Raw genomic sequence first — 110,085 nt, 5'->3', positions numbered from 1 at the left:
AAGAGTTTTGACCGGTTTTATTATGTAACGAGGCCTGATGCCGAGGTAACAAAATGAAAATTTGACAATTGTCAACTTAGTTGTCTGTTCTCCTTCAACATCGTCTAGAACATCTAAAGCATTGATTGATATACAGAGGTGCTATTGCACCTCAGTAGATTAAAGAACTATGTAAGGTGCTCTTGCACCTTACATAGTTCTTTTCATATTTTATCTCATGAAAAAATTACAGTGTGATTGAAAATTCTCTACCTTTAAAAAACAAGGGGAACACTTTATATTTTAAGGCGTTTATCTAAGGTTGCCATGACCTGGACAAAAAATCTAAAAGTGTTACTTAAGCTAATACCTCAAAGCTACTAAAAAGTGTTGGAATTTAACTCGTAATTGGGTATTTGCAACCCGCTAAGAAGAAAACGTGTTTAAGATCAACCATGTGATTTAAATCACGTGATTGGGCCAAATCACGTGGTTGCGATTAGCGGGTTAACGTTGCAGCACGATGATGTTGCGTTCAAGTATCCAACCGAGCCGTACAAAAACCTTCCTGAGCTTTTTTTTTTTTTTTTTTTTTTTTTTTTTTGCATTCATGTACAGATACCTTCACTTAAAAAAATTTCTAGATTATTGCAACCTTGAACTATGAGAAATTTTTCATAGTGATTACAGAAAATTTTCTCTTCGGGCAAAATCATTGCATTGTAACCATTAAATATCGTCAGAAAACTTAAAGAATTTTTTAATAGTTATCTTTGATGCTTTGCACGGGAGACAAAATTTTCCTTCAACATTCGCCAGAGATACCAACTTTGCTCTACTTTCACACAATAATCAATTTTCGATCACAATAATTATCTAAAGAGGTGTATTACGTAGAGAGAAAGTACGCGCATGATGAAAATTATGTAAATTTAAGTGGTTGCTAAATTATGAAAATTTGAACTTGCTTTGATGGCAACTTTACTACAACTTGAATATTTTAGGCTGACCTTTAGGATTTCTGTAAATTGTTTCTCAATTATTTCTACAATTATTGATTTGTTTCGGAAGGCTGTTCTTTATTAGTCCTGATTTTTTTTATACATAACATTATTTACTTTTGTGAGATTTCTAACAAACAATATAACTAATATAAATATAACAGCTCAGGCCGGGATACCCTGATTGGTAGGGCGTTGGGCCCATGTTATAGAGAAAGAGATGTCGATCTCCGCCGGCTCAAGACTCTCCGTGTAGAAAATGGTGACAGGTGCAAGCTAAATCTGTTGGAGTAACAAAGACCTCCCAGGTCCCATCAATGTCTCTGGGGGTGCCGGATCGGAGACTTATCATGCTCTGTTTCAGGTTAAAATTACGATCTGTAGATGTGTGGATGGTGTGTGAATGTGTCCTTCCTGTAAAACGGGCTATGTCGTATGTGAAAGGCAGAAGTCGAGTTTTGGCGATAGATGGCGCCACTGGAAAACAAGAAGAAAAGCTCCTCTTTGCTTTAAAATAGACTTATTAGTATTGACATTTGCATAAGACAACAGCAACAACCAATATAACTGCTTATAACTCGAGGTCAAAAATATTTCACTACTTCTTAATTTAAAGTAGAAATGAAATTGTTCGATCTTAAAAAGATTATTTGCTTTTCTATCTTACAAAAGCGCCGCTTAGATAATCGACCCTTATTTGATGTTTTAACGTGTAGCGCGAGGAACAAATCTCCCTTTTTTATTAAAAATGTATATAGAAAACAACACAAAATTTATTAGTTCAAAATAAAACTCAACAAATAACAGCTTTTATTCATATATTTACAATTTCTTTTCACAACACTTTTAAATATCACTTTTCTAGAAAGTGTTAACAATCATATGCCGGATATAAGCATAAATACACATCTTAGTTGTTCAGTGTAGTACAGTAAAGTAATTTCAAACATAATGTTTTTGCTTAACCTTTTTGGGATGGACGAGTCATAGATGCATTCGTGTAGAACCAGATTGAAAATAAATAAATAAAAAGCGGTAGCTTAAATGTAGGGAAAATTAATTTGACAGACTTCTTTTTGCTTCTATTTTAATTCTAAAATATCTAATCAACGTCAGTTTGAAATCTAACTTAATAATTTTTGTTTTGAACTAAATAGTGGTGATTTTAATCGGTTATCAAGCTGTTAATTTCTCCCTCACAAATAATCTGTTTAAGAAATAGTTTGGACTATACATTTTTTACTTTGATGGTCGCCACCCTGAGAATGCATATATAATTCGCTACTCCCGAAGAGGCAAAATGCTTCAAAAATATTTGCAGCTCGGATGTGAATGAGAAAACTTTCACAATGATACAAAAAATAAAATTTTCGTCGTGAAATGAATTAGCAATAATATTTTTTCCCCTTCATATTTTGGCTTTTCTTTTTCAATACAAAAACGCTCTTGTAGAACTGCTTGCACAAACATCAGTGATTATCATGTTTTCAAAGAAGTAGACTCGTACCAAAACTCACTGAATAACATTACTGCTTCTAAACAAACAGCATTCACAATAAAATTATTATTATTATTATTATATGAACAATATTTTTTACTGTTCAAACTCCACATAAAACTACCGATTGCTAAAACATATGGAAGCAACAAAATTTACCAACTTATATATTTATAATAGGTGCCCTAGTACGACAAAATTGGAGAGATTTTACGCCACGCTTTTGTTTCTGATTTAAACTTCTTTGTTTATTTTGCTTTCAGTTTTCAAAATCGGTGAATCCGTCGGAAGTACGACTCCAGCTGGAGCTGAAACTTGTCTGAGTAATCTTTTAGCCGTCATGCAGTGCTTTAGAGCATCTTTGAAATTGGGGGGATTCGCAATCTGAAAAAGAAAAACAAAGTTCAATCAACTTTAAATTTCAAATAAGTTAATTGGGCACTTGCAGCGTGAGAAGAAATAGCATGATAATGACTAACCATGTGATTTAGATCATATTTAAGTGGATACCTGTAAGTGACGTCACGCGCGTGTGTGGAATCTGATTGGCTTCTGAATGGACAAATGCCCCGATTTACCTACGAAACGTCACTTTCAGGTATAAAATTGCTCGAAAAGGAGATATTCAAATTCATTTTATTTAAAAATCACTTAAAAAAGTGGCTGGATAAAACCAACCTTAGATTAAAATAAAATTTATTAAAATATAATACTTTTAAACATCTAACTTCCATAATTTACTTTTAGTGCTACATAATATAAAATTAAATAATATTCGTTATTCAACTGACGAATTGTATTATTGAATTATTCAAGTTGTAAAGTTTGATGACGCGTCTCAAAAAACATGCGTTCTAATTTCTTAACCGAAAGATATTTTCAAGTGATAGCAAAATGTATAATTTTTTTTCGTTTTAGTCAAATAAATGTAATTTTGAAAGAAAAGTCATAAAATATAATTCTAACGCATATATACATAAAATGACTTTATTTCTGAACCATGATTCGAGGAAAAATTTGCTGTGAGTCCTTGACAAACTTTATGATTTAAGGACGTACCTATACTTAAGGAAAATATTAATTTATATATTCAAAAAAGATTTATTTTTAATTGAAAACTAATATCAAATGCAGAATAATCTTCATCAAATTAACTTCACAACTAATTAAAAATTTTTACAGTTTTGACACTTAACACATGTTTGACAAAAATAAAATAAAGAGTACATGATTATTAGTTTATTTTTTGAGGAAATTATTTTCAGAAGAGTATGGAGTTTCCATTCGTTAATTTTAGCGTAGTAATTACCCATTGGATGTCCTCACACTTTTCCACTGTGTTCAAAAGTAATAGTAAACAATGCGCATGCGTCGTCCTTACATGCGTTGCTATGGTGACCACTGCCGTTTGATAATTTTTTTAGAATTCTTTTTTTCACTTTTAATTTTGTTATGCATTAAGTTAGTAAGTTTTTTCTTTTTATTTTCACCAGTAAGCATTTTTAATGCAATTACATAATAATATAATTTAAATAATCTTTATATATTTTTTATTATTAACTTATAATTACTGTCTTGACGGTGATTTTAATATAAATACGAATACTGAAGGAGGAAGGTGACGTCTTGAAACGTGGATATAGGCAGGATTTCAAAACCTATCCGACTACAAACATCAATTGAGACAGCTTTTGCAACCCATGATTTGAAATGTTGTGGCGTTTATCGGAGTCAAACCAGAAAAAAAAAAAATTCATTTGACCAATTGGTAGCCAGTGATCGTAATAAAGTGTTCACAATTTTTTCCTTTTTTTATTATTTTTATTTTCCGTTTTACTTAAAGCGTTGATGGGCATCCTAATTTATTGAATAATACTGCAGAACTATATGCGATAAATAAGGAATCTAATTCTATGCATAAATTTAACAGAATTTATCATCAATTGGTACAAAAAACAAACAATGATAAGCTATAGTCATATTAATAGGTAACATAAAAAAAGAAGAACTAAAAATCGTGAATAAAAATTAAAAAAAAAACGTATACAATTCGATAAACAGAAGTAATAAAATCATAGTTGATACCAATAAAACTGAAAAAGCAAAGAACAGTGCGCAAAATAAAAATCGGACACACGAGCATAACTTTTGATCTAATGATAGGATTTCTACGATTTGGGGGGGGGTCTCAAATATGCTAATTAGTTAGTGCAAGACGATATTTTAAGTTATGAAACCAAACACAAAAAAAAACTATAATTAAACTATATATATATATATATATATATATATATATAGTATGTTTATATATATGTTATATATACATGTTATGTATACATAACATGTTTATATATATATATATATATATATATATATATATAACCTCTTTAATTATTGTAGAAAATATGTTCCGACAGATTCGAAACAGTTGGGGATTACGAAAAATCTGATATTTTACAATGCATTCTGCGAAAGAAGCATATTTTATCATGAATAATTTTGTATATTAATTAAATTAATTATAGTAGAAATTACTTAATTCAATTAATTATTGTAGATTCTTTAATTATTGTAAAAAATATGTTCCGAAAATATCGGAGATTGCAAAATTTGAGATTTTGGAATGCATTTTGCGAAAGAAACATAATTTATAATGAACCTTGTCCAAATAACAAATTCGAAGAGTATTTTTGTGTAACTTTATACATGATTCCTTACAAAATAGTGCAAGATTATTTTCGTTTATTGTTTTACAATGACACCGTTTTTATTGTGAAACTGATAAACTCACTTTATTTTCTTCTTCTTCCTTAACAAGAATATCATCGTAAGAGGGTGGTTTGTCAGATGTAAGATCTATTGAAAATCTTGTAGGGAAATCAAAATCTGCTTGCGTTATTGATCTTCTTTGACCATCCAAATTTTGATCTTGACAAGATCTGAAAAATATACTATTAAATGGTTGAGATATTTTTTGTTCATGGTTCAAGTATTACTTTTAACGCATTGCAAGCGGGTTACGTGAAAACGCGTTTTTGAAATTCTTACTATCCAGACAAAAGTTTAAAAAGTGGTGGCAAAACTATTTCGTTTACACTCTATTCTCAAAGAAATTATCCATTCATGATAAGACACATAACATAAATTATTTAGTATAGATGTAGTCAGTACTCTATCTTTCTTTAAAATTGAATTTGTAGTTATAGAAACAAGTTTGCTCTAACTTTTATGAAATCTTGCCTACCACTTTTTTAAAATTTTAATCTATAACAGCTGTATTACATTTTTTTTAGAAACGTTGCCAGCATGCAATGTGTTAAAAATGCAAGTAAAGTAAGTTCTTGAGAGAAAAAAATTAGAAAAAAATCAATTCTTCTTTTATTAATTTGAATCCCAGTGGAATTGAAATAACTATTGAAGTGATATTGTTGGCAAATACTTAGTTCGTCTTTTTCCAGAACTTAAAACTCATTAACAGAGATGCCAACTTGCTTCGCTTTGTGAAAAAATATATTTTATAGTGGTAAGGAAGTTATTTTTAATTTAGTATTTTTCATTGTAATTAATTTTTCCACGAATACATATCAAAAATACAAATTATTACATTAAATGAATGCAATTTTAATGCTAATTTTCATGGTGACACTTATAAAAAGTGGGCGTAATTATCTTTATTCTGCAAGCTTCACTACTTAATTCGCTACCTATTAATAAAAACTTTGGCGAAAAGCGGAATTTCCTTATGGTTGCTCAACCTATTTAAAGTTAGTGGTAGTTTAAAGTACCTTCAATTAAATTTGTTAAAACAGAAATCGAGCTTGAATGCATGAATTTTACTACCATCTTAAATAAAAAAATAAAATCTTCCAGAGAATTCAAAAGAGTTGGCTGGTATTGAATAGATTATGATAAAAAGGTTTGATAAAGGTCATAAAATAAATTTTCTGATTGTTTTATAAAATTTCTGCTTTAGCTTGCTATCACTATATTTCGCATGAAACTCAAATGTTAAAAGGTATGTTAATGAGTTAAAAAAGGAACACAGTTCGCATAGCTGCCAATTCTTCTGGAGTTTCCGGAAGATTTCATTTTCATATTTAAAGTAGCAGCAAAATTTCATTTTTCTATTTCATTCCTAAATATGTAAATTTAATTTAGAATTATCTTATTTACCACTGCATAAAAATAAATAGCATATGCATATATAAACGCCTAAAGATTTTGCAGCCCACTTTTTCAGCGATATAACATCATTAAGTCGACAAATTTATTTATTAAATTCATCCATTATTACACCAAGCTTTAGAAAATAAGCAAAAAGAACAAGTATATGCTCTCCCCTCCTATATGAATCTTTTTTCTTTTTACGTAATTTATCTACCTCACTGACTATTAACCCCTTGGGGACGGGTGATTCATAAAAGCATTCGTACGAAATCACAATCAGGATATAAATAAATAAAAAACAGTAACTTAAATGTTGGCGTTGCTAATTTGACAGACTTACTTTGCCTTTACTTTAATTACTGTTAGTTTAATCATATATATAATCAATGTTAGTTCAAAGTGTAACTAAATAATTTTATTTTGAACTAAGTAATGGTGAGTTAAATAAAGCAAACAATTATAACCCCTCCCACAAATAAATTGCTAAAGAACTGCTTTGGTTACCAGTTTTATCTTTTTATCCTGATTGATACGGTTTTATGCTGGCACTTATTTGTGATAGTCGGTGCGAAAGGGTTATGGTTAAGGACTCGATGAATAGGCAAAGGCCATGATTGGCTCAGGCACCCAGCTCCTTTTGATGAGTGAAGTGAAATGCATGAAGGTGTGATTAAGCTTTAGCTAAATATTTTTGTCTAAAATTGAGTTTTCATTTCACTACCACTTCGAAAGATTGATTTTGGAAAGTACAAAAGTTGGCAAGCATGAACAGGAGCAAAAAAGAATCCACACAGACTCATTATTTTTGAAGTTTATGAATATATAAATTTCGACTTACTTTCTGAGTGTCACCCACAGTGAAACTGCAACAATTAGAATAATTATGCACGTCACGGCAATTAATCCAACTCTGTACATCTCTTGACTTCGATTGTACGCAATTTCACCTGAAAGAAACACAAGAAATGTCTTTAACACAAAAAAGTTCTCGGAATTATATGTAGATACATTGTGAATCTATTATATTTCATAAGTATCGAAATATAAATGTGTCTCAAAACAGAATCGAGCACTTTTCCATTAATAATAATTTTAAAATTTTATGGTAATGTATTGTTTTTTACATTCTATTTCAAGTAAGCCAATGCCGTTAAGTATTGATTTTAAGTGACACATTCTATATTCTTTTACAATGATTTCAATTCCTTCACAATATATTTCGCACTTAATACAAAGACAGGCACAAAGCCATATGGAATATAAAACCAACTAATTACGCATCAAAGTTGTCAGGTACACAAAACAAAAATATATTACGGTCTCAATAAAATACCTAAACAAATAATAAATCTAAGTTAAGTAAAAGATGTAGACAATAAAGAATTCTATTTCAAGAAATTCGATAGGTGATACTGTACTGTTTAAACTAACTTCTCGTTAATTAACATTCTAACTTGTATGGAGACTTAGGTTAACTTTAATAAGTCATTTTGCTAATAAATGATCAGCTGACATCATAGGTCATATGTGGGGGGTATCCGTTATCTTCTTCTTCTTCTTGAAATACAAGTACCTAATTAAACTCGTTTGTTTTTAATATCTGTATTTCAAATTAAGAAAATATTATACGTTAAAAAAACATTTTTTCAAATACACAATTTTTTTTTAGCTGAATTCACATCAATATTTTTTAACACACATTTTATGAGTTTAGAGCAACTAAAAGTTTCCTATGTTATAAATGGTGACGTTATCGTTCACCAAATTTGTATTTAAAAAAAGACAGCTACAGCTTTATGCAGAACTGCCAACTTTCTACGCCTGGTAGGAAACATCTATGATTCTCTGTTAAGTCCATTTGATTTAAAACTATTTTCTACACCACTACATGCTGAATGATTCGAAAGTTCAATAACAGCGGCACTTTGTTCCAATTCTCTCTCGATGAGGCTTTTATTTTAATTGTTTACTCTATTAAATATTTCGCAAAGAGCGTAGTAGATTGCAACGCTGTCTTTATGTAATGTGTACAATTTTTTAAGATTCTTACAGACCTTTAAAAGTAAAAACGCATTATTAAAAAATTTGGCAGTCGACAATGTTCTCATAATTTCGCGCAATTATTGCATGCTTACATTTAATTTTAGGTATTAACCCTTTAATGGGCCATTTATTTCTACTAAAGGTAAATTAAAGTATTTTTGGAATTGAAATCGATATAAAAATAGTAATTGATATAAGAAAACAAAAACTTATTTAGTTTATAAAAAAAAAATCTACATTTTAATGCCATTTTTTTTGGTGGTAAGTATATTTACCACGGCATATTAGGATTTTATTGACTTTTATTTTTAGTTATTTATAAAATAAATTCTATAAATGCTACAGACTTCTACTTTTACGCGTTTTCTTAAGCTACCAATTTTATTCAAACTAAACAAAGCTGAAGTTATTAGCAAATGGAAACCTAAATTGAAAGTGGTAAAAAAATTCACCGTGGGCTTTAAAAATTGGTGGTAAGTATACTTACCACGGCCTTCGAAAGGGTTAAATGGTAGGGAAAAAATTAAGAAAACCCTGACCAGATATATTAAAAATCGATACACAGGGTTTGTACAGTATTTGAAATAATAAAAATATTTATCGAAATTTCTTTGCTTTCAATCAACTTTAGGAACAAATAAAACGATGGAACTTTCGTTATTACCACGGCATTTAAATAATAAAAAAATGTATATTGATTTACACTTTATTTTTCTTTCTCTTATGCGAAGCTCGTGGGTAATACCTCGGTAGGAGGCGAGGTAGTCTGCCGCATAAACCTCTTCCCTCTCTTAAATTTGTTTGTTTAATCTCGCTACTTTATTATAATTTTCTCTCAGTAAATGTTACTGAACCCCAACTTTCACCATTCAATTGCGCTTCGACGATTTATTATACATTCCCACTCAGATTAATTAGTTAGAGCCCATCGCGGAGCTGATGCTAAGATAACCACCACATATGAGTGAGTTCGTTCCCTTATAACTGAAATAGTAGAAAAACGAAAACATATTCCATATTATAACCAATTTAGAACTTTTCCAAACTAAGGTCACTGTTGGACTGATAAATCATGACGTTGTTATTTTCAAATTATAATAAAAAGTGGTGACATGGGGCAAATCAGTTAATATGATTTTTCTTCTTCTGTTTTTTATACTCTCGGCTACTGAGGTTTTTCTAGTTTTGTTTCTCATCTTAATTTTCACATTTTTAATTGGTCAACTTTGAGTTTTATTTGTTTCTTCTCATCCACGCATGGTAAGTCTTGAAGATGGGTAAACTTTTTAGAGTGCTTGAAACATATCGGCAGTTATTTTCATTCTGCATATTTTTGAAGTGAATGAAGTTTTTTAATCAAATAATATTAGTAAGTATTAAATTAAATAAATGCAACTAATTGTAAGAGAAAGTTTTATTTAATAGCTTTTGTTTAAATAACCTTAGATCAATCTTTAATAAAATGGTAAGGGAATTCAAAATGAATATTTTGTACGTTAATATACATTAGTACAAGCATTTTTTTAAAATGTAAATAAATAAATAACAATGCTTACTAATAAGGACACATCGCCCTCTTATGTCACGTGCCCAGGGTGCACATACGCACACAGATTTACAGACAGATCTGGAATCCACCAAATGAGCACACTGTTCATCATACTCGCAAGGATCGTAGAGACTGTAAACTGATATAAGTATGTGTATGAGAGATAGACAAATAACGTTAAAATTAAAATTATTGGTCATTTTAAGGCTATAAAATGTAAGTTTATTTGAGGAAGGAAATGAAATATGAATAACAGTTTATAGTTTGTCTAAAGAAAGAACTCCCCTCTCCCCAAAGTCTAAAGGCCTGTTTACACGGTCCAAGTTCTTGAATCCGAGACATTGGAGGAATTTCTCTGTCCAAGAAATTGAATGATTCGTCGACACTATCCAAGTTTTTGTATGGCACTGATTCGTCGAAAGAAAAACTTGCGCATGCGCATTGTTCATATTCAACATTATAAAATAATACTTACATAAGTTTAAAATTACTAAATAAATTCAAATAAAATCATAATAACACAAATAAACCGCAACAGATAAATTTTTTTGAACTAAAATATATTAAAACAGAGAACAAAATGACATAATTTGCTGCCTGCTTGTTGACGTCACGAAGTCTAAGACGCTGATTGGTTAAGGGAGAAAAAACTTGAATGGAAAGTAGAACATGCTCTACTATCGTCCAAGAAGTTGGGCCAAGTTCGTGGATGATTGTTTACACGATCCAAGCTCAAAGCAAAACAAGATTCCATCAATATCAATCAATCTCTGTCCAAGATATTGGATCGTCTAAACAGGCCTTAAGATCATCAGCTGCAAAAGAAACAAGAAATATCTAATTTCAAACAAGGAAGCTTCTCTCTTCCCTGATTCTCTCACTGACAGGAGCGTATACCTGTCTTAAATATTGATCCAACATCCCTACTTGTACTACTTGACCCAACACCCCTACTATAGTTAAAGCTCGTAACCCTAGTCAATGCCATTACTCATGACAAATGGTGAGGGGATTTATTTTCATAGACAGACAATACATTCCACTTAAATGTCTGTTTTTGAGAAACTTCATTACATTCAACAAAGTAACTTTTCCACTTATGATTAAGTTATTGACATAAATAGGAGTTTACGACGATACTGCCTAATTTATTTAATTATTCTCCAAAAACAGAAAAGTATTTATTAATTATTATTGAGATACAAATAAGAACACTTCAACAACAATGGAATTTCCGCAGTTTCAGAAGATAACTTTTCTAGTGGTATCAAGTTTAATAAATGTTAATAGTTTAACAAATTAGACTTTAATAATTTTATCCCAACATTACATTTAAGTACATATATAAAAGGTCAGCAAATGGTCATGATCTTAAATTATAACAAACATTCTTTTTTTGATTTTCCTTTGTTCGAATTTGGTTCCCTAACACTTGAAAAAATAATTTCCACAGATCTCATACATTGGAAGATATGCACAAACATCAAGTTTTTATTGAATCAAAGTTTTATTAAAAGTTTTTCAGTGCAAATCAGCCAATTTCAGTAGTATACAGGAAGCTAAACAGGGGTTGCAGCGTCCTGTTAAAAATAAAATATTAACAGCAGTCTTAAGATATTTTTATGCTTATTTTTCGATAAAACGAGAGATTTTCACTCGTATTATAGCATTTCAAAAATGTAAGTTATAAAGTACTGGCTCTTACTTTTTTCAAATATTTCGAAACATTATATAAATTAAAACAAAATGCTTAAGACTTAATAATTTTAATAGATTATGAAATAGTAAAAGAAATAATACTCTTACTCATTTCCCTGCATATATCATAGCCTCTGTCTTTCACATGCAGGCGTACATGGTTGAGGGGACATTCACAAAGTCCATTCTGGCAAACGGATTTGTCCGTCACACAATCAGATGATGTTTGACAGGAACCTCCATTTCTAACACCTTCAAACAAGAAAGAAAAATTAAATAAAAAGATTTCAAAACCACATTTTGTGAGCCATTATCCAAATTAAGAAAAAGTGTTCTTATTATTAGAAGAAGACACACATTTAAAAAAAAAGGACACACATTAAGAGTTAGTGCAATTGAAATGTGATAATAATATCCAAACTCCTAAATATTTCCAAATTTTGAGAGAAAAAAATTCTCAATGGTACTGAATTAAAATTGTAACCGCGTTCGTACAGTCCTTAAAAATGTTAATAGCGATAGTAAAAGTAAGAAAATAAGATGCATTTTAATAAGCTCGCATTTACCACCACGCTAAATGCGTCGAAATAAATACACATATACGTACAGTTCTGAAGATAACAGTTTCGAATTTTTAATTTTAAAGTGAAAGCTAATAAATTACTACGAATAAATTTCGAATGTCTTTATCATAATATCGTCACCACTTTTTCGGAATATCTCTGCATATTTAACAGTTTAAATCCGTTTTGTTGGCAAAACCAGGGATCTGTTAAGAAGAAATTTGGGTCCGTTAACGGACCCTTCACAAAATATCTTTTCATAAAAACGGACCCTTCACAAAATAATTTATTTATTAATCGGACCCTTCACAAATTTGTTTATTTTCATTATTGTTTTGTTAATCGAATAAACCCTTCCGGGGGGAAAAAAAGAAAAGAAAAAGAAAGACAGTTCGAAACGAATTAAGTTTTCCAAGTTTCCGTAAGTTTAAATTCGAAATGTAGTGTTATAAGAAAAAATTTTTACTTTTGCAAACATCGTGCCCACATTTTTATTGATATTAAATGATAATTTTTTTTATTTATTTCCTTGTAAATAAATAATTGATCAATTTATATTTATTCATAAAATTAATTAATAGAATATTATGTTGATAAAATTTAATTTCTGGCAATTTTTTAAACATTATATTAAAAATTTAAGAATTGTTCAAGTTTACTTAACACTAGATTGGCCATGGAAGTCATTTTGACTGCTTTTTAATTTCAATTAGAAGAATAATGATGTATATAATGACAAAATTTCTTAGAATTTTGTGACTTTTTGTACAAAATATAATTTTTTTATTGTTAATATTTACTAATAACTTGTTATATAAATGTAAATATTATAAAAAATATTAAAAATTAATTTTAAACAAATTTCTTTACACATTAGTTATTCTTTCACAATGCAGTCATTTTGACTGCTTTTGGGAAATATAGGTATATACTAAATTTCAGTCTTAGTGTTATTGCTTAACACATTAAAAGTGATACATAACTAAGTTGTGTTATTTAAAATACGCCAATTGAAATTATTAAAAATGTGAGTGATTTTGTTTCCATTATTCGTCCGAAATTAATATTCTGCGTTGAACAGTATAGGCTAAAGACCAAATATTTGTATGTTGCATATCTAATTTAGTAGCAGCAATTGTTGAGCATGATCTTGTATCGATTTACAATGTAAAAACTTCTTGAAAAGAATTTTTGCAATTTTCGCAATAACAGGACCCTAGTTGCACAAATTCCCAAAAACAGGACCCTGGTTGAAAGAATGTGACTTAACGTTTATTTTTTGTTCACAAATTATGAGTAGTTATTTCACAATTTTACAAAAACAGGAGCTTTCACAAAATGTCTGGACAGACCCCTGAAAACGGTTTTTCTCCGTTTTTCACCCTAATCACGAACTGATTCAAACTGTCCCGTCAGTTGAAATTTCAGTTTTTTGTCATGCAGTTTTGTGTTCCGCAATCATTTCACGATTATTTTCTATGCTTACCTTTATTTTTAGCAATTATTTTATGGTTTTGAACACCGTATAAATGAAACTGAGATTCGACTTTATCGTCGTATTGATATAGTATTGAAGTGAAATTCTCACTTTCACTAATTCTTCTTAATAAAATACATTAGCAGCAAAGGTCTCAATGATTGAGCGCTTGCCTCCCATTGAAGTGATCCAGGCTGGAATTCAAGCAGTGACTGGTCGATACAAATTCTGGTGACGTCAAATATTCACATCGCGAGTGCAGATTCATTTCGTCACTTTCACAAAGAAAACTTCTTCCCTTATGGTAAAAGTCTGTTGAGACAGCAGGTTAATTTTTATTTGTAATTTTTATAGTGAAAGCTTTCTTTTTTACCGTAACAAGCCAGTTTGATAACGGATTTTCTTCGCAATTTTTACGGAAAAACTTGCTCTTGTGTGGTAAAAAACCATTGAGGTTGTGGCAACTCAAGCCACGAAATAGGTTAAATCCCCACAAAAGGGATTTCTATTAGGCGTCTTCCCTAACCAAGGGAGAGTTCAATCAGAATGAATCTGAAAATGGCGAGATAAACATCTCGTCAAATCCAAAAAATCCGATTTGAATCTACAGGCTTGTTAAAATAAATATTTCACTATTGCATCAAATGAGTGAGTAACAAATTACAAGTTGATTATGGATAAGTGACTGTTTTTATTCTAATTCGAATTTATGTTTTTTTGCTGATATTGTTTTCATAAATTTTTGTATGATTCATTATTTATGTCGTGAATTATTAATTTGGTAGTTTAATGTGGAATTAGTATTAGTAGAGGTAACCGGATTTATTTCGTAAATTTTACGATTTCGCACAACCAACCCAGCTGCCGGTTTAAAACTGTAAATTTTACGGGTATTTTTTAACAGTGTAAGCACCGTATGAACCCTGCAGTTATTTTTAAAAGAAACTGGTTTCCTTTTTTAAAGAAATATTTGCCAGTTTTTTGATTTTTCATCCTCTCTCCTGAGATTGACGTAAGTATTGTAGTTTTACCACGTTAGAAAGTGGGAGGGGATTAAGAAATATCCCCATAAGAAAGCGTGTTAAAGTTTTTATCTCCAACTTTTAAAATCTTTTTTCAGAAAGTGGAATAGTTGACTTTCTGATAATATGTAGTTGATAATAACTTAAATTTCTATCTGAAATCATATTAATTAATTTAAAAAACTTAAGTGTCAACTAGCATTAGAAAATCTACACTTAGTTTAAAGGAAGTATTATTTTAATGCAATGATACTTTTCACACCAGTACAAAGAGGTGAATTTGTACCTTCTCGGCTGGAAGGATTAATCTGATTAATTCACTAATTAATTCACTAGGAGGCTCCTCTATGAATAGGCGCAGAAAGTAGAGAGAGGTTTTATTAGCATTGGCATTAAAAATAAGGTATATTGTGTACAATAATATGTATTAAAATAAATTATTTTAAAAGACAAAATTTGTAATATTCAAGATCATAATCTAACCAGGCTGAAGGGATAATGCGTTCACCTTCCAGGGAGGTGACGGTAGACGGATCGTAGCTTAGAATCGCTTTGCTGTCGGGCTAACCATGGGAGATTTTCGTGGTTTTCCTCTGCGTGTAATGTGAATGCGGGTTAGTTCTATCAAAAAGTCCTCCACGAAAACTAGTTCATCCCTTAAAGTTTGATCCACGAGCTCCCCTGCCTTCTGGGTTGGGTTCAAAATTACAAGACTATGGAGTTGGACATTGACTGTCGAAAATAAAGTAATCTAACCGAAGTTTAAACATTTTTGTTGTCCTCGTCTTTTTGCATTTTGAGAATATACTTAGGGTATTAGTTAATTCGAACTTACCGTTTACTATTAAAAAGGCTACTGCTTTCGCTTTGTCTTCGGCAATCGAGCACGTGATTTCACCAGACATAAGACGAGTCGTTGAGTAAATGTTGAGTTTACTGTAGTACAGAACATGGTCTTTTGATGAAAGATAAGCGCCCTCGACGAAGTTATAATTCTGAATCATAGACGTGAAATCCCAAATGAAAGTTAAATTTGAATGATAGGTGCAAGTGAAAGTTATGTTACGTCCTGGATAGACAATTGCTTCTTCGGGTTCCATGACTAAATTTCCTCCTTGGTTCACATCTGAAAGAAAAAGCAGACTTTGATCAACACATATCAAGGCACACGGACTTGAGATGTAAGATGTAAGAGGCCTTTTTGTAATTTTTGATTTGCGTTTTCTTGATATTTCTTTTATTTACTTTATTTTTTGTACTCTGGAAATTTTTGATATTAGAGTGTTGTTGGGCCTTCGAAAAAAAATTGAAAAAAAAGGGGGTTACTTTAATAAATGGGGAGATTAAGTCTAAATAAATCAAAGCCTTAATGATACGCCACTTTGTTGCAGTTGCAAAGACTAGTGACGTTATGTTATATAACAAATTTAATTAATCGTTCACTAATATGATCAATTATAGCTATGCGAAGATAGCCCCCGAAAATGAGGAAAATCAAAAATTCAAACTGCATTCGTTTGACCATTTTTTGACCACAAATGACCACCCTTTAAATTTTTTTGACTACCCTTATTTTGGACATAATCCTGAAAATTAAATTCGGGGGCTAACTTCGCATTTTCACGCCAAATGAATAAAAATCAAATTTTTATATTGTATTCGTTTGACCACAAATGACCACCCTTTAATTTATTTTGACCACCCTTATTTTGAACACAATCCCAAAAATTAAATTCGGAGGCTAACTTCGCATTTTTTCGAAAAATATATAAAAATCCAATTTTTATATTGTATTCGTTTGACCACTTTTTGACCACAAATGACCACCCTTTAATTTTTTTTGACCACCCTTATTTTGGACATAATCCTGAAAATTAAATTCGGGGGCTAACTTCGCATTTTCACGCCAAATGAATAAAAATCAAATTTTTATATTGTATTCGTTTGACAACTTTTTGACCACAAATGATCACCCTTTAATTTTTTTTGACCACCCTTATTTTGGACACAATCCCAAAAATTAAATTCGGAGGCTTACTTCGCATTTTTTCGAAAAATATATAAAAATCCAATTTTTATATTGTATTCGTTTGACCACTTTTTGACCACAAATGACCACCCTTTAATTTTTTTTGACCACCCTTATTTTGGACACAATCCCAAAAATTAAATTCGGAGGCTAACTTCGCATTTTTTCAAAAAATAGATAAAAATCCAATTTTTATATTGTATTCGTTTGACCACTTTTTGACCACAAATGACCACCCTTTAATTTTTTTTGACTACTCTTATTTTGGACACAATCCCAAAAATTAAATTCGGGGGCTAACTTCGCATTTTCACGAAAATAAATAAAAATCAAATTTTTATATTGTATTCGTTTGACCACTTTTTGACCACAAATGACCACCCTTATTTTGGACACAATCTTAAAAATTAAAAATTAATGCGTCCATAATAAGGGTGGTCAAAAAAAATTAAAGGGTGGTCATTTGTGGTCAAAAAGTGGTCAAACGAATACAATATAAAAATTTGATTTTTATTCATATGGCGTGAAAATGCGAAGTTAGCCCCCGAATTTAATTTTTAAGATTATGTCCAAAATAAGGGTCGTCAAAAAAATTAAGGGGTGGTCATTTGTGGTCAAACGAATACAATATAAAAATTGGATTTTTATTTATTTTTCGAAAAAATGCGAAGTTAGCCCTCTAATTTAATTTTTAGGATTATGTCCAAAATAAGGGTGGTCAAAAAAAAATTAAAGGGGGGTCATTTGTGGTCAAAAAGTGGTCAAACGAATACAATATAAAAATTTGATTTTTATTCATTTGGCTTGAAAATGCTATGTTAGCCCCCTAATTTAATTTTTAGGATTATGTCCAAAATAAGGGTGGTCAAAAAAAATTAAAGGGTGGTCATTTGTGGTCAAAAAGTGGTCAAACGAATACAATATAAAAATTTGATTTTCATTCATTTGGCGTGAAAATGCGAAGTTAGCCCCCGAATTTAATTTTCAGGATTATGTCCAAAATAAGGGTGGTCAAAAAAATTTAAAAGGTGGTCATTTGTGGTCAAAAAATGGTCAAACGAATGCAGTTTGAATTTTTGAGTTTCCTCATTTTCGGGGGCTATCTTCGCATAGCTATCAATTATGCGTACCTATAATTTTAATTTATAACACTACAAGTGATTGGTCAACCTCCTGAGCCAATCGATTCCGATTATTTTACTGCAATTACGCAAACTGTTTCAACTTATTTTTATTTTAAGATTATATTATCCCCTTTTAATTTGTCCTGTCATTTTAAAAAATTCATGTTGAATATACAACATGATATATCAAATCAATATGAAAAGGTAGAAGACCACTTCGGGGCCTAAGAGCCTTGAGAAATCATAAGACCATGACTATGACTACAGTTACAAATATGCTAACTTGCTCCCGACAGTGGGTGAATATTTTCACATGATAATCTTTTAATGTATGATTCTGGATTCAGTAAATTTGACGTATATGGTTTTTACTCACTATTACTTCTAAATATTTCAAAGGCTTATGCGATATTGTCCTCTGTTACAGCTAGGCCGTGTTGAGCTTTTTAAAAAGTTGGCATAATTAACCGAAAATCTGCAAATTATAGTTTGTAAAACCGTATTTTAAAATATTTTGCCGAATCCGGAGTAGCTTGAATCTCTGTGTTTCCACTTAATATGGGGAAAAACATTAAAAAAGTAACCGTGTTAAAACTCAATAAAATTTATTAACAAACAAAATTCAGACCAATAGCTGTTCACTTTACACCCGACGCTTCATATCACAATCAACAAAATAAATAATAGCCTCAACAAATTTCTTAATCACAGATCCACCTATGGTATCAGATTCACCAACATCAATATTGAAAGATCTATCAAGCTCATAGACCACCAACCTGCATCCAGTTCTATAGCCCACACATAGTTTAAAACAAGCTGATTTGTTTTATTTTCATTATTTTTTATTTATTCAAGCAAGGTGCTTGAATCCCCCTCATAGCTGCCACACTTCCTGCTGACCACAAAGAACTCACATAATGCTAAATAACTCACGATGGATGGGATAGGGGGCGCTTCGTGGCCCAGGTGCCCGGCTAAAATAACTAAAAAAGAAGAAGTTTCCAATAAACAATACCTTGAAATAATAAAGCCTTTACTTAATATTTTACGAATCAAAAGTTTTAATTTTATAATAAATTAATTTAAAAAATTATTGTTGACGCGGAAGAGGAAAAATGCATTTAAACTGGGAATCCCATGACTATCTCTTTAAATCACTAGTTTACTATGTGGCAGTGAAAATGTTTCGTTATCTGTTGCAAAACGAACTCTGTAATTTAATTCCAGTTTATCCTGTTTGATTAAAAAGCGATTAAATTCTTAGACAGCTAACCAAACGAATGATTTCATTGTTAAAACTCAAATTATAGATTTTAGAGCTTGACATTTGGAACAGAAGAGGAAATGTTAACGCACTTTACATTCCATTTTATTTCATTAGATAAATAAATGGGCATTTGTAAGTCATTATTTATGCTATTAAGGGACAAAATATACGATATTAACACTTAATAATAAACATGGTAAGAGTCATAAATATATTTCCTGGAATTACCCACATGTTCTAGAATAACTGCGTTATGGCACTTTAAAAAGTACTTGAATGAAACTACAGAAAAATTTATTATCTTTCAAATGGCAGACAATTAACTTATATCCATTGTTTGTTTTAGGTACTTATTAGGTCAGTAACAGAGTATTCATCTGAATCATTTTGAAAAAATTTAGAAGTTTATCTGTAGACTTGTGTTAAAATATTTGTATTCAAATGCTGCACTTTTTAGATTTGTAAGTTAAAAAGCAAAAATGTCTAACACTACAGTTCATGATGAAATAGCTGCGCAACTAAAAGGAAGTACTGAAACTAATTTTAATTAATTGAAATTTTATTAGTTTTAAATTTATTAAAAGAATTCTGTAAGAGTAAAACTCAAATAAAAATTTTCTAGATTTCAATTTAAGCAAAGTGAAATAAATCAACGTTTAAAAAAGAATTAAACAATAAATAAATAAAATTTACGCCGAATAAACTGAATAAAGTTTAAAATATCCTAAAACTTGGCATATTAATAGGGTTGCATTTCCAAACTAAAATAGACTAACTTAAATCTGAATAATATTTTAGAATACCAGAGACTAACTACTGCAGATGCCACAGATAACAGATAAATGTATAAAATGGTAGAAACTCAATTCCCTCTCATTTATTATCTCCTTAATTATTCAATCGCAACTACCCTATGGAATTAAAACATGATTTAATTGCTTAAAACTATTTAATTACTTGAAATTAATTTATGCCAGCAGTCTCAGCTGCCTTAGGGTCAAACTCAGGTGAAGGTGTGTAGGGCGCGCTGACGCAGGCAGGTACCCATCAAGTCTAGTCAAGTTGAAATTAAAACATGCTGACGCTGGCAGGTACCCATCAAGTCTAATCAAGTTGAAATTAAAATATAATTTAACTACCTTTTTTAAATTATTTATATTTAAAACAAAAATATTCTGAGTTAAAGTCTTCTCTTGGTATACTGCTACAGAAGAATAGGTTAAAGTCCCTAGCGCGGCTGATACTAAGATTTATAATTTACGTAGGCATAAGTTGGTAGATCTTCCATTGAATAGCAAAGAGAAAAAATATGCTCATAAAATTTGCTAACTGTAATTTATCTTAGTAAATTATTGAATTTTACTAGCATAGCTGCAATTATGATTTTCCCGGAAGGGTTTATTTTTCACACTTAAAGTGGTAGAGAAACTCGTGTTATTCCATTAAACATTTTGAATTATAATAATAATAAAATAAAACAATTATATAAAAGCATAATACTCTTTGCGATAGCGAGTTTCAGCCCGGTCAAAATATAAATATATTTTCGAGTAAGATTGTTTTTCGGGAATTGTTTCATTACCATTTGAAAAATCCGATCTCGGAAAGAGTGAAAGTTGCCAGGTTTGTTGTCAGCACTTTTTGAATATTTAATCGCCCACGACAACTATGGATTCTAAGTAGTTTCACGAAGTATTTTTCTTTGTTGTAGCAAGCGTATAATGTATTTTTTTAAACATAGAATTAAAAGTATTTTTGTTTACTACTAAATCATTTAAACAGATAGATATAAGTTTAGAAAGACGACTGTTTAAACTCTTAAATTCTAATTAAAAATCTTAAAATTTTTATGTGTTTCAAATAAAAATTTTACGTGTTTGCTTAAATTAACTACTGAAAAAAAAAAGCAATTCGTAATAGCTTCAAAATTGAAGTCTCTTGAATCCCATCCACTCGGAAATTTACAGAAATTACATTCCACTCTTGCAAATTAACTGTTATCTAAAAAAAAAATTAACTACTTTGTTTTTACACAGCAATAAAACGTTTTATCAAAAGAGTGTTTAATCGTTTATCAACCGGATTGTTATTTCGCACTAATGGAAGAAGTTCTTTTTTTTTTTGAAAAACGGGGTAGCAGATCTGCATACAAATTAAATGGAAATTTTCTTTTGTAGCTATAAATCTTGCTAAAAAATGCAACAACTGTTAGATTTCAAAATATATGTATGTTACCGGCAAAGTATGAAATCCGGCATTATATATAAAGCCTTGGCATTATTTATAATGCCTAAAACTAGACGAGAAAGTATGAAATGATTTATATTTCACACATTGCTTAGGCATTATGTATAAAGCCGGATGCTATTTTGGCAAAGTATGAAATAAACGTCCAGATGAGGTTATTATGTAAATGATGTGCATGTTACTGTGAATAACTGAAATCGGTGGTTGTTGACTTTCACCGGTTATTGTTGACATTCACATAGTCGCTTTGGTGAATGTCCGAAATATTTATTACATCCGATTTGCTATTAAATTATTCGTGGATATAATTACATTTATTCGATATTTTAATACTTACTGACGATAGATTAGAAGAAAAGTCAGTGTTTGGAGTATCGGGTAAATATATACCGTGCAATGATATTTGACCTTAAAAAAATATCAGTGTAGGGTATACCGGGCAAATGTACGCTGGGCAGTTGCTCTTGACCTTAAAAAAACATCAGTGTAGGGTATACCGGGCACTTGACCTTAAGAAACCATTGCCCGGTATACCCTTCACTGATGTTTTTTTAAGGTCAAGGGCCACTGCCCGGTATACATTTGCCCGATACTCCAAACACTGATGTTTCTTCTACTCTATCGTCAGTAAGTATTAAAATATCGAATAAATGTAATTATATCCACGAATAAATTAATATCAAATCGGATGTAATAAATATTTCAGACATTCACCTACGCGACTATGTGATTGTCAACATTCATCGGTGAAAATCAAGAACCACCGATTTCGGTCATTCACAGTAACATGCACATCATTTACATAATAACCTCATCAGGACGCTTATTTCATACTTTGCCTAAATAGCATCCGGCATTATATATAATGCCTAGGCAAAGTATGTAATACTTCTCATATTTCATACTTTGCCTAAAAACGTCAGGCATTATATATAATGCCTAGGTATTATATATAATGCCGGTCACATATACATCACAAGATAAATAATTTTAAATAATTAATAGATTTTGGTGTTGAAAGAAATATTTAGTCTTTTTATTTCCGGAATTCGGAATTTTATATTTTCAAGTGCGAAGAACAAAATATTTGAGTTACCAGTCTTTAACATTTTGAAAAAGAGACATGTTCCAAAATTTAAATGGAAAAATGTGTGAGCAGATCTTGTAAAAGAAAGGGATACTATAATCACTTTTAAGCTAGGGCGGAGACCGCGGACATGGGGGGATAGAGGGGGCTTTATCCCACCTATACATACCTGCCAACTTTTACGTATTTAACACAAAATTTTATTCTATAAGTTGGTATAGTAAAATGTATGCGTTCTATATATTCCTTGCATTTATAAACTTAATTTATAATCTTTTTGACTACCACTACTTTAAAAAAAAATTAAGCATATATATTAATATAATGATTGCATATATATGTAGTTATGAATCAGATATTCAAATGTTATATTTACTCAAGCAAAGTGCTTGTTTTTCTATTAGCTACCACATCGACTGCTAAATTCAAAATGTTATTACTATAAATTTTCTGTAAATTTCTAGATGTATGGGATAGGGGCCGCTAAGAGGCCCAGGTGCCCAATTTTTGTAAATAAAAGTAAAGTAAGTATATATGTAGTTGTTCAACATGTAAATTCAATAAGTTATTAGACATTGATTTCATAGATGACAATAAAAATTTCAGCCCGATAACCGCTTTTTTCTTAAGCGACTGTGTTCTCTCTAAGCATTTCGGATAATCATGACTATCCCCACTGCCCTAGACAAACTGTGTTCTCTGCACCAATGAAGCCCGGCTATACCGGTGGGAGGCGAGAGAGTGCACAGGGAGTCTTCCCCCTTTTGTAAATTTGTAAATAGTGTAAATTTTCTTTTTTTTATCTTTATCTTCAATTTGTTCCCTTTATTATGTATCAACTTGCGACTTATTTTTATGTATGACTCAGACTTGATTTTATCAATTATTGTTCATCTGAGATTTAACTTAATGTTAACGCAGCACCTCCCTTCCCTTCCACCACATATTATCCAATTTAGATGAAATGGATCAGATGAAATCCATACATGGATAGGTACTCTGAAAAAAGTTGATTAGCTAGTTAGATATATATGTAGAACATACTACAACTTCAAAGATATTTAGGACCTCCTAGAATACGACAAAACAGAAGCGATGAATCGGTTAGTGGCGCTTCGTGCCAAACGCCGAGATAACCCCAATATCCAGCATATATATGTAGTGGTGTGGAAAATAAGTTTAAAGGGGGAAGAGAGGCCCCACTTTTGAGATACTTCCCCGGTTACTGAACTAGAGGTTATTACTCAAAAAAAAAAAAAAATACCTGCATAAAAAGTTTGCGCTACCAGACGTTTCACATATGCATTAACATTTCAATACAACAATAATTAAAGGGGTTCAATAATTGAAGAAAAAAACTTATTTTTTCTGAAGTTAAAGGGTGGTTTATAAAGAATTAAACTATTGATTGAAATTTTTATTTACATAAAGTAAAAAAAAATATGTTTAAAAGAGAGTCTATTGTTTTACGCAATGAAGTTCACAACTATTTCTTGCATTCATTAAAGATAAAAACACAATTTTCGGAATGGAATTACGCAATTTGCTTATAATCTATGACGGAAAATTCATGTTTTGCACAACAGGACTAGTAATAGTGAAGAAAAATAAGAAATGGGACATATCAATAAACTAAAACATACCTCTGATGTTTACAGCGTAAGAATGAGCTGATGCAAACACACAAATGAGAATGAATATGCAACATTTTGTTGCGTTTTCAGTTGATAGCATCCTCATACAATCCCCAAGTATTTTAAGGCACATCCATCGGTTAAACACATTTTATGTCAGAACTGCAAGAAAGAAAATAAAGTTTGTAAGATATTTTCTCATCTATGCCCCCTCATTTAAGTAGTTTTAATTTTATTAAATAAATAATCAAATAATATTAAAAAGTAAACATTTTGCCAAAAAAAAAAAAATAACCAATTAGAATTACAGAATTACATTAAGTAATATGAGCATAAGCAACAAGAGAGATTACGTAAGCATGAAACAAACTACCGTAAAATGCAAATTAATACATAAATACAATATCACATGAGAAAAATTATGTGCACACTGTTTGTGCCAATAAAACAGATTAAGTCGTCGCAGGATGCCTATTATCATCCAGCAATTTTTGAAAAAAATACGTTTGCTAGTGGCAATAACAAATCATTAACGTGACAACAACGCAATGTTACTTCAGATTGATCCTTCTATGGCTGTTCTTATCTAAGAAGTTATTAAAAATTAACCCCAACCTATTCCTATTTCGTTCCCATTCATTGATCATTTACTCTTCCCAAACTGTAAAATAACTCTTGATTTGAATTTGCATTTTATAAAATAATTCAATCTACAGTAAATTCGTATTTTGATTTGAAGTTTTATATATATATATATATATATATATATATATATATATATATATATATATATATATATATATATATATATATATATATATATATATATATATATATATATATATATATATATATATATATATATATATATATATATATATATATATATATATATATATATATATATATATATATATATATATATAATTAGCATACTATGGTAAACTAAAAACTATCTAAATTTGCAAAACAAATCCAAAAATGAGTAACTTGTGCCACCACTTTTTTCTCCTTTGAAAGAAGATGCCATCTTTCTAAAAAGACGCTGGCCACATATGGGTTAAATATTGAAGAAAACTTTCTCGTTAAAACTCGAAGATGTAAGTTTATTCGAAATTATAACCTTACGGGAAAGTATAAATAATTAGCTTCAAACCGTTTCATTTTTAACTTAGGTATAAGATAGTTTTAAGTAGAAGGAATTACATGCAGATAGGTAATGTAATTACTTATAATATAATTAATTGAATGAAGAAACTATAGTAGCTTATTCGACCCATTATGTACTTTGCAGAAATTGAGGTAACACATTTTGATCAGCTGACCTTTTGGTTGCTGTATTAGAAAATATTTTAATATAGGTAAATATAGATACGTTATAATCAAGCAAAGGAAGTGGTAACTCATTATATGTTTCGCCTTTAAAAAAAGCTGAAATTAAATAGTTTCAATACTAGTTTTTCAAGTAATGACTGAGATGCTACGGGTGACTAAAGATGTGAAAAGTGATGACTAATAAATAGCTAAAATATGTTACAAAATTTAAATTTGCAACTTTTCATTACTTATTTATTTCAATTTGCTATTGAAAACTAATGCAAAGAATTTTGTCGCTTTAAATATGAATGATTTGAAATGTAAGTAAGTCATGGTAGTAATTTTGATTGAATAATTAAATCGGTTAAATAAATAAAAATGAATAGATAGTCTCTACCATTTCTTACATTTTTAGTCATCTGTGACTTCCCTGATTAACTAATAATATTTAATTCGAAATTATAAAATAAATTTTAATGTAAAAAGTAGTGTAATACATAAGGGTGTGATACATAAGGGTCGTCAACTTACTCCGCTTTGTAAACAAATCTTTTTTATAGGTACCAAAGGATTATTGGTTTAGTGCTCCACTAAGCACTAACTCCACTAAGTTTCGGTGATACCGTGTTGTAATATTTACATTTTTAGCAAAATTTAAAAAATACTGTAAGTTTCAGTTTTTTAATTTTTAAAAAGGCATAAAAATCCTGACATCCCGGTCAGGCATCCCATCTAAGATGGCATCCCGGGTACATAGATAATGGTCAGAAACAGCTTTTGATTTCTGTGCGTGCAGAAAAAATGAGATCTCTTGGGCCAGAAAAAAAGTCACGTGGTAAATCACGTTAATTAAATAACAAAGAAGTTCCTGAAACTTGTGGTGCAGTAAACATAAAATTAATTAAAATCATAAAGGTTATTTGTTTTTTATTACATTCATTACATTTTTTTAAAAAAAATTACGCTCATCAATCATTTATTTATTCATTTTAATAATTTGCAGTAAAGTATTAAAAGTAAAAGAGGTATATCTTTCAATAATTACTTTCGCTCTTTATCAGTAATTCTATTATACTCAGAATATTCTCAGAAAGTTATAACGTTTTTGACTTAGATTATTATTCAAAATTAAAAGCTTAAAATTATTATTTTGTTCCTGAATTATAATATAATCGCCAAGCCGCATTCGACGCATTTCTGAGCATGAGCTTCTATGAACTTTTAATCATGATAATGCCCCTTTAAACTCATACATTTTAACAATAAATAGACTTAAAATGTATTGCTTATAACTGTAAAAACTGTAACTTGGAGAGTGAAACCGATTGCAGATTTGAAATCAGAAACTTGTAAATATCCAAGATCCTTTAAAAAATCTCATGAAACAGAAAACTAAAAGAGAAATTGTTCCCCAGTGTTATCCATCATAATTTTTTTCTGAATAAAATTAACATCTATCCTTCTAGTCATCTATAGAAGCTGTCATGTATGTGGATTTTAACAACTAGATATAGTTAAAAATTATCTACAAATACATATTAATGTAATTACTTTTAGGTGTTGCGTAGAGCATAGCAAGTATGGAAATGGTTATATTTATGATACGTTATTATATCTAATCATTAATACAGTCATTTCTATCGCTTTTACGTATTTAAATTAATGAATATTCAACACAAGAGTATCATCATTTAGAATATATCAACATTCCGATCAAATTCTTTCGGTAAAATGATAGCTTTCCGGAGCACTGAACGTCTATTAAATTTTCCAGCGAAGTTTATTCTTTCCTTTATTTTTTATTTCAATATATCTGATTTTGACCACCCCGCTATTTAAATATTTTTAACACATGATATTAGGTGGTTTGCAAAAATAGCAAATTAAGACGAAATTAACTCATTATCCATACTCCTATAATCACAGCGTCGTGCTAAAAATAAAATATTGGCAGAAGACTTTAGATAATTTTTTCCTCTTTTTCGATGAAGCTAAATAATATTTATTTTAAACGAAATATTATTTATTTTTTAAATTAGTTTAAGCAAAAATTTTTATTTTAAAGATAAAAGCAGTGTTATTTGTAGATTAAAGTGAAATCTAAAAAATAAATATTTCGTCAGTTTTTAATTAAATTAAAGCTTTTGCTAGTAAGAGTTCACTTTTTAATTTTTATAAGATGCTGAGAAAAACTAAATTCCAGGGCTGGAAGTTTATTTATATGATGACAGCAAAATGAATAACTGGTCAGAAAATTATTTCATTCCAGCTTGTTTTCGGGAATCGTAAAATCAGAGCTGTACAACTACTAATCTTTATTTTAAAAAAAATATTTAATAGAGTAATAGACAATTGAAAACTAATGCTCTCAGAAACTTTACCATTACTAATCGGAACAAAGTGGAGTTTCATATGAAATTCTGAATCATTTAAAGGCAGTGAGGTGGAAAATATCTTTAAATCAAATTTACAAAACAATGAATTATACATTGAAATATGAATTATACATAAAAAAAAAATTTGTACTGATATCCAACAACCTTGAACAGAAAAAAAATCAAAACTTTCAATACCAACTGAAACTTTCAATACCAACAAAAATCAATACCAACTGAGTTCAGGAAGCTACAAAAAAAGGAAATGAATTTCAGAAATTATGTAGGTCATTGTTAAGCTCGTAGTTTGTATTTTAATTTTCATTTTATTATTGTTTTCATATGATCGCGTGAAAGGAGCGTTATAACGAGTATTATTGTGAACACTAAACGTTTTCCAACCGGTTAAATTCGTGTTTACATATGTGCTTTTCTTTCACTTTAATTTGGATGAGAACCGAAAACATTTCAAAATATAAATAAAGAATTTCACCTTCGCTCATCAAATGTAATTTCAAGGATTTCATAGCCATTAGTTTACTGGGATTTTTATGGGCCCTAAAATTTAATATAGTTATTAAATTTACGTTAGAGGACAAGTCGGACAGAATTTTTTTACAAATGTATATATTTAGAGGACAAGTCGTTCACTTAGAGGACAAGTCGGACAGAATTTTTTTACAAATGTATTTATTTGAAAAAAAAAAGAATATATAGTGGTATTCACTGATGTATTAAATGATTGAGATTTTTTTGCTTATTGTTACTACTTTTTAACATTTTTATAGTCCATGGGAACCCCGATTATATATAGACATATATTTTGGGTATATATTGATTCGGTTTTTAAAGTTCAGAGCTTATTTAACCCATTGACTGCCTTTTTTTTTATACAGGAAATGGTAAAAATATTTTCTGGATTGAGATTGATATATAAAAAATTCAAAATAAAAAATTATATTTTTAAAAACCACGTTTTTATAGAGGAGAATAATAATTAAAAAAAAATTGAAAAACGAATAACTTGGGGCGCATGAAATACATAGCAGTAATGTTATATTAGTGTGTGTAGTGTATGTGTGCTCTTGAGAAAATGTGTATGTATATCTGTAATTGTAAATGCATCTGAATGTGGATGGGGAATATGTTTGTGTATATGCGTATGTATGTGGATGTATATGTGGCTGTGCATGTGTATGAGTAAGAAAATGTGTATATGTATGCGTATATGTACTGTTATGTATTTCATTCGCCCCACGTTTTTCGTTTTTCAATTTTTTTTTAATTATTATTCTCCACTACAAAAACGTGGTTTTGAAAAATATTATTTTTTATTTTGAATTTTTTTATTTTAAATTATAATTTTTTTAAAAATTATTACTTTTTAATTATTATTCTTCACTACAAAAAACACGATTTTTAAAAAATAAATATTTTTATTTAGATTATTTTTCTCAGTCAAGAGTAGTCAAGACTACTACAAGACCACTACTAAAATAATAGAACTTTCATTTTAAATTAGGGATACAAAAATCTTCATAGAAAAGCAATTCGCGATCGCAACGCTCGAGTACGCCGTCTAGCGGGAGCCTGTAAATATCGGACATTAATTTATCACGTTTTCATTTAGTTCCATCAAAGTCATTGACTGAATCAGACGCCATTTTTTAGCAGCAAATAAGAAACAAAATTTCCCTAAGGAAAAGGCCGAAGAACTTGAAAAAAATCTCCAAAATATTAGTAAATCTTTCAGGAACAGAACACGCCAAACATTTGAAGAAAAATTCCTCAATAATTTTTAATTTCTATTATCAACAAACTTGCAACTGATGACTTCCGATTTCGGATACTGTTACAGATGTGTGTATTAAGGTAAAATGCATTTCTTCTGTCTTCAATTCATTACGAATTAAAGTGAAATCAACATTGCTTTCGTCATTCCAGTGAATAAATATGAATTCAGAACATTCAGAATTGTAATAGTTATAGCATATTCTTCTTCGTTATAGAATAGTATATATTTCTGTATCCATATAATTCGGAAAACAACAATAAAAAATTATCCAAGTTACTTGAAATAGTGCCATTTGTGCTGATTCTTAATTAATTTAAATCGTTTTCTTGGTAAGTTTTTTTTAATTTTGAAAGAATAAGTTCAACTAGAATTCAGCTATTCTGTTTTTAGATACATATTCAAATTCATATCAATTATAAAATTTTGCTGTGTAGTATGTTATCTAAAAGTAATGAAGGTATAAACTATGTATCTATTATTTGAGAATAAAGTTTTCAAACAAGGAACTTATCATTTTGGAATTCTCCGGGAATCATAAATCAGGTAAGTGCAATGATTTTTACAATAAAAAATTTGCTTGTAAATATTTTTCTTCATTTGATGATGGTTCTCTACAGAATGGTTTTTTACGTCTGATTAAGAACTATAAGAATAATAAAAAAAGAAACAATATGAAAGTTTTTATTTCAATGTTAAGAATTCTTAAAATCGTTTTTTTTATCCTAAGAATTCTTTATTTTCCGTTTTTTAGTTAATAATTTTTTGATAAAAATTGTTCTCAAAATACTTTTGAAAAATTAAATGGTATAACATTATGTGTTTATGTATACTTCTTGTATATTCCAATGTTTGAAATAATATGATTCAGAAAAGTATGGAATAAAAATTCGGTACTTACTTATTAACGCCACCGCCACTACAGATTTGGCGGTTTTTAAGTGCCGCCAATCTACACTTAAAATTTTTGCGACAATTCATAAAATAAAACACTTTATTTAAAATCAAAATAGTTAATCGGATTTCGGTGGAAAATGAGCCGATATAGAGTTTAGCATAGATTCAAAACAATCATATCGCCATATGAACTCTGATGAATAAGATTCCAAATGAAATAATATTTCCAAAACGTACGTTTACCAAGATAAAGTTTTATGTTGTGGGAATTGGTACATTTTCGTTTTTTCGGTAAAATATTTCCCTCCTGAAAAAATAAAATTGCATCTTGTTTTGTTTTTGGCAAATCCCAAAGACGAATATTCGTAGCACTAAAAATGGCGACAAAAAAGAATTGTTTTTTTGTTTTTGTTTCGTCAGCATTCTTTATTTTACGTTTCTTTGTTTCTAAATAATGATTTTTATTGAAACTTGAAATTTTTTGATAAAAATTGTTGTCAAAAAACGTTGTTTACAAAATTAAATTTCATAAAATTATGAGGCTTATGTATATTTTTTGTTCATTTTAATTTTTGAACTAATATGATTCTTAAAACTATAGAATGTAAAGTTTAAATGGGCCTTTCATGTTATATCATTAAATTTAGTAATACTATTTCTCGGGCATTAGGTTTTAACTCTTATAAGAATATACATATTTTTTTCTGTTAATGTACAAATATTTTTCCGATGTGTTTTGGATGTTCCTTTTCTAATAAAAAGAGATACCATTTTGTTTTCGGTTGTACAAGAAAGAAGATCAAGCATTTTTCTTTTTTAAATTTAATAAGCCACATTAAAGAAGGAACGTTGCAATGCTACGTGCTGCATTAACGACGTCTCTAGAGTAACTGAATGACTATTCATATAGAAATCGCAGGTAAGCGTCTCATACAACAACGCCCCCTATAGTTCGTTGCGATCGCGAATACCTTTACGACTTTCATTAGTTTTATGCTGATGACAACCAAAACAATCTGGAAATGAATGAGGAAAAACTGGATCCTACCACGTGATTTTTCAGCCAATAAAAATACTCCGACAATAAAAACCTTTTCACCTGACATGTAATACTAATTTGAAATAATGGAATCGACAACAAAAGACAATCTCGAAAAAAAAAATTTTAAATTTTGATTTTCTTTTACTTTGTATGTCTTTTTTCTTTTCATTTTCATGCATTGTCATCCAATTCTGAACTATGTGCCAAATTTGAAGTTTGTAGCTAGTCGGGAAGTTAGTTTAAAATCGATTACAAAATTCCACCTGGACAGACATACACGAAGGCAAGTTTATATAAACGTGGTAAAAAGAAATTCATTTAGCTCTCTCTTCGTATGCCTGTTTAGGTAGAGGGGTACGATTGTTCCTGCTTTCCAGTGGCACCATCTATGGCCAAGAATTCGACTTCTGCCTCACTCATACGTCACACCCGTTTATAGGGCGGACCCATTCATACATCCATTCATTGATCCGCAGATCGTAATTTGGACCTGAATCAGAGAACGATCTATCTTCAATCCAGTATCTCCTGAGGTTTCATTTAGCTTACTGTCTAAAATTAATTTGATTTTTAAGACCATTATTTAGCGAAAAGTTAATTGGATTTTCAAAATTTTAACAACTGTGAAGAGTTACTCATAAACTTTTACTTCTGTGCTTAAAAATTACCCTATTTACAAATTCTGTTTTTGTAACTACAAATAAAATCGATGAGAAATTATAAAACGAACAGCAGTATAAAAGGTTAGTCTGGTGAGTAACAGGAAAAAAAAAAAACATTGCATTGGTTGGGATACCACAGGTGGCTAAAATTGTAATGAGTGATAGAAACTCAATTCTTTTTCTTTATTTGTTTATTGAATCTGTTTGATTATTCAACCGCAACTACCATCATGACTTAGATTGTGAAATTATTCATACATAAACCGGATGTAATTTTTGAGTTCTCTTTAAATAGTAAACTGGAAAGAAAAAATATGCTTGAAAAAGTTACTACTTTTAATATCTCTTAATAAATTTTTGCTTTTTATTAGTCACCACTTCTTATACTTTTGGATGCCAGTGGCATCCCTGTATTGGTGTTTTATATTTTATTACTTTTGGGTTTAAAATTACTAATCAAAGGTTAACCTCGTCTCGGCCCCGTTAAGGGGCCTCCGGAGAATACTGAGCACGTTGTATTCTCCGCGCACTTTGACCTCTCAGCAAAAGAAAGAGAGGATTCAAAAAGGTAGTCTTGGTGGGAATCCATGGCAACACGTCGGTAAAATAGGTAAGGGAGGCAGAAGCAACTCCAGGGAAAACCCTAATTGATGTATTTAAAACTACTGATGTTCAACTATGTAGCCTTGTAATTTTGATCTCAATCCAGAAGACAAGGGAACTCCTAGATCATGTATTGGGAGAAATTTGCCATCGCGGTGGATTTTTTGATGGAACTAATCAGCATTTGCGTCACATGTTTCACGTCAGCACTGTGGTCAGTGCAAACCGGATGCGGAATTCGTATCAACCAGCCATCGCTAGGATTCGAACCAGGTTCAACTCATTGGAAGGCAAACGCTCTATCCCCTGAGCCATCGCGGCTCCTTAATTGGTATTAACAAATATGAACTAAAATTGTAATTGCATAGCTTTTTTATTTTACTGCCTTAATGGGTTATGGGTCCGTGATAAATGCAAAGCTGCCAACTTGAGCGGCAGTAGAGAAATAACTCTCTTAGTGGTAGCAACATTAGCATTTTGCCGTTTTAAATCTTAAAGTTTAAAGTTACAAGAAAGTTTTAAAACTACCACGAAGAATAGATAATTTAAAAAATATATGTAGATAAAATCTATTTTTTAGCTGACTATGCCTATAGGTGTCTTAATAGTTTTAGGTGTCTTAATAGTTTTGTTTTTAGAACATTTTTCCAAACTTAACTGTTTTACTACCACTTTTTAAAAACTTTTTCAACGACCAAACAAGGTGGCAGGTAATGTAAATGATGATGAGTGTAAATGAGTGTTAAGTTTCCCTAGTGCTATGTAGAACAATTATTTAAATGTGAAACATCTATTGTTATTTTAATAAACAACTTCAAGGTTAACATATAATAGTAAATTTAATATTTAAAATACTTATTATTTCCTTTTAGGCGTTTTTTTTTCGTTAATTTCTTTATAAAAAGCAGTAATTCATAATATTCCTGATGTACTGCAATAATAGTAACTTATAATTAGACATTACTGTTTAGCAAAAACGTTTCAAGGAACTTTTTCTCAAAACTTTTTTTGCACTGATGTAGACAATATAATTCAGTTGCGTTTCAGTTCAGTGTCGAAAGAAAGGTCAAGCAAAGAGACTTTAAACTGTCAAAGCACTCTACGTTTAAAGCGTTTATTTCTTATTAAATATGATATTATTCAATGATACCTGCCATTCAAGTTTGTTTTCGAAGTTTTATTTCAATTGCTTTCTTCTGGTACGATTGTTTTTCAATGTTTTTAATATTTTCCTTACAGTTCCTCCAAGGCAAGAGATTGTTTTAATTAGCGCTTAGTCCCAGAATAATAAAAGAATAAATCGCTTTTACTTTGTTAAAAAAAAAGGTTATTGTGTTGTCAGTTCCGCTTGAGAAAGCGTGGAATATAAAAACTGAAAAAACTATGTTTACTTGATTATTTTGATAAGTTTAATTTTCATTTATATAAATTTCATTTTCGTTGCAAAATTATTTTATTTGTTTCGTCGAATAAACAACTATTGCAAACAAAGTATACCGGTTAAAAGCATTTAAAGAATCAAACAAGAAAAAACCGCAATAACTTTTAATTTAATGATTGGATTTGTACAGTTGGCCAACAAAAAAACAGGCCACCCTGAATAATTTTTGATCTAATGATCGGATCTTCACGTTCTAGAACTCAATCTAAAAGGTTCGAAAAGGTGGCCTTGAATATGCTGATTAATTAGTGCAGCCGATATTAAGTTACAAAATAGACATAAAAACGTACTTTCTCTGAACAAACAAGCCTTTTTTTTGATAGAATCAAATTTCTGAACCAAAAGCATAGGGGGTAGCTATTTGGGAAATATTTTCTTTCCAATGGCAGGCACTGAATTTAAATCTTTGCCTATGACGATGCCGGAATTGTTACTCATTTAGCGTTACCCAGTGGGCACCTGTGAACTAAAGTCACGGAGGTGAGCAACGTTGCCCACGTCACACTGCCACATAACCGTTTATAGGGTGGGCCACATTCACACATCGCACACACACGCACAACAGAGGACAGCACAAAGGGAGAGAGAAACATCCATGCCCAGAGCGGGATTCGAACCCGCAACCAATGGCTTCGCAGTCAGGCGCGCTAACCGCTTGGCCACCTGGCCGGCTATTTGGGAAATATGATCCCTATAGTTTGGTCAGGAGAGTGGGTCCCAAGTTTGGACCCCTAAATGCTTATTTTACTTTTTGAGTACTTCACTTAATGATTACATATCTCGTATTACAATGTATTACATAATGTATTACAATGTATTACATAATGTATTACAATGCATTACATAATGTATTACAATATATTACATTACTATATACATAATGTATCTCACAATGCATTTCACAATGTATTACATTATTGTATACACAATGTATTACATTACTTACACATATCTCCAGAACTTTTTAAGCAAAGTGAAAAAGTTTTGCACCCAATTATAATATTAGTTTACCCAAAGATAATTCCAAGCAAAAAAATAAATTTCAGTAATTATTTTTTATTATTTTATTTAATAATAGGCGGAAAATTTTTGAATTCTAAGGTTTACATTGTTTTAAAGTTTTTAATTTTTCATGACAAAGTACAAAATTTTAGCGAAATTGCTTGAATAGTTCCTGAAAAATCGAGTTTTAAAAATTTGATTTTTCAGAAACTGTTAGACCGATTTCTCATAAGTTTTGTATTTTGCCATGTAAAATTAGATACTTTGTATTAGCCATGCAAAATATTTTCTACCTTACTATTAAATTTTTTTTGTGGCCATTATTCATAAAATAATAAAAAAACAATAAATATTCACTGAGATTTATTTATTCTTTGGGTAAACAAATTTTATAATAGTCTGCAAAAATTTTTCACTTTGCTTAAAAAATGTTCTCGAGATATAGCTAATTACGCAAAAAATAAAATTGACTTTAAAGGACCCAAACTTTGGACTGCTCTGGTGACCAAACTATGGGGACAATATTACCCAAATTGCGGTCAGTCATTTTGGGAGTCAAAAATTTGAATCATTCGAAAAAAGGTACGTTTATTCAGAGAAAGTTAATTTTTATGTCTGATTTTGTAACCTAAACATTCCTGAGGTTGTCCAAGGACCTATTTCGTTCCACTGTAGAGGAAAGATCACCCTTTCTTCGGTAGGCCGATGATATCTGCGCGAGACTTTGCGGTAGAACAGTTCAGTTCAACGAGGACCAATACTATTCACCCTCGGTTCCTTTGCAGGCTGATCGAAGTGATCACACACCCGAACACTGATCGCAGCCAGCGAGGCTTGAATTCGATGATCTGCTGGTATCTGCGTCTTAAATACACTGCAAGACCATGTTTTATACAAATGCAAAATAACTATGTTTCTTAATGCCAATTTTATAAGTTAAATTTTCATTTACGTAAATTTCAGAAAATTATGTTACATATTTGTCTTATAAACGCTATTGTAAGTTTAATTTACCGATGAAAAACACTATAGTGAATTAATCAAGTCAAAAACTGAATAACTTTCAATTTAATGATTGGATTTGAATATCAGAGGTAATATTGTTGTCAGTTCTGTTCGACAAAGCGTGGTTTATGAAAATTCAATGTAGATTCGATGTTCGTTTTCGTAAGTATAATTTTCATTTAAACTAAAATCATCTCTGTTACAAAACTAACTTTACTTAGAATAAATACTACAGAAGAAAAATTAAAGAACTAATCTAATGGGCCATTGCTTGTTTAAACTATTCTAGGCTAGAGTTGTGAAAACTTTACAACTTATACAGGCGTAAAAAGTTATTTTATTTAGTTATATACCTTTTATTATTATAGATAGTTAATAAATTTTTATGAAGAAAAATGCATGATGAACAAAATAATATTTACCAGTTTCTTAAATCATTAATATCTGTAAGATAGTAATATGGATGATTATAGATAATAGAAAATTATGGATAATAGATAATATAGATAATAACTAAGATAGTAATATTTGTAACAACTTAAATTACTATTCTCTTTTCATAATCCTTTTTATACAATATATCATTAATTATCTTTTTTCATGAAAAAACATGTTAAATATTACGCATAACATGATAAACAAAAATAAAAACAACTTAACCAATTTCTTAAATCGCAACACTTCTTCACATACGATTTTCTCCATTGATAATTTAAGATCCTATTTGATTAAAACAATCCATGTTACAAACATGGGATGAAAAAATTACATGGTTCGAATTCATCAACGATAATATTATCTGCAACGATATAAAATACCGTCACTATTTCAGATATCTTTTTTTTAAATTATTAATTTTTCTTTTGTGAAGAAATAAATCATATGTCACGCGGTATTGCAAAACGAAACAAAAAAACATCTTACCAATATCTTAAATCGCCTAACTTTTTCGCCAACAATTTTCATCCATTAATAATTTCATATCCTATGTGATCAAATCATTCCATGTTAGTATCGTTCTCAAAAGAAAATACAATTCTCCCAAAAATCCAAGGTAAATGATTGAGAATAACCTTGATAGCACTTGAATTCTCTCCTCCAAAACCAGTTTCTTTAATTAAAATATCTGTCGTTTTATCTCATTCCTTGTTATAATCAAATGATTCTCCTTCGATGGTGTGTAAATTCCCAAGATTTTGAATCTCAAATAACGCATAAATATAGATGGTTGACGTGCGAATTAGAATATGCGATATCTTAATCGCGCTCCTGTATCAATACAGGTGCATCGGTAGTGTTAGTTTAATAACTGAACAATGAAGAGGAAAATTACACAATTCGAATTCTTCTTAAAATGGGTCATATTTTATGTAGTACATAATCGAAATCAAATGCATTGTTTAGATGAGTTGGTACAATACATATTTAAATCTTGATAAAAAAAATTTTACATTCGTTAAATTTAAATGCAATGACTTTAAAAAATATGAGGGAAAATATTTGTAGAAAATGTTGTAAATGAAATACTTTTCTTCAGTATAAAGAGTTGTCTATTTAAATTTTTAAATTGATAACTCTCAATCATCCGCTTTTAAATGAATAACTTTCTTAGACAAATTTTTGAATTGATACTATCCATTTAAAATCATGAAAATTATAAAGTATGGAAGTTGTATATTTAAAGGCCTTACATTAAATGTTTGAAAATTCTAATTTTTTATTACTTTTATATTCTGTGAAAAACTATTAAAAAAAAATTCTGACAAAACATGCGTTTTTTTTCAGTTTTTGATTGCAAGTTTAAACATAATAACTCATATTTATGGCAAAATATATTTACATAAAAATATAAACAATATGATAATTCATTTCAAAATAAACAACTCTTTAAAGATTTGTCAGGACCAAGACCAAAATCAAAACTAATCGAAAGAGGGTTAAAAATTTAAAAAGTGTATAATGTGTAGAAATTTTCACAAAAAATTATAAAAATGCATAAAATAACGTCTAACTTTAGGGATGAAGAATAATGAAGTGGGATATATCAAGCACCCTTCGCTGACCCTTTAACCCTTTGAGAAACATAAATATTTGGACTGTCCAAAATGAGGGGACCATCTTATCTCTTCATTTTTCAAAATTTAAAGTAGTTGCTAAAAGGCTGCTCAGTTCATAAGATAAAAACCATTACATTATTAGTAGTTATACAATTTAAAGGTACCCAAGGTCCTTAGAACGTTTATTAGGGGAAATAAAAGTATGTTAAAGCTCTTTATAAAAATACCTCAACATTTAGAGATCTGGCAAACAAAATTTTAAAGCAGATCTATTTTGTTTTGGTGGTGATAAATGTATTAGATGTTTAAAACTCATTTTCATACTAATCGAATTTTTTTCAAATTTTTAAAGCTCTAGGGTCATAGAACTCTAGGGTCATTAAAGCTTTAGGGTTTAAACTCAAAGTAAAAAAAAACGGTTAGCTGAATTTTTGGTAAACCAACTTGCAAATTAGGGGGGGGGGAGATCTGATTTTAATTATAATCACACTCATACTATTTATGTAATAGGAAAACACTCATAATCGACAGTGTTCACTAAAATAAACTATAGACACTTTTATTTTTAATTTATTACGAAACAAATGATGCGTTTTTATGCTAAGTATTTATTAATGCTAAGTATTTATTAATGCTAAGTATTGCTGATGCTAATATGCTGATGCTATTAATGATGCTAAGTATTTATTAAATTTTAATTTAAAATATTTCATCATAACCCCTCGGGGTCTGATCAGGGGTAAGCTAATCCCTGTAACTTAAGTGTCGAATGCTACCCGCCACGAGTGGTAATTACCAGGACGGCCGGGTTTCTTCCTTGATAGAGCCACACTTCTTACACGTATACACACATCCTCACATTCCTTTAACTCGCTCCCCTTTTGTATGTACTCCCAAACTGTAAATACTGTCACATTCATTAGTGTTTATTTTCCCATTGTACTTTAATTTTATCTCTTTTCATGTACTTTTTTAATACTCGTAATTTTGTAATAACCTAATAAAGGCAAAGTGTCATTTTTTTTTTTCTCTCAAGAACTCCATTTTGCTCCCCAAACTTTATTTTTGTCATGTATGCTTCTTAGTCTAATTTCAGGATGAATGGGAAAAGGGCCGTAAGGCCTCAAACGCCTTGTTCCACTACAACGAACGAACGAATATTTCATCATTATTTTCTTTCATTTTATACTATAACAGAAATTTAGAGTTAACTTTTTTTAAACGCGGAAATTTTTAATACTTCTTGGGGAAAGGTGCATTTGAAATCGTAAATTAAATATTACTAGAATAAAGAATATATCATTCATCTCAAGTATTTATTAATAAAGCACTGGAGCATGATAAAAAAGTATTTGAAAATGAATGACCTTTATGATTGGCAGGAAAATTACGAATTAATATGTCAATCATGGCATGTCAATTTCAAATAATTTTCCGGCAATCATATCTTGTTTGCATTTGTGAAAACAAAAAATTCTTTTATTCCCATTTCCTCGTTTGATGGCCACTACAAACCTGCACTACTAATATTAACTGTTGCTACTGACTACCTCGTATTGCCACTTAAAGTCATGCAATATTTGAATTATCGATATGAAAAAAATATATTAATGCTAAGATATTTTATAGTTGTTAAATTTTTTCAGTATTTATTACATATAACTACTGGAACAATTACTAACGTCCACTCAAAATTCCCCCCCAAAAAAACAAAAAAAAAACACTTGAAGTTTAAATAATGAAGTGCTGATTGACTACGCCCTTGAAATTTTATAGGAACACTTTTGAAATAGAATAGTAAATATTTTTTTCTCCAATGGCAGGCACTGAATTTAAATCTTAGCCTATGAAGATGCCGGAATTGTTACTCATTTAGCGATACCCAGTGGGCACCTGTGAGCCAAAGTCACGGAGGCGAGCAACGTTGCCCACGCCACACTGCCACAAACCCGTTTATAGGATGGGCCACATTCACACATTACACACACAACAGAGGACAGCACAAAGAGAGAGAGAGACGTCCATGTCCAGAGCGGGATTCGAACCAGCAGCCAATGGCATCGCAGTCAAGCGCGCTAACTGCTCGTCCACCTGGCCGGCAGAATAGTATATATATAAGATTATTGTTTGAAAGTACCAAGACTCCCATGATTCTCGCAATTTTCTTTTTAAATATAACAAAAATAAACAAATGTCTATATTTTTATGCATTTATGACCGCCATTATATACAGTATTTGTTAAATGAAATATAACTAAATCAGCATTCTATGGTGCCAGTTATCTACGCATTAAAAAGTGATATCTTAAAAAAATTTACTACCGCTATTATCAATGGGTAAACTCCTTAGGAGTTCTGATTACCGTCCATACGTTTCATGAAACGCCTCTTTTTTATGATCAGTGATTAATTAATTGTGAATAATTAATAATTTATTCAAAACAATTAAAATCACTTAAAAAATGTATAAACTTTCCCTTTTGAAATTGCTAAAATTCCGCATTTCTCAAATTGACGTAGTTAATGAAATGGGAGATGGATTAAGAGATTATTCGAAAGCTTAAAAAAATTAATTAATTAAACAAATAAATGCAAGTTTACGAAAATGGAAGCTCTATATGCACGTTTTAAAAAATCAACATAGCTCAAAATAAGTGTTCAGGAAAATTTACGCAACTTGAAATGCATGCTTGATGAAATGAACATACCTTAAATTAAACGGGCTTAGCATAAAATATGTAAATAAATATGGACATTGCACAAAATGAGCATTATTGAAACTGGACGTAATACAAAATAGGCATTTTTAATGTTAAGCAATGAGCTCCTGTGTTAAAGTCATGGAGATGGTTAAAGTCGGTAACGGCATCTCTCGCTCTGCAGATTGAGAGAGCAGAGGGTCGTGAGTTCGATCCTATCAGCCGACTTAAACATCAGCTTGCATATACGCTACATCTGTCGTGATCTGAAAACTTCTTGTTAGTAGTGGTGTGGAAGTTGGGGGAAAGGAGTGATAAAAAAAAAGTTAAAATTAGGTTACTATCCAACTATACATGTTTTAAATTTTAAATGATATTAAACAAAATTCGACTGATTTTTCTACCACTAGGGGAAATATTCATCAAAAAGTATGAAATTAATCAATAAGGTAGCAACGTTTTTCATTTATTTATAATTTTCCTAAAATTTTTAAATGATCTATTGAACACGAATATTAAAATATTCATAAATCTTCTTAATGTTATTTTTTTGGCTTATTACCTTTTCATGGTGATTTATTGGATCATGTCATATATTCACCATGATTTGCGATGAGATAAATAAAGAAAAATTACAGAAAAATAAAAGGTAAAATGAAAGGATACTATAATCATGAATTCGAAATAAGATGCCGCGATCGCATCTCATTTCGCCGCGCATTTAATGAAATTTAACACGTTCACGCCTTAGTGAGCTTATAGCGTTATTAATTATGACCGAAATAACCTCAGTTTAGTGATAAATTAATTAAACTTGTTAGATAAACTAGCATTACTAGTAAAAATGTATGCTAGAGGTCTAACTTTGGCGTCTTCTTAAAGCATTTCGGCTTTGAAAATATTGTAGTTAGCATCTGAGCAATTTGGGCTTTTTTGAATGATTGCGTATTAAAAGTCATGAATGTTTCTGAGAAAGTTTTTAATTTAAACTTCCTGCGTATGTCCTTATTTCTGATGAAATAGGAGACACCACTCATTTTTCTAGGTAATTTGTTTTGGAATAAATAGAGTTTTTTGGTTTGTGCTTTACTAATATTGCTCCAGACAGGGGATGCATTGACTTAATATAAGTAAGATAAATGTAGTAATTATTGCAATTATTGTCTTAGTATAAGTAATTATTGACTTAATATAAGTAAGATGAATGTAGTAATCATTGTAATTATTGACTTAGTATAAGTAATTATTGACTTAATATAAGTAAGATAAATGTCGTTTACTTTTGAAAGACACTTTAGAATACGGATCTCGTTGGCATTTTAATTTATTATAAATTCCGAAGGCTTTAGCAATTATTTCATTTATATGATCGTTCCAGTTTAGATTTTTATTATTTGTGAGGCTCAAATATGTCGCTTTATCTAGCATAGGTATTTCTTTTCTGAAAAATGTTATTAATTTAAAACTTTTGTCTATTACGGTAAATTGGCTATAAAATTATATTATTGACATAATATTGCTATAAAATTTGATTCATTTGCATGTTACCTATTATGTACTTAATATTCGAAATTCTTACATGTACCATTTTCTTTTTCAAAATTGCCATCGTAACAAAATTCGTTGAAAATACAGCTAATAATATGTTTTTTTATGCCCAGAGCTGCTAACATCATAGGCTTGGACCAGGCACTAATTAACTAGCACATCTTAAGTAGACCCCAAGTACCATAAAAATTGTTTCTTAGTAATTCAGAAACCCATTATTAAATCAAAAGTTATTCATAATGTACTTTATTTCAACATACTTTATTAATTAATATTAAATGCTTTTTTTCATTATATTTGTTAGCATTTATATCAAGTTCTACAGTGAATTTTTTTTTTCACTTAATGATTCAATAATAATTTTTCAATTTTTAATTTAATTTCAAATAAACAAAATAACCACAACATCAACCCTAATTTTAATGTTAGCGCTCCAAAAAATTATAATCTCGCACATTTTTTTTCTAAAATTTTAAAAAATAAAATACTTTTATGAATATTTTCTTTTTTTAAAACTTTAAAATGTGCTGTTGCGCACTAGATAAAACAATATTTTTCAATTATCAACATTATTTATTCCGATTTCGAATCTCTAGAAAAAAGTATTCGTGTACTTTTTTGTCAGTTAGAAAATAATTTGTAGATTTGGTTCTACACCCAAAGAATTATATTATGGTATTTAAATAAATTTTTATTGCCTTATCTTTCATTAAAAATTCAAAATAGTGGACAAAATAACTTTACAATCACTGAAACTTTTGGTCACCAAAAAGTTAGTTTCGTCACCAGAGAGTGTTGTCATAGAGGGTGGTAAATTGGACAAAAATATTCCTGAGGACCGCTGGAAAAAAAAACTATTTATTATTTTTATAATTTATATCAATACCAGGCATTAGCTTATTTATTATATTCTCGTTATAATATTTTAGTACATGACTATTAGCAGAAATAATTTTTTAAAAAAGAGAACACTTATCTTGGAAAAAGGGGAAAATATTTCCTTACTCATTACACTGAAATTAAGGAATAAAAATTCGTCAATTATATTAACAATCGCTATAGACTATAATAGGGATCAAAATTGCAACGGCTCTCAATAGTGTTTTCAATAATCACTTTGCATTTTATTATTTTCACATTGATTAACTATCATTAAATATAAACATTTCTCGCTGAATTTTCCCTACATTACTACCAACAGCCCTGACATTTTACGAAGCTTTCAGAGACAATTAATTAACTGCATATTGCTACAAAAAAATAATAATAAATTCCACAGATAAAATTAAAAATAATGAAAATGATAATAAAAATAATAATAAATATAATAAAAATAATAATAAATATAATAAAAATGGTAAAAATAATAATAAATATAATAAAAATAATAATAAATGTAATAAAAAAATAATAAATATAATAAAAATAATAATAAATGTAATAAAAATAATAATAAATATAATAAAAATAATAATAAATGTAATAAAAATAAAAATAATAATAAATATAATAAAAATAAAAATAATAATAAATATAATAAAAATAAAAATAATAAAAATAATAATAAATATAATAAAAATAATAATAAATTCCAAAAAAAACCAAGTTGATGGGGTACTTATATTTAATGGCAAAAATAATGAAAAGGTTGCTTTCTTTCTGCAAAGAGTCTCAAACACACTCTCGTATAAATTTGTAGCGAGAATTTTATTAACAGCCCAAAGATTAAGTTATGAGGTTGAATCGTCCACATTTATTATCTAATGGGATATTTAATCAGGTTTCATTGCTCGCAATTTTGCGTTTTAATACATTGCCATTCATGAAGAACCGTGGATTTTTATCAAAATATTTTTCCTAAAAAAGAAGTATTTGAAAACTCTCTTAATTTTTTTGACATTATTCAAAATATCTGGATAAGATGACTGACATTTTTTTATGGATTTCTTGTGAATTCAAACGTAAGAATACTTTTTAGATACTCGCAGAAAAATCAGTCCAACATTGAATAATGAAACCAATATCTTGAACACTAACACGGTGCTATTTTGCATTAAAGGTACTAAATTGAACTAGTCACCGTTTAAGTTGAAACACTGTGTTGTGTATTTAAGTTTAAGAAGTACAATAAAAGTACCATATTAAAATTTTGGGACCATATTAACAAACTTTAGCGATATCCTGGTGCAACATTCTCCAAAATTTCGAACAATGTTCTGATACACGTGAACATCTCACTTATACGCCAGAATATGATTTAGAATTCGAAAAACATACGATTATTACTCAATGATAAAATAATTCATAGATTCTTTAAAGTGAATAAAGATTATTTTTTTCTTCTGATTTCATGTAAGATACTCTAAAAAAGTGTAATTGTTTACTGTTCTTAACGAAGTTCTCCAATATTCTTGTTCTTAAGTGTATTTAGCATTTTATAATAACATTTGTTCTAGAATGTTTTTCTCTTTCCTTTCTCAGCAATCATGCTGTACGATATAACAAGAGTTATAGTATTGAAAAATTAGATTTCTTAAAATAAATTTAAATGTTTTATTGCATATTTATAGCAGTGAATTCCCAATAAATTAGTAGGGTGGGTTGGAATTCTCATTAAAATTTTAATAATAGAAATAAAACAAGTTTTTAGCAGATGAATAAGAATAATTCTTTTAAACTCTTACCTCAAAAAGAGATAAATCCAAAAAGATCACTTATCCTAGCGTAGCACTCACTCCATAATTAGATATTTTCAAGTGCTGTTATTTTTACTCTCAAGTGTAGTCCAATTCCGAAACCAGTGAAAATTGAGATAATATATATATATGTGTATATATTTATGGAAGGAACTTAAAAACGACGTGAAAGTTAGGTATAAGCGAAAAATAATAATTCAGTTGCTTTAGCTGCGATTAAGTTGAAGTTGTGCGTAAGGCCATAAATTGTTGTTTGACCGCTTGAAACGATGATTACAAAGCTCGTGACGTCACAAACCTTCATACTTTTGTTTTATTTTTTTCATCCTTTTATTTATCGTCTGCTGTTTTTCAATAAAATTTGCTATTGATTGATTACGGCGCGTGTTTTATTAAATTACAGTTACCGTTAAACGTTTTTGCAAGTTGACATTAACTGTACAAACGAATGTCACTTAGACACGCGAATCATTGATATTTTTGAATTTATGATTTTTAGCTAGAATTTACAATTTCCTTTCAATGTAGTCACTGCGAAGGATACTTCATTTTATTCGTTTTCTGACTTCTGTTTAAAAAAAAGTAAAAACAATTAAACGCTGAAAAGGGTTTATTAGTAGAATGAATATTAGACACAAAAATTTAAAATTGATTATAAAAGAGATAAAAGAAATAGAACTTTTTAAAACAAGCAAAGTCGTTTGCTTTATTAATCGTTTTCTTTTAAAGAATTAAGATTTATTTTATCATAATTATTTGTGAAAAAATGTCGATTTCTAATGTCTTGCAAACCCGAGTTATTTTAAAAATTATTCCGTATTAAAAGTGGTGATAACATAATTTCATTAGTTCCATTTACTTAGGCAATAAAACAGGTACGGACGCATAATTTGATTTTCTTGTAAGGCAAAGATTATTGTTGTTTTATTATCAATATTTTATACATAGTTGCCAACTCTTCTGGTTAACCTAGAAGATATTATTCTAATATTTAAAGTTGGTGGAACAATTTATGCTGTAGTATTTTAATCTTAGATATACACCTATGAAGGGCACAAAAATATTTTCCAAAATTTTAGTTAAAAAGAGATAAGAGACATTAAAATTATGATCTACATATATGAGATGAAATTTTTTTTTTTATCATTACTGTTTTTCGAAATTTTAAATGGATGTTTAAAAACAACGCATTGTTTGAGAAAAAACTGTTATAATTTTAGTGGTTCATATTATTGTCAAAAGTAACTGAGAGAGTTTTTATTCCCCCCGTCTTTGAAATGATAAATACTTAGCAAAAAAAAAAAAAACGGTCACCCATATGAAAAAAATCTATATGAAAAGCACCCATAAAAAAGCACTTATATAAAAAAAGTCAGGGAATATATAATTGTTTATAACAACTGAATATTTTCTTCAGTTGCTTTTTTTATCTTTAAAAACAATTCTATGATTTGACTCAGATCCGTTTACAAATATTTAAATTTTTTTAATTTATTATGGTAGATAAAACTAACTCTTTTCTGCCAAATAAATCCTAAAGATGAAATACTTTTGCTACCCCTTTTTTTAAAAAAGGAAGTATTTTAAAAGACGCTAATCACTAAGAGATTAATAAATTCGAAGCAATTAAGGATACTGATCACCATTATATATACTTAATCAAACCAAGTATATTATAGATCGAATAATTATTTAATCCAAATTTAAGTCGGGGCTGCCAATTTTCGGAAGAATTAAAATGAAGGAAAGAACATTTCATCATTTTTTAGGAGGAACAAAATAGTCGTGAATATCACTTTCTCGACCAGTTGCATTTCTGCCAACTTTTAATCTTTTTAAGGAGGGTTTTCTTAAATGATAATAAAATTAAAATTGAATTAGTCATATACAGAATTGTAGTTTTAATTTGTAAAAGTTTAAAACGCTCATATCATACTTCCATATTCATGTTTAATTTATTTATATGCAGTGATAATATCAAAATAATTTTAAAATAATTTTAAAATAAATTTATATATCTAAGAGCTGTACAGTAGTAATTATCTAAACAGAAATATTTTAATTGTTAATAAAGAGTGGTAGCCACGAATGGGTATATTTTTTTTTAAAGAAGGTAGAAATTTCATGCTTTTAATACCAATACTTTTTATTTCGCGAAAATCGGAAGTCCGGTTAAGAAAATCCTCTACTTAAAAATATCAATGTAATGCAATAAGAAGAATGAGTGCAAATGTTGGCAAATATGCTTCATATTTTCCAAAAATAAACATTTCATGTTCAGGTGTTAACGGAATCTAAAACAATTCTGTCTACAGTTCTCAGTGCAATTCGGTAAATGCACTACAAGAAGATGTGCACCACATGTGGCCTATGACGTTAACACCAGCTAACCAGCAATAGGGACAAAAAGTTGAGCTAAGTTTCTCTACATAACTTAAAATGTTAATTAACGTTAAGTTAATTAAATAGAGCCGTATAGCACATCGAATTTGTTGAAATATAATTATTTCTAGTCTACTTCTTTTACTTAACTTAGATTTATTACTTGTTCATGTATTTTATTGTAATCATGATATATTTTTGTTTTATGTAACTGGCAACCTCGATACATAATAAATTTGTTTTTGTTCTACGTGGCTTCGTGTCTGTCTTTGTGTTAAGTCTTTGTGTAAATATATAATGGTGGAATTGAAATTCTTGTGAAAGAATCTTTGACAAAGAATATAGAATGTGTTACTTAAGAGAATTGGTACCAAACGGGCTTGGCTTACTCGAAATTGAATGGAAAGAACAGTTGCTAATGTAAGCAAATGCCACGTTTCAACAACCAATCCGGATTGAGATACCCACTCTACGTCACTTGCAGGTATCCCATTGCTGTATAACTACCACAAGAAAGAACGGGTACAAATGTTGGCAGCTGAGCTTTCTAGTTTCCAAAAATCTTCTGACACTCCGATTGATGAAGAACGTGTGTAACTGTTAGCAGCAATGCTTTATATTTACCGAAATAATAAAATAAAATAACCGACCTGCCCTAAATAGGGCATACGGAGTAATTTTTTAAAATCACAATTTGAGGAAGATTAAGTTTCACAACACAATATGGGCAATGATACAAACAATTTACAACAAATAGGCAATGATACAAAAAATCAAGTTGCACAATAATTCACCACTAAAAGTGCGTTGAGCGGCAACTACAAAATTAAATCCATAGTAAATAAACGACTGAAAAATAAAATCATGCAAGGGGTTAAAACACCATTATAAGGCAACCAAGTATAAAAGATGATTTTAAAAATGAGAAAAGAAGAGTTAAAAGGTGTTGAGATAGATAAATCTAAGAGAACCATAAAATCAAGTAAATTGTAAAATCAAAAGCAAAAAGGGCTTGTAAAATCGGAAAAAGTTAGAGTCAAAAGGGCTTGTAAAATCTAAAATAGTTAAAGTCAATTAGAGAAGTAGTCAAAATATTACATTTACCGAAAGTCGACAGTAATCCATAAAACTTGGTTTAACAATAAAATTAATATATTTTAAATGATAAATCATTTTTTCATTAAAATTAGCATTTTATTACAAATGATATTCTGGTCAGTAAAGAGTCAGATTACATTCGAATTATAGTTTTCTAAGATTACTCACAGGGTTTTAAAACCATTGAATAGTCTACACAGGGGAAAAAAACTATCTATTTTTCTTTTGTTGCTATATACTTGTATATATACGTAATACGACGTAACAATGAAAATCGTGGCCGTTATTTTATTGCAATTATTGATTATTAAATTTCTGCGAGCATTTTATTTAATTTAATACAGTGATTTCAAACGTTTTGTGTGAAACAATGCATAAATGGTTGAGGTAACAATAGAATTGTTTCTGAGACTACCTAAAATACTTACAAAAATAAATTACCACTTTTGGTGTAATACAATAGAACGATTTAATGTGAAAAAAATGATAATCCACTCCAGAAAAAACTATAAGAGAGAGTGATGACAAAAACTGTTTCAAATGAAATACAACGGATATTAGCGTTAAATTCTTATACTCTTTTTAAAAACTACATGCATTCCTTTGAAATTTTGAGCTATTTTACAGTTTAAATAACCAACAAAATTCTTCCCAAATCTTCCAAAAAATAAATTAATTTAAAAACTCAAAAGAATGATGTATTTAATTTTTTAATGTACCTCAACATTAAAATTCTCGAGTTTTTAGCGGAAAAAATAATATGTGCTTTAATTTGCCTAATATTTGAGCATATTTTGCTATTAACATATAAAAAAATACTACATGTTTTCAATATTTTTTTCTTAAAATTATATGTTAAAGTTCAAAAAGAAATTTCTGCTTACTGAAGTTAAATTGAAGTAAGATATAACAAATATACATATTCTGATTTATGCAATCTTTCCTTGATTATATACGTATTTAGAGATGCCAACTGTTCCGCTTTCTTTAAAAAATTTAATAAATTGGTAGCGAATTAAATAGTAAAACTTGTGGAATAAGGATAACTACATCTACTTTTTGAAAGTGTCTCCACGAAATAACCGCAATTAGGTTGTATTTCATTTAATGCTTTGAATTTTGATAAGTGGTGCTGAAAAAATTACTTAATGAGAAATACTAAACTGAAAATCACTTAAATTTTGTTACCACTAGGAAATACTTTTTTTACAAAGCGGACCAAGTTGGCGTCTCTGTACATTGCTTTTAAATTAAAAAATAAAATTGGTCATTAAATAGCAGAAGAGTCTCTGAATTATTTCAAATTTAATGAGAGACAAAATCTTAAAATTTACTTTTTGAGTTTTAAATGCTTGAATTATTTTTACTTAGTGGTATGCAAAATTACTTCAAACTAAATTTACTAAACCCAGAATCAAATCTTAAAACGAAAAATTTGATACAACTAGAAAAAGTTCCCCACTATACCACTATTTGGAACCATTTCAAATCAAATTTATTGCACTCAGAATCAAATACGTATTAAGGCAAAAATATTGTTTTACCTGAAGGATGAACTACTAGAAGGAAAAGATGTATAAAAGCAAATTATTTCTACGAATATTAAATTAAAAAACAAATTTTTCAAAAAATTACTTATAATGTTCTTTAATAATGGTTTTGCATTTGTTGCCAAATATTTGTTTTTCAGTCAGTTTGTCAAAATTATATTTTTAATTATTTAATTTTCAAAGCATTAGTTGGATTTTAAAAACAAATGAAATTTAGATAAAGAAAAGTTTATAATGCTACTATAGCAAACAAATCAGTAAAATTCAAATAAGCTATACATTTTAACATCTTTGTATTCGATCTATTCTTGTTTTTGTTATTTTTAAATTAACTCTTTTGAATAATAAGGAGGAACTCTCAAATTTACATCAGATTCCATACTCTCTCATACGTAAGATTTGAAGAACTGATTTTAATTTTGAATTTATATGTATACATATGTATACATATGTATATATATATATATATATATATATATATATATATATATATATATATATATATATATATATATATATATATATATATATATATATATATATATATATATATATATATATATATATATATATATATATATATATATATATATATATATATATATATATATATATATATATATATATATATATATATATATATATATATATATATATATATATATATATATATATATATATATATATATATATATATATATATATATATATATATATATATATATATATATATATATATATATATATATATATAAATGTCGGAAGGAAAGGATAAAAGGAAAATAAAGTCGGTATGTAACTTAAATGCCTAACCAGAGCTTCCGGATTAGTTGGTATCCCTGCATTTATTGCTGGATGCAATATTTTGAATATATATAGGGGAGAGGGGGGCACATGTGAACATGGTATGCTTTACCAATATGGTTTGAAATAAAAAATCTCGAAAAATTTTCAATTGATGGCGGTACTACTCCTACCTCTCTGAAAAACTTTCAGAGCAATGAGACATTTTGTTGTTCTATTCTGACAATTTCTTTGTATGAGCTGGTGCTGTATATATTATAATCATTCTCTTCTTCAAGTGAAAGCATAGTATAAATCAACTAATAAACTAAAATTAACTATTGCAGACCATTATATGAACATTCAGGTAAGTTTATGACAATTATTCTTATTTTTTACTCAATTAAAAATTCTTTATTTTTCAAGTTAGGTTTAAGAAGAATGATGGGGCACTTGTGAACAAGACATCTGGGGCAGATGTGAACAGTTCACAAGTGCCCCTACATAGTATTAAAATTATTATCCTCATGATATTATAAGTTTAAAAAATATGTATGCATTTAAAATTATTATTATTTAATTTTCCATAATTAATTTATTAATTTTTCCTTTTAAAATTTTTTTTTTACTAAATGGTGGATCGCGCATCACACATATTAACTGATACACCTGAGAAAATAGAATTGCTAAAGCTACAAATGAAAACATAGAAAAAATGAAAAAAAAAAGCATGAAAGAGTAGTAGAGAAGAAGGAAAAAAGCCCATTGCAAATCCCATGGAACATGAAGTTGCGAAAAACCCAACAACGGAAAAATTATTGTACAGCTGAAAAATTATTTTCTTATTACTGTTGTACAGTACTGTTGTACAATTTGAATTCACATAGTAAGCTACAACCCTTTCAGTATAATGCGTATCTATATCGGTTATATTTAAGATTTTTTTTTCTTGGAAATATGATGATTGCTCTGTGTTTTTAATCTTGTTCATATGTGCCCCAGGCATGTTCACATCTGCCCCCAACAGGGGCCCATGTGAACAATTGAAGTCATTTTTCTAAAATATCATAAAGTAAAGAAATATTTTATTGAAAAATCTCAAAAAATTCCATAAGACAAAGAAAAGACTATTTAAACATATGGACTTCTTTACTATGAAAAATTGATGATATTTCTTGAAAAATGAAGAAATAAAAAATTTTGTTCACATGTGCCCCCATCTCCCCTACATATATATATTCAATGATATATACATATACATACAATGAACACGGGGACACCAACATACAATAATTACATACAGAAAACGCAGCGTCTGGTAAACCTTCGAGTTTAAAATTTATATGACGGCTGCATTACTAATAAAATTGATTTAAGTTTTCCTGAACAAAAGAAAACCTAAATCAATTTTTATTAGTACTTCTTTTATTATGTAAAATACCGAAAACTGATGAAAGCTCGTTGAATAATATTGAATCTTCTTATTCATTTTCGTGAGTATGAAATAAATCAGTGTTGTGTAGTAAAGTATGATGAAAAATAAATGAAAAATTTAAAGTGCAATTGTTGTTTTAACTGAACTGATTTTAATTTTGAATTTGAAGCAACTTTGCTTTTAAGATCGTTACGTTTTGTTAGTGTAGATTTACAAGCGTACTTCATATATGGGTCATTCTCACGAAAACTGTCATTTTTCAGTTCATAAAATCCCAAAAAAGTAAAGTGAATAAAAAGCTCTGAAACTTTTTATATTAATAGAAATATGTAATGGCATTATAAAGAAAGTATATATCCTATAAATTACACTTAATATTTAAATTAATTAACTTTTTAAATAATTAATTTATAATTAATTTATTTATAATAATTAATAATTAATTAAATAATTTAATAAATAAATTAATTAATTTAATAAATTAATTTATTTTTCAAATTAATTATTAAGTAAATTAATTATTTTCACTATGTAAAAAGTGAGGGAATGACACTAATAGTGAGGGAATGATATTTTATTTTAATACATGTTTTTATCTAAGTTACATCTACCTAAAGTTTGAAAATGATAACATACTAAGTATATCTAATATTTATTATAATTTAGTCTTATATATTTAATAGGTTTTACAGGTTTGGGAAATAAAATTGACTAGCACGATTGAACAAAAAAAAAATTTAATAATATACTCATCTTGAATCATTCCCTCACTTCAGCGTCATTCCCTCACTTTATACGCTAGTGAGGGAATGACGAATTCAATAAAATTTAAAAATAACAGTTAGGCCTAATTAGTTTCTGAAGTCAATCACATACAATTATATTCATACAAGAAAGCAACGTGTAATTATCCACTTTCTCGATGAAATTGTATTTTATTTTACTCTAAAAAATGACATGAGGGAATGACAAATGTAAAAAAGTTTACCTGGTTTGATTCATTCAAATTTATTCCACAGCAAAGCTTCTTTAAGTTGAAGATGGAAACATACTGCAATTTTGTTCTATGATGCCAGTTGTTAACTTCTGAAGTTTTTATTTAAATATTTTTATTCTAAGAAGATTGCAGGTGATAAGAACATTGTTGTGAGGGAATGACGCGAAACACTGGGGACAAAGTTTAAAATAGTGCTGTGTTAATATTTTTATTAGAAATTAAATTTAAAATTGATTTTCTGAATTCTATATTTCAATATTCTGAAATAAAAAACACGAATTTGTAAAAAAAAAATTTTATTTCAGAAACAATTTTTTTCTTTTTTTTAAATCAGCAGTGGGGACAAGTGAGGGAATGACATATTGGTATATTTTAATTACCTAAAATAAATAAAAAATAAAAATTGATGATTTTATTTTTATTCTTTTGTTAGCTTGCATTCTGAAGGACACTTTCCCTGAATTTTTTTTTTTCGTAAGCTGTAAATCAAACATAAAATATACTGGGGACATGAAAATGACTGTTTTTGTGAGAATGACCCATATATATATTCACGGTATATACGGTACGGTATATATATATATATATATATATATATATATATATATATATATATATATATATATATATATATATATATATATATATATATATATATATATATATATATTGTATATATAATTGTATATATATATATATATATATATATATATATATATATATATATATATATATATATATATATATATATTGTATATATAATTGTATATATATATATATATATATATATATATATATATATATATATATATATATATATATATATATATATATATATATATATATATATATATATATATATATATATATATATATATATATATATATATATATATATATACCATACAATTTATGGTGGAAGAAGTTTAACTTCCATAATCCATTGTAAATCTTTGTTTCGATAATATAGCTGATAACATGTACATTTATGTAAATATATCTTTCCGATAATTTGTCCATTTAAATATCAAAATTGGCCAAAACATCTCCTCTGCGCCAGTATAGCTTGGGGTTAAACGTCCGGGAGTAGTAGAGGCAGGGGATGCTGAGACCGTTGTTATTTTTATTATTTCTGATTCGCAATTAGAGAATCTTTTTTTTTTCCCTTACTCAACTCAAGTATGCATCGATAATATTATACATAACCCACACAAATGAATGAGTTAAAGCCCGTGGTAGAGCTGGGACTTAGATAAATAGTCCGCATAGGCATAGGTACGGAATGCAGAGATACCAAATTGTTCCGGACAGCGTTTAAATATTTTTGAGTGGTAGTCTTTTGATGCATGATTCTTGGTTTATTAAATTCGATTTACATGGTTTTTACTCAACGCTACTCCTAAATATTTCAAAGGCTTATGTGATACGTCCATTTGTTACAGTTAAGCAGCGTTGAATCTTTTGAAAAGTTTCCAAAATTAACCGGAAATCTGCAAATTTTAATTTGTAGTTTTCTACCGTTTTTTAAATTTTTTGTCGATTTCGGAGCAGTTGTCATCTCTGTGAATGTAACATGCGCGAAATCACTCTAATATGTATAGGGAAAAAACTATTACGGCTCAAATTCGGAATAATTTTATTCATTCGTAAAAATAGAACTGTGTACAAGAGTTAAATTAAAATTCTTCAAAACCTTGAATTGTTTTTAAAGAAGTTACTAAATTAAAAGTTCTCGAAAGAATTTGAAAGACTGCCTTGGTATTGAGGCTAAATTGTTTTAGAATTATCATTCACCATGAGTATTAATCTACCGATGCGTGTTCGCATTCTCTAATTTAAATACCTCAAGGTACTCAAAAGTAATTCTCCCTCACCGGTCATTACCCTTTCTATCACTTTCACTGAACGTCTTGCCTAACGGAGATTAATGTTTGACATTGACCTGATGTCTTGCAAGATATTGACCTCACTTCCGAAGAATGCTTGTAGTTCATACTAATCACCTGTTACTTTTGCTCCTATTTAATAGATTTTCTACTATTAAGTACTGTTGCGCTGACACAGATGCTAAGATGTTTCATTTAGAGGAGAAAAATAAATTAACATAATTTGTGTTTTTAATATTTGATTCTAAGTTTAGTGAATTTCATTTAAAATGATTTAGCCCACCAAAAAAATCATTTCATTTATTCGAACACCTATATAAAATGAAATAATTTCATTTATTCTAACATCTATATAAAATGCTATTTTGTTCTAGCGAATTTGATTTAAAATTATTCAGCCCAACAAAAAAATCATTTCATTTATTCGAACACCTATATGAAATGAAATAATTTCATTTATTCTAACATCTATATAAAATGCTATTTTGTTCTAGCGAATTTGATTTAAAATGATTTAGCCCACCAAAAAAAATCATTTCATTTATTCGAACACCTATATAAAATGCTATTTTGTTCTACCAATCTAGGATGAAGTTTTTAAAATATTTTCAGAATTAACCAAAAAATTTTTTGATTCTCTATTTGAAACTGCCAACACGGATGTACTAGTTCTCTTCACTATGCATAGTGGCAGTAAAAATAAGTAAGCAATTTTTTTTAAACATTTTTCACACTAAAAAGCATCGCAAAATCAAAGCTGCCAACTTTTTTGTTCTCTGACACAAAAATCGACAGTTGCAGACAATTTTTTTTAAACTTTCGCCTACCAGCAGTTAATATTATTTTCAAATGCTTACTAAACGATTTATGAGTTACAAAATATTTTATGCGTATCAATGGTAAAACACACTTTAATAAACAAAAAATCAAATATGAATGCTTCATCTTCGATACCATTTTAAACAGAAAAATAAAATCATCCGCGAAATGCAAATAATAGGCAGATATGTAACATATTTTATCTATTTATTTATCTACTTATATGTGCAGGCTTATGTGCTCATTATAAATACGGCTTATGCCTTTGTCAAGTTAAAAAACAGCACAAATTAACAAAAGACATCCCAAAGATACATTCAGAGTTATAGTGGGATTCGAATTCACCACCTCCACGTTTCAGAGCGTTTGATGATTCGGAATGCTAAACATACTATCCAACTGCTACGGAATCTCCGTTTTTTTTTTTTTTTTTTTTTTTTTTTGGAAAATACTTTTGGCAGCAAATATGGTGCGTTAATATTTTAATAAAGTATAATTAACTGAATTTTGCCCTACCACTATACAAAAATAATTTAACCCTATTTATAGAAGTTGATATAGACGTACGAGCATGTTCTAAACCTCTAATGTTAGAATTAGCATAGCAATCAAGTCACTATATATATATATATATATATATATATATATATATATATATATATATATATATATATATATATATATATATATATATATATATATATATATATATATATATATATATATATATATATATATATATATATATATATATATATATATATATATATATATATATATATATACACAAAGAGAGAGAGAGAAATTAGCAAACATTTTATATAGGTTTATTATCTCTCTCTCTATATATATATATATATACAGTGGTGGCCAAAAGTGTGGACACTTTTTGAAAGTTTCATGTTTTTCAACTTTGTGTGCTTGTAGAATATATTAATTTTCACTTAAATACAAACGTTTATATCTCAAATTGAAGGTAATTTAATGTAGAATTTAATAATAAATGCAGTATTACAATATCTATATTACAAAAAAAGTTATGCAGCTAATAGTAAGATCTATCTTAGATTTGCATTTTTTTAAAGTGATACTAACACAATCAATACTTAGTAGGATAACCCTTATTTTTTAAGACAGCTTCACAGCGTCTTTTCATCGAGTGCACGAGTGTTTGGAGTTTATCTTTCGTAACCACATGGTGCCAAGAATCAATTATAGCTTCAATAAGTTGTCTTTTATTGGATGAACGTTTTTTTCGTACAAGAATTTTCAAACGTCGCCACAAATTTTCAATTGGATTGAGATCAGGGCTGTTTCCTGGCCATGGTAATATATCTATGCCTTTATTTTGATACCATGCTTTGCATACTTTTGCTTTGTGGCATGGAGCTGAATCCTGCTGAAAAATAAATGGTGCATTGTTGGGGAAGTTCTGGTGTACAAAAGTTCTGTTTACGTTATGAAAAAACGAAATCAGTGGAAAATAAAGCCAAATCAGGCCGAAAAAATGCACAAGTGCTACTGCCGATAGAAACATTATACGGCTATGCCTACAAGATAGAAAAATTTCATCAGATGCCATTAGATGAGAAATGAATGCAGCGGGTATTGCAGTAAGTTCAAGAACAATAAGAAGAAGGTTATCAGGATTTGGACTACAAGCTAGAATTCCAAGGAAAAAAACATATTTAAATCAAAAGCAACGCGAGAAACGAGTTAAGTGGGCAAAAGAACACATTAAATGGTCAGAAAATCAATGGAAGCAAGTAATCTGGAGCGATGAGAGTAAAATATAGCTCTTTGGTAGTAATGGTAGAAAATACGTGAGACGTAGAGTAGGTGAAGCACTTCATTCTGATAGCATTGAAGCAACTACAAAAAACTCAACAAATGTCATGATTTGGGCATGTATGTCTGCAGATGGTGTGGGCTGAATTCAAGTGATTGATGGCATCCTGAATGCCAAAAAAATACATCGAAACTGTCCTGAAACCAAAATTTATACCTTCCATCAGGGATGTCTTCCCAAACAACGCACCATTTATTTTTCAGCAGGATTCAGCTCCATGCCACACAGCAAAAGTATGCAAAGCATGGTTTCAAAATAAAGCATAGATATATTACCATGGTCAGGAAACAGCCCTGATCTCAATCCAATTGAAAATTTGTGGCGACGTTTGAAAATTCTTGTACCAAAAAAACGTTCATCCAATAAAAGACAACTTATTGAAGCTATAATTGATTCTTGGCACCATGTGGTTACGAAAGATAAACTCCAAACACTCGTTCACTCGATGAAAAGACGCTGTGAAGCTGTCTTAAAAAATAAGGGTTATCCTACTAAGTATTGATTGTGTAAGTATCACTTTAAAAAAATGCAAATCTAAGATAGATCTTACTATTAGTTGCATAACTTTTTTTGTAATATAGATATTGTAATACTGTATTTATTAATAAATTCTACATTAAATTACCTTCAATTTGATATATAAACGTTTGTATTTAAGTGAAAATTAATATATTCTACAAGCACACAAAGTAGAAAAACATGAAACTTTCAAAAAGTGTCCACACTTTTGGCCACCACTGTGTATATATATATATATATATATATATATATATATATATATATATATATATATATATATATATATATATATATATATATATATATATATATATATATATATATATATATATATATATATATATATATATATATATATATATATATATATATATATATATATATATATATATATATATATATATATATATATATATATATATATATATATATATAATATGTATAAATCAAATGTTGGAATTTTCGTGAAAAAGTGGAAATTTTTTCTTAAATATGTGGGGAAAATAAAGTCGGTATGTAACTTAAATGTCTAACGAGATCTTCCGGAATAGTTGGTATCCCTGCATTTATTGTTCGATGCTACACATACAATGAGCACAGGGACACCAACATGCAATAATTACATACAGAAAACGTAGCGTCAGGTAAACCTTCGAGTTTAAGGTTTATATGACGGCTGCATTACTAATAAAATTGATTTAAGTTTTCCTGAACAAAAGAAAACCTAAATCAATTTTTATTAGTACTTCTTTTATTATGTAAAATACCGAAAACTGATGAAAGCTCGTTGAACCGTAATAATAATATTGAATTGTTTTCGCGAAGATGAAATAAATCAGTATTGTGTAGTAAAGTATAACGAGAAGCAAATGAATAATTTGAAAGAATAAAAAGTGCTATTGTCGTATTTTAGAGATACGAAGAATTTAATCCTCCAGTTCTTTTGCCTACATCACGTGAAATTTTGCAACAGCAAGAAAATAAAGTGAGCTTTAAGTAATCATTTTCTCATCTGATAAAAATCAAAAACGTGTTTAAACACTTTCCTCGTAATTCAGTTTAAACCTCAAATGCCTCTCTTAAAATATTTCTTTTAAGTACTTGGAATTCATTAGCAAAGTCAGGCCTACATTTTAAATATATATCTACATTTCTACTGACGCATCCAGCGGAAAAAAATATATTTTCTGAGGAAAATTTTTATTGAGGAATTGCATCAAACAAAGGGTATGAAAAAAATTCATTTGTGAATGCTAAATAATTATTGACCTTGGATTTATATATTAGAATAAACAGGTTGGTTTAAGACACTTATTAAAAGTTTTTTAAACCTGTTTTAAACAGCTTAAAGACAGAAGGGCTTCGCAATTGTCAAATTTGCAATATTAAAATGTTATGAAACATTGCTTAAAAATTCATATAAAATTATTATTGATGTAACATGAGGAATAACTATCGACCTTGGATTTATATTAGAACAAACAGGTTGGTTTAAAACACTTCTTAAAATTTCATTACACCAGACTTTTTAACAATGTAAAATCTGGAGGGATTTGCAATTTCTAAATTATCCATTTAAAAGAGATATAAAATATTGTTTAAAAATTCATATAACATTATTATTGATTAAATTATTGATATAAAATGAGGAACAATTATCGACCTTGGATTTATATTAGAATAAACAGGTCGGTATAAAACACTTCTTAAAATTTCATTACACCGGTTTTTTAACAATGTAAAAACTGGAGGGATTTGCAATTTCTAAATTATCCATTTAAAAGAGCTATAAAATATTGTTTAAAATTCATATAAAATTATTATTGATTAAATTATTGATATAAAATGAGGAATAATTATCGATCTTGGATTTATATTAGAATAAACAGGTTGGTTTAAGACACTTCTTAAAATTTCATTACACCGGTTTTTTAACAATGTAAAAACTGGAGGGATTTGCAATTTCCAAATTATCCATTTAAAAGAGATATAAAATATTGTTTAAAATTCATACAAAATTATTATTGATTAAATTATTGATATAAAATGAGGAATAATTATCGATCTTGGATTTATATTAGAATAAACAGGTCGGTATAAAACACTTCTTAAAATTTCATTACACCGGTTTTTTAACAATGTAAAAACTGGAGGGATTTGCAATTTCTAAATTATCCATTTAAAAGAGCTATAAAATATTGTTTAAAATTCATATAAAATTATTATTGATTAAATTATTGATATAAAATGAGGAATAATTATCGATCTTGGATTTATATTAGAATAAACAGGTTGGTTTAAGACACTTCTTAAAATTTCATTACACCGGTTTTTTAACAATGTAAAAACTGGAGGGATTTGCAATTTCCAAATTATCCATTTAAAAGAGATATAAAATATTGTTTAAAATTCATACAAAATTATTATTGATTAAATTATTGATATAAAATGAGGAACAATTATCGACCTTGGATTTATATTAGAATAAACAGGTCGGTATAAAACACTTCTTAAAATTTCATTACACCGGTTTTTTAACAATGTAAAAACTGGAGGGATTTGCAATTTCTAAATTATCCATTTAAAAGAGCTATAAAATATTGTTTAAAATTCATATAAAATTATTATTGATTAAATTATTGATATAAAATGAGGAATAATTATCGATCTTGGATTTATATTAGAATAAACAGGTTGGTTTAAGACACTTCTTAAAATTTCATTACACCGGTTTTTTAACAATGTAAAAACTGGAGGGCTTTGCAATTTCCAAATTATCCATTTAAAAGAGATATAAAATATTGTTTAAAATTCATACAAAATTATTATTGATTAAATTATTGATATAAAATGAGGAATAATTATCGATCTTGGATTTATATTAGAATAAACAGGTTGGTTTAAGACACTTCTTAAAATTTCATTACACCGGTTTTTTAACAATGTAAAAACTGGAGGGATTTGCAATTTCTAAATTATCCATTTAAAAGAGCTATAAAATATTGTTTAAAATTCATATAAAATTATTATTGATTAAATTATTGATATAAAATGAGGAATAATTATCGATCTTGGATTTATATTAGAATAAACAGGTTGGTTTAAGACACTTCTTAAAATTTCATTACACCGGTTTTTTAACAATGTAAAAACTGGAGGGATTTGCAATTTCTAAATTATCCATTTAAAAGAGATATAAAATATTGTTTAAAATTCATATAAAATTATTATTGATTAAATTATTGATATAAAATGAGGAATAATTATCGATCTTGGATTTATATTAGAATAAACAGGTTGGTATAAAACACTTCTTAAAATTTCATTACACCGGTTTTTTAACAATGTAAAAACTGGAGGGATTTACAATTTCTAAATTATCCATTTAAAAGAGATATAAAATATTGTTTAAAATTCATATAAATTATTATTGATTAAATTATTGATATAAAATGAGGAATAATTATCGATCTTGGATTTATATTAGAATAAACAGGTTGGTTTAAGACACTTCTTAAAATTTCATTACACCGGTTTCTTTAACAAAGTAAAAGCAGGAAGGCTTTGCAATTTCCAAATTATCCATTTAAAAGAGATATAAAATATTGTTTAAAAATTCATATAAAATTATTATTGATTAAATTATTGATATGAAATGAGGAATAATTATCTACCTTGGATTTATATTAGAATAAACAGGTCGGTATAAAACACTTCTTAAAATTTCATTACACCGGTTTTTTAACAATGTAAAAACTGGAGGGCTTTGCAATTTCCAAATTATCCATTTAAAAGAGATATAAAATATTGTTTAAAAATTCATATAAAATTATTATTGATTAAATTATTGATATAAAATGAGGAATAATTAACGACCTTGGATATATGAGAATGAACAGGTAGGTTTAAGACACTTCTTAAAATTTCATTACACCGGTTTTTTAACAATGTAAAAACTGGAGGGATTTGCAATTTCTAAATTATCCATTTAAAAGAGATATAAAATATTATTTAAAATTCATATAAAATTATTATTGATTAAATTATTGATATAAAATGAGGAATAATTATCGATCTTGGATTTATATTAGAATAAACAGGTCGGTATAAAACACTTCTTAAAATTTCATTACACCGGTTTTTTAACAATGTAAAAACTGGAGGGATTTGCAATTTCTAAATTATCCATTTAAAAGAGCTATAAAATATTGTTTAAAATTCATATAAAATTATTATTGATTAAATTATTGATATAAAATGAGGAATAATTATCGATCTTGGATTTATATTAGAATAAACAGGTTGGTTTAAGACACTTCTTAAAATTTCATTACACCGGTTTTTTAACAATGTAAAAACTGGAGGGATTTGCAATTTCCAAATTATCCATTTAAAAGAGATATAAAATATTGTTTAAAATTCATACAAAATTATTATTGATTAAATTATTGATATAAAATGAGGAACAATTATCGACCTTGGATTTATATTAGAATAAACAGGTCGGTATAAAACACTTCTTAAAATTTCATTACACCGGTTTTTTAACAATGTAAAAACTGGAGGGATTTGCAATTTCTAAATTATCCATTTAAAAGAGCTATAAAATATTGTTTAAAATTCATATAAAATTATTATTGATTAAATTATTGATATAAAATGAGGAATAATTATCGATCTTGGATTTATATTAGAATAAACAGGTTGGTTTAAGACACTTCTTAAAATTTCATTACACCGGTTTTTTAACAATGTAAAAACTGGAGGGATTTGCAATTTCCAAATTATCCATTTAAAAGAGATATAAAATATTGTTTAAAATTCATACAAAATTATTATTGATTAAATTATTGATATAAAATGAGGAATAATTATCGATCTTGGATTTATATTAGAATAAACAGGTCGGTATAAAACACTTCTTAAAATTTCATTACACCGGTTTTTTAACAATGTAAAAACTGGAGGGATTTGCAATTTCTAAATTATCCATTTAAAAGAGCTATAAAATATTGTTTAAAATTCATATAAAATTATTATTGATTAAATTATTGATATAAAATGAGGAATAATTATCGATCTTGGATTTATATTAGAATAAACAGGTTGGTTTAAGACACTTCTTAAAATTTCATTACACCGGTTTTTTAACAATGTAAAAACTGGAGGGATTTGCAATTTCCAAATTATCCATTTAAAAGAGATATAAAATATTGTTTAAAATTCATACAAAATTATTATTGATTAAATTATTGATATAAAATGAGGAACAATTATCGACCTTGGATTTATATTAGAATAAACAGGTCGGTATAAAACACTTCTTAAAATTTCATTACACCGGTTTTTTAACAATGTAAAAACTGGAGGGATTTGCAATTTCTAAATTATCCATTTAAAAGAGCTATAAAATATTGTTTAAAATTCATATAAAATTATTATTGATTAAATTATTGATATAAAATGAGGAATAATTATCGATCTTGGATTTATATTAGAATAAACAGGTTGGTTTAAGACACTTCTTAAAATTTCATTACACCGGTTTTTTAACAATGTAAAAACTGGAGGGCTTTGCAATTTCCAAATTATCCATTTAAAAGAGATATAAAATATTGTTTAAAATTCATACAAAATTATTATTGATTAAATTATTGATATAAAATGAGGAATAATTATCGATCTTGGATTTATATTAGAATAAACAGGTTGGTTTAAGACACTTCTTAAAATTTCATTACACCGGTTTTTTAACAATGTAAAAACTGGAGGGATTTGCAATTTCTAAATTATCCATTTAAAAGAGCTATAAAATATTGTTTAAAATTCATATAAAATTATTATTGATTAAATTATTGATATAAAATGAGGAATAATTATCGATCTTGGATTTATATTAGAATAAACAGGTTGGTTTAAGACACTTCTTAAAATTTCATTACACCGGTTTTTTAACAATGTAAAAACTGGAGGGATTTGCAATTTCTAAATTATCCATTTAAAAGAGATATAAAATATTGTTTAAAATTCATATAAAATTATTATTGATTAAATTATTGATATAAAATGAGGAATAATTATCGATCTTGGATTTATATTAGAATAAACAGGTTGGTATAAAACACTTCTTAAAATTTCATTACACCGGTTTTTTAACAATGTAAAAACTGGAGGGATTTACAATTTCTAAATTATCCATTTAAAAGAGATATAAAATATTGTTTAAAATTCATATAAATTATTATTGATTAAATTATTGATATAAAATGAGGAATAATTATCGATCTTGGATTTATATTAGAATAAACAGGTTGGTTTAAGACACTTCTTAAAATTTCATTACACCGGTTTCTTTAACAAAGTAAAAGCAGGAAGGCTTTGCAATTTCCAAATTATCCATTTAAAAGAGATATAAAATATTGTTTAAAAATTCATATAAAATTATTATTGATTAAATTATTGATATGAAATGAGGAATAATTATCTACCTTGGATTTATATTAGAATAAACAGGTCGGTATAAAACACTTCTTAAAATTTCATTACACCGGTTTTTTAACAATGTAAAAACTGGAGGGCTTTGCAATTTCCAAATTATCCATTTAAAAGAGATATAAAATATTGTTTAAAAATTCATATAAAATTATTATTGATTAAATTATTGATATAAAATGAGGAATAATTAACGACCTTGGATATATGAGAATGAACAGGTAGGTTTAAGACACTTCTTAAAATTTTATTACACCGGTTTTTTAACAAGGTAAAAACTGGAGGGATTTGCAATTTCTAAATTATCCATTTAAAAGAGATATAAAATATTGTTTAAAATTCATATAAAATTATTATTGATTAAATTATTGATATAAAATGAGGAATAATTATCGATCTTGGATTTATATTAGAATAAACAGGTTGGTTTAAGACACTTCTTAAAATTTCATTACACCGGTTTTTTAACAATGTAAAAACTGGAGGGATTTGCAATTTCTAAATTATCCATTTAAAAGAGATATAAAATATTATTTAAAATTCATATAAAATTATTATTGATTAAATTATTGATATAAAATGAGGAATAATTATCGATCTTGGATTTATATTAGAATAAACAGGTCGGTATAAAACACTTCTTAAAATTTCATTACACCGGTTTTTTAACAATGTAAAAACTGGAGGGATTTGCAATTTCTAAATTATCCATTTAAAAGAGATATAAAATATTGTTTAAAATTCATATAAAATTATTATTGATTAAATTATTGATATAAAATGAGGAATAATTATCGATCTTGGATTTATATTAGAATAAACAGGTTGGTTTAAGACACTTCTTAAAATTTCATTACAGCGGTTTCTTTAACAATGTAAAAGCAGGAAGGCTTTGCAATTTCTGAATTATCCATTTAAAAGAGATATAAAATATTGTTTAAAAATTCATATAAAATTATTATTGATTAAATTATTGATATGAAATGAGGAATAATTATCGATCTTGGATTTATATTAGAATAAACAGGTTGGTTTAAGACACTTCTTAAAATTTCATTACACCGGTTTTTTAACAATGTAAAAACTGGAGGGATTTGCAATTTCTAAATTATCCATTTAAAAGAGATATAAAATATTGTTTAAAATTCATATAAAATTATTTTTGATTAAATTATTGATATAAAATGAGGAATAATTATCGATCTTGGATTTATATTAGAATAAACAGGTTGGTATAAAACACTTCTTAAAATTTCATTACACCGGTTTTTTAACAATGTAAAAACTGGAGGGATTTGCAATTTCTAAGTTATCCATTTAAAAGAGATATAAAATATTGTTTAAAATTCATATAAAATTATTATTGATTAAATTATTGATATAAAATGAGGAATAATTATCGATCTTGGATTTATATTAGAATAAACAGGTTGGTTTAAGACACTTCTTAAAATTTCATTACACCGGTTTTTTAACAATGTAAAAACTGGAGGGCTTTGCAATTTCCAAATTATCCATTTAAAAGAGATATAAAATATTGTTTAAAAATTCATATAAAATTATTATTGATTAAATTATTGATATAAAATGAGGAATAATTAACGACCTTGGATATATATTAGAATGAACAGGTTGGTTTAAGACACTTCTTAAAATTTCATTACACCGGTTTCTTTAATAATGTAAAAACAGGAGGGCTTTGCAATTTCTGAATTATCCATTTAAAATGAATATATAAAATATTGCTTAAAAATTCATATGAAATTTTTATTGATTAAATTATTGATATGAAATAAGGAATAATTACCGACCCTGGATATATATTAAAATGAACAGGTAGGTTTAAGACACTTCTTAAAATTTCATTACACCGGTTTTTTAACAAGGTAAAAACTGGAGGGCTTTGCAATTTCTGAATTATCCATTTAAAAGAGATATAAAATATTATTTCGAAATTCATATAAAATTATTTTTTATTAAATTATTGATATAAAATGAGGAGTAATTATCGATCTTGGATTCATATTAAAATTAACAGGTTGGTTTAAGACACTTCTTAAAATTTTATTGAACTTGATTTTATAAATAAAAAAATTGAAAGGCGTTGGAATTCTCAAATTTACCGTTAAAAAAAGATATTATTGATAAATTATTATTGATTAAGTTATTGATATAAAATGAGGAATAATTATCCACCTTGGATTTATATTAGAACAAACAGGTTGGTTTTGAAACACTTCTTAAAATTTCATTACACCGGTTTTTTAACAAAGTTAAAACTGGAGGTCTTTGCAATTTCTGAATTATCCATTTAAAAGAGATATAAAACATTATTTAAAAATTCATATAAAATTATTATTGATAAAATTATTGATATGAAATGAGGAATAATTATCGATCTTGGATTTATATTAGAAAAGCAAGGTTGGTTTAAGACAGTTCTTAAAATTTTACTGAACTTGCTTTTATAAATAAAAAAATTGAAGGGCTTTGGAATTCTCAAGTTTACCGTTTAAAAAAAAGATATAAAATATTGTTTAACAATTCGAAATCATATTAAAAGAGATTTTTATATGAATTAGCTTAGTGCTATGACATATTAAGTTATAATTTTTATCCAAAAATATACTTTTCACATGATTTTTTCTAGTTATTTAGATTCTAAAATGTATTTTTAATAAATCTTTGTATTCATTCCTCCATTATCTATAAATATATTGTTCACTAAATCAAATGTATATTATATAATAGTTTTTAAGAATTATCACTTGAAAATATATTTTTCACTATAACTTCAAGATATTTCATCTCAATTAACATAATTTTCAATGTATTTTTAGGATTGCTTAATTAGTCTCCCCTTTTTCTTTACGCAATATATTTCCCTTTTATGTGTACTTCTAGAAAAAAAACTTTAAGAAAATATTGCAACCAACTATATATTATATTTTAAGAATTTAGTTCATGGTAATTGAACTTTCATATTAGTTGAAATTTATCGTAGATTTAGCTGTACACTATGGCGTATATACTAACTGCTACTGATAGTTGCTACGGAAATCAAAATTTCAAATGGTTTGACCATTGCTAGTAGTAGTACAATTTATGCTTTATATTTGTAGAAATAATATTACAGGAAAGGCAACTGCTCCGCTTTCTTAAAAAAATTTAAAAACTGATTGAGAACTAAAACAGGCAGAATTATGGTTAATCTTGCCTACTTTAAAAGGTCCTCACTTTTTCCATAATATCAAATTTTGATTTAAAATTTCAGTCAGGCAAGATATTAGCAAGTGCAACCTAAGAAAGTTTATTTTAAGTTGAGCGACAGTCTTTAGCTCTTCGTTGTTTAAAGAATAGAGGTTGCTAAACGTTTAAAAGCAATTAGTATTACATTTCTAGTAGTTTCTAACATTTGTTGAATTACTGTTACTAGACTGGTTACACTGCATCGGAAAGGGTTAAAAACGGTTTACCATAAGAAATTGGAAAACCAAATGGCGTTTTAAAGACTGTCCAAAATCAATTTGACCTCATAGTGTAACAAATTGGCACCTCTATAACAGGTTTTTGATTAAGGCATAGGAAACATTTAAAAAATATATATTTTGTTTACTTTTGAAAAATTACGTTTCTAGTTCATCATAATTAGAAAATTCAGCTAGAAGTCGCTTGCAGGTATCCGATTAAATCTTGATATGAAAATTGATTCAGCGTGATAATAAACAAGCCTAATAGTTGTAACATTAACACACCATGCACAACCACTTGATTCGGCACAACAGTGCGATATCATTGGTAAATTCTTGTTGTTGTTACAAGTACCCAATTAAGTATAAGCAGCTAAATTTTGCAAGCGCAATATTTGTTTTTAAATTAAAGTGTTAGTCATATTAAAAATAATCAACTGAGCTTATGCGTTAATTTCTAAACACTCCCTCCTACCCCCCCCCCCAAAGAAAAAGTATTTTTTTTATTACAGTTTGTTGAGCAAACGTGACGTCAGCGGGGAACTGATTAATACTTCAACAAACTAATTGTTGAATTGCGAAATAACAACAACTACAAACTTTACAAACTACACATTTTAGTCAGATTGAAAGCCCCGCATAAATTGCATTGTCATAGCAACATGTGACTCACTGACATGAAATGTCTTATGAATAATAGCTCGAATTTGACAGTGAATATGCAGGATATCGAATAGAAGGATAAAATGTTTTTCAAGCTATTAATCAATTTTATTCCATCTTTTTTTTTTTTTTTGGACTGTAATAAAAATGCTACAAAAAGGAACTACAGAAGAAAAGAAAATGACAATGTACAGGAAAGAAATATATGGCCTGATCTGTGTTTTTGAAGAAACAAGTCACGAATAAAAAAAGTAAACAATAATTTCTAGAACAATCTTTGACAATGCATTAAAATAGCAATTACTTGTCGGCGATCAAGCAAGTACCATAAACTGGGGTTAAATTGGCCTAACGATTGGATAAATATATTAATCTTCACGGTTGTATATCAAAGTATGAAAGGGAAATTTTTAATCTTAAAACGTAAAAGAGGCATTCTATGAATGATGTTTTTGGGAATTTGCATGCTGTTGTAATGACTGCATATATAATCTTTTATGGAAAAAGGAAGGAGCGAGTTAGTTGCGCTTTCGTTTAACCCTTTCCGGAACAGTAAATTTTGATTGAAAATTTTAGTCAGGCAGGCCCTTCGCAAATACAGAGATTTCACGGGCGACTAAAAATGTGGTGACTAATAAACAGCAAAAATCTAATAAAAGAAATAAAATTCTCAACTTTTTCTTTCAGTTTACTATTGTAAAGCAATCTTTTCGCTTTAAATGTGAATAATTTGTAATGTAAGTTATGGTGGTAGTTTTGATTGAATGACTAATTCGATTAAATAAATATAAAATAATTCTATAGTCACACGTGACAGCCCTATACAAATGCGACCTTCCACAGTATACATTCTAAGTGACGCAGCATACTTTAACCAGGGTTCCCGCGGGTCTTGTAAATTTTAAAAAGTGGTGACGAAAATTAAGCAAATATCGATGATTTAATTTCAGTGTAACCACCACTAAAAATTGTTTTCCAAAGAAAGTATATATGCAAGAAAATTCCAGCTTCTAAACCTCGCAAATCCTAATCATACAAAAAAGAAGAATAAAAATACTACCACAATGGAAACCAAAACTGTTCAATATCTAAATACCAATAGTTAAAAAAGCAAACTACCTCGGACTTCTAATAAACGGCAAGCTTACCTAGAACGACCCTATCGAAAATACAAAGCAAATGCAGCAACAATAATACAACCACTCATCTATAACCATGATGTCTCATTAAAACTAAGAAAACTACTATATACATCAATGATCAGACCAACTCTCACATATGCCTCATCTGCCTGGATAACCATACCGGAGAATCTCATGAAAAATCTCAACCAATGCCAGAACAAGACATTCAGAAAAATCACCCGTGCCAGATGATTCATCAGAAATACAAATATCCACAAAGACCTTAAGATCCCGACCTTATCAGAATATTATTTGCAAATTAAATGCAGATTTCTATGACAAGGCTATAAATTGCAATGCGGTGAACTTCAACCAGATATTCAATTTTGAAAATTACAAAAAAGATATAAAATTAAGACTAATAGTTGCTCACTTCACATCCGACGCCTCATGTCACTTGTATCAAAATAAATAATTCATCACAAATCCATCCATAAGCATCAAATTCAACAACAATACTGACAACTTGATCAAGCGCTTAACCACGTTGACCATCAATTTACATTTAAAGCCACACATAGTTTAAAGCAAGCTGCTTCTTATAATTTCCATTATTATTATTTACTCAAGCAAGGTGCTTGAATCCAGCTAACAGCCACCACATGGACTGCTGACCTTAAAATCCTACCACAATTATCAAAATAAATATGTTGGATGGGACGTGGGACACGGGACGTGGCCCAGGTGCCCGGCTCAAAAATCAAAAGAAGAAGAAGAGCTTCTAAACCACTTAAAAACGAAATGATATATTAAAAAGTAAGAAATATCTTGTAGCATTAATCTAAGCTTAATACCACTACTAAAATTTTTTAAGGACAGCGGGAACCCTGTTTAACTCTTTTTTTGTTTAAAGAATAGCGGTGGCTACACGTTTAAAGGCAATTACTTTTAAATTTCTAGCGGTTTGTAACATTTGTTGAATTAGCGTTGCCCGACTAGCTACCCTACACTGGAAAAGGCTTTAAAAAATAAGTGCTGTTAAACTATGTAAGTCTAACAGTGACAAACTAATAAAAAAAATATGTTGAATTTAATAAAAACAATCATTTACATTTAAAAACAATGATAGATTAAAACATAGGTCATTTCATTTCGTAATCACGGTTAACAACTATCCTCCATCTTGGCAGGAGATGTTTTTTTCTTTTTTTAAAAAAATAAAACAGTAGTAATAGGTCTAAAAACTTCATTTTCTTAAATTAATGAATTACCAACAATCAAATTAAGTTCTTCGAGAAACACTTTCTGTTTCCAATTTGTTTATAATTATTCCTCCAATCTATTGGCCTATCTCTAGCTACTTATGAACGTGTTAATTTAATTTTTTAACCGTTCTCAATTAATCAACAATTTAACCCATTAACTCTCAACCATAAATATCGAAAAATTGTAAAACTATTGAGTCGTTTTTTTTTCCCCTTGAGGCTCCTACGTTATACATAGCTAGCAAGTAGCAACAACTTTTCTTGTACGATCGTCGATAAAGCTATTACTTAAGAAGACGCCATACCATGGGAGAAATTTTTCATCGCAAATTCTCCTTCACCTCTATCAGTAATTTGAAATGCAAAGTATAAAAAAGTGAGTTAAGGCAAACCTAGTATAAATCATGAAGTTTCAAATTCGGAAAAAAAATTTTTTTAATATATAAAAATGAAAACTTAGTATTGCGCAATAGGGTAGTTATCTTCCAATAATTTTACTTGCATTTTGATATCTTGATTTTTTTTTTAGCAATTGTAACTTCGTGACTTACTCAAGGCTTGACTAAACTCACTTTTTTTATACTTTAATTTTTAAGTTAGTAATGAAGATGAAACAGAATTTGCTATGAAAAGATTCTCCCGTTGTATAGCATCCTCTTAAGTGGTAGCAAATAATAATTAAAAATAAAACGAGAAAAAAACTAAGCTACTTCTTCTACTTTACCAATAGTTAAAAACATAGCTTCCTAACTAATAGATCTCATACACACCAGGGGTCTGTTCAGACATTTTGTGAAAGGTCGGTTTTTGTAAAATTGTGAAAAAATTACTCGTAATTTGTGAATATAAAATAAACGTTAAGTCACATTCTTTTAACCAGGGTTCGCTTTTGTGAATTTGTGCAAATAGAGTCCGTTATTTCAAAAAAAACTTTTTCAAGGTGTTTTTAAATTGCAGAGACATACAAGATTATGCTCAACACTGTAAAATTATAATTAAAAAAATTAAATTTTAAAAAATATACAGCAATTGCAGCTACTAAATTAGCGATGCAATATACAAATATTTGGCATTTAGCCTATACTGCTGAACGCAGAATATTCATTTCGGACGAATAAAGGAAGAAGCGCCTGCCGAAGACAAAATTTAGTTCGTTTACATCTGTCTTTCTCCCCCCCCCCCCCCACTTCTTGGGAAGGGTTTATTCGATTAACAAAATAATAATGAAGATAAACAAATTTGTGAAGGGTCCGATTAAAAGATAAATTATTTTGTTAAGGGTCCGTGTTTAAGTTAAAATATTTTGTGAAGGGTCCATTTTCATGAAAAGATATTTTGTGAAGGGTCCGTTAACGGACCCAAATTTCTTCTAAACAGACCACTGCACACATATGCATAATATATTGATTTGTAGTAGTTGCTAAAAAATTGAGAATCAAAAAAAAAAATTTTATGCATTAAGTCGTAAATGTTGCTACCCCTAAGAAACATTTTGCTTAACGACCGTATAATTACATGATCTCCCAGACAAATATACCACCACTTTTTACTTTTTTGAAAGTGTGATCTATCCATAACCCTTTATTTACTAATTTAATATTGTTTAGAACATCCAGTAAAAACAGAGCAATTTACGTCTTAAAATCCATTTAATTAATGATTGTGACTGGTTTGTCTTACTTCTTTTGTAACAACTTCATTTATCAAATGTATGAATATTAAACTATGACAAATTTGTATCAGGTATTTTTATAAGAGATATTCGGTTCATAGTTACAGTTGGTTCACTTTTCAAGCAATCAGCGCAGACTACTTGTAAAAGAAACCGAGTTAAGGTTTTCTGATTTAGGAGGTGATGGTTTATTACAAGAATTTGCTTTGAAACATAAATATTTAAATACAATTAGCTCATTACAAGCGAGTCGCGTAAAGATACGTTTTTGAAATTTCTGCGTTCCATACAAAAGTTTAAAAAAGTGATATCAAAAATACTTCATTTCCGCTCTGTTTCTCAAAAAAATTATCCATTCGTGATTGCTACAAATATAAATGATTTAGTATATATGTAATCAGTACTACTATCGTACGTTGTAAAAAATTTTTTAATTGAAGTTAAAGCTATAGTGATAAGTTTGCTCCAATTTTTATGAAATTTTGCGAAACTTGAAGCATTGGCTATGGGGATAGAGCACTCGTTTCTCAATGAAGTGACAGGGGTTCGAACTCCAGCAAAGACTGGTCGATACGAATTCTGCACTCGGCTCGCACCGACTACATTGCTCAAATAAAATATCCTCAGTGGTGGAAGAATTAGGGACAAGAGTCCTCTTGCCGTTAGGTTGGCCGTGGGAGGTTTTCGTGGTTTTCCTCTCCATGTAACGAAATGCGAGTCAGTTCCATCAAAAAGTCCTCCAAGAAGGCAAACTTCTCCCAATACTTGATCCAGCAGTTACCCTGTCTCCTGGATTGGATTCAAAGTTACAAGGCTACGGAGTTGAACATAGACAGCCATAAACTCAAAAATTGGATCAACTGTTCAACGACAGTTATTAATTATAAATAAATAAATAATAATAATTGAAAAGGGAATAATTTTGATACCACTTAAAACTACATTGATTGAAAGCTATGAATATGTTGTTAAAATACGTTCACAATTAAACTAAGTTTAGATTTTAAATCTATAAAATAAAACATTTATAATTATATTAAGTTTGAAACATACGTTTTACTTCTCCAGAATAAACATGAGCAGTAAAATCATATTATGTTACTATTATTCATATCTTTATCGAATACAATATAAGTGTTTATCTTTACTAAAGAGTAAAGGAAGTTTTGGTGATACATACGGGTTAATTAAACTTTACAAAGTATTTTGAATTCAGACTTACTCTTACAGGTTGATCACATTAACGACATAAATGCGTTTTTAAAATTAGGTATGAGCTTAAAAGACAATTTGTGCAACATCCGACGAGACGATGCATTTTTAGTGCAGGTAGAATATACCGGAAATCGTCGGTTTCCGCAGTGAAAATACAGAAAAAGTCACATGCTTCCTAACTACGATTTTCACTTTTAAAGGGACATAAATTATTTTCTTTTGATAAATGCTCCATTGCTGCTGATTTGCATGATCAAGATCTTACAAGTTGGCAACTATAATCTTGATCGGTGGGTCAACAGTGAAGAATATTTTTAGTGGCATCAATATTTATTTTTAATGTATAAATATTTGATTCTGAAACTTAAAAAAAAAAAATGTTTTATCCTGGGCCAGATTATCGCCTAGGCCCAATAGGCACGGACCTAGGGCCCACACTTTCTGGGGGCCTCAAAAATTAGTAAAAAGTTCACAATATTACTTTTTTTAAAAAAATACTGAACGAAACAGTTTTTCTCAAAAAGGCATTTTTTTATTTCAAATTTTCTTTATATTGTGATAAACCAAACTCGTGTAAACATTGCACTAATAAAATTCAAAAGTGTAGCTGAATTTTAATTGGTGCAATTTTTACTCCAACGGCTTAAGCAAATGCAACGAGAATGCATATTCGCAATGTCTCTTATAAATTATTAGTGTCAACAGGAACTAAAAGCTTATTTTTAACAAATATGTAAAGCTGTAGATGGAAGGCTACAAGAACTAAAAGCTTATTTTTAACAAATATGTAAAGCTGTAGATGGAAGGCTACAATCTTTAAAATAATTCAGCTAATCAGTGACATTTAGCAAAAATCACTGATTTCAACTCTTTCTGGTCACCAAACTAATTTTATTTTCATACAACATTGTTTTGTTGTTTTATATCTTGCTTTAATATTTAGATGCAAGAACTTTATCTTAGAAAAATAATATTCAACTGTCTACTTTCAAAATTTTTTAGAATGTTTCTCTTGAATCATGCAGTTCAATAGATTTTTTTATTGTTCGGACTACTCTTCAGTAATTTAATTTCAAAATATTTTGCTAGGAGCCCTGAAAATTGCGTGTGCCTTGGGCCTGAATTTGTCTTGATAGGTCCCTGGTTTTATCCACCATGTCAAATCAATAATTCAAACATGTGTACATGAGTTCGATTAATTCGATAGCTATTCCTTTAGTCCGTAATCTCATATTTGGCAGGACAGTCCAGGATAGGCCAAGGCTTGTCCTGGTTGATGTGTGTTGAAAAATCCTCCACGCAATCCTGAAAGAGTACGTGTAGTAGCTAAATTGAAGGAAATAATAATTTTTTATGTATACATTTTTATAATTATATTTATCAATAATTTGAAATGTAAAGTATTCCAAACCATTTTAAGCAATGTAATTTCATATGACAATATACTGATATTAATAACAAAATTGATCAAATATTTTCAGAGTGATAAAATTTAAAAAAAGTCAGAATTGTGAATTTTTTTATGAACTTCTTGCTCTGCTATTATACCATTTCATCTTTTTTCCAAAAATGTGTCTAATCATAAATCTTCTTTAGACCCATATATATTTCTTTTAAATTAAATATTCATTTTTATTTCTTAATGAGAAAATTTGTCCAGAGCTTCTTTTTTAGACCCATATACATTTCCCTTAAATTAAATATTCATTTTTATTTCTTAATTAGGAAATTAGTCCAGTGCTACTTTCTTAGATCCATATATATTTCCTTTAAATTAAATATTCATTTTTATTTCTTAATTAGGAAATTATTCCAGAACTAGTTCTTTTGACACATATATATTTCCTTTAAATTAAATATTCATTGTTATTTCATAATTAGGAAATTATTCCAGAGCTCCTTCTTTAGACCCATATATATTTCTTTTAAATTAAATATTCATTTTTATTTCTTAATGAGAAAATTTGTCCAGAGCTTCTTTTTTAGACCCATATACATTTCCCTTAAATTAAATATTCATTTTTATTTCTTAATTAGGAAATTAGTCCAGTGCTACTTTCTTAGACCCATATATATTTCCTTTAAATTAAATATTCATTTTTATTTCTTAATTAGGAAATTTTTCCAGAACTAGTTCTTTTGACACATATATATTTCCTTTAAATTAAATATTCATTGTTATTTCTTAATTAGGAAATTATTCCAGAGCTTCTTCTTTAGACTCATATATATTTCTTTTAAATTAAATATTCATTTTTATTTCTTAATGAGAAAATTTGTCCTGAGCTTCTTTTTTAGACCCATATACATTTTCCTTAAATTAAATATTCATTTTTATTTCTTAATTAGGAAATTAGTCCAGTGCTACTTTCTTAGACCCATATATATTTCTTTTAAATTAAATATTCATTTTTATTTCCTAATTAGGAAATTATTCCAGAACTAGTTCTTTTGACACATATATATTTCCTTTAAATTAAATATTCATTGTTATTTCTTAATTAGGAAATTATTCCAGTGCTACTTTTTTAGACCCCTATATATTTCCTTTAAATTATTCATTTTTATTTCTTAATTAGGAAATTATTCCAGAGCTTCCTTTTAGACCCATATATATTTCCTTTAAATTAAATATACATTTTTATTTCTTAAATAGGAAATTAATCCAGTGCTACTTTTTTAGACCCATACATATTTCCTTAATTAAATAGTCATTTTTATTTTTTAATTAGGAATTTATTCCAGAGCTTCCTTTTTAGACCCATATATATTTTCTTTAAATTAAATATACATTTTTATTTGTAAATTAGGAAATTATTCCAGAGCGAGTTCTTTTGACACAGATATATTTCCTTTAAATTAAATATTCATTTCTATTTCTTAATTAGGAAATTAGTCCAGTGCTACTTTTTTTTAGACCCATACATATTTCCTTTAAATTAAATATTCATTTTTATTTGTTAATTAGGACATTATTCCAGAGCTAGTTCTATTAACACATATATAGCGAGCTAATTATAATAATTTAAACTTATATGAGGAAATTTCGACACATTCTGGAAAGAAAATTAATGTAATTAACTCATTCGAATCGAGTTGGTTAGCCATATAAAAAGTAGTAGGAATATTATAACATTTATTTATCTAAGGGAAGCAGACTGGATTTCCATGTCTGAAAATTTATTAAAAATCTCTCTGTTGATCTTAAATTAAGTTTTCTGCAATATTTGAAATTTTACGTGCTAAATAATAAAAAAAAAATCAAATTAAATTTAACGTAATATTTCTGTAATACAGATGTAACGCACACCTAAAAATAATAAAGATTGTAACCAAAACAATCAAAGGAGATTAAAACTAGCGCACTTTATTTCTTTCAGTTTAGATGTGATTATTTTCGATTTAAATATATATCGTTGGTAATGAAATAATATTAAGCTGAACAGCATCACGTGAGAAAACTAAACAACTGGTAGCAAATTTCTAAAAGAACTTTTGAAAATTCAGACCTTTATCTTTTTCTAATTATTTTAAAAAAAAAGCATAAATATTTTTGTTATAGTCATTCTGCCAGAGATTTCTGTTTTCCGATTATTACATTGGCAGCAATAAGTTTTCGAATGCTCCTTAAGAAATTTTGCTCTACCAGTTATTTCTCTCTCTACATATATATAACGTAATTTTTATACATAAATTGACTAATACTCTTTCATTTTTGATAGGACGCCGTGGTCGGTCAATATTATAAATAAAACACTTTGAGACATTTTGAATCACATTGACAAATGGGGAAAATAACAAACCGGACTTTCAAACGTGTTTAATAAAATGTAGTAATTAAGGAATGTAGTAAATAGTTAATAAAAAATAGGTGTTCCCAGATTTTATAGAGAAAATTTTTACAACAGATCTTGAATTTATCGCCTGATCTAGAATTAAACTTTGAAACATCTGTTTACCAAGAGATTTCGTAATTTAAGCGTTAAAGCACAATTAACTTCCATTAAAAGTTCTTTTTGACGCCTGACGATTCAAAGTTTTACATTTAAAAAAAATACTACAAAAATAAAAACAATTTCATAGCATCTAATGAAATATTATTTCTATATCTTGATGCAATATTCATGGCCATGATAAAGCATTCAAATGTTGACGGGTAATTGTCGAATAAGACCAGTTTGACAAGTTTTAAATTCATTTGATTTTAGAAACAAAAATAACAGAACCAGAAATTAACTCGCAACTATATTATGAGAAACAAGTAAATGTGCACTTGCTCCCTATTGTAATTTTAACCTCATGACCACTTAGCCGATGACGGGAAACCCAATTATTTCATTGTTAGCAATTATTATGGAAAAGCAAGCGATTCATAACAACAACAAAAAAAAGAGAGATTAGCGTCGCACCTCTTTTAGAACGTTTGGAGCTTTCTAAAGAAAAGTAAAAATCATTTTTGAGTACTAAAAATTTCCCTTCCCAGCTGCAAATTATTATATCCAACAAAATTCTTCATTCTGGTCTATAAAAGTTTTGCATTGAGATTTCTAATTTTAAATAATTGTTTAAAAGTATATTTTATAAAAACATAGATATGTTCATCTGAACTACTTAGAAATGAAGGCGGCTACTTTTTACTCCCTGACCCCTTATGTTTATTGAAATCAAATAATTCATTTGCACATAAACTGTTTCTTTAGTTCAAGAATACTTAAAATATTTATTATGCTTATATTTCTTAAAACAGAACATTTTTTACAAAATTCTAATGGTTAATTTATATTATTCAAAGGAATATTCTTAAATACCGCTCTTAATAGTTTTCACTTATAAAGATATGCAATTTTTTGAGCTAAAAATTTTGCTCTAACAAAAGATAGGATTGCAAACAAAACAAAAAATTATTAATATAATAAAAACCATCCTAAAGATATTTAGAAATCACTTTTTTTTTCCTTCTCTTTAGCAATACTGCACTTAAAAACATTGATGTACAGCATTATTTCATGAGAAAAATAAGACATGATTTGTTCAACATATCAGATATTAGATTTTGTAAAAGCACTCTCACTAAAGAACAATGGGGTCATGGGGGTACTCCACAATTTCATGATCGACAGCACCCTAGAGAAGCTGCTAGCTATCGATTTAAAGCAACAAATAGAACCCTGGTTAATGAGGGAAAACTTCTTTAATCCATTTAAAGTCAAGCACAGAAATTTTATAAAATGGAATTATTTTCATTAAGATGCAAAAAGTTCCGTGTATAAAAAATAATAATTCATTTAAAAATAAAATACAGAGTATATGCATCATTGACCAAATCAATAGACAAACCATTTAGCTAAACAATAGTTTGCTGTGACATTTTTTTTTATTTACAGAACTTGCAACTTTTATTCATCATAAACACGCATGATTAATCCCGATTGGGATAATTATCCGTTTCCAAAGCGTCGAATTTGTCGAGAACCATTTCCAACTAAAAAAAAAACTTGTATTTTGAGAATTTCCCAACAGAAAGTGTTTAATCCAATTGAATCACCAATATTTTATAGATAGCTTCAAAAGCCATAGCAGCAGAAAAAATAAAATTCTGGAAAATAAACTTCACAGTGTTAATAACAAAAATACTTATTGAAATGGCGAGTTAACACATCTTTGGCCTAAAATGGGTTAATGCACCATGTCATTGCAACTTAGATTTTATGAGAGACAAAATATTACTACACGAAGAAAACTCTGCATGGTAGTGGAATTTTTACTAGAAATAATTGTAAGAGACTTTAAAAAACTATTTAACTTGAAACTCAATTCATGTTTACTCTTTCAGCTCATTCGATGATTAATCACTTTCCATATTTATTTTAAATATTTTCGATGTTCTGTCAAATAGTCATAAATAAATAAAAAAATGCTTTGTGCCATAACCAGGGCTGCAATGTCGTATTAAAAATTAAATGATGACCGGAGACTCATATTTTTTGCTTAGTTTTGGATGAAACGTGATATTTTTACAACAGCATTTTAAACATTTGTGCTATTATATTTAGTTCTAAAAATTACAAACGATGTTAACTTTAAAATAAAGTAGAATCTAAAAACAATGTATTTTGTTAACTTTAAATGATACTAAATCTTTCGTAAATTAAAATAAATTGGCTATTACTTTATAATTTTTTATAGAATGCTTTGAAAACTATTGCATAACCCAATTCCTGACTATTACTTGTTTCAGTTGACGTGGGCATTTGGTTACAAATTTACATAAATGCATCAAAACAGGTTGACTACGGATTAAAGGACACAGGAATATTTATTTTCGTAACAGTTTCTTATTTGACCAAAACAAACAGCATATAAAACTAAAAGAAAAATACAATGTAATGCTATATAATTTTTATTATCAAAAATAAAAAACCAACAATTAGCTGAAAAAACGGCATAGTGGTAGAGATATCATAACATTCTCAGAATATTTGATTTATTACAAATTAATTCAAAACATTGTTTAATGCTAAGTTGTATACATTAAGGCTGCATGCGTAGAGCACCATCCAATCTAATGACACAACCATTCAACATTGGATTCTCAATCATAGATTGCACTAAGTGGGCATATTCATCAGGATTACCAAGTCTTTTAGGGAAAGGAACATCCTTAGCTAACTCTTGCCGTACTTTTTCCGGAAGACCCCTTAGCAGAGGCGTGTCAAACAAACCTATAAATGACATATGTTTAAGCAAAATAATAGATAATTAAAACTGAATTTATTTTTTACCAGGATTGATTTTAAGAATGAAAATCTTTACATTTACATGCTTAGTTCAACCCTTTATAAGGCTGTAGGAAATAGGCTTCCCACAAACTTAGCGGACAGGAAGCTAGTTTTATATTTAGAAATCATCTGTGTCAACTTCTGAAAATATAAATAAAAAATACCTTTGTTTACATAAAATGTGGGTAGCAGTAACGGATTGGGTTCCAGAAGAAAGGTCAATAATTGGGAGTAATTTTCTCTAGTGTGTTACACATTTCGTCGCTTTTAAACTAAACCGTAGTAACTCAAAAAAATCGAAAAATGAGATGTTTGGGTCATTTTGTGTAAAAAAAATCACCCTTTTACAGAAACAACGTGTTACCTTCACAGTTCCATATAATTAATTTAGAGAGCAGATAAATCGTTATCACATTGGCGCGATTCGCCATCTTGGTTTTAGGGAATAGTGTAGCAGTGTACCAGTTGCAACAAAACCTTGGAGGAGATAACCTCACTTTGAAACTAAACCGTGGTAACTCAAAAAAGCAAGCTTTTCAGGAGAGCGATTTTTTTCCTACACTGTTGTATGTCAAAATTTGAAATGAAATATGTAATATTTGGGAGGATATTTTGAAGAACATCGTTGTATTTTGAAATAACCCTTCGAAATTACCACAAAATTAGAAATGGTACAAGAATCAGGCCTGGTTCATTGAAAAATGTAAAGAAACAGGGCTTTTTTAATGTAAATTATTTTGCAATAGTCGCCATAGCTACGAGTCAACCTGCGGTGGAAGTTACTGAAAAGTTAAATATCGTTCTCCTGAGAAACTTGCTTTTTTTTAGTTACCACGGTTTAGTTTCAAAGCGACGATTTGAGTTCGTTTGTAGTTATAAACACAGACTATAAATTAGGTTATATACAAAAACAGAAAGTTTATCACTAAAAACGTCCTGAACACTTGAAACTGTGGCATATATTTGCTGTAGATTAATTGCATGTATATGTTGTATGCAATCTCAATCTATGATTCAAGAATTTATTTTCAACATATGTAAGGAATCTTATAACGAATGCTTTCAAGAACTAAAGTTGCATGTAAAATGAATTTAATCATACAGATAACAATGAAATGGATCAAAATAAAACGATATTAAAATAATAATCCAGAATCCCTATATTTACATTCCTACTTATTCTATAAGCTTTGAAAAATTGATTTTTTTCTCTCACAAAAATATTAAAATAAGTTTCAAAAAGTAAAGTTCTGTCAGTTTAGCAGAAAATTATAGCAATTTCTTTGCATCAGAATGTTTTTTTCAATATATCTGCTGATTATATAAAAAAAAAAATAATAATATTTTTGCTTGGCTATAATGAATATTTAACATTTTCTTTGGAATTATTTTATTACTATTTTTATAATTTTTTTCTCTCAGTAACTTCACATAAAAATGACATGAAATACTATTTTAAACGATCATATACACAGATTTTAGGAAGGATATTAAGAGAAAAAAAATTTTCTTTGGGTAATTTTTAAGCTGATTAATTTTTAAATGTAAACACACTATTTAAAATTTCTCTTCAGTATGTTTTTTCTTTTCCCTTTAGAAGAATAGTACTATATTTCACTTGTAAAATAATAGGTCGAAATTATACTGCATTTTCATTTTTAAACAAAACTGAATATTAATAATAAGATATGAGCAATCGATATTTGACCTCTTGTTAAATGATTATTTATTGCTATTTTATTAAAAAAATGAACACTTGAAATTTTAAGACAGAAATCTATGGTAAGAATGTTCAAAAAATAAGTAACAAAATTAGAATTGCAATAAAAATATTTAATTTCATACTTCAAAATTAATTATTTTTAACAATTCTCTGCAAGCAGGAAAGAGATTCTACTTTTGCCATGTAAAGACACAGAAAATTATAAGAATTAAATTTAATTATTTATAAACAAGGGACAGGGTGTTAATACAAAAAAAAAAGATAGAATGCTTTTAAAATTATCAACAACAAAAAAAAACTATTAACAATGCGCTTTGACGAAAATATCAAATCCCAATATAAAACCAAATATGTAAAAAATGCATTTATCATTAACATCTGAAATATTTTGAAATAACTTTTGTTTTACTTTATAATAGAAATAGGGTTCATTACAGCTAGTAACTGAAATATGAATTTTAAGAATGTAAGTATTTTTTTAGAAACACATTTCAATGAATAAAAGTTGTAATAAAATCTATCCTAAAATATTAATTACTTAAATAATAGGTAAAGGAATTGTGCTTAGATAATTCTCTACAGATTAACTTTAAAGAACTCTTTTTCTATCTCAAGAGGATCTTAAATAGAAACAAAATCTAATACTTACCCTAAAAAAAAGGTTAAAAAATCACAAAAAATTGAACCAAAATCTATATATATATATTTGTAACAACAATAATCAGCAGTGCATTATTAAATTAAAATGATTTAGAAATTATAATAATGTACTAAAAACTCACCAAAATTGTAAAAATTAACCTGAAAAAATAGTGCAATAATGAAAAAATAGTGCAATAATACTGATTATAAAATTAAATTCTTCAGAAGTTCTAAAAAAGTATAAAAATAACAAATAATTCACAAATTTTGAGCAGCAAGTGCTATAACATGTTTAAAAAATAACATTCTTCATAACTTACAAAAATATTTTATGAAATTTTTTTAAAAAAGTAATAAAAATTACCTGGAGCAATAGTACAACAGCGAATGCCTTCACATTCTAAGTCTCTAGCTAAAGGGAGAGTCATACCCACTATTCCACCTTTACTGGCCGAATAAGCTATTTGTCCCCGCTGACCATCATAGGCAGCAACGCTGGCTGTATTGATAATAACACCTTTTTGTCCATCTTCATCTGGCTGATTTTTAGACATCAGTCCTACAGCCAAACGAGTCACATTAAATGTTCCAATCGTATTCACCTACATCAAGACAAAGCATAAAATGCAAATGAAAAGTGTGAAGAAAGGATTTAAATCGCGATGTTATAAATCACCTATTATTATCCAAAATCACTCAGTCTGGATTTTCTCTATCCATTTGCATGTTAAAATGATCACTTTCAGTGATCACTACATCGTTTATAATTACCACGTTTCCAAGAATATTCACTAGGTATTCAGATAGAACCTGTTCTTTTCTTTTAAAAAAAAAGTCACTAATGAACCTGTCGATATTTTATGCCCTGCTTGCTTACATAAAGTTTGAGGATAGCAGAAAGCAAACCAATTTAACATTAAAACTGAAGATCAACATATAAAATTGTTATAACAGAACACCAAAAATAAGTTAATGCAATGTTGCAACACAGTTATACATATATCAAACGTTAATTTGAAAAATATAGAAAAACAGTGATGATCTCATAAGAAAAGTAAAACAAAATTAAATGAAGGAAAGTGCAAATGAAGTAAAAGTGGTAAAGTAAAAACTAGTTATAAAAGCCCATGTTCAAGAAAGTGAGGCTTCAGTTAACGGGCCACTAATGCAAAAATAAAAAGCAAAAAAGTTAGCTACTTAAATGGGCTAAAAAAAAAAAACCTTGCTGCAACTAAGGGTTGGTTCATAGGTTGGAGAAATGTAAAAACATTTTTCAAATGAATTTATTGCAAAAAAAAAAAAAAAAAATGCTGTCCAATGAGAAATGGAAAATTGGTTACAAGAACAGCTTTTAAAACTAGCTGTCTCATTTTCACCAGAAAATGCGTACAATGCAAATTGCACAATGCTTTTATATTCCAAGTACTATCAGAACATACATACTTACTCAATAATGAAAGCTTATGCCCCGAGGTCCCATCATGGACAAACAAATAAGAAAAAGCAATTAGAAAAATTTAAATGTAAATGCAAAGAAAAATTAATAACAAACAAACACAATTTTAAAGTTCACAGAGTAAGACAAAATAATGATACGCCCACATATAAGAAAAATAAATAAAGATAAAGTTACAGTTAGAATAACCAAATGAATAATAAAATATAAATTGCCAAATCATTAAGAAAACATTAGAAATAAATCAAGTGCTGATCCCTTTTGAAAATATTGAAAAATAAAACAAAAAAACATTCAATGAGTAAAAATTTCTAAAAAATTGCAGTCATCTATATGCTTCAGGAACAAAAAATCCTATATTTCACTGCATAGGCCTATTTATGCAGGCTTCAATTTTGCTGTAATTAAAAGGATAAATTACAGTAATTAAAAGGAAAATTATTATTCTCTAATGTAATCCAGAAATTTTCAGATACCTGAAAGAAAATCTATTTTATTATTACAAATAAATTTAAATTTAATAATTTGACCAATCAAAATATTCTTAAAAATCTTAAAGTATAGGTTGGAATTAAAATGTGAATTAATAAAATTAAACTTAAAATCTCTTCTTTTATCGTATGTACAGATTAAAATTTTTTGGTTATGAAGGTTAATATCAAGATCTAAACAATAAGTGCAATTTTCATCCGAATTAGTCTTTATTCAATTTAGTTCCTTAGGATAAATATCTTTAATTAAATCAAAATCATTACAATCAAAAATAATTAAATCATCAATATATCTATAACCAATTAATAAATTAAGTTGTAAAAGTTTTTCTTTATAAAAATGTAAGAAAATATTAGCAAGTGCACTTGAATAACAATTTCCCCGTTGAGATACCTTGAACTTGTCAATAAAAATAAATACCATTAAAAACATAATTTTCAAAAAAATTTTTATTACATAAATTTATCCAATCTTCCTTATTAATGTCCTCATTACTCAAATAATTATTGAAAATTTCTAAACAAATACATTCCTCAAAATATTGTGTGGTATACTCATAATATTAATAATATTCTTGCATGTGAGTTTGAAAATCTTTTTACGAATATAATTAAGATGAGCATGAGTAAGTTAAATTTCTATGGCCATGCTATAAAATTTACAAAAATAAACAGTACAGTACAGATTAAATTGCATCAACTAAAATAAAACTTCAATCATAGAAAAGGGCATAAGAGAAACACTTAAAGGCAACTGCAAACAAAAACAAATTGTGATAAGATTTCATAAAAATAGAAATTCTCAATAAAGGTGACATTTAAATTTCTTTGTTGATAATTTAACAAGAACTAAGAAACTATTCTTAACAGTTAAACAAAATACAGTATAACCTTTACCTATTGTTCCCACAGCTTTCATTGCCCGGTACGTATCAACTTGTTTCAATCGTCCCGTCACTGTTGTTATCTTGTATTGTTAGGAATACTTGTTTAGGTCTTTTTTGAAACTAGCAGATTCCTGCATACATTGTTAGGAATTTCTACCGACATTAAAAAAAAAAATTTTTTCAGTATTTTACTTTGAGGAAGATAAAAACAGTAACTCCTCTTGCTATCATGCTAATGACGCAAGTGAGAATGAAGATTAGTTACAGTTTGGGGAAAACTCCTCAAAAGACATGCTTGACGTTCATGCATCAATTGATGAAAAAGTTTAAACTGGTGCTGTGGATTTTAAAAAGATTGCAGAAAGCTGAAGAAATGCAAAATTTTTGATTATTTTAAATAAATAAAGGTGTTTATTCATCTTCATTTTGCATCATAAATATTTATGCAATAAGTACATAATTTTTCAATTACAACTTTTTATACCTATTATAAATTCAATTATTTTCGCCTTTATTACTTTTCATACATTTTCAAATCGTTACTTAGTATTTTATGTTGACCTGCATTCGTCATTTTCTCGTGTATCTTATTTAGATATAATTACAGTAAAATTATTGAAATAAAAGTATTTTCTACTCTCAGAAAGTAAAAAAAAAAAAATACTTACACTAATAACTTTGGTAAAATCTTCTAAAGAATGTGGAACACCTTTTTTAAAGTTGTAAGTTTTACTAGCAACACCTATCCCTGCACAATTTACGGCAACATCTAATTTATGAAATCTGGTTTTCGCTATGTTTAAAGCTTCCAAAACATCACTCTCCTTTGTCACCTAAAAATATACAATTCATTGATGTCAAACAATTTCTTAAGGCAGTGATTGTTGATAAATAAGTAACAATAATAGTAGAAATTAAGAAAGAGCAAAAGGACCAGTAACTAAAAGATGTTACTAGTCCTTAAACATTTTCACTCAGTGATTCAACAAGACATTGGGAATTATTATTGATCCTAAGGACTCAGAATTTCCAACTTTCTGAGGCCTTTTTTTAATAAAGGTGAGTTCCTATTGAAAATAATATAACACATTCTAAATTATCAATATGTGAAATAAATAAAAAAAAATTGCACTTCAAAGGATTTCTCAATAACTAAAAAAATTAAAGAGGAGAAAAAGTAGTCTCTAAGTTGGGAAAAAATAATCTGTGAGGTTGAACAGATTATATATTCTCGATCTTTTCATTTACCTATTACTATGCACATTTTTAAGGGTTCTATCTATTTATAGACAAAACAAGGAATTTCAAATCAACAGAAGAAATATATTTGAAATGAAGAAATTTAGTTCGAACTAATCCAACCCTTTCCTTAAGAAAAAGCAAAAGCATAATTCGACTGTCAATATTATTTTTATATCTTCTAAGAATTACACCCTCAAAACTTTCTTTACACATCCCCATTACCATTTTTGTCACATTTATGTGCTATAGAATGCAAGCGAAATCAGTCACAGGTCAGTTAACATGTTTCTATTAAATTCTTTTTTAAATAAATGGTTAATAAAGTAAATTGAAATAAAAAATTGCAATACAAAGAATGTGTAATGTTCCCAATTATGATGAAATATGCTACTTTATGACCAAAAAAATCAACTGCAAAAAAAATTTACTCAAATTTTATTACGAACCAATTTATTCATATTTGCAATAGCTTCAAATCTTCGAAAGAAATAAAGATAAAAGATCTTTCTTATAAAATTGATAATGTGCTGTTGTCAGTAGTGATGAATTTTCATGGGAAAAAAAAACCTAACTGAACAGGGTTTTTTTTCTAGGGTTTTGGAGATGCATTCAAACATGTGGTAAACAAAATATGTAATTAAATTTTGATGTTGTTACTTATGCCACTTGCCAATATCAACAAGTCTGCCAGGGAATCAAGGGAATTTTTAAAGCAGAAGGTGCATTTCATGCTTTTTTTTAGTGGTGCCATCTATGGCCGAGAATAGCAATTCAGCCAAACACACATCACAGCCGGTTTAACAGAAAGGACCAATCATACTTCACTCCTCCAAAGATTTCAATTTTGACCTGTACCAGAGAATGATCTACCTCCAATTCAGTGCCCCAAGATATATCAATTTGTTATGGGATCTTTGAGGACTTGGCGACCACAACAGATTTAACATGCACCAGTCACCATTTAATACACGGGGATTCTTCCGCTGGCAGGATTTGATCTCATGTTCTAACAAACACGAGTCCAACATCCAACCAATCAGGCCATCCCAACCTTACATTTTATTTTAAAGAACATTAAAATTAGGTCAGAAATCAAGAATATCATCACTCCTCGGTTGCTCAATGCTGTTTGCCCTGACTGTCAGAGGTTTGAATCTTTAAACTCAATATTATTCATAAGTGTATGACCTATATTTACTAGAATTTACGAGAGGCTTTTCATATCATCAACAAGATAAGACAACAATGAAATAATAGTAAATTGTCTTACTGCTTTCTCAAATTTAACAAATATTCAGAAAGTGCTCCCTGTGGCATAATTTTTTCGGAGTTCCTGCGACATACCTCTCTAATACTAATATCTTTCTGCAAGATATTTAACAATAACAGATATACAAACTTCAAAAAAAGTATAACTGCAAAAAAAATTAAATTAAATAAATAAAAATTGGATCAAATAAAATAATTTTTTTAATTCAATAAGTGATTTTTTTTATTCTGATATTATGGGCGATATTCTCGCATTTTGCGGAAAAATAACACACTAATTATTTCCTTTTTCACATTTATAATTCATCATCAAACTGAAAAAAAAATCGTCAAATCTGTAGCAGTAATTGCCAATTAAAAAGATAGACAGCGAAATCATGCGAATCGGACTCTTCAAAAGGGGATTACTAAATCCGTGTTTCCATTTCAATATTTAGTTGTGATAAATAATATTGGATTTTAAAAGCTTTGTGGAAATCAGTAGTAATAACTGCATGAAAAATTAGAACGAAAATTTCCACAGAAAAGAAAACCAAATTTTTTACTTCATAATACTTTATTTTTCACACACACATTATTCTCCAATGAGAATAGAAAAATTACAAGAAATTACAATTTTTTCCCACTCCGATGCACGAGAAAGGCATCTTTTGAATATAATTATGAATAAAAGATAAAATCTTTCGAAAATTTCTGCAGAAAAGAAAAGCAAAAATTTTTATTTCCCAAAGGAAAAATCCTTCTGTAAAAACTCAGTAACGTTATGTGACAATGTCGCCGTGTCGCCACGATTCTGCCACGGGGAAAATGCTTATTCTTCAATATAAGTTAACTCCTTTAACTATAACTGTTAATTTTCAATATCCTAATTTTCTTAACTATATATTTACTGCCTGTCCCCTTCAAAGTTATCCATTTTTGAAATCAGATTTTTCTGAAGAAAAAAAAATTGGGTTCAACCTAACCAAGTCTGGTCAGAGTAATTGTTATCAGCAATAAATTACCTGAATATGAAAAGTATAAAAAAATTTAACTAGCTAATACTTACATCAATTGCAGCAAAAGCACACTTTTCTCCCAATTCTTCAGCAATTTTATGACCATTTGATGTGGGTAAGTCACAAATCACAACTGATGCTCCTTTCTGAATCAGGCGACGTGTAGTGGCTTCTCCAAGACCAGATGCTCCACCAGTTACAAGAGCTACCAAGCCCTATTGAAATAAAAAATTATTGAATATAATATCTTCACTGAAAATTGAACATACAGGGTATCTGCTAGATTTTAGATTTTCAAATTCATGACTTTTCATGATTTTCCATGATAAATTCCAAGAATTTTTCACGACTTAACTAAGTTAAAATTTTCCTCGACAAATACACAACAAAAAATTTAGAAAAGCATTATAACAACATTAACTGAAATGATAGGTATAACCAAAACTGTTATACTCTGCACCTTCATGTTTATAAGAAAGAGTTGAAGCAATAAAATAGCTGAAAAAAATACAAAAGCAAATAATTTTTTACTTTTTTTCTACAGTATTACAATATATTCTAGGGTTACTTTTCTTGTTCTTTCGGAATTGGAAGAAATACTTCTGATTTTTTCTGTTCTCATTTCAGAATTAAAAAAAAATTGCCAATGACTGGCTTGTTTCAGTTAGAATTTGAAATTGATAAAATAAAATAAAATAATAACAAAAATTCTGAAATCACTAAGTTTAAAAGATAATTCACCCTAGAAATGTTTTTTCTTTCAATTTTTGAAAGAACACCATAATTTTTAAAGAACATGATAAAAACATTTTATATTTTAATAAAATACGCCTGTCAGTGGGGATTTTGTTAGAAATTAAGATATTTGAAACACCATGAAATTGGGGGGAGGGGATAACATTTTAAAAATTAGATTTTATGGCGACCTAAATCCATGACTTCAAATGATTTTTTAAAAAAAAATAGCTAAAATCATGACATTTCATGACAAATTTTGTTCAATGCCGAAATTCATGACTTTCCAGGTGCGCGGATACCCTGAACATAATTCATAAAAATAGTTTTCCAAAAAAATTGTCTGTTATCTTGTTATAGCACATGATTTACAGGTCACAAACTTTACATACTACTTATCACTCTTTCCATTGCTTATTTAGTAGTTAAAAATTGCATTTTTATGGCTTCAATTATATTTTCTTCAATTATATTTCTAATCTGTATATTTTTATGATTTTAGCCAGAATTAACATAACATATTTTATACAGCAATTGAGAAATTAGAAATAAGGAAATTTATTAAATGCTTTTGAAAGGAATGAAATTTTCACCATAGTTAGAAACAAGTTTCACATATTTTACAAGTTCATAGTTTTCAAAATAGTCTGACATATTTAATTGAACAACATTCAAGAAATTTATAAGAAATTCCTCGCTCATTCCTTCTTTTAGCAGAACTTGGTACAATCAGTGATAGGGGCCAATAAATAAAAAAGAAATTATTAAATATTCAATAGCATTAACGTTTCAGCCTTTGACTATAAATACTTTTTAGTCATCTTCAAGCATGTTTCAGATTTCTAATATTTAAAGTGGTCGCATATTTTAAGATTTAATATTATAAATAAAATGATATTAAATAACAATACCACGATATTTAAGTAATTGAATGGATTGTATATAGATTAAATGAATTATATAAAAGATAGCAGAAGGGAGCAGAGATGTTTATAAGTGCTGGAAAAAGTATAAAAACAATTGATTTCTTATGTTTCTTCACTAACCACTTAAAATATTAAGGGGTAAAACTTCCGGGTTGGTAGGTCTAATATTGCAAAAGCCATCCTTTCATGCCTTCGTTCATTTATACACAATAAATGGAAGGAAAAAATAAATACACCTTAAACAGATGTCTTGTTTAATATTTACTCACCTTGATCACTCTAATAGAACCTGACATAATATAAAATATAATTGATGTTTAATCACAGATTATCAAAATATATTTTTATTATTGCATAATAAATCACAAAAATATTTTTAAACGCTTCCGCCTTACTACTTTTGTTCTTATTAATATCCGATTGAACTTCATAAACTTAAGAAATGTCAACAGCTCAGCAACAACAATCAGAAATTTACGATCGCAGCGCTTAAGCACATCATCTGGAGATAACATTAGTTCCATGTTTTGACCTACCCCTTTTTCCTCTCCCCTTCTCAGTTGAATCTATGTTATTTTCTCCTTCCATAACATTTTTCACATTTAATTGTCAAAAATATTTTCTAACATTTCCATGACGCTTTCTTTAAGAACTATGTTTTATACACTTTTGAGTTCCATATAATATCCTAACTTAAAAGTTTTTAATCCATTTTTAGAAAATCAAGAAAGAAAGTAATTTACTTACGTCTGCTATGACTGACCACAGGCTTTTAATGGAAGCATGCAAAGTGTTTCCATAGATAGAGAGTTCTGCTCTGCTCCACCTGCAGATGTTTCGTTCGTCAATACTTTATTTTAGTTTTTTACTTTACATTAATACTTTATTTTCAGTTGTGAAAACATAACTTCCAGTTCAAAATATTAAACTATGGAATCTCTATATCTAAATAAGCGCAATAAAATACAATGCATACTTATGCCTACTGCTTATGCTCTATTCAGAGCCTAATCTAGAAATGCTGGGGCCCTAGGTGCAGAACTGTTAGGGGCCCCCTGGATGTAACTGTATACCAAATTTATATGTTGTTTGATTACGAAGTGTTTTTAAATTACTTATAACATATGAAACAATTTTTTAAATTAATTTAACATAAGTATATTAGTAAATTTTAGCTTAGATTTATTTTATTTTTTCGTTAACTCATAATTCTGATTGACAGTTCTAATAGACAATTCTTAAAGAAAAACACAAAAGGAAATTATATGTAATATTCATGGAGGCCCTCAGAAATGCGGTTCATGTACTGCACTGCAAACAAAAAATATCGAATTCGAGTTTTCATGGGAATATTTCACCAATCAGGTTCTCCGTCGACGACGATCGAAGTGCGTGTACCATTGATTACTAGGGTCGAACTGATGTAATCAAAACAAACCTGATTAACAGTTAACTTAAAACAATTTAATTTCGCCCCAGAAAATAAAAAACAACATAAAATCTCCTTCAAAAAATTTAGGATTAATTTTCGAAAGTATGATAAATGACGCATCTTGTTCTCATAGTTTTATGACCTGTAATAGAATTAAATTAGCAGTAAAAAAATTAGATTACATTTAAAAAGTTTCAAAAAAATTTCTAAGTAGTTTCTGTTAGTTTAGAATATAAGCTTTGAATGGCAGGATTTCCACAAATTTAACATTGTACTATTAAACATGATTTATTAAAAATGACATCGGCATTATGTTTGTTGCGACTAATCTTGCTGTCCGGATCATTATTTTAGGATATTATCATCTGTTATTAAATTTTGTTTTAAATTACAAAATGATATTCGTGGAAAATCCCATATCCTTTAGAACTTTCAATAAAGCAAGCACAAAAGCTATTAATAAATTGGATAGAAACTTTTTACATTTTCAAGATATTCAAATCGGATCTTTTTTTATAAGCTACCAAATACAATTCTAAACAAAATTACGAAGAAACAAAATTTGCAAATGTTTTCTGCGTATGCACAGTATGAAGGGATTACTTTAAATACTCATATCTTGAGCAATTTTTAACGAATTTTTTCTTCCAAATTTTAAAATGCTACTTTCATTATTAATTTAAATTACTCAAAAATTTTGTTTAATTTTATTGAATACTTCAGCTGTTATAAGTAAAAAAAAAAATTATAAAAAATTTCCACATCTTCATGAATATTTAAGCTAGGTTAACTATATTTGGCAGTTATTTAACGTAATAGACAATATAATTGACATAAATTACAAGCCTACCGCTATATTGTTTGGCATAGGATGTTCAAAAACATTATTTTACGTTCGTAATTTATTGGCGGTCCCTCAAACCTCTAAAAGATTTAAATTTTATTGAAATGTACAAAAAATTGAATGGCCTACACTTCTAAAGTATTTCTTGAGAAATGTGGAAGAAATGAGTTTGTATATAAGTGTTTTCATTATTTTGTCCAAATCTTGCCGGAGCAATATAAAATAAATCGAATTCTCAATATGCAACTCGCAAATTATTTCTCATTTTGTAACATAGAAAATTTGACTAGTAAATGAATTTATAATTAAAACTTGAATATTTGCTTCAATCTCTTAAATATTGGACCACAATGGTGCCGAAGTATCAATGGGAAAAACTGGGATTTTATTTTTGTCGGTATCTTGAAGCTCACTCAGGTCAACTCCTCTAAAAATCTCTGCAATTATATCAACGCTAAATTATATAGTTCCTAAACTTATCCAGCGTCTATTACACTGAAGAGCCAAAAAAACTGGTACAGGCATGAGTATGCAAATAAAGGGATATAGAGCCAATCAAAGTACAGCGCTGCGATCGGCAACGCGTATATAAGACAAAGAGTGTCTAGCACAGTTCTTAGATCGGTTACTGCTGCTACAATGTCAGGTTATACAGATTTAAGTGAGTTTGAGCGTGGTGTTATAGTCGGCGCACGGGAGATGGGACATAGCATCTCCGAGATAGCAATGAAATTTGGATTTTCACTTACGACCATTTCACGAGTGTACCGTGAGTATCAGAAATCCACCAAAATCCCCAGACATGAACATTATTGAACATGTTTGGGATGCCTTGCAATGTGATGTTCAGAAGATATCCCCACCCCCTCTTACTCCCACTGGTTTATGGACAGCCCTACAGGATTCATGGTGTCAATTATCTCCAGCACTACTTCACACATTGATCGAATCCATGCCACGTCGTGTTGCGGCACTTCTGCGTGCTCGCGGGGGCCCTACACGATATTAGGCAGGTATACCAGTTTTTTTGGCTCTTCAGTGTATTTGAAACTATTAACAGTATTATCAAAAAAAACTAACAGCAGTTGAATATAATTTTTGACTGCAACACACTTTGGAAAAGTCAAAGGATCTCAGCTTTATTCAAAATTTAGAATTAATTTTAAAACCACTAATCTTTAAAGTTTACATTAAAAATTTTTTTTCAATAGAACTTCGTAAACTGACGAGTGTCATAAAGCATGGGACGAAGATCCTTAGTTAGTTAGTTTAAAAAAATTCCCTTCTGCAGAGGATCAAAATTGTGATGGCTTGTCTTCGGATCATCCTCAGGGATGTTTCCCAGACCGTCGCCAATAGCCTATAGTGCAGCTCTAGTGCAACGTTAATGAACTACAACAACAACTAGTCAGAAAAATAAATAAATATAAATACCATGTCGATCTTGTCCGAGAATAATATTTAACTATTTTTTATAGAAATAACAACATAACACACACTTAAATTTATTCACCAACATTGAAATTTATTTGCGGAACACCAAACACCAATACACACAGCTGCTATACAATGACTACATCCATTCAATAATTGATTTACAACTTTAAAACATAATGCTATTTCAAAGTTATAAAATATAATGCATCGATGTTTGTCACTGAGTTATGGCCGCATACGGAGTGCACCGTCGATACGAATAGTGCAACCATTCAGCATTGGATTCTCTATAATGCTTTGAACCAAATGTGCATATTCATCAGGATAACCGTATCTTTTGGGAAAAGGAATTTCATTCACTAATTGGGCCTGAACTTTATCTGGCAAACCCATCATTATCGAGGTGGAAAATGGACCTAATAAATAAGAAAACCAACATAAATTTCGGTTAGAAAATGCTCGAGTCCGTCAGCTTAAACTGTGTTATAATATATGTTTAAAGAACATAACCCTTTTCAAATTCCCCATCCTGTTTTCGAGCATGACTACCACAACCTCTATATAATATCCAAAGTTTTGGAATCTCGGTTTTGTTTGCAATAGCAACCCAAGTAGCACAGGGATATTGTAACAGCTTTAGTCTACATCGACCGACATCGTCAATATTGGCGAAAATCGACATTGTGTGTACGATATTGTACGATTCCCGTCTATTTCACATTAAAAATATGTTTGTAAAACTTTTCATTTTAAACTTTATTGTGTTTTTAAATCAAAATTAATCATTTAAAAGACGAAAAAATGACGTCAAATTGTTATAATTCCAAAAAATAAATTTTAAATATAAATTTAGAGATATCCGAAATGCTGAGAGATATCGATCGACGTTCCCCAACGTTTCTACAATATCGAATAATATTGTTTCGCGATATTGAATATACGTTAAAAAAGGGGTCCATTTTTATATAGTACAATGTTTCGCTACGATATTGTACAATGTTCAAAGCTAAGTTTTTACGATATCGTTTTTGTGAATTGTGCTACTTGGGAATTAATTTCCATCACCAGAAAGTACGGGCTTAGCATAAATTTTGAATATGTTTTGTTTTCTCATTTTTACTGGGTTAAAGAAACTACTCTGCTTTAATTAAAAGTCTGTGAATATTTGTTTGATAACCAGTAAGAAAATTTAAAATTAAAATTAATTATTATTATTTCCTTTTCTCTTTTTTTTTTTTTTTTTTTTTGAGTCGAAGAATACTCTGATTTTCGTCAATATCACATTAGCAACTGCAACCGTGCATTGTAATTAAAGAAATATACCTTATCTTCTTGTTGCTTAAGGAAAAGTGGTTTAACAAGTATGAAACGAACTTAATTATGTTTATGCTTCATAAATTGCGAAGGTGAGAAAAAAAAACTTAATATGTTTCGAGTGCTCAACATAGGTGCCCATTCTCAAGACTCACCAAACGTGAATGAAGAAAACAAAACAGGTTTGAAAAAGAAGACCCGAAATTGCCAATAAAATATAATTTAATAACGAAACTAGAAAATCCGCTGTTGCTGAAGGGCAAATGTATCAGAAGGCGTTGAATGTGTAGAAAGGAATGTAGTCCGTTAATCCTTTCTCGAAAAAGTTTTGATCAAAGTTTTGGATATCTTAATTTTTTTCTAAAAATAAAGGTGTGCCAAAACTTTGATTCGGGTGATAGTCAACCGTTCTATAATGTATCTCAAAAAATAATATTTGCTAAATTTAACGGGTGTAGGGATTTAACAGATCAAAGTAAAAATGAAACATCTAAATACATTTTTAATGTAACGATCGAATTATCACGCATTAGTATTAATCGTTAGAAGGGTTAATCTTAAATATACCAATTAATTAGTGCGATATTTCAAATTTACGGAATCGGATATAAAAACGTATTTCCTCTGAATATAAATGCTTTATTTCCAATAAAATTGAAATCGTGATTCACGAAATGTGGAGGGTCAATCTGGAAAATATAATTTGGGTAGAACAACCGTCGGAAGCTAGGATCCCTAACACCGTATAAATTTGCGTAATTATCGGCAACAAAAGCCAAAATGTAAAGAGATCAATCAACTAGTTCTCAAAGAATAAAAATTAAAGAATATGAGATGACAAACTGCACAAAAAATGAAATTAACATTTTAATAGATCTTAACTTTTTACCACTCTCCTGATCAAATTGTTTTGTTATAATGTTTTACGGATATCGGCTGCAAGTCCCACTCCTCCCCCATATATTTTAAGGATCAATAATCAAAGTCTGTCTAAACAAAGGTGTACTAAATCGGAGAAAGTACGTTTTGTGTCTGATTTTCTATTTTAAAATATATTTTGCTCAAATGAATTAGTAGTAGTAGTAGTTCATTTACGTCGCCCTAGAGCTGCACAATGGGATATTGGCGACGGCCTGGGAAACAGCCCTGAGAATGATCCGAAGACATGCCATCACAATTTTGATCCTCAGCAGAGGGGATGGCACCCCCGCTTCGGTAGCCCGACGACCTGCACGCGAAGTCGAGCACTTTACGGTAGAGCAGTTTAACGAGGACCCATACCGCATACCCTCGGTCCCTACGTAGACTGATATAAGTGGTCACCCACCCGCACACTGACCGTAGCCAGTGATGCTTGACTTCGGTGATCTGCTGGGAACCGTGTCTTAACGATCAGTCCACTGCGGGACTCAAATGAATTAGCATTAGCATATTTAAGATTAGGCATTTGATCAAAAGTTATTAATGTGTTCCGTTTTTTATTTTGCGTAATGTATAGGATCTCAAAAAAAATAATACTTTTATTTGCTTTTGTAATAACTTAGTCAATCCCTTTTTTTTTTTTTTTGGCGCGTGCACATTATTTTCAAATTTGGGTTCGGTGTCAGTGAGCTTTCATCATTTCAAAAGAGAATTCTTACAAAAAATTATTTGCCCAAATGGCTTATTAAAGCATCTAATCATTATTCTACCATGAACAAAAATAGCTCAGAAATGAATATGAATTGAAGAGAAGATGTAATGAGATTCACCAGGGGCTATAGTACAGCAACGAATACCATCGGATGCTATATCTCTAGCTATAGGTAGAGTCATCCCCACTATTCCACCTTTACTGGCTGAATAAGCTACTTGTCCACACTGACCATCAAATGCAGCAATACTTGCTGTATTGATAATTACACCTTTTTGTCCATCCTCATCAGGCTGATTTTTACCCATAAGACCAGCAGCCAGTCGAATTACATTGAATGTTCCAATTGTGTTTACCTATAAGTACAATATAATACAATCATTATTTGTAAGTTTAAAAAAAATTAAAAATGAGTCTTTGAAATATTATGCAAACGTTTTTTTCTTCTTTAAGAGTTTTTAGAATTGCAACTTTTTTGTACACGGAAAAAACTGCTTACTGCTTAGTCATATGCTGCATTTTTTCGCCTTCAATTAAGAGTTTCATAATGTCGACTTTTTCGTCAACGGAAAAAAACTTTTCTTTTCGACATTTTTAAATAGCTGACTAAAAATCACGCTTCGAGGTTAACAGATGGAAATTGTTGCCACATCAATCACGAGAATGGAGAAATAATTGCATTTACACGGAAGTGTAACTCTGGTTGGTTGCTAGGCAACTGTGGCGTAACTACCACTATAAATATTAAATACGAATTCACTAGTATATAAGACATGTTAATTTGTTTCTATCTTATTACTAATCCAGGAAACCAAACAATTCACTGCTCACTTTTTTAAAATACCTAATTATCTAACTTATCACACCAAGTCCCATCGATGGCATACACAAGCCTGTGGTGGAATTGCCATCCTCATCAAAAGGAATATTAATCATAAACTACCTTATTACCTTAACTTCAGTTATATTGAAGCAACGACCCTTGAGCTATTTTTCTCCCCATCCCAATCTGTTGTCATTTCTAGTGTCTATGCTCCCCCCAACGCCCTGGCTGCCTTTATCAGCGACCTCGAAAATCTAATTTCCTACGGTTTGATTATCTTTTTGGCTGGTGACTTCAACGCTAAACACAGCACATGGAACAACTAAGATAGCAACCGCCTGGGCACCTCTCTATTCAATTTCATCAACTTAGCTAAATGAAATGTACGCTACCCCCCCCCCCCCACCAATACAATACTAGTACCTTAAATGAACTCTGTTCTAAGCATTTACCTGTTAAGTTTAGCATCAATATTAATGTCCCCAATAATCTTAATAATAAAATAAATAAAATCGACTGGAATAAAGTTAATTCCATTTTAGTTTATTCTCCTCTAGTTTGCTCCCCAGTCGACACCCCAACCCAATTAGATCAATTTGTTGATAGCTTCACTAATTCTATTAACGAGGCTAAAGAAGAGGCTTCCTTTTTTTGTGGAGGCAAACAATTACTGCAATGCACCCCCTCATATCAGAAATCTTATCAGAGATAGAAACAATATCAGGACGTTGTGGTGACAGTCCCGTGACCCAAATGACAAAGCTTGAATGAATCAGATCAACGCTGAAATTAGGAGAGATTTTCCAGCACACAAGCAATCATCCTACCTACACCAAGCATATCAAAGATAACTCAATTTGGAAAGCGGTCAACAAATTTAAGGCTAAATCTTCAATTATCTCACCCCTAAAACATAATAATTCTGTCATCTTCGATGACAATATGAAAGCCAACATCATTGCTGACAGTCTTGAATTGCAGTTTACCAACGACCTTGCCGGAAATGATACTACTAACCTAGAGGTTGGAGGAGGTATTAATAATTTTCTTTCCTGCAGTTCTGACCCTGACACCCACACCCCGGTCCCTCTTAGTGATGTAATTAACTCCATTAAGAAACTTAAGAATAATAAGAGACCCGGTAAAGATAATATTCATAATAGACTTATCAAAGCACTCCCCCTTAACTACATGCACTATTTAACATGCATTATTGACTCAGCGATACGCTTATCATACTTCTCCACTGATTGGAAGATGGCAGTCATTAAACCTGTCCTAAAGCCAGGTAAAGACCCCATAAAACCAGACAGCTACCGACCAATCAGTTTACTCTCCTCATTGAGCAAAATTGCTGAGGACATCATCTTGTGCAGAATGAGAGACTTCTGCGATGATAACCACATTATTATCGATGAGCAATTTGGCTTACGCCCTAAACATTCCACACAACACCAACTCATCAGGCTCATTGAATACATACACGAAGTATGGCTACACAACAAACATACAGGTGCCGTCTTTCTCGATTTGGCTAAGGCCTTCGACAAGGTATGGATCGATGCACTTATCTATAAATTAATTAAATATAATTTCCCTAGACCACTTATTCTAATTATACGATCCTACCTAACACACAGAAAGTTCATGGTCAACTGCAACACCTTTTTCTCCACCTTAAGATCCATTAATAGCGGTGTTCCCCAGGGGAGCAAACTGGGACCCCTCCTTTTTTTAATTTTTATTAATGATAACCCTAGAGATCCTGGTATTCTGACTGCTCTGTACGCTGACGATACAGCCATTGCCACTCAAAGCAAGTATATCAGCGATATCAACAGGAATATTATTTACCATCTCTTCACCATAATTGACTACTTCCAAAAGTGGAAATTTACCCTCAATATCGACAAAACTCAAGTGGTGCTATTCACCAGAAAAAGGAACTACAAGAAGGATGCTATCATGAATAACAACTTTTCTCTTTCAAATGGGAAATGAAGGCCACTTACTTAAGTGTCATTATGGATAAAACTCTGACATTCAAATATCATTTTAAAAACATTAAAAGTAAATTCATAGCAGAAAATGTGCACTTTATCCTATTCTAAAAAAGAACTCCCCCCTCAGCACTAATAACAGGATTCTAATTTTTAAATTGCTTCTCACCCCCCTATTAACATATGCAGCAGGCAGCACCCGCCTTCGGAGGAGGCTGCATAGACAAATCTTAAACTCTTACAGAGTGCTTATAACAAAACCCTCCGCAATATCACAAATTCACCTTGGTATTTCAGGAACAAAAATATCCGTAATGACGTCTGTACTCCTAGCCTTCTTGACTTATACAAAAATAGATCTCTTAATTATTTCCTTAAGAGCACTGGACACTTCAACCCCCTTATATGGTTTTACAAACTACGACCCAGATGACCCTAAGTGCAGGAGACGGCCCAAGGCCATTCTTCATTACTATTTTTTCGTTCCCTCTGACTGGCTCCTCATCTCCTCTATCATCATTTTTATCATTACCCTTTTCCATATGCTTGGGTTGGCCCCATTCTCAGTGGAATAACAGCGGCTTATTCTGATTCAATTTACTAATACAACTACTTACAATGCTAATCACTAACTGCTTATTTGTCAATAATTATAAATAAAAAATAAATAATTATAAATAATTTAAAAGAACATTTTTTCTAATGATTAATGACTTCATTTGTTTGTTTATGTTTTTACCTGTGTTATCCCTGTTTTGTGCTGTCCTTTCTATCTTCTTTTTCCTCATTATTATTTAACTAACTAAGATTAAGTTTACTAACCCAAATAATTTTAACATCAATGGCCTTTGATTCAGTTTGTAATCATATAATTTACGGAGCCATATTTTGTATAATCATATAATTTCTGGCCTTTTTGGCCAGGTACTCCGGTGCACCTATTACTAGTTTCCGCAGTTTTCCGCTTGATTCTATCTTGAGGTACCTTTTGATAGATGAAGGTTGACATAGTCGAAAATAATTAATTCCCTTTATTGGTGACCCGGACGTGATAAGAACTTGCCAATATTGATGGATGATCCACATTAAACAGCGGATTTGCCTAAAAATATACAGCTCAAAGAAAAAAGTAAATAAAAAAAATTTTAAAAAATCCGGTGAAGTAACTAAAGTCTCCCGGTCAATAATTAATAATGAAGAAAAAAAATAAAGAGCGAAATGCTACAAATAAAATGAGGAAAAAATATAATGAGCAAAATGAAAAAAATAAAAAGAAGAAGAAAATAAACAGCATGAATCAACTAGTGGTATCTGTTCATCGAATTCCATCACAGATAAAATTCTGGAAGGGGAGTAATATGGCGTAACTACCACTGTAAATATTAAATACGAATTCACTAGTATATAAGACATGTTAACTTGATTCTCTTGAGGTACGTTTTTGACAGATGAAGGTTGACATAGTCGATAATAATTAATTCCCCTTAGCAACCAAACGACTCTTTCTATTTTTCTTGTTATTAATGTTTTTTATATCACCTGTGTATGTCAGTGAAAATAAAAGAAAATGGTTTTCATACGATTGCTATAAAGCTAACAGAAATAAGCTTTTCTTACCTGAGATAATTATTCAAATACTTATCTGAAAGAATTCAAATCCCTTCAAAAAAGTTTCTTTTATTCCGTAAATGAGAGAGTATTCTGACTTTTTTTTGGGGGGGGGGGGTATCCAGAATGGCTGGTATTCCATCATCTGTTGCTGATAACTTTGAATGATAACTCAATTATTCCATGTGGCACCGAAACATATTTTACAGTTATTGTGCAAGAAAATACCTTCAATAGTTTTAAGCAAATGATAGTGTACTATATGCTTCCTGATGATGTTTCTAAAATTATTTCCTAGTTAAGTCCGATAAAATTTCCCATTAAAAGAGTACAATCTAATACAATTATAACATTCGTATCAAGCAAAACATGCCATTTCGCTAGTTAAATCAAGAATTTCGTTAAATGTGGTTTCGTACATGCCGACTGCAACAAAATTTGTCAAAAATTAATAAAAAAAAGAACAAAGCTTGTACTTTTTGTCTCAATTTTCGAGGAATTCTAGGCTCGTTAATCCTTTCTGTAACAGAATTTCGATTGAAAATGTAAGCCATGCAGCGCATTAGCAAGTGTGACTGACCTAGATTCTGAACTTAACTGAGTAAAATATTTAGACAATCTACCCTTCCATGTAGTGGTGGGAAATGCAAATGGAGTAAGAGGGGTATTCTTGATGAACGTTAAATTATGACTATGTAGTTATATGCAATGTGGTGCTATAGAAAGAATGTCCATTATAAGTGAAAATGCATACTCGTTGTTATTTAAAGAATAGCTTGTTATTATTTAAAGAATATTGGTTTCTAAAAATCCTTGAATTCAGTTTTATATCTTTAGTAGTTTGTAACATTCACTTACAGTTGCTAGACTGGCTACATTACCCCGGAAAGGGTTAAGAATTCGGCACCACAGACTTTGTGATCAAGGTATTTATATCACCCGGTAACTGTAATATGTTACTGCATAGTTTTAGTTGCCTGATTTTAAATATTATTTCATTATTCTGGCATGCAGCAGCTAATTTTTCAAGGAATCGAATTTTCGTAATTCCGAGTTCTAAGAGTTGTTACACATTCTTCTAAGGAGGCAGCAAACAATTACTCCACTGTTTTCCACGAGAAAAAAAATTGTTCTATGGTTTAAATTTGGAGTTTTAAGAAAATAATTTTATGTAGAAAAATTACAGTTAATAGCATATTCATGCTCATTCTCTCACCACAGTGTTTCAAAATTATAGCCCTCAAAATTCTTGTCAATGATGAAATCAATAATCGCTAATAAAATTTAATGATAGTTAAATCGCTTGTTAAATTAAATGCACTTTAAGGTGCCCAAATTAATATTTAAGAGAATAAGAAACAAAAACAATAGCAAAATCTGCCGAGTCACTATTTAGTTAGGAAGGATTAAAACCATCAAAATATATTTGATTGCCGGTTGAAACTTGACATTTTTTATTAGTTTCATGTTAATTCTTCTCTGTTTGATTGCGCAATCTAAAAGATTTTAATGTTATTGATTCCAATTTCTCGAATAGTGGTTTGGGAGATTTCAATAGTGTTTTTAAAATTTATTTTAGCTTAAATATTACTTTACAACTCCTATAGGAATATCTTTCTTTACCTTAATTTTTTAAAAGAATCTAAAAAAAATATATTTTTAAGATGATGATTACGAAACACTTAGCGTAAAGTGATTTTAAGAAAAATAGAAATTCAAATAAACATACTTACATTGACAACTTTTGAAAATTCTTCGAGAGAATGAGCGAACCCTTTTCGAAAGTTGTACGTTTTGCATCCGATAACGATACCGGCACAATTGACTGCAACATCTAATTTGGAAAAATTAGTTTTTGCCACATCTAAAGCTTTTAGCACGTCTTTTTCTTTCGTCACCTAAAGAAAATGAATAACTCTTAAAAATAAAAATTTGCATTAAAAACTTTTTATTCTTATATCTTACCATATGTTTCAAAATATTGAGGAATTTATTTCAATTAAGCAATGACAAGACACAAAGGGATACCCGAAGTGACGTAGTGTGGGCATCTCGATCCTGATTGGTCGTTGAAACGGGGCATTTGCTTACGGATTATATCAGATGAAGTAGTGAAGTTCTCAAACGCTGGAGTCCCGCAGTGGACTGATCGTTAAAGACACGGTTCCCAGCAGATCAGCGAAGTCAAGCATCACTGGTTGCGGTCAGTGTGCGGGTGGGTGACCGCTCGGATCAGTCTGTGTAGGGACCGAGGGTGTGCGGTATTGGTCCTCGTTAAACTGTTCTACCGTAAAATGCTGGACTTCGCGTGCAGGTCGTTGGGCTACCGAAGTATTGGTGCCATCCCCTTCGCAGAGGATCAAAATTGTGATGGCATGTCTTCGGATCATCCTCAGGGATGTTTCCCAGACCGTCGCCAATAGCCCATTGTGCAGCTCTAGTGCGACGTAAGTGAACTACTACTACTACTAATTCATTTGAGCAAAATATATTTTAAAATAGAAAATCAGACACAAAACGTACTTTCTCCGAATAAGTACACCTTTGTTTCGACAGACTTTGATTATTGATCCTTAAAATATATGGGGGTGGAGTGGGACTTGCAGCCGATATCTGGAAAACATTATAACAAAACAATTCGGTCAGGAGAGTGGTCGAAAGTTACGATCCATTAAAATGTTAATTTCATTTTTTGTGTAGATTTGTAATCTCATATTTTTTAATTTTTATTCCTTGAGAGCTAGTTGATTGATCCCTTTACATTTTGGCTTTTGTTGCCGATAATTACACAAATTTATACGGTGTTAGGGATCCTAGCTTCCGACCGTTCCTCTATCCAAATTATATTTTCCAGATTGACCCACCACATTTCGTGAATCACGATTTTAATTTTATTGAAAATAAAGCATTTATATTCAGAGGAAATACATTTTTATATCCGATTCCGTAAATTTAAAATATCGCACTAATTAATTGATATATTGAAGATTAACCCTTCTAGCAAAATTGTGATGGTTTGTCTTCGGATCATCCTCAGGGATGTTTCCCAGACCGTCGTCAATAGCCCATTGTGCAGCTCTAGTGCGACGTAAATTAACTACAACAACATCAAACCCTGATGGATACCCAGTAACTAGTTTGTATTTGTTTTAAAGCAGTGATAAAGGAATTTTGAAACTTCTTTGCAACAATATTAGCAACAGTGTTTTTTTCATTTTTAGGACCTACTTACGCAGCCTGCAAAGGCCTTTTATCAATTTAAACCAAGTTTTCATTTTAAATAATTACGTTTGAGTTTCTTTCACAAGCATGAAAAAAAAAACATTTCACAATTTAATTGACGATAAATTAAAAATTTAATGTCTTTTTTATTTTTATTTAAAAGAAAACACCTAAATTATACTTACGTCAGCGGCAGCAAAGGCGCATTTTTCTCCGAGTTCTTCAACAAGCTTATGGCCATTTGAAACAGGTAAATCACAAATAACTACCGAAGCTCCTTGTTGAACCAAACGTCTAACAGTAGCTTCACCTAAACCAGATGCTCCACCAGTTACTAGTGCAACTAAACCCTATTTCAACATAGTGAACAAACAAGTAAACAATGTTTCACATAGTTTCAAAACAAGTAAACAATGTGACTACAACCATTTTTTCTCTCTCTCAATATAAAAAAGAAAAAAATTATAATTGCTAGGGATCTTCTTGTACATTGTATATATTTTTTATTGCTGTTTATTTTAATCATGCATTGCCCTTTTTATTATAACTCCAGTGGCATGAGCTTCGGCTATTTAAATATTCCATCACTGGGATGAATGAGTTCGGGCCCCTGACGGGGCCGAAACTTAGAAAACAACCTCACATAGGCATAGGCTAGGGAACTACTTTATGAGGGGATCGTGGGTTCGAACCCTACCGGCCGAAGACTCCCCGCGTAGTTGGTGACTGGTGCACGTTAAAATTCTGTCGAGTCGCAAATTCCACCATGTTCCCATAACAAATCAATACTTCTGGGGCTACTGGATTGGAGATCGATCGTTCTCTGATTCAGGTCAAAATTACGATCTCTAGATGAATGAATGGATGTATGAAGGGGTCCGCCTTATAAACAGGTGTGGCGTATGATGTGGCAGAAGTCGAATTCTTGGCCATAGATGGCGCCACTGAAAAACAAGAATCGCATCTTAAATTTGCTCGGTTTCATCAAGCAGGCTTGCCCGTGTGGCAAATGTCATTAGAAGCAATCAACCAACCATTTTATGAGCAGAAATAAATGTTATTAATATTAATAAGCTGTCGTAGCCAAAAAAAATTTAATTTTCTTTCAAAATAGGGGGTGAAGAAAGGTTCAATTACCAATTTTTTCTATTATTTGATCTGAAAATCATTTCATAAAATTATTGGAGTATTAAGAGTGATAGAGTTCAAGGGTTTTAACTAAAATTACAGCTCCATGCTGAATGATTCAAGTGCTTATTTACCTTTACGAGTGGACTTTATTGCTATTTTATAGCTAAAAAGAATATAACTTCAGTACGATTTCCATACATTTTTCTACTGAAAATAAAATGTTTAAAACTAGGGTTGAGAAGTTCTGTACTGGGTGATAATTCAAGCTACAATTGTTTCGTAACTGCTACAAGAACAATCTATTTCGAACTAAAAGAACCAAAATCTATTTACGGACTAAAAGATTCAATAAATGAATTAACAGAAACAAAATTCCTGATCCTGGAACTGATGCCACATTGAAGCCATTTGTCGCAGAAACAAAGTTTTTTTTTAAAATAAAAAAAAAATGGAAATACGAAAATGAAATAAAAAATTTTGAAAAAATTTGATAGCACAAGGGTTATTAGGATTTTTATTGCAGAAACATGATAGTTCTGTTTATCATAATTATTAATAAAATAAATGCTTCTAATTGGGTCAGAATTCAAAGCACAGATTTTTAAAATAAAAGCTTAAATGTTAGTTAATAGTAAGAAATATATACTTATACTTGGTATAAAATTATGTACTTCTTACTTTTTTAACACGTTGGGCCACTTTTTGCGACCGGTTATAAATGTGTTAAACTTTTGTTTTGTATTTCATAGGTGATCAGGAAAAAATCTATAAGTCGTAGATAAGTTTTTACAACCATAAATATTTTCTTTAAAATGAAAATTTTTATTGGTAGATACGAGTTATTTCAAACATATATAGGGTTAATCTTAATAAGACGTCATAATCAGACGATGTAATCATAATATGAAGATTTGGTAACTAATTGGACAAGCTTGCCAAGTCTTTAAAAATCTAATTCCGAACCGACTTAAATGCTTTTTTTATTAGAAAACAAGAATTCAAACAAAAGACATTAGAAACTTTTTTATTTTATTTCCAATGAGCTGCAGCACCGAGACTCTATTTGGATGCTAAAGTGCACCAGGAATTTAATTTTGCCGGAAATGCCAAGAGGCATTAGAAACAAGAAATTAAGATAATTTAGATTTAAAAAAATTTTACATATTCACAGACACACGAAGAAAAAGTTCATCATGGGGAAGCGCCCCTGGCCACGTATTATGACATTTATTTTGCCATGGCTTCTTCAGAAATTTTCCCTTAAAATTTTGCTGTTTTATTCTGACTCCCGCTGTATATTTTTCTCAATTTTGCTTTTCAAAAAAAAATAATAATTAAATCATAGCAACATTATATTAGTCCCTAAAACCTAAGCACCCCCACTCCTCTTAAACAGGATTTGTATGATCTTTAAAAGAGTTAAAAATCAATCTCAATATTCTAATAGAGAAATTACAATTTTTTTAACTTTCACTTAATTATAATAATTATTGCAAAAAGCGCGATTAAATATATTTATTAAGAAATATTAAGCGTTGACAACGAATTTATCAAAATCTATCTTATTTTCTTAATTTTGCTGCCACTGTTTAAGTATTTTAAGACTATACGAATCCTGTTAAAAATTTAACCACTTAAAACTTTAAGATTGATTAAGAAAAGGTCCGTAAACGGAATCAGGTTCCTAATAAGAAGTAAATAATAGTGTTGGTGGATGATAATTAATTTAAATTATTTTGTTAATCGAAAGAAAAATAAACTTACTTTTATAGCTCGAATTGAATTTGACATCCTTAAAGTTATCCTTAGTTTGATAATCTAAGAGTTTGCTGTTACACTAAATGTTTTATATGATTCAATCTTTATTTAGAGAGTTTACTTTCGAATTTGATTGTAACGCTGAATCAACAAATAATGCATCAAAAACAATGGAAAAAACTGTTTTCTGTATATTTGCTAAGCAAGGTTATTCTCCTAAAATGTTTCTCTATGTTATTCTCTTTCTAATAGTTCATACTATTACATAGCTGTCAATTTTACGCTTATATCGCTAGAAAATACATTTTTACTGCTGAGATAGTAAAATTTGAATTTTTAAATTTATTTTTGATTGAATAAATTTGATTTTAAATTATTTTAACCATTGCGACTCATAAATAATAATAAAGAACTATATAAATGCTCCGAAAATATAACTGTTGAGTAATTATGTGCTGTCAAATTAAAAAAATAAGAAAAACACTTCTACTTGCTTTAATACAAGTCTCCCATGAGCCTTTTGACCTCTTCGTGCCTGATATAAGGCATTGACTTCCTAGTCCTAGTGTTTTTATTTTATTGGGCACCTAGGCCGCGCGCGAAGCGTCCCTTATCCCATTCATCAAGAATTTAGCACTATTTTGGTTGAGCATTGGAGTAAGCAGGCAATGGGGTTGCTTTTATAAATGTTTCAAGCATTTTGCTTGAATAACAAAAGAGGAATCAAAAAATAAAACGAACAGCTTGCTCTAAACTATGTTTGTTTGAAGTTGTACAGTTGAGCATTGAAGTAAGCAGGCAGCGGGGTTGCTTTTATAAATGCTTCAAGCATTTTGCTTGAATAACAATCAAAAAATAAAACGAGTAGCTTGCTCTAAACTATGTTTGTTTTAAGATGTACGGTTGAGCATTGAAGTAAGCAGGCAGTGGGGTTGCTTTTATAAATTCTTCAAGCATTTTGGTTGAATAACAAAAGAGGAATCAAAAAATAA

The 110,085-nt window shown here is 29.2% G+C and overlaps 3 protein-coding genes across 8 annotated transcripts; all 3 read right to left on the bottom strand.

Annotated features, from left to right (window-relative positions):
• Positions 1 to 1,767: 1,767 nt before the first annotated feature.
• LOC107443408 (uncharacterized) lies at positions 1,768 to 74,876 on the bottom strand. Of its 6 annotated transcripts, none has more exons than XM_016057262.4 (8): positions 74,751 to 74,876; positions 24,398 to 24,550; positions 15,833 to 16,123; positions 12,044 to 12,187; positions 10,245 to 10,376; positions 7,484 to 7,592; positions 5,270 to 5,429; positions 1,768 to 2,862 (listed from the first exon to the last, which is right to left on the bottom strand). In XM_016057262.4, the coding sequence occupies exons 2-8, from the start codon at positions 24,519 to 24,521 to the stop codon at positions 2,713 to 2,715; spliced, it is 1,110 nt and encodes a 369-aa protein (XP_015912748.2). In that variant the 5' UTR covers positions 24,522 to 24,550; positions 74,751 to 74,876; the 3' UTR covers positions 1,768 to 2,712. The 6 variants fall into 6 exon arrangements, with proteins under 6 accessions (XP_015912748.2, XP_071035720.2, XP_042900222.2 ...); XM_071179619.2 differs by having other exon boundaries at positions 5,270 to 5,417; positions 74,751 to 74,855; XM_043044288.3 differs by lacking the exon at positions 74,751 to 74,876 and adding an exon at positions 45,513 to 45,808 and having other exon boundaries at positions 5,270 to 5,417.
• Positions 74,877 to 81,127: 6,251 nt separating this feature from the next.
• On the bottom strand, positions 81,128 to 92,382 carry LOC107443407 (3-hydroxyacyl-CoA dehydrogenase type-2). The gene is made up of 5 exons (XM_087166843.1): positions 92,161 to 92,382; positions 90,281 to 90,445; positions 87,390 to 87,554; positions 84,252 to 84,489; positions 81,128 to 81,465 (listed from the first exon to the last, which is right to left on the bottom strand). The coding sequence occupies exons 1-5, from the start codon at positions 92,185 to 92,187 to the stop codon at positions 81,275 to 81,277; spliced, it is 786 nt and encodes a 261-aa protein (XP_087022969.1). The 5' UTR covers positions 92,188 to 92,382; the 3' UTR covers positions 81,128 to 81,274.
• Positions 92,383 to 95,671: 3,289 nt separating this feature from the next.
• Positions 95,672 to 109,253, bottom strand: LOC107443400 (3-hydroxyacyl-CoA dehydrogenase type-2). Its single transcript, XM_016057248.4, has 5 exons — positions 109,100 to 109,253; positions 106,390 to 106,554; positions 104,716 to 104,880; positions 98,670 to 98,907; positions 95,672 to 96,020 (listed from the first exon to the last, which is right to left on the bottom strand). Exons 1-5 carry the CDS (start codon positions 109,124 to 109,126, stop codon positions 95,830 to 95,832), a joined length of 786 nt encoding a protein of 261 aa, XP_015912734.3. The 5' UTR covers positions 109,127 to 109,253; the 3' UTR covers positions 95,672 to 95,829.
• Between the last annotated feature and the right edge of the window lie 832 nt (positions 109,254 to 110,085).

This window comes from Parasteatoda tepidariorum, chromosome 1, assembly GCF_982258835.1.
Source record: "Parasteatoda tepidariorum strain Cologne lab strain chromosome 1, Ptep-v5.0, whole genome shotgun sequence".
NCBI lineage: Eukaryota > Metazoa > Arthropoda > Arachnida > Araneae > Theridiidae > Parasteatoda > Parasteatoda tepidariorum.
This window is presented reverse-complemented; position numbering and strand designations above follow the sequence as displayed.

Coding starts and splice junctions, on each gene's coding strand:
- LOC107443408 (XM_016057262.4), bottom strand. CDS start 24,521: ATGTGCCTTAAAATACTTGGGGATTGTATGAGGATGCTATCAACTGAA. Junction 10,377..12,043: donor TGATATATGCAGGGAAATGA/GTAAGAGTATTA, acceptor TACTTATATCAG/TTTACAGTCTCTACGATCCT. Junction 7,593..10,244: donor AGGGCGATGTGTCCTTATTA/GTAAGCATTGTT, acceptor TGTTTCTTTCAG/GTGAAATTGCGTACAATCGA.
- LOC107443407 (XM_087166843.1), bottom strand. CDS start 92,187: ATGTCAGGTTCTATTAGAGTGATCAAG. Junction 90,446..92,160: donor GTTCTATTAGAGTGATCAAG/GTGAGTAAATAT, acceptor TTATTTCAATAG/GGCTTGGTAGCTCTTGTAAC. Junction 84,490..87,389: donor ATTTTACCAAAGTTATTAGT/GTAAGTATTTTT, acceptor GTCTTGATGTAG/GTGAATACGATTGGAACATT.
- LOC107443400 (XM_016057248.4), bottom strand. CDS start 109,126: ATGTCAAATTCAATTCGAGCTATAAAA. Junction 106,555..109,099: donor ATTCAATTCGAGCTATAAAA/GTAAGTTTATTT, acceptor ATGTTGAAATAG/GGTTTAGTTGCACTAGTAAC. Junction 96,021..98,669: donor TTGCTGTACTATAGCCCCTG/GTGAATCTCATT, acceptor CTTATTTATTAG/GTCCATTTTCCACCTCGATA.